Source organism: Castanea sativa, chromosome 4, assembly GCF_040712315.1.
Source record: "Castanea sativa cultivar Marrone di Chiusa Pesio chromosome 4, ASM4071231v1".
NCBI classification, from domain to species: domain Eukaryota; kingdom Viridiplantae; phylum Streptophyta; class Magnoliopsida; order Fagales; family Fagaceae; genus Castanea; species Castanea sativa.
Window position 1 is genome coordinate 37660142 of NC_134016.1, and position 142827 is coordinate 37802968.

General features: G+C 35.4%; 8 protein-coding genes across 8 annotated transcripts; 4 read left to right on the plus strand and 4 right to left on the minus strand.

The window, feature by feature from the left end:
- The first annotated feature begins 9274 nt into the window (after positions 1-9274).
- Positions 9275-11918, plus strand: LOC142631837 (HVA22-like protein a). Its single transcript, XM_075806161.1, has 5 exons — positions 9275-9574; positions 9839-9865; positions 10030-10152; positions 11218-11461; positions 11664-11918. Exons 1-5 carry the CDS (start codon positions 9513-9515, stop codon positions 11721-11723), a joined length of 516 nt encoding a protein of 171 aa, XP_075662276.1. The 5' UTR covers positions 9275-9512; the 3' UTR covers positions 11724-11918.
- A 4974-nt stretch (positions 11919-16892) lies between these two features.
- LOC142632825 (uncharacterized) lies at positions 16893-18321 on the minus strand. The gene is made up of 2 exons (XM_075807152.1): positions 17722-18321; positions 16893-17417 (listed from the first exon to the last, which is right to left on the minus strand). Exons 1-2 carry the CDS (start codon positions 18319-18321, stop codon positions 16893-16895), a joined length of 1125 nt encoding a protein of 374 aa, XP_075663267.1.
- Positions 18322-22599: 4278 nt separating this feature from the next.
- On the minus strand, positions 22600-29132 carry LOC142632450 (microtubule-associated protein RP/EB family member 1A). Its single transcript, XM_075806847.1, has 8 exons — positions 28749-29132; positions 26470-26538; positions 26275-26361; positions 25074-25180; positions 24799-24941; positions 24621-24694; positions 23982-24095; positions 22600-22968 (listed from the first exon to the last, which is right to left on the minus strand). Exons 1-8 carry the CDS (start codon positions 28854-28856, stop codon positions 22837-22839), a joined length of 834 nt encoding a protein of 277 aa, XP_075662962.1. The 5' UTR covers positions 28857-29132; the 3' UTR covers positions 22600-22836.
- A 17778-nt stretch (positions 29133-46910) lies between these two features.
- Positions 46911-47234, minus strand: LOC142632826 (uncharacterized). Its single transcript, XM_075807153.1, has one exon. It carries the CDS (start codon positions 47232-47234, stop codon positions 46911-46913), a length of 324 nt encoding a protein of 107 aa, XP_075663268.1.
- A 13193-nt stretch (positions 47235-60427) lies between these two features.
- On the minus strand, positions 60428-64495 carry LOC142632827 (uncharacterized). Its single transcript, XM_075807155.1, has 6 exons — positions 63544-64495; positions 62886-63315; positions 62604-62795; positions 62228-62381; positions 60525-60602; positions 60428-60457 (listed from the first exon to the last, which is right to left on the minus strand). Exons 1-6 carry the CDS (start codon positions 64493-64495, stop codon positions 60428-60430), a joined length of 1836 nt encoding a protein of 611 aa, XP_075663270.1.
- A 3917-nt stretch (positions 64496-68412) lies between these two features.
- Positions 68413-71500, plus strand: LOC142631037 (small ribosomal subunit protein uS4y-like). The gene is made up of 3 exons (XM_075805094.1): positions 68413-68590; positions 69358-69739; positions 71034-71500. The coding sequence occupies exons 1-3, from the start codon at positions 68563-68565 to the stop codon at positions 71215-71217; spliced, it is 594 nt and encodes a 197-aa protein (XP_075661209.1). The 5' UTR covers positions 68413-68562; the 3' UTR covers positions 71218-71500.
- Positions 71501-75340: 3840 nt separating this feature from the next.
- LOC142630584 (pectinesterase 3) lies at positions 75341-76347 on the plus strand. The gene has a single exon (XM_075804600.1). The coding sequence runs from the start codon at positions 75435-75437 to the stop codon at positions 76173-76175; it is 741 nt and encodes a 246-aa protein (XP_075660715.1). The 5' UTR covers positions 75341-75434; the 3' UTR covers positions 76176-76347.
- A 9480-nt stretch (positions 76348-85827) lies between these two features.
- Positions 85828-86774, plus strand: LOC142630309 (protein LURP-one-related 3-like). The gene is made up of 3 exons (XM_075804288.1): positions 85828-86103; positions 86184-86414; positions 86524-86774. Exons 1-3 carry the CDS (start codon positions 85843-85845, stop codon positions 86656-86658), a joined length of 627 nt encoding a protein of 208 aa, XP_075660403.1. The 5' UTR covers positions 85828-85842; the 3' UTR covers positions 86659-86774.
- Positions 86775-142827: the final 56053 nt, after the last annotated feature.

Consider the following 142827-nt stretch of genomic DNA (forward strand, 5'->3'; position numbering starts at 1 on the left):
CATTTTCTATAACTTCTTTGCCCCCACTATTTTTAGATTTAAAAGGAAATTTTTTCTCATGAAAGATAGCATCACCTAATTCAAAAATCACATTATTTTCAATATTCAAAAATCTATAGGCTGTACTGTTTACTGCATATCCAAGAAAAGCATAGGTGGTAGCTCTAACACCCAATTTAGGTATTTTAGGATCTGTTAACCTTACAAAGGCTAAGCAACCCCAAACTTTAAAATATCCCAAATTTGGCTTATGCCATTTCCACAACTCAAAAGGTGTGAGTTTAGTCTTTTTGTGTGGCACTTTATTTAAAACATGACAGGCTGTTAAAATTGCTTCCCCCCCACAGATTTAGAGGAGCGCCGAACTCAATAAGCATGGCATTTGTTAAATTAATCAAAGTTCTATTTTTTCTTTCAACCACACCATTAGATGCAGGTGAGTATGGAGGAGTAGTTTCATGGATAATTCCCAAAAACTGAACAAATGAGTTGAACTCAATAGATTCATACTCCCGACCTCTATCACCTTTTAATCTTTTTATTTTCCTACCAAATTGGTTCTCAACTTCTCTAAGAAATTCTTTAAATTTCTCAAAAGCATCACTTTTATTTTTTAATAGATAAACATATGCATATTTCGAGAAATCATCAATAAAGGTGATGAAATACCTGTTTCCTCCTCGAATTAATTTTCCTTCAAATTCACAAAGATCTATGTGAATTAGTTCTAACAATTCAGTATTTCTTTGAACATTCTTATGAGGCCGTTTTGTAATTTTAGCTCGATTGCATGCTTCACATTTTTCAAAGTCTTTTATTAGTCTTGGGATTAATCCTATGTTATTCATAATTCCCACATATCTACTGTTTATATGACATAAGCGAGCATGCCAAAAATTCACAAAAGACAGCATATAAACAGAACTAGCAGATGACATGTTATTTTCAATATTTAGTTTGAACATTCCATCACAAGCATACCCTTTGCCCACAAATAATCCTTTCTTAGAGATTACATATTGATCAGATTCTATTGTTTGTTTGAAGCCAACCTTATTTAGTAAATAGCTTGACATTAGATTTTTCCTCATGGACGAAGTGTATAGCACATCTTTCAAAGTGAGCACACGTCCAGAGGTAAATTTTAGTTTAAACTCACCACTCCCAAGTACCTTGGCTTTACTAGAGTCACCAAGCATAATTGTTTTTTCTTTTTCAAAAGGAGTGTATATTTTAAACCAATTTTTATCATAGCAGACATGTCTATTGGCACCAGAGTCTGCCCACCACCCTTCAACATATTGGATCATGTATACATCTGTAATCAAAGCCACTAAAGGCTCTTTGGTAACATTAGCCTGTGGGTCAGATCCATGTTTCCGAAATTTGCAAAATCGAGCAATATGCCCACTCTTGCCACAGACAAAACATGCATTAACTTGTTGGTTATTGGAAGGGGGTCCTTGGTTCTTATTCTTTTGACTAGGGTTGCCCCTATTGTGAGGTCTACCATAATTTTTTATATTTTTCTTTCTTGGCCTCATTGAGCATTTTTAGGAAAATGATCTTTGGGCTGGTTATTGCTTGCTGAAATTAAATTTACCTTGGTGGTAGAATGTCCATTACCCTCTTGTGTTATAAGTGCATCTTGTCATCTAGCTTCCTCCTCTATGCGGATGCGAGTGATCAAGGATTCAAGAGACGTCTCCTTTTGCTTATGACGCATTGATTTTTGGAACTCTTTCCATGATGGTGGTAGCTTGTCAATGATACCAGCCACAATTAGGTTGTCCTCAATCTTTATGCCTTCGGATCTAATTTCTGCTACGATCATTTGAAAGTCTTGAACCTGTTCCACAACAGATATGGTATCCACCATTTGATAGCGAAAGAAACGATTAGCCACATATTTCTTTGCACCAGCCTCTTCAGTGTCATATTTGCTTTGTAAAGCTTTCCAACTTTTTTATATATTTTTTCTTGATGATCATAAAGTTCGTCTTCGGTCATGTCGTCAGTAGAGACATTGTTTGGATTCTTCTCAGTGAGGACATAGGCTACCTTAAAAAGGCTTAGATAGAAAAGAACTTTGGCTTTCCATCTTTTGAAATGGGCTCCCTTAAAACGAAAGGGCTTGTTGAGATCTCCAACATTGTCATTTGGCTTCTTAGTTGTTGGCTCCATTTTGAATCTCCTTAAAATTGTTGGTACAAACACAATAATAATGGAAACGACACAAAGAGAAACTGAACAATACGCTGAATATTATTAAATTGAAGAGATGAACACAACACTATTTGGACTGAGGTGCGGCACTTGCTCTCGTTAAGGAGATTCAAGCCATTGGTTGGCTAATCTTTGTAACCGGTGTGGACCTTCTCTGACTTGTCTCCCCTAGGATACAACAGCCCAACAAATGTTGTATGGTTAGAACAGCTTCTACACAAAGTATTCAAGCCCAAAGCTCCACCAGAAGAACACCTTTCTTTAACCCAAAATCTCTCAAGTATTAAGGAATATTATTGAATTCACTCTCTCACACAATACTTTTTGCTTTTAACTTTTTCTCTTCATTCACTCTTGATATGAAATTAGTCCATAGCATAGCTATATATATAGTCTTCCAACCCTTCACATAACCTACATATTATTTATTAATTTAGAAAACTTCTTTTAATTTATTAAATTTAACTTACATACAAGTAACTCTTTCTTTAACAAATTTTATAACTCATCTCTTTATTCATCTTTAGTTATTTTGAGTTTCAACATATTTAATTTAAAATGTACTAACACAAGTTAAGTCTAGTTATGTGCTTGGTAATAAGCTTGACATGAGCTTGAAAAATAAAATCATATCTTACTAATTCTTTACTTAATTAAGAGTAGAGAGAGTTGGGACCATTTGTCCAAATCAAATAAGCTTGATAATATGCTCATATGAGCTTGATAATATATTTATATTAGATCTTGAGCTCAAAAACTTGATATATTACTTGAACTTGATTTGATTTATAAATCAAGTCAAGCTCAAATTTTTTAAGTTTTTGACAATACAAAGTTCAAACATTATTTTTATGTTTGGTTCAAGCTTGAGCTTAAGCTTAAACGTTTTTTACTTTTATTTTCAAGTCAAATTTAACACGTTCAAAAACTCAACCAAAAAAAAAAAAAAAAAAACCTTGGCTTGTTTATTTGCAGATGAGATTGCTATTAATTACAAGACGTCTAAGGCTTATCCTCTATTTGCTTTTCTTATCGCACTGAAGAGTTTAAATTAGAATAATGAGTGTTTGTGATTGATTGATTGTGATTTGACATAATTTGTTAAATTAATTTATGCAAAGCTCAAGTGGGAAATCATTGCCATTGGTTTAACTGTTAAAACTTGGAGAATGAATCACGAAAATGATTCTCTTCGGGGCTAAAGTCATTCTAAACAAATATTGCTCCTCGGATAGGAGAAAATCTAGGGATCCTGATAAACTTCCAGCTTCGCCCAATTGGAAAGTTATAAAGGTTGGCTTTCAAACCTTTGAAAAAGGTTTTGTCTGGTGTGTGGGAGATGGAAAAAAAATTAAGGTTTGGACAGATTGCTGGATTAAAGGTGCGTCGCTTCGAGAATTGATTGCTGGACCTTAACTCAGCATGAGAGTGAGTTGTTACTCTCTGATTTCCTTCTTGGACAAGGGCAGGGGTGGAGATGGGAAAGTCTATCTTTTGAGCTCCCTCAGGAAGTTCAAGATAAAATTAGAGTGATACCGCAAAGTCAGATTGGGAGAAGGGAAGATTCAATTCTATGGAAATTCTCCAAGGATGGAGATTTTTCTTTGAGATCAGCATATGATCTTACTCACACCTCTCATACCTCGGACACTACCTTTCATGGGGTGTGGATTTGGAAATTAGATATTTTGCCAAAAATCATTAATTTTCTCTGGCTGTGTATGCATAGGAGTGTTCCTATGAAAGATATTCTTTCTTCGAGGGGTATCATTGAGGAAGATACTTGCCCGTTATGCAAGAGAATGCTTGAGACAATTGGGCACCTATTAAAAGACTGCATTTATGCTCGTGATTTTTGGTATAAAGTGAATGTTACCCCTTTGGTTGTTCCTTCATTTCAAGCCTTGATAACGTTAATGATTGGCTTCGGGTCAACTGCTTGAGTAAAGCTATGCATCAATCTTCAATACCGTGGAGATATGTTTTTCCTTTTGCTATATGGGAATTGTGGAAGCATATGAATAAGGTTGCTTCTGAAAATTCTCCCCTAAATATCAAGCTGCACAGACCGTGTCTAAGTAAGGCAATGGAATTTTATTATTGTGTGGGAAAAATAAACAAACAAAGGATGATGGCTGTTATTCCGGTGCGCTGGGAAAAGCCTCCTTTTAACTGGTTCAAATTGAACACGGATGGGGCTTCATGTGGCAATCCGGGGAGGGCTGGAGGTGGTGGAGTCTTAAGGGACAGCACTGGTGAGTGGATCAGGGGGTTTGCAAGGAGTATTAGGTCCACTACAACCATTATAGCAGAATTTTGGGCACTAAGGGATGGTCCGCAACTGGACATTCAGCTTGGGATTCAATATTTGGAAGTGGAACTTGATGCTAAAATTGTTTTAGATGTAATTAAGTCTAAAAAATCCCCTACTGCTGCTTATGCTTCCTTGTTGTTTGACTGCAGATCTCTGCTGGAGAAGGTTCCCCACATCACAGTAAAGCATGTGTTTAGGGAGGCAAATAGAAGTGCTGATGCACTTGCTAGAATATGTTGTAATTTGCAAGAAGATCTTGTAATTTTTTATTCTCCCTCATCTGATGTAGTTGCTGCATTAGTAAGTGCAGACAACAATGGGGAAACATTTTGTAGGCATGTTGCCACCAACTTAGCCATTAGGGCTGCGGGCTGCTTAGTCTTTATATATATATATATTCTTTTAACCACAAAAAAAAAAAAAAAACTGTTAAAACTTTGGATTCATGTAGGAGGTGGTATTAGGTGTTTCAAATGTATGCATCCTCACACTCAAATCAATGTGAGCCTCACAAGTGTGGGACCCACCCTCATATGAGTGGAAAGATGCATGCATCCGAAATACATTGTATTTTCTCTCATTGTAGACACACAATGAGAGGAAATGCATGTGATTCAAATGGTCCAATAAAAAGTATAAAAATGACCAACGGGAACAAAGTCTCGTGGAATTGGTGCTTTAAATAGATGCTACTTACTGCATGTAGCATGTAGGTTGCCCTTGAGGACAGAAAAAAAAGAAAAGAAAAAAAAAGACGACCAATGGCTTCAATTTTTACATGACAATCATAAAACATACAAATACAATCATGACCTTACAGTAAGTAGGAAATAGGAATTGATCGTATATGGTGCAAGCCATTCTTATCATGCATGTTAATTTGCTAGGTCTCATTTAAGGTTTAATTGTACAATTGTGACATTAATCTTTCATTTACTTTCACACATTTGAGCAGTTTAGTTTGTAAGGGACATCTCTTTTTTACCCCTTGCCTTTTTCTAAAAGGTTTCTTTATTATGATTTGGCTATATTTTAAATGTCTTATGTTTTTTGAAAATTAGAGCTTCTATGGCTTTGATGACTCTTAGTGGATATGAGTGTTCTTCAGAACATGTATGCTCATACTCACATCGACAATTAAAATGTTATCCATAATGTCCACAACGATGTCTTCCATGCGTGTACTAAGCACATTCAAATTGATTGTCACTTCCTCGATCATCGTCTAGAGTAGCCTTTATTTGTACTCAGTTTACTTTCAAGACCAACTTACTAATATGTTTACCAAGTTTTATCTGTCAGGCTGTCTTTGTGATCTCCTCTTCAAACCCAAGTTGACTTCCTTCACATCACCTCAAGTTTGAGGGGAATATTAATATATTGCACATATTTAGCACATGTTGTATATCATAGTAATACCAACAGCTATGTGGTTCAATATCCTTTCCAATTATGTTTTAAATTTGTGTCATTTGCTCCTGCAAATGAACTATAGCTTCAAGTGTTTTTAAAGACATTCGTGTCTTTGTTTCTTTCGGCAACATCTCCAAGTATGCCATTTTCTACTATGGCAAGGAGATCTTTCAAACAGTAAATTCAACATTCTAGCCCAAGTTCCCCAAGCTCTTTCAAACAATTTGACTTGTAATTGTTTGGAATTTTATATGTAATGTTCATTTATGTTTTTCGAAAAAAATCAAACCCTAGCCTTTTGATTTGTGTTATGTTATGTTGGGTGGTAAAAGTTGTTTTTCAACGGAAAATCCAAAGGTGGGTAACAGAGGTCAAACGGAGCTAAACACAAGTGGGCAAAGTGTTAAGTTTTAAACCACGAATATATAAGCAAGGTGAAAGTGGACCAAACCATAGGTGAGTTTACTGTAATTTTCCCTAAAACTTTTCATATCCTTTCAATTCTTATAGTTTTGTGCATGACTAAAATTCTTTGCACTCATAATAACAGAATCTTCCATGTTAATAACTCACTAACATAATGCTTATAATTGCAATTTTACAAATTGAGAGAGAGATAGATTCTAAGAAGCACAAAAAGTATATATTTTAATATTACACACTTCAGATTCAAAGTTCACTAATGACATGGGCTTTTGGACTTTTTCTTTTACTTTAGTTTTGTTTTGTGCTAGTTCGACTTAGTGTTAGTAACTTAGTTATAGTATTTAACACTACTTAGGGTATGTTTGGTAGATTGTAATAGGTACTGTAATATAATAGTTATTTTTATGGTTTAGTTATTCAATAGTTTGATTATGTTTTTATTATAGGGAATAGCCATTCCTTATGAAGAAAAATTATTAGGTACTCATGGAGTACCATAAATGCATGCTCCCTCCTCTCACATGAATGGTAGGTCCCACCATGAATTTAATTAGTGAGACCCACCATTTATGTGAGAGGAAGGAGTACGCATTTATGGTATTCCGGGAGTACACAATAATTTCCCCCTTATGAATAGTTATTCTTTAAAATGAGGAATAACTATTAATCTCTAAAAAGGTTATAATAATTATTCCTTAGTAGGTTAATTTCTAAAATTAATACATTTTCAAATAAACAAACCTTTCATATGCACATAACAATTATGAAAATAAAAAATTATAAAAAATAACTAATCTCTCTTCCAAATTTAAAAAAAAAAACTATTTTTTAGGAAATATAATTATATGAGTAAGATATTTCCTAAAATATATCTTAAGTTTGATATAAAATGCTTTCATTCTATTGTCTTCAAGGTTATATTATTGTGTTGTCACCAAACAAATAAATAGTAATAAGTATTACATTACAACGTTTTGTGTTCTTTATTATACCTATTCCTATATAATTATCATTACAGTCTACCAAACGTTGTAATACTTATCCAGTATTCCTATGTAATTATCGTTATAGACTACCAAATGTGTCCTTAGTAGTTAACTCAGAGTTAGACGTTTAGCAGTGTAGACGTTTAGTAGACGTGTAGTTGTAAACATTGTTTTTAAACCCAAATCGAACCATCTGGTCCAACTAGGTTAATTTGGAATCGGTTCTTGGACTGGTTCTGTAAGTCATAGTTCAACCATGTCATTATCTTGGTAAAAATTGATGAATCTAATAGACATGTAGTTGTAAACATTGTTTTTAAACCTGGATCGGATCGGCCAGTCTGACTAGGTTAAATAGGAACCGGTCCTTGGATTGGTTTTGTAAGCCATGGTTTAGCCATGTCATTATCTTGGTAAAAATTGATGAAAATATGCTGCTGGCAAGACTTGAACATGCTCTCATCGAGTGAAAATAACATTTCTAGCATGCAAACCATTGGCTCTCGCAGATCTTGTTGGTTAGGAATGAAAAATTAATAAATATAAATTAATTTAAGTATCAAATATATTAAAAAATTAAATGACACATCACAATTTGGCCTCGGTTGAACTTTGATCCGATCTCAAAAATCTTGAACCTCTCCATTTCCTGGTTCATTAAACGGTTTAGGTTTTAAAACCATGGTTGTAAATGCTTTTGCCTTTTTTTTATTTTTTTCCTCTACTACTTAGTATTTAACTTAGTGATAGACGTTTAGTGGTGTAGACGTGTAATTGTAAATGTTTTTGCCTTTTGTATTTTTTTTCCTTTTAATTAACTTTTTTAATAAATGGGGGCATGGCTATTGCCACTTGTGGCTACTAAATGGTTAAATAGTGTCAGTGCAGTGCACCTAACATCTTGGCATGTAGTTTAAATATTTTTTAGAAAAAAAAAAGTTTAAAAAATGGGTCAAGTTGGCCTGCAAAAAAATGGTCCGGTTGTGAGTTGACTAGTTTTTTATTCATGCCAAAAATATTCATGTTTGGGCCTGTTAAAACAAGTGGGTTCGGGGTTGGGTCAACAAACTTTGACTTGTGTTGCCATATCTACCTCTAGTTATGCCAGTTTTGCATTGACCCTTACAATAAAATTTTTGAGTAAATTGGAAAAATTAGTGATGAAATAAAACCCCAAAATGATCACAAAAAGAAACCCTTTGGAATATGAAGAATAATTGACTAATTGTGTTATGCAAATTTCAATGTGCTTCATTGTGGTGGTTCTTTCTAGTTTCAATTTAGATTACGTTGAGTACTAATTGTTAAGAGTCTTATAACACAATTCACACTTATTATTTCCAATAGAGACATTAATAATTTAATTTTTGCACTCCGACTAAAAAAAGAAAGTTGGGAACTAATTATATACGAAGAAATTTGAGTACAAGAACTAATTGAAAGATAAATATAATGGAACTTTGATTTCCACATAAGCAGGAACACATGAAAAAGAAAAAAAGTGGGGGCTAATTCAATTCGGTACCAAGTGTGTGAAGAAAGAAAATTTTCCCAGAATTACCCCCCACCGACCTGATCGGAACTTACTAGAGAGTGGCAATGCTGGATAGTAAGGAGAGACAAGAGTACCAATCAGACAATCCACGTGACAAAGATTTGTTTGCAACTGAACTTGGGAAAACGAAAAATATTCAGTGTTAAAACGGTGCACCCTGGGTCCTCCTCACAAATCAATTCTCATTGGCTCGTATCAGAAAAACCAAACACAACTCAATGGTTCATAGTACTACTTTTATTTATTTATTACGTGACTTTACGGCTTTCCTTCGTATTCAATTGTGAGCCACAATCTTCAGGAGCACCTTAACGTAAATAAACAACACCATTCTCTCTCGCTCTCTCTCGTTCTATATTTTATTGAGTACTTGGTACTGCTTTTCAAACATTTGTCTGCTTTTATTTTCTAACACATAGACATTTAGACACACAGGCACACTCTCTCTTCTCTCTCTCTCTTCCTTTACCAACAAATCCTAACCTTTTCTAAATAAATATACTAAAATTGACAAAAACAAGCGGTGGGATTTTTCAGGGAGAGATTAACTGATTGAGATCAGAACTAAAGAAATCACATTGGGGAATCAAAGATGGGTTCTGGTGCTGGAAGCTTCCTCAAGGTTATTCTCAAAAACTTTGATGTTCTCGCTGGGTATGTCTTCCTTTAACTTCTCTACTTTTTACCAATTTGCTTCCTTAATTGAAGAAAATTGATTTTTTGATTTGGGTTTAGGACTGATATTCATATTATGTGATTATAATCTTAAAAAAAATTTTTGCCTTTTTTTTTATTATTTAATTATTGGAATAAAGGAGCAAAAATTTAATAAATTTCTCAAACCCAAGTTAATGCAGTAGACCTGGTTCTTGATTGCTTTTCTTTTGCACTAATTTGACTTATTTGTTTGGATTTCAGGCCTGTGGTTAGCCTTGTTTATCCTTTGTAAGTGAGATTCTATTTCTTTTTTTGGATTTTCTAAGACAATAATATCTCGTACCCCTTGATTTATTAAAAATTTTGCAATTATTTTGTGTTGTGATGGGTAGTTTTCAATTTTGATGATAAGATTGGATGCTTTTTTTGGTGTGGTTTGGGTTACTCAACAGATATGCCTCAGTGAGGGCAATTGAAACGAAATCACCTATAGATGATCAGCAATGGCTTACTTATTGGGTTCTGTACTCCTTGATCACGCTCTTTGAGCTCACCTTTGCCAAACTTCTTGAATGGTAAGTAGAAATATAAAAAAAGGGTAGCTTGTTTTCCTGTTGATTGGTTTCCTTTTTGGGTTGGAACTTGGGAGGGTGTGAATTGTGTTGAATATGCATTGTGCTTAATTTTGAAATTTAAGTCTTGGAATGGTTAATTTGTTGCATCGAACTTTTTTTTGGGATTTGGTTCAACTCAAGGGAACGAAAAAGTTGGAGAACATGTCAATTGAAGAGGTACCATGGTATGACTTTGGATAGAATAGAATGGTAGAAGAGAATACATGTGGTTGACCTTGATTAGTTTGTTGAGGTTTCATTATCCATAGCTGGCCTCAAAATTTTAGGAATAATGCTTTGTTTTTATTGTTTAGTATGTCTTTTCTTATGTTTAATTACTATGAGTTTGTATTACTTATCGGAGAAGATTATGATGATGATTTTGTTTTATACTCAATTGTCATTAGAATCAATGTATCTCACATTCTCACATTGCAATTTCTTTGCCATCATTTTGATATTTGAAAAGCTATTGCTATTTAGCAAATCCAACTCATGCAAAATATGGGTATTGAACTTGGTGCATCTGGTCTTTAGCTATCTCAGTGGTTATTTTCTCTAAACTGCGCTTTATAGGGTATTCTTAAACATGTATTCTCTTTCTTTGCAAAGAAAATTGGAACCATTCTGAAATTAATTAGCTTTAGGTTGTTGTGTTGTTTAAGCTGGAGATAAAGTGCTTGAATTTGCTGCTAATTTTGGTAGTTCTGTAGAACTCTCTAATAGAAGTACTACTTCAGGAAAATATAATGGTGTTAGACTTGGGCTGCCATTATATGGCAAGGATTTATGTTATGTACTGGATTGTATTAAGCATTCGAGCTGTTTTAACTCACAGATTTCACATAGTACTGTTTTTGTAGTCTTGGCTCAGGTGGTTAAGGGGAAGGGGGGTCCAATTGGAGTACGTCTTGGGTCCCAATCCTACCGATGAAGAAAACAGTACTGATGTGCATGCTTTTTATATGTAGAAATACTTTTGAGATAATTTAGCTTTTGCTTGAATATTGTATATCTGTGTGGCAGGATTCCTTTCTGGCCATATGCAAAGCTGATTTTGACGTGCTGGTTGGTCATCCCATACTTCAGTGGTGCTGCATATGTTTACGATCATTACGTGAGACCTTTCTTTGTCAACCGGCAGACTGTTAACATCTGGTATGTTCCAAAGAAGAAGGATGTCTTCAGTAAGCCAGATGACATTCTATCTGCTGCAGAGAAATATATTGCTCAAAATGGAACAGATGATTTTAAGAAGATTATTAACAAGGTATCCTCCTCATCCTTAATGTTTCGGAAAATAATTGCGGACATGCCTTTTGAGAGTAAATTGGTAAATGGTGCAAATGCTAGCTGATTCAATCAGTCAATAGTGTACTTATGTTATAAATCTCATCTGTTTCTACAATTCATGGAATTAAAAATCAATGCTTCCCCAATGCTGGCCTAATGTATTTTTTCTTGTTTTGCAGGCTGACAAATCAAGGAGTAGTGAAGGTTACTCGAACTTTCTTGAGGACGATAGGTATTGAGCCTTGTATCTCTCAGTATGTTTCTGCCACGTGCTTTGTTGTGGAGAGAAGATGTTGGCTGTTATTAGAGGTTTTTTGTGGGTAGTTAATATTCGGTTTTTCTGTCTGTTTTTTGAAACAATCTTTGGTTGTAAAAGGTACTGGATGTTCTTAGTTTACTACATGTAATTACTAATTAGAAAAGGTTGTGTTGCTTTTCTTTGTTTCCATGCATCATCATTCTGCAGTAGTGTTTCATCTTGATTCCATTGGTCTTGGCTTTTAACCAGAATATCAATTTGGTCCACCGTTTTTGGTCTTTTTTGAGAGATTTTCTATCTCATAGTAGGTTGAATTCAGTTAGTTGTATATTTGAATTGACAATACACGATGCTAATTAAAGAACTAAAGCATTAGATGAGCATTAGAATATTGACCCTCATTTTTTTTCGTTGGTATTTTACCCTAATAATTTACGCATGCAGTTTTGGCCTTCCTCTTTGGCTTGCATATTCTCATTGATAAACATGTTATTGCTCATATATCAGTTCTCACTTCCTTTAGCTTAATCGTCGTGCTTGTTCCCTTGGTGCTCCTTCAACTTGAGCCCTATGATTCTTTCCTTGGATAGTCCATGTTCATTGCCCAAATTATCTAAGCTCAAGTTTCCCTATTCTGGTCCCCCGTTAAATCCACCTTTGATCTAGTGTACCGTGTTCTAGTTTGGTGCTTTCTGTACCAAAAATATAATTGTTTGTTACTTTCTTAGTTCACACTTGCTAGTTGCAGCATTCTTAAGAGCATCTTCAGCAGTTTAGCCAAAAAGCAAACAGTTTTACTTACCAATTTGTTCAAATACATTTTTCTCCGGACTTTATATTCTTTTTTTTTTTAATTTTATTTAAATATTATTTATTCATTATTGCTCTAATCTTTCTCTATTCTTTATTCTTTATTCTTTTGTGTCTTTCTTTCTTATATCTCCCTACATAGACACGCCCGATTTCTTCCCAAACTAAACTTTACCCATAGTCCCACACAGACCCATGAGAGAGAGTGGAACTCAATCGGTGGCATGCCTCCATTGCTACTATCGTCCTTGCCTTCTGCCACTGTGCCTGTCCACCCTCCACAACTGCCACTCTACAGCTTCGCTACGCTGCTCCATTGCCTAGATCAAAATCCTCACCTCCGCCCAAACGTGGTTCCTCCCAATCGCCTAGATCAAAATCCTCCCGTCCACCCTAACGCTGTTCTTCCCATCTCCCTCTTTTTTTTCTTTTTTTTTTAAGCTGTTGATTTTACCTTTACCCCAGGTCCAAAGAAAAATGGATGGTGGTTGTTTTGTTGTGAGAAACGTTTTAGATAGGGAGGAGTTAAGGTGCGCAGAGAGAGACAGAGAGGTGCTGAATATTTTAGTCTTAAAAAATTTATTTGGAGGACAATAGTAACACTTCATGTGTGGAGAGTACCGTAGCCAATATATTTTATTTTTTGCATTTTGGAGGTTATTGGAGCTGATTTTTGTGAGTTTTTGGAGAGGGATATGGCTTTGAATAGTCTATTGGGGATGTTAAAGTGGCTACTCCAGCCCCTTTATTGTTGGCCACACGAACTAGTCATGACATCAAAATGTTGGTTCCTCTTCAAAGTTTAAAATAGAAACAAATGTGGAATTAATTGTAACTGTTCATTTGTTGTGCTATGGTATTTAATTTTGGTGATTGAATTTGTGTTTATGGGCGTGTTGACAATCAATGATTTTGGTATTCAACTTGGGTAAGTTTTGACTTGACTTTTTGAGGAACGCTTCTGTCACTCACTGCCAGAAATTTATTTGTTTAAGCATTGAAATGTTGAATATGGCTGATGGTGATGGCCTTTTTGAAACCTTTTGTTTCAAATGATGAACTTCACGATAATGATGCTTCAATTAGTTCAATATAGCCTTAACAAAGAGTCATCTATCTATATGAATTCTGAAGCTTTATGAACAATATTTTTACAAGTGGTTAAGTAAAATGTTTTGCTCATTGGAAATCATAACACCAACTCATTAATGAGAAACTAAAATTTAGCCACGAGGTTAGCAGTTGCTCCCACTACTAAACCTTAAGAACCCACAAATCGATTGCTCCAAATGATTTTGTAATCAACCTCCATGATCAGATGATCTACGATCTTATTGTTGAACCATCCCTGTGTGTAGACTATAGGCTATAGCACCTTGCAAATAGCCTTTTTCACTTTTCCTTAAAAACCAAAGTGTCAGTGACCTCTTCTCTCTCTCCTCATTTTTTTCCAATACCTCTTCCCTCTCTACTCTTTTTTTTTTTCTTCTTCCTCCTATCTTCTTTTTGGTGAAAATAAACTTTCACTTCTCGCTCTCTCCTCAATCCTCATATCAATCTGAGATAATTTTCAGAATTTGTAGACATACCTGATATGGGTCCTTTACGGTAAGGTCTGAATGTCATTTTTTTTCTTTTCTTTTCTTACCGATCTTTTAATTTTAGGAAAGAACAGTAATATTCAGTAAGGGAATTCTGAAATCTTGAAGTTACACTTTAATGCTCAACATTACTTCCAATCTGTCACGAGTCCATCATTGATATTATTTTTATTAAGCACTAATCACAACTTGACATATTAGTTTGATGTGAAATTAGGTGTGTCTATAGACTTATTGTTACAATTTTTTTTTTTTTTTGATACCAGATAAAACATTCATTAACAAAAAGAGGAGACAGTACAGTACACAGACACAATAAAGACATCAGGCTTGTACAAAATATGGATTTAGCCTGCACTTGTGAACTGGAAAACAAGTGGTGACATAAGCTAAATCTATTACATGAGCTACTACATCCTTAGGAACAAAATGGAAGTCTACGATCAATCCTTGAGCCCGAAACTGGTTTAAATCTAAAAGCAAGTTCTTTTCCATCCAATTTCGTTCTCTGGTCTGGTTGCAAACCTGTGTGAGGCCTTTGCTGCAATTCAAAAAGAGCAAACTGTGATAGCTCCAAGGCCTTGAACATTGACTCTCCCACAGCATCCTGAATTGCAAGGCAGTAGGTCTTTTTACCACGGCTAACTCCTCCTTGATGACAAGTTGCCAGTTTTGATTGGTAAATCTCCGCTGAGGTTGCTGCCTGCAATTAGGCTGTTGAACTTAGTTGTTTTTGAAAGCTTCCTGGTACTTGCACAGAAGAGATTGGGAAGTTAGAATAACCTCCATAGGATTTGACACTCTTCCTTGATGTAAAACCAAATTTCTATTGTTCCATATGGACCAGAGGGTTGTAAACAAGGATTGCAGAATTCCCATTCTGTCATGTTTTCTAGGACCATTCTGTAACACACACACTTCCACCCACTGTTTGATAGACAAATTAAAACTATCTGAAGTCCTAATCTCCAGGTTTGATCCATGCCAAACAACCCGAGAAAAATGGCATTTCAGAAACAAATGATTAAGAGATTCCTCCTCATCATTGCACATAAGACGCTTGATACTGTGATGCCCCTGTTAACCAAAAACTCAGACAGGCAGACTGTCGTGTAATAACTTCCAGATGAAAGTTAGGATTTTGAGGGGAAGTTTGACTCTCCAAATTTTCTCCCAAACATCATTAGAAATGCCAAAGGATCTTTGATCTTGTGTAGGAGCAGGGAAATGGTTCTGGAAGAGCATTTGATAAGCTTTCTTTACCTTATAGTCCCCTGAAGATGAGTATTTCCAGAGGAGTTCATCATCCATATTTGAGAGTCTAGACAGAGGTAGAAGACATATTTCCTTAGCAACATAGGGATGATAAAGCCTCCTAATTAAGTTCACCTTCCATGTTTTTGTGTCTTGATCAATAAGATCAGCAATAGTACCATTGAGTAAATTGTTTTCCATTAGAACAGAATTTGAGGCTTGATACCAATCTGGATGGGTGAGAGGAATTTGATGCCCACTTCCAACCAACCATCTGCCTTGGTGTAGGGATGGTGAATGTGGAACAGCAATGTTTTTCCAAGTCTAGGAGTGGTTAGGTTTAGGCTTATACTCTCTTGAGGAGGTAATTGGAAAGAATTTCTTTTGGTAGGTTCTAGCAAGTAAGGAATTGGGATTTTGCTGAATCCTCCAAAATTGTTTAGCAATCATGGCTTGGTTAAGAAGACTGAATTTTTTCAAACCAAGCCCCCCCTCCCCCCTGCATTTAGGTTGACAGATTTTATCCCAATTAACTAGATGAAGTTTCCTATCTCCTAGTGCATGTCCCCACGAAAAGGCTCTAGTTATAGGATCTAATTTATTGCAGATAGTCTTAGGTATTCTAAGGCAAGAAAAAGTATACAAAGGCATGGCTTGAAGGACTGAAGAAATCAAAGTAGTTCTACCAGCTTGAGTGAGGAGTTTGGCTTTCCACCCCTGGAGTTTACTTTATATCCTATCAATGATATCTTGGAAATCATTTACTCTTCTTCCTCTAAGTTTAAAGTTGATGCCTAAATATTTACTTGGCTATTGGACTAAGTTCACTTGGAGTGAAGAAGCAATAGAATCCTGAACCTCTTGAGGTGTATTGGGAGAGCAATAAAGGTCAGATTTGTTAAAGTTAATGGCCTGTCCTGAAATTGAGCAGTACCACAAGATATTCCTCCTAAGATTGTTGAGAGAGGCTTTATCAATTTGAAAGAAGAACAAGGAATCATCAGCAAACAAAATATGTGTGAAGGATATACCACTCCTACCCATACGGATTCCTTTAATATTCCTAAGGTTTTTTTCCTTTGAAAGAGCAAGGGAGAGAATATTTGCACAAAAAAGGAAGAGATAAGGTGATAGTGGGTCACCTTATCTAAGACCTCTAGAACGATTAAAGGACTGAGAAGGGCTGCATTGATCAACAAGGAATACTGAATAGTGGTAACACACTCCATTATCCACTTTATCCAACAACTGCTAAAATTCATGGAGATAAGCACAGCCTCAAGGAATTTCCAATTAACTCTGTCATAGGCCTTGCACATATCAATTTTCAAAGCTCCAAATCCTTTTTTAACTACCTTTCTTCTTTTTCAGAGTATCACAAATTTCATGAGCAAGTAGGATATTATCAGTAATGTTCCTACCCTTGATGAATGCATTTTGGTATGGAGTTATGCGCTTGTCCATAAGAGGTTTTAGTCTAGAAATTAGGATTTAGAGATGATTTTGTAGGTAACATTGTAGAGGCTAATAGGTCTGAACTGATTAACCTCCTCAATGGGAAGGGTTTTAGGAATGAGGGTGATGTATGTATGATTAAGCGACCTAAGCATAGAGCCAGAGTGAAAGAAGGCATGAACATAGTTGAAGATGTCTTGTTTAACAAAACTCCAAAACTCTTGATAGAAGAAGGCTGGAATTCCATCAAGGCCAGGAGCCTTGTGAGGTCCAAGTTGGAAAACTGCCTCTTCTATTTCAACATTTGTCACTTGCCTATCAAGATGATATCTTTGGTGGTGATCTAGTTTTGGGATGGGAAGGCCTCTTAATTCCCCTAATAAGGTATGGACCTCCTTAGAACCTGTATCGCTGTATTGATTCTTGAAGTGATCAACCAAATATGCTTCAATTTCATTCAAATCCTCTATTTGGTTCCCATTAACCTTTTCCAGCATTGTCAATCTATTTTTGGCTCTGCTTTGTCTTACTATGTCTGGAAGTACTTGGTATTCCTATCCATTTTAATAATCCAATCACTACGTGCCTTTTGTGCCCACATGATCTCCTCCTTAGTCATGAGGTTCTCAATCTCCTCCCTTAAACTTTTTTACACTCTGACATCCTCAATAGAAGAGATTGCATTCTGTATTCCTTGTAGTTTCCTTTGTTTTTCCTTTAATTCTCTATCCACTCTTCCAAAGATATTCCTATTCCATTCAGTGAACTTCCCCCTTACATTCTTGATTTTTTGTTGCAGAGTGTAAGCCCTCGAGCCTTGTGATTGAATATACCATGCCCGCTGTGCCAAGTTCTTACATTCAGCGTGAGTGAGCCACATCCTCTCAAACCTAAGGGTCTCTTCCTAAAAGTCTGCCTTAGGTCAAAATCTAGTAGAATGGACCTATGATCAGATCTTATTATAGCCGGGTTTAGAAGAACATAGTGTGGATAAGCATTAAACCAATCCATAGTAGCATATGCTCTATCCAACCTTTCCATAACAAAAGTGTCATCCTCATGTCCATTCATCCAAGTAAATTTTTGCCCTTTGGCCTCTAATTCACAAAGCTCCAAATCAAATAAGGTTTGTTTGAGCAACTCAGTACCTTCAATCTTCCTAGTCTTAAATCCAAACTTATCATTTTGAGTAAGGATTTGGTTAAAGTCACCTATGCACAGCCAATTCCTATAAGCAATATTCCTAATGTTTTTTAAATCTGACCAAACTCGCTCCCTTTTTGATAGAATTGGATGTCCATACATAAAGGAAATGGATAGTGGGTTACCTCTGTTGTCAATAAGATCTGCATGAATCAAATGTTTGGAGTTGTACTGAATGTGTAGCTTGTGAGTTGACATCCAACCTAGCAACAGTCCACCACTGAGGCCTTCTCTAGGAACCTCCCAACCTTCCATTATGCCACATTTTTCCAAAATTTTTTGGCCCTTGTCTTTATTAAGCCAAGTCTCCATCAAGAACATGATATCTAGTCTGCATTCCTAGGCCTTTTTTTGGCATTGCAGAACTGCAGAGGGGTTGCCCATCCCTCTACAATTCCAGCTTAATACCTTCATGGTTGCTAGGGAAGCTGTTAGAGGCCAGCTTCTCAAAGCCTTGAACTCGTGCTATACTTTGCTTCAAGAGATACCATCTGATCAGAACCATCTCCATCTTGTACAATCTCCTTATCAAACACAGCACACAAAATCCTCTGTTTAATGTTCCTTCTAATTTTACCAATTTCCTTTCAGATTCTCTTCCTTGAACAAGTTTTTGGATTCTCCATTCTTGCAATTGTAGTTATAGATTCATTACACCAGAGGCTGGGTGTTGGAATTATGGGAATAAGGGGTATATGTGGTGAAGGGGGTCCTGGACCACGGGTTAGTTGTTCAAATGGGCCCAAATCCTTTACATTGGGCCCTTCTTCAGTGGGTAGATCATTACCCAAGGTGCCTTCCTGATGACCTGTCTACATTGCTCCACTATTAGAATCCCCAATATGTGAGTCCAGCAGTCTACGCCCATTACTTGAATCTCCCAATTCAAATCTAAATCTCCTTCTATCAACTCGTTGAACTAGGGTCTCTATAAAGGAGTCAGGGGATTCAAGAATACAACCTTTTGCCCATCCTTGGTCTTGCATGGCTTCAGGACGACTCTCATTCAAGCTATCCAAGTGAAACATGATTGCTGCAGTATCACTCTCCAATTCTGAATCCACAAAATGGGGGTTTGTGCTCTACCCATTAGTGATGAAAGGACCACTCCCCTCTATCCAAGCCCATTGTAGGTTAGATTTTGGTGGAGGTTGCCATGATGGTCTAGTTGAGAAGGAGGGAATGTTGGTGTTCAAAGAAGGAAGTTGTGTATCCATCAACTCATCTAAGGGGTCTCTTATTCTGTCATTTCCATGGTTAGACTCTATTGTAGCTAGGGAGTTAACAGGGGTTTGGGGCACAGTTTGTGGTTCCAAGGGTACTTACAATAATGATTGCACACCTAGTTGGAATACTTGTCTGTTACGTTGGAGCCACAGGCTCATTGGATTGGACACACCATTTTGCCATGGAAGATTCAACATGTGGATAGGGATCATTGATGTGTGGTTCTATTTGATTCATTCGAGAATAAGGCAACCTCATCCTGAACAACACAAGGAAGCGAGTATGGCGTTAAATGAGTTGCAACACGGTTGTAGGATTGGTTCATAGTGAGGTAGTGAAAATGCTTGATCTAGAGGAACACCCCATTGTGTATCTATAGTGGATCTATTATCTATGTACTAATGTACATAATAGTATAAATTTTATACTGGCTTTTAACCTATCATAGATTTATAGGCCTCATCTTCTTTCTGGAGTTTGAGAACGATTGTAAAACCTTGTTGATGGCATTGCGACACTCGATCTGGCAGCCGGAGCAATAGAGGATGGTAATGTAAAAATAAATGTGAGAAAGGATGGTCCAATTCGTGAAGTTCTAACAGAAACTCACCCACCCAACTAACATCATTCATAATTTACAACCCCAAAGTTCCACATACAGCACAAATAGATAAGGCAATTATAGATCACCCTGTCTAGTGCTTGAATATGATAAAAAATGTTAGCCTGACACCATTGAAGAGCACAGAGGTGGTAGTTGAGGATATAAAATCCATTATATTAATGGTGGGCACAAGACATTTAAAAATAATATTCAAGTTTGTTTTAGGCTTCTTTCCAAATTTATTATCTTGACATTATTGCACAAGGAGAGGGAGTTAGATGGGGCTGTTTACTGGTTTTAGAGGAAGAGATTGAGATACTGAAACAAAAAACCATTATTAGGATTCCATGTCACTATCTGGAGAAGACTTTCACTGCTCTTGCTTGATGTCTCTAAATGGATAAGATTAGATTTGCTTTTGTTCCCCATTAGAATTGTTGCCATTTCGTTATTAATTGTCAATTTGTATCTTTGTTGTTCCGCACCTTTTTGGGTACTCATTGTGAATTGTAACTTCACTGTGTTGGAGATTATTACACGTATTATTAGATGATCATAAAGTAGTATTCCTCACTCCATCAAAGAAAAAAGTAGTGTTCCTTACTTTAATAATGCGCACAATCACATCACAAACACAAAGCTTTGGAGTACCGACTAGCTAGCTGGCAATTTCAGTACCTTCAACCTTGGAACATATGAGAAACTCTACTACCACAATTTATCTCATGACTTCTTTGCTATATATGTGACAAAATCTGAGTGGGAAAAAAAATTGTGGATCCATATATAAGTGATAGATAACTACTCATAATCTATCACATTATAGTTATAGTAAAAAATTGTAAAATTGTGTGTGGTCTTAGAATTGCTCAAAATATGTCACACTGGTGGATATATAATTTTTTTTTTTAATTGGGGAATATGGTAACATTACTTGTGTTGAAATCAAATTTAATTTACAGAGTCATCCTCCAAGTATCATTAAAAAAAAAAAAAAAACCCCACCTCTTATTTCTGTCATTTTGATCTCAACTTCCTCTCAAATAAACTTGAGAAGAAAATTTTGAAATAACTGAACCAGTTAGATGAAATTGCCACGTTGATGGCACATGGGAAGGGAAAATTCCATTGTCATTACTTTATGACTAGGACCCCACAATAATATTATAGCCTCAATAATTTAGATGGAAAATGATACGGTCTAAAAAAAGGTGTATGCTTTTGTGTGCAATAAAAGCAGTGTGAAACAAACACCACCTTATGCTTTATCTCTAAGATGTGTTAATGTAGTCTACGATTGCGAATAGTTCAACATTCTTGTTCTCATTTTCCTATTAAAAATTGAGTGATTTCAATCAAAATCGTTGAGTGATTCAACTTATAATTAATTTTAATCCGTTCTTATACAAAACATATGAGTTTGAAGGAAGTATGATTCGAACATTGACGGCAAGCAAGATTTTAGAATTTTAAAGACAAAACTGACACAAGGAATATTTTGTAACAAAACTGAACTTTAATAAATAATTCGGGGACCAAAATGTTAATTAGTCATAATTAAAACAATAACTTGCAATGCTATCCCCCAAAAAACAAAAACAAACAAACAAACAAAGTTGCAATGCTATCCTTTAATCGATTCAAGATTTTGTTGCATCTTTTCCAATCTTTTCCTTATAATTAAGTATAGAAAAGCACATATAAAAGCAAAGAATTTCCCTCCAGCTCCAAACCAAGTTATCTGGGTTAAAAAAGAAGAAAAGATCTTATATTTCTTAGCATTGGCAAAATGAAGAGTGATAACTTGGAACATGCATTGAGACCCAAGTTAACAATTTCGGCCAGAAATATTTTAAAAAAAAAAACCGTATAGCTAGAATTTTTTTATTATGTCCAGTCATACCTTGTAATGAAATTAAGTAACAAAATAATGCTCTCAGATAAACAAGGCCACATTAATTCTGTACCAAATAATACTTAATAGATAAAGACCAGGGTGGTCGATACCGTACCGGTACCGGCCGTACCGGCCGGTACGTACCGTACCGGTCAGTGCACCGGTACTGGTACACTTCTATTTTGTACCGGAAAAAATACCGGCCGTACCGGTCGCGTACCGGCCATACCGGCCAATTTCGGGCAATACCGGCCAATACCGGGCGTACCGGCCGGTACAGAAAAAAACTTTTTTTTTTTTTTTTAGTTTTGTAATTTTTGAATTTTTGTAAGGACATAATAATAACTTATTTACACTAACTTATTAGTATTATTTGTTTTTTTAGTATGCAATGAACAACTAAGCTTTCTATTTTTTATATTGTGTTTTTTTTTTCCTTTTAATTAATACTAAAGTTTAAAACTATGAATAATTTGTTCTGAATTGAGGTAATATTTTATGATAAACTTTTATATTTACTATAATATAAGTGAAATATTATATGCTTATAACCATGGTTCTAGAGATTTTAGTGTGTATAATATATATATATATATATATATATATATATATATATATATATATAAAATAGCGGTAAACCCGAAACGGTACACCGGTATTGACCGGTATCCGAAATATATCGTACCGGTGGCCAAACCGGTACAGCCTCCGGTACGGTAATGACTTCCTTGATAAAGACTTGCCTTAACGGAGCAAGTTGTGGGTGACCAACCAATCCCCGAAAATGAGGTTCCGGGCAAGAAAAAAGGAAGAAGAAATTCAATCCATTATTTTTAGGTTAGTTACTTTTCCTATCCAGCAGATACAAGTAGACATAAATAAAACTACAAGTCTTTCATAAATAGTAACTAGTTGCAGAAGAAGCTAAGTGAAAGATCACTAGTATCACATGATCGAGTAAAGGCATGAGCTTGTCTAGCCAGAAGGCCCTGCAAGTGTCTTACGATTTACAGGCAAGAACCTCATCTGTCAATTGTAACACTCAGGCGTCGGCTTCAATTTCAGCTTCAGCTTCAGTAGAAGTTGTAAATTGGGACAGATACTCCTGAGCATCAGCAAGTGCAGATTCCTTTGCGTCCGCAGCATATAATATCTTCTTAACTGCAACTGACATCTGCATAGGATTTAAATAAACACATAAATTACATAAAACGCTTAGACCCAGGACACATCAGAGACATTCCTGTGGTTATGCAAAGGTTAGAAAATAACCTATCTGGGAAGAAAATGATGTATTCAAGGATTATCCTCATCATAAAAGTTAACTCAAAATATAATAGGTTATATAGAAGAAAACTCCTAGTCTCCTAGCAGATGATTCAAATCTCTGTGCCAGAAATGGACCTACATCAGGATAACATCTTTGGAATCTTTTAGTAGTGTACCTAGATTCCTTCATCACCCTCAATATATTGGGAGAATCAAATGAGTAAGACAACAGTTTGGCTAAATAATGACAATAAAACAAGAGAAACACTAGCAAAAGAAATATGCAGCATGGAAGACTTGAATATGAATAACATTTACTAGAAGAGGGCACACGCAATGTGTATGACTTTGTTTTAAAAACTACTTAAAAATAGTTGAGAATGTAGTACTGTAGCAGGCCAAAAAAACAAAAAAGAGTAAATAGATATGGGAAGTTATATTTAGTTACAAAATATAGAGAGAGATTGAAAATGAAGAATGGAGGAAAGAGAAACTGAAGGAGAAAGTGGTGGGTAACATAGGCTAGAAGTTGGGTGACGGTAGATAACTAAAATGGTATTCTTGAATTTTTTTTTCTGACCATTTTAGCTTATTTATACACCTATAATCTTCTATTAAGTAAGTTTTCCTAAGATTCTTTTGGGAATGTAAGTTTTTTTTTTGGGGGGGTAAGTTACACACAAAACCCATTAGATCTTGAACTCACGACCTCATCCTCCAACCAATTATTTTAGGAAGTGCTGCTACTGAGCTATAACTAATTGGCATTTGGGTATTTAAAAGATGACACTAGAGGAGAACTGGGGAATCCCCTTTCTATTAGTATAGATGAGAATGCAATCTTGACATTATACATGAACATAATTAAAGCCATAAACAAGCAGTCAAGCATAATGAAAGATCTCTAGAAACTCTTACCGGGAGATTCTCCAGATCAGGAGTCTGGCAGAGAATTTCTATATCCCTTAATTTTGCAAAGTAAAAGTCTCTTTCTTTTTCCAAAAGATCCACAGAAAACTTGAGGTCAGTAATCTGTAAGACAAAAGCGTATAACAACAGAACTTTCCAGACTCAGTATTGCTATTAGAAACTCTGCCAACCAGACCACAATATCTTCTTGATTCATAGACAGTCATAACAGAAGGCAATGAGAGGAACAGTAAAGTTATCAATTCTATTGAACTTCAGGCAATAAAATGTTTCAGCCGCAGGATTATTATATCAATGGAGAGAGAGAGAATGTCTAGGACAAGCATGGTTGTTGATCAAAAGAAATTTCAAAGTGAAATCAATACACCAGAGGGTCACAGAGTACCCCAATTGTCCCTTAATGTATCTTCTGTGAGTTTTTTCTTTAATACAATTGCTCTTACTTTTTAAAAAAATACACTAGCGGGGTCATCCCTCTGCTACCTTTGTGCTGTCTGCACTAAGTATCCTCCAATTAATGATAAGGAAGGATGATCTCCTCAGGCAGCCATCATAAACAACTAATATAAAGCTCACATTTTGGATTTAAATAGGAAAAAAGCTTCCAGGTGAAGTTAATGCCAATACCTCCTGGGACAGAGCCTGAACCTCCCCTGAAGAATTAGCAACTGGTGCTGCATATGTCTTCCCCTGCCTGAACCCTATAGCAACAAGCAGCAAACAAAAATGGGAAGGATGAAAAGTTATAAATGGAAAAAATAAAAGGTGTAGACACAGCAAAAAAATAAAGGTGAAACAAGCTGACCAGAGGCTTTATTAAGACCAACTGTGTCACCAGAACCATGATTGTGCATATTATTTGTTTGCAGTGATCTGGGGTTCTTCTGAGACCCCTTAGGATTCCGATCCTTCACACCCTTACACCTTCGCTCAACAGGATTATAATTCCTATAAGACATTAAAAAATATTAAAATTTTGGGAAATTTCACAAAGGGTATATGGTAATATTGATGCAACAATACTCAAAAGTATTAAAAAAGGGGAAAGGGGATTAGGAAAATTAAGAGAAACTAGCATACTCATTCATAATGCCACCATTTACAGAATCACAGTAGCGTTTCAGCCATTGTAAGAACTCCAAATTGTCCAAAGGTCGTCCCTTGACTAGCCTGTTGACTTCAATATGCTGCCATAAAACCAAAAACTTAGCAGTCAATACAAATGTAATTTTCTAGCTTGAACAAAAAAACTCCCTAATCCAGCTCCCCAACTAATCTAGGATATAATTAAGATCCAATAATTAAGGCTTGCACTACATCCTTTTTGTTGGTTATCTAAATGCACCTAAAAGTTAATGGAGTAATTTCCTTTATAGTGAAAACTTATAAATGCATGATAAGAAGATTTATTTTTTCCTTCTTCTTTTTTCCCATAAAGTAGATCAACCTACAATCTTTCGAAGTTTCTATTCACTGAAAGTTTTGACGTTTTGAAGGGACCTTGATACCAAGAGATTTATAATAAATAAAATAAAAACCCTACTTTACACTCTTTAGAGTTTAGAAATTGAAAGGTCATCACTCCTATTCAACTATATTTGTAGACCAATTGACAGGAGTCATTACTCTAAAATTCAGTATTTGCACATTTTGCTTGAACTTTAAGACAGGAAAATCCTAGAACCAAACTCAGGTGGTTGGGGAAGGAAATTCTGCACAAAAGTTTCCCACTAGTAAGAGCTGCAATCCAAGACATTCACACCATATATGCAAAATGACTTTATAGATATAGTTTCTAAAGTGGTTGGATCATTCCACTGGTCCTCCAATTGGAAGAATGATAAGTCCCATACCAAGACATTACCACCACTGTGAAAGATTGTATTGTGAAATTCCATTTATACTAGTTTTCAGTTTTGCTTACCAAAATTTATCTTAAGTTCCTTTCTTATGTATCCAGTACAACTAAGATCTCCCCCAAGAATATTTATTTTTTTCCCTAGTATCCCTTGACTGGCCTAGATTTAGTTAAGCCTGAATAAAACTGATCAAGAAATTCAGACAGTAATTCAATTCCAACTTTCTCACAGTCAGAAAGGTCTGGCAGAAATGGGCAAACCCTAATAGTTCATTCCACCCCGGAGACAACAGCTCAAAGGAACATGATAATACAAAACTGAACACTTAACAAAAAAGAGATTGGTAAAAGAGAAAATGGAAACACAAGAAATTCATGCCCAAAGCTCTACACACAAAACTTTGACCAGTGAGACGAAATTACCTTATCAATTTTCAACTTGTTAAATACTTCCTGCAGAACCTTGTAATTTTGGATCATGTCATATTCTGATTTTGCATCAAAATTCACCTGAAATATCAAATGACAACAAGTGAAGCTCATTTTATGGATAAAATTATTAATTGAACTAGGAGGTGCAAAAAATAAAAAGAGCAAACAGGAGAGGCAGTTTGTCACCTTGTGCATTGGAACAACACCTGGATAGGTCATGTCCATCATCTGACATTGCACAGCACCAGATGCAGCCTAGCCACAAGCATTTACATTTAAAATAAATTGGAAGTAGTTAACCATTTCATCATGGTAAAAATTTAAGACAATAAAAGCATGATGTGGACTTGCAACAGTTTGACAAGTATCCAATGAGAATCACCATCAAAGTTACTAAACTAGCTTTCTTGTCCCCCCCAGGAGAGAAAAAAAATAAAAAAGCATATGAAGAATATTATGAGACTACTAACAAGAACCAAGTGTCATAATAAGGCTTATCACATCCCAACTCAATCAATGGTCTTAAATTTGGTTCCACGAAAATCAGCACTTCAATCAACATGACCATCAATCCTTATCTCCAACTACAAAGCAAGATTTATCCAGTAACATTAAACTTGAACACCTTGCAGGCCTTTATACTTTATCTAGAAATGAAGCTCCTAAAGTGTAATTTACTGAGATTTCCATTTTTATTATTTTTTTTTATCAAGCAACCAATTAGTTTCCATCAATACATTTAATGAATGAAATTGTCCTTGCTAACGGGGCATGCACACTTGATACTTCTTTTTTTCTTTCTTTTTTTTTTTGGTAGAAAACGGAAATTACACTTGATACTTCAAACTATGCATTTTAGCATGTCCATAACATGCAGATTACGCTTTGGATTAAGGTTGCGTTGTTGCACCCACAAGCACACATCACCATCCATTGAATCTGAACTCTTTCAAGGACAATGCTATCAAGAATAAACTGTCCCTTATGCACATGGTGTCATAGAACAAGTTGCACAGAAATAAGGTTTTCATGCATACTAAATAGTCCATAAACATAAAATGACTACTTGTACTAAGTGGATTAATGTATTGCACCCAAGATCACACTATAAAGGTCGATAAACAAGAAAAAAAATTTAAACCCTCTTAAACATTCATTAGGATGATAAGACAGCTTAATGTTTTAAGGGGTGTTAGGGGCAGCACATTTCATTTACAATTAAAGCACTTTGTGTGTGATCCCCATGGCCCCCTAGAGCAGATTTTGTGAAGCTGACACATAGAAAGGTCTACATCAATACAACATCTGAACAGTCAGATTATACAAGAAGTGCATATCATAGACAACCACTCACAGCCATAATCAGCATTTTACCCATAAATCTAATAACAAAACATTCAGAATGGTCATTTCTTTGCAAAGTTATAATGGTAATATATGCAAAATTTGAGAGTCATCAATCTTTACCCAATGCTTAGTGCTGTCAACAAACCTAGCCAACTTAATTTCTCCCCTCGTAAACTAAAGTGAACATACATAAACATTATGCTCAAACTAATTAACCTCACAAATGATTTGAGCCAAAGAAGATAATTGTTTAGGTATCTTTATTATTGAAGCCTCTCAACTAAACTTGTTAGATCAGACTTGGTTTATACCTTACACATCTTTGATTCAGTTTATACCAGAAAGAAACAATTAACTTCCACATACAAATAATATAACTTACAACTTAACATAGATTAGGCCAGATAATAATATGTCACTCACTGCATACCAAATTTTTGCATCTCTTTACCCCCACTTTAAACCCAAACACGCCACACACGTAGCTTTCATTTTACATCTTATTACAACTACATATAACATTAGTAAAACACAATTGTGCAATGGCAAAACTGTAAAACAAATTTCCAATATTGAAAAGGGATAGACAAATTCACTGTAAATTGTATGGCATCCCAATCAGCATCATATCAATCAACATACATATAAGAGCATAAAAGTAACATATTGGTGCACTTTCCATTTCCACGTCATTTGTAAAGGAAAAGAAAGCCCCCCAACATGAAAAAAACCAAAATTCAGGATGATTTTCAGTATGTAAGAACAAAAATCCATAATTGGGACACATATCTCAGAAAAACTCCATCTGGGTCATCAAAATAAAGCCAAACAACATCTTTGTCAACTTAAATAGTACCCCCTGAAACTCTAAATCCACCCCAATAATACCCCAAATGCTAAAAGGCAAAAAATTTCACAACATTAATAACATAAAATGATCATCTTTTTTAAAAAAGCAAATCCAATACAGAATAGAAATCAAAATTCAAGAATGTGAAAGATGTTGAAAATGCAAATCCAAAGAAACCCATGTGGAAGAAAGTAAGAAACTTCGATTCCATAACTGCCAAGAACCCAACAAAGCCTCAAGAAATGAGAAAAAGAATAGGAACAAGTACCTCTTCAACCCGAGAGAGATTAAGCTGAAGTCTGTTATTAATCCAAGTCAATATCTCATTCCTTCCTACAAAGTACGCGCTGTCCATCATTCCTATATTGGTCGCCATTGAAACTCCTTGAAGCAATTCTCTCTCACACAGACACAGACACAGAGAGAGAGAGAGAGAGAGAGGGAGAGAGAATATGAAAGATAAGAAGAGGGAGGATTAGTGTGTATTAATGTAATGCGTAATCTTTGGAGGGGTTTTAAAATTTTTTAGTTATATTTCAAAAAAAAAAACAAAACAAAACTGAAAGAATTGAACGGTGAGGGATTAAGATTATAACCCACAAAGAAACCGAAAGCCAAAGTGAAGGCCACAAAAGGACTGGTTCTCTGGCTCCCACTATAACTAGTCACCACGATTCTTATAGAACAATTTTTTTAGTACATTAGTTTTCTTTGTTTCTCAAACCAAAAAAAAGTAAAAATTCTTTTTCTATTTTTTATTATTTTTTATTTTAAGTAACAATTTGTGGTGTGAGAAGAGTGTTTAATATATTCTTTTTGGCTGTTTCTTAAATTGGTATTCTCTTAATAAAAAAATCTAGTACCATAAAAAAAAATAATTGCTCAAATTTTTGTCGCAACTATCTACGTGGCAAATTATAAGGGTAGTTTATATAAAAATGATAAATAGCTAATAACAATATACCGTGTAGGATAATTATAACAAAAACTGCAACTTTTTTTATGGTACAAGAGTTACTATTTGCTTAATTACATCTTTCAAGTTTTGATGCCAAGTAGGACTGCAACTTCTTAAGTTGGTAGTGTGTCCAATTTCTAATGTCAAATGTCAATTGTGTGGATATCATTTTCTTTTTCTTTTTTTTTGTATGTTCCATTCAAGAAAAAGAAACCAAAGTTTATGTTTATCCCTAAATGAAGGTTGTAACCCCATTTCCCACTAGAAGGTTGAGCTTTTAGACAGTGACTAACATGACATATAATCTGTGTAAATGTGTAATGATAATTTAGATTTATTAGGTGGGGATTTTGCCTGTCACATCCTATAAGGAACACAATTTTTTTTTTTTTTTCATAAAAAAGAGACAAGGACAAGTTTTGGTTCTTGAAGTGGAGATGGGGATAGAGACATGAGGCGTATCTGAAACTCTTATGTTATGTGTTAACAAAACCATGGGAGATTCTGTTTTAGTTATGTACTTAGGTTTTATTCTAAAAGAAAAAGTTATATATTTAGGTTGATGTGATGAAATTTAAATTATGTTCGGTAACAGATTTTGTTTTCTATTTTCAAAAACTTATTTTTGGGAATATAAAGAAAAAATAATTTTTTGTATTTTTTAAATAAAAAACATGTTTGATTAGTTAAAATTAAAAAAAAAAAAAAGAATATACTGAAATATGTTATTACTAGGATTTGAACTCTAACGCTAACTCATTAAATGAGATGAATTTATTAAATCAGAAGTGTGTTTCATTGGCTTTTAAAAACTAAAAATTGAAAACAACCTTTTACATGTTTTTAATTTCCTTGACAAATTGAGTTTTGAAAACAGTTTTTGTTTTTTTGGCATTTTTTGATTGTCAAACAAAATTTTAAGTCTCAAAAATAAAAATTTATTTTTGAAAATAGAAAATAAGGAAAAAAAAAACAGTTAGCAAACATATCATATCCTAAGATTCAACCTTTTTTTTTTCTCTTCTAAAAAAAATTCTTTTATTTATATATTTGTTCAGCACCAAACGACGGTGATAGGGAATTGGAGTGTTCTTATGTTTTTGTTTCTTAAAAAAAGAAAATAATAAAATAAGGTTTTACTTTTCTTTTTTCTTTCTTTGCTTCTCTTTCTTTCTTTCTTTTCCTTGGGGGGGCTTGTGTGGTGTTGCGTGAGTTTTGTTTATCAAAATTTGAGTCTCTTGTGGTAATTACCAATTGGAGATCTTTTTTTATTTTTTTATTTTGAAGGATACTAATTGGAGATCTATTAAATTATTTTATTTTTAATTGTGCAGAAATCAAGGTCGTCCAGCAAATGATTTTTATAAGGTATTTTTTATATTAAAAAAAATGATTTCATAGAAGGCATATTATACAATATGGTGTGCATCAAAGACATTTTCCGTGGTTGAATACATATTTATATGTTTTAGAGGAAAAGTTTTCTGACAATGTTTACAATTGTTTCATTCAAGTATTCAACGTCAAAATGCTTGAGGACAAACAAGGAGAAGCCATCAATTCTAGAGAGATTTTTTTTTACTAAATGAATTCTCTAAAGAATAATAGGGATTTGGTGGGAATCCAAATAAGGAGAAGCCATAAGTTCTGTTCAAAACACTTCTTTTATATATATATAATTGAATTTTTTTTTAGAGAGTTTTAATTTATGGCATCTGCTCATAATGATAGTTTTTTTTTATCATGGAGAAATTGTATACTTTGTCCACTTGTGATTTGCCCAAAAATTACTTTACCTACCCACCTGAAATTAGTTTCATTTGTCTCCCGTTACTCACCTTTGTTAAAAATAAAGATAAATTTGTATTTTTATTACTCTTTTATATCTTTCCTTCCAAAATTTAAAAAAAATAAATAAATAAATAAAACATCAAGAGAAAAGTAAGTTTTATAAAAATTAAAACCTAATTTATCAAATTTTAGATGTTCTATTTTAAAAACCTTCTCCTCTTTTTTATAGAAGTAGAACTACACATTAGTGGATGTATGATGTATGACAGTGAAGGGAAAGCACATCATCCACCTCAACCGCCTCACTACACTCAAGGTGGATATCCTCCGACAAGTGTTGCTCTCAAGAATCCACAACCAACAATAGGCCCCATTCTTATGGTCCGGAATCCAAGCCATTCACAATTCTTTCGCAACCATCTCTATAGTGAACTGATTGAGAAATTGGTGAGCATGGTTTTCAGGGGTGACCGTGTTGCAAGCGTGATTCAGAGGATGGAGGAAAGTGGGCAGCCTGTCGATTTTAATGACGTGCTTGACAGGTCGAATGTGCATTCTTCTGGGGGTTCTCAGAGAGGATGGTTAGGCTAAAGAATTTATTCAGTAATTTGAGTTCCATATCAGCGAAAATCATTCGTGTTTTATTATGCATTTATGAATATAAGGGTTGATGTAATGTGCACGGTGTATTGTATATGTGGTTTGAGAGATAGATGGTGTATATCTGCGACCTCATTCCAATACTTTTGTCTTTTGTTATTTGATGACACCTCTAGCAGTAGGATTCTAGCATTTTACCTCTATTTTTAAAAATATTTGGCAATATGCCACTATTTCCGAACTATTTAGGTTCGTGCACTTGTTTTGAAACTCGATTGGTTTAAAATCTATGAAGCATGGGTGCGGCGTTTGGGCCGCCGCACCCGCGTCGGACGCGGCCGGACGCGGCGACGCGCAGGCTACGCCGCTGCCTGCGCGTCCGTGCCGCGTCCGGCAATAAAAAATCATTTTTTTGGCGCGATTCGGCGCGATTCGCGCCAATACGGCTCCGATTCGGGCCGACGCGCGCGAAATCGGGCCGATTCGCGCCGATTCGGCCCGAATCGGTACGTATCGGGTGAAATCGGTCCGGCCGATACCGGAGAAATCGGCCGATATCGGCCGAAATATGCCGATATCGGCCGAAATCGGCCGAAATTCAAAAAAAAAAAAAAAAAAAAAAAACAACAACAACAGGTGCATATGGCTGGAAAAAAAAAAGAAAAAAAAAAGTGCAAACACACCGTTTGGAAAAAAACCAAGACCCAACCCTCTCACTCTTCATTTTTCTTGAGCCTCTCTCCCACTCTCTACCTTCACTCTTCAGCTAGGCTCTCTCCTATTCTCTGTATTCTAGTTATTATTTACCATTGCTCTTAAATTTGGTATATATTTATATAATGTGAAAAAAGTATGTTTAGCAATATATTAAAAATATAAATAAAAATATTTTTAATAATTTTTTAATCGCCGCACCCCGCCACACCCGCACCCTACTTTTTCAAAAATTGCTGAGTCCCGCACCCGCTCCCGCACCCGCACCCGAATCCCGAAACGCACCCGTGCTTCATAGTTTAAAATCGAGTTATGCACGATCAAACTTTTTTTTAAAAAAAAATGTATAGAACTCGAGTTTCATATAAAACGCCGCTATAAGTCTTATAAAATGCAACTATAGGTTATAAAACACAGCTATAGGTTATGTACAATCAAACTAAAAAAAAAATTGCATGGAACTCGAGAGCATGGAGCTCGAGTTCTATATAAAATGCCGCTCTAGGTCTTATAAAATGCCGCTATAGGTCTTATAAAACGCAGCTATAGGTTATGCACAAACAAACTTTAAAAAAAATTTGCATAGAACTCAAGTTCAGGGAGCTCGAGTTCTATATAAAACGCCGCTATAAATCTTATAAAACGCAGCTATAGGTTTGGGGTGATCAAACTAAAAAAAAAAAATTACATGGAACTCGAGCTCCACAAACGCCACTATAGGTCTTATAAAATGCAACTATAGGTATGAAACTCGAGTTCTATGCAAATCTTTTTTTTATTTTTTAAGTTTGATCACCCCATACTCGAATTTCTACCAATCAAGTTTCGAAACAGTGGCACAAACTTATATGGTTTCAAAATAGGGACATATTGCCAAATATTTTTTAAAATAAGGGTAAAAAGCTAGAATCCCCTACACACACACACACACACACACACATATATATATATATATATATATATATATATATATATATATTTCCCTTCTTCAATTAGTAGAAGTCCCAGAATCCATTGCACACATAAACAATGCTGATGGCTTTGTTTATGTGTGTGTTTTGTATAAAGAGAGGAAGGTTTTAAAATAGATAATCTAAAAGAGAAGATGTAAAAGTTAGATTTTAATTTTTATAAAATCTAGCTTTTAGATTTTCTTTTCCCTTGATTTTTTAGTTTTTAGTTTTATTTTTTATTTTTTATGTTTTGAGAGAAAAGAGACATAAAAGAGTAAAAAAAATACAAATTTACTCATATTTTTAACAGAGGTGGGTATCGGGAGATAAACAAAGCTAACCTTAAGTGGATAAAGTGTCAATTTTTAAACTACAGGTAGGCAAAATGTTTTTCAGACAAACTACAGGTGGGCAAAGTATAATTTCGCATTTTATCATCAAACCAAGATACCAATCAGTTTTTAGTGTAGGCAGGGATTAAACTTCAAATCTCTTATTCAATCATCAGAGACTTGTTAGATTGTATTTTCTTATTATATTTTCCATGCTTAAAATTTTTCAAGACAATTAAAGATCAATAACTATATCATCAACCAAATATTTAAATTTCAAATTTTTGTAATTTTAAATTATGCGTAAAAAATACTTTTATCCACAATAGTAATTGACATCCAATTTGACATGAATGTTAAAAATATAAATAACATGCAATTCAACATTTGGATTTTCAAAATATATAACCATATTAATTTTTTAGTGAGAAACTATGTCCCAACTTGAAACTCTTTGCCTTGGTGAAGGTGTTTTTGGCCTTTTTTTGTTTTTATTTTCTAAAAATGGACCATATTAAGAGATATATTGTTCGACAAGTATCTTTAGTGTTTTGTTTTCAAAATTTCACTATTCCAAATTGAAAACATGAAACAATTTCTTGGTGTTTTCTAAGGACATAACTATATTTAGTGATAATCTGAATGGAATCACAGTGACTTGTTGAGTTTTGAGAGGGTGCTTCGCGGCTATGTGATTTTTGTGATTTTAGGCTATCGATCTAGAGATTCTAGGTTTGTTTTAGTGTGGTGGGACACAGTCATGGTGGTGGATTTATGGGTTTGTTTCGGTGGGTTTCTATTCCTAATAATTTTATGGACAAAGTTTAGTTACAAAATTGGTTGTAGTCTTAGACTACAACCTTACTCAATATCTTTTTTATTGAAGGTAAATTTTGATAAATCCACCATTAGATTGCATCTTCTTCTTACATCTTTCATGCATGCAAAATTTCTTTAAAATTAAAGACCAATAACTATGTTATCAATAAATTTTTTTAAATTTTAAAATTTTAAAATTATGCATAAAATATAAGATTATAGATTATATAGTAAATAATATCCAATTTACACAAAATTTGACTTGTGTATTAAGAGTATAAAGAACATGTAATTGAATGGTAGATTTTCAAAATATGTAGTAATATTTATTTTATTGAGTAAAGTTGTAGCTTTAGGTTACAACTAGTTTTATAACTAAATTTTTTCCTAATTTTATATTGTTGCCTTTGTCAAAATAACATGTAATTTTGGGGAACTAAAACTTGGTCTAAAACATCATTTTCTCTCTTTTTAGTTTTGAGAACTTGTTTTCTAAAATAGGTACCAGACAAATATGAGGTAAAATTGTGTTTTGAAAAATTATTCCTTATAATTTTGAGAACTATTTTTTAGATTTGAAAAAATATAACACAAAATTTTGACTAAATAGGCTCTAAATTATTTTCTAAAGAATTAATAGGGATTACTCGAAACTCTTTGCCTTGGTGAAGGTGTTTTCAACTTGTTTGTTTCCATTTTCAAAAAATTGTGAGCCCCACTAAGAGAAATGTTTTTAGGCAAGTGTTTTTTTGTTTTTAAAAAATTGAGGGTTTGTTTGGGATCCACTTATTTTGTTGAAACTAAAATTTTTTTGCTGAAAGTATTATAGATAAAGGTAAAAGTTAGTTAAAATAGTATAGTGGGACCCATGAATAGTACCAAAAAGTGCAGTAGGGCCCATAAATAGTAGCAAAAATAAGCTAAATAGTAAAATAAGTTGACAAAATTAAACATGCCAAACGGACACTGAATCCAATTTTTACCGTACAAAATTGAAAATAGGAAATAAGTTTTTAGTGTTTTCTAAGAACTGAGAACTAAATTATGTGGCAATCCTGTAAATAGATCAAAAATTATGGGGCTCACACATTGGTCTTATTTCTATCAAAGTTAGTTTGGCTCTCTCTCACTTCTCACTCTCCCAATCGAGACAAAATGGAACCGCCACGACATGCAGGGTTTTGAATGGAGTGCTTTGTGGTAATGTGATTTTGTGATTTTGGGTCGTTGATATAGGAATTTATGGGTTTGTAGTGGTGTGTTATAGGTCTTTTAGAAGGGTGAATGAAGGATTTATGGGTTTGTTGTGTGTAGATTTATGGGTTTGTTTCAACGTGTTTTTGTAGTCCCAACAATTTTGTATTGTTGCGTTTGTCAAAGAATAATTACGCTTTGTTTGTTTTGACATTAATGTTTTTTAAAAAATGAGTCATTTTTCAAAAAATGTATTTTTTAAAAAGAGAAATGCTACGTCCACAACATTTTCACAATACTTTAAACAACAAATCATATATGGTAAGTTGATATTGGTTCTAATTTTAATCTATAACTCAAATTACTTTTTTGCTTACCCATAACAACCAATAATAACCTATCATTTACCACCGCATACCCTTGGTGCGATTGTCACTCCACAAGTATAAGTGTGTTTGTGGGGTGTGGGGGGCAAGAACCAAGGTTCAAGTCTTTAGAAGGGAGCTTCACACACATATACACTTAGATTAGGCTAGAGTAGAATTCTATCTTGTATCAAAATAATAATAATAATAATAATAATAATAATAATAATAATAATAATAATAATAATTGTAAGGACACAATTCAAATTCCCAAACCACGACTAGGAGGAAAATGGGCTTGAAAGGCCTTTCTTCACAATGAATTTGTAGAGGATGGGTTTATAATTTAGATTTTAAGGATGGATTTAGACAATCACAAAAAGAACGGGCTTTGGGCCCAATGGAACAAAACAAAGAATCGTTTGCAAAGAGTAATATTGAGAATTCCTCCTCGGACTGTTTCCGAGGACAGTTTCTAATAGTATTTCTCAAGTGTGGATACAAATAATGTTTATCATACACTTTTTCTTTCTCAAAAGGCCTCCCCTTTCTTCGTATGCCTTCCCTCCTATTTATACTCCTCCTCTTCTCTTCATCATCTTCCACTTTATGGCCGCGACCCTTATTTTTTGGATACTTGTCCCATCCATTCTTCCCTAAAGCCCGCTGGGACTTGGGACCAAGTTCCAAGCTCTATGCTCAGGTCCCATCCTTCCATCTCTATTGTCAGCGTATCAATTACAGGGTCTTTAATATATGGGCGGTGGTAGCAGCTTTACTTTAGACATTCCACCGCTCTTTATGCTGTCCTCCACGTATACTGTGTATCCTCGGCTTAACATTCCGAGGACAAATCTACTCCTCGGACGGTATGGGACATTTAAACACTCCACGATCATTTTGATGTTTTCGGATTTGGGTTTCTAGCCCAAAAGACCTTGTTGGGCCGTCTATTATAAATTACTGGGCCCAATACCCCTACAATAATAATAATAATAACCTACTATTTACGAAAGTGTTGAGAAAATATTGTGGATATAGTATTTCTCTTTTGAAAAACTATTTTTTTATTATTATTTGGTAGTGACCTTAAAATGAGATAAAGTTGTTTCCAATAATTTCCATATTTGCCTTTAAAATTTCTTATTTAGCTTAATGTGAGATAAGTTTTTTCTTTTTTTGAAAAATTTTAAATTTTGGCGGGAAAAAATTTCTAAAAAATAAGTCATATTTTTAATAGGGTTTTCTGTTGACTAAATATAGTTTTCATTTTACTTATTTTTTCTGATAGTATCAAATACTAAAAAACACGAAAAACTAACTTCCCAATAAGTTTTTCATCGAAATAAATGGGGAGGTAATTTTGGAGAACAAAAAATTGGTCCCAAACACCATTTTCTTTGTTTTTAGTTTTGAGAACTTATTTTCTAAAATAGGCGTTAAAAAAAGTGGTAAAATTGTGTTTTGACAACTTATTTCAAATATTATTTTAGGAAAACTGTTTTCTAGATTTGAAAATATAAAACCAAAAAATTGGTGAACTAGCAGCCTCTTGTTTTTTTGAATTTTAAAAAGGAAAAACTGAGACAAAAGGAAAAAGAAAAAAAAAAAAAAAAAACAAACAAACACTGTCTGATTTGTTTAAACTTCCAATATAATAATAAATAAATAAAATAAAATATATTTTTTTTCAAAGAGTTTCAACCTATGGCATTGCTTCTGATAATTACTCTTTATTATCAGATTAAGACACCCATCAGTTTTTTGTATAAGCGGGGATTGAACTTCAGATCTCTTATACAACCATCAGAGACTTTACCATTTGAGCTGACTGGAACCCACAAAATAAAATAAAAATTAATTGTACAATTTCTTGAAGGTTTGAGTACATGTCTTGTTTAATCACAAGTGTACACTGAGAGCATCCGCAACGAAGAGGGCATATGGCAAATGCAAGGATATTATACCATTTAGGCTCAAAACATCAGCTCCATTGAAAAGTGTAAAATACAACTATTGTAAAAAAAAAATACAATTGAGCTACAGTGTGATTCTAAATGTAGAATCACACTGTAGCTCAATTGTAAAACCAAATATTATTATTTTATTAGTTTTACTGTTGCTTTATCTTCTCACCCTCTCACCGGTACTCTCATCTCTTCTCTCTTTTTTTCTTTCTTCTTTTTTCAGTTCTTTGATTCTCTCCTTCAATCCTTCTCCCTCTCTCGTCCCTGTCTTCCCTTTCTTTTTTCCTTTTTTTCTCTATTTTCCCTTGAATCAAGCCTCCGTGGGTCTCATATTGGGTGGAGCATGGTTCGATGTGGCAGATCGGGGTGGTGCCGTGGCCGTGGATCGGGGTGGTGTCGTGCTCGCCGTGACTAAGCCGCCGTGGTGGTGGATCGGGGTGGAGCCGAGATCGCCGTGGATCGTGGGTCTCATGGGTTGGTGGCGCTCAGGTTTGATGTGGAGGTAGATGTGGCAGGTCGGGGTGGTGCCGTGCTTGCCGTGACTAAGCCGCCGTGGGTCTCGAGGTGGTGGATCGGGGTGGAGCTGAGATCGCCGTGGATCGTGGGTCTCATGGGTTGGTGGCGCTCGGGTTTGATGTGGAGGCAGATGTGGCAGGTCGGGGTGGTGCCATGCTCGCTGTGACTAAGCCGCCGTGGGTCTCGGGGTGGTGCCGAGGTGGTGTATCGGTGGGTGGTGGATTGATTTGGGTTTGCTGAGTTTGTTGTGTGGATTGATTTGGGTTTTTCTGATAGTGTTAAGATTTTTTGTGTGGTGGAAATTTTTGTGTTTCTTTCCCTCTTGGTAGTTGTTTTTTGTGGTTGTTGTTGGTGGTGAGTTTGGTTGTGGTGGTGGTTGTTGGCCGGTGGCGTGGTGGTGGTTGTTGGCCGGTGGCATGGTTGTTTCTTGGGTTTTTCTTTTTTGGAACACGGTATCTCTGAGAGACATTTTGTATATTTTAATGTGAAAATATATTATTTTAATGAGTAGAATAGGAAAATAGAAGTTTTGATGCTGGGTGTAGTGAAAAATGGTATTGTATAATTGATAAAGTGGCTTTTTGGATGGTAAAATAGGATAGAATTGAAAAAAATGAATGTGGATGCTCTGACTGATAGATCTTAAAAAAGTTAATTGTTGAATTTTTATATTGTATGAATCAAGGTTTCAGTAGTATAATTACTCATTAAAAAATAAAAGTAGAGAACAACCAGCTTCACAAACCGTCCAACATATTTGACTTTGTTCCTCTTAGCATGACTGCCTCAACAATGTGACGAGGATCTAAAAAGAAATCACGATTTCAATATACAATTACACACCATGTTTAAGGGGAAACTGTTGTCCAACCATCTTTAATCTTCATTTATTTACTTATGGGAATCTTTAATCCTTTTTAGTTGTTTGTAACTTTGTATGTTTTGTTATTCAGCAAAAAAAAAAAAAAAATTGTATATTTTGTTTTTGTTTTTTGCGAAGAAAGTATCCTTAATCCTCGAAGATTGATGCATCAAAGGAATGAGTTCACAGGAATGAGTTCACGTTCAGATCGGGAAGAGTGGACCGCTCGAGTTACAGAAGGTGCATCAAAGATAGTGCTGGGTTCTACTCTTTTGGCATCAATTCTAAGGTGCAAAAGCCAAAATTTGTCATACCCGTTGGCTGGATCAAACCACCTGAGGGGTGGGCAAAACTGAACTGTGATGGATCTGTGATGGGAAGTACGGGTAAGGCAGGGGGAGGAGGTGTGATTAGAAATCATGAGGGGGTTTGGCTGAAGGGATATGCCAGACCACTCGGACACACCAACAGTTGCAGGGCAGAACTTTGGTGGGCTTTAAGAGATGGCTTGGTGCTGGCGAAGGAAATGGGGCTAAACAGCCTTATCGTTGAGCTTGATGCACTGAGTGTAGTGCTACTCATGACTAACAACAATGTCAATTTGCTAATGGAACCTTTATTCATTGATTGCAAGAACCTGTTGAGGAAAATCCCCAATAAACAGATTGTTCATGCCTACCGAGAAGCAAACCAATGCGTTGATGCATTGGCGAAATTGGGAGCTACTTCTCTGTCTTCCTTTACTGTATTTTTGAGCCCACCGCCAGTGGTGGGGAGTATTTTAGTCTATGATAAAGCGAATATGTATTGTAACAGACTTGTTAATTCTTAAGTTTAATGCATTTTCATGGTTTACCAAAGAAAAGAAGATTGATGCAACTTGCAAGTCCCTTTCCAAATGAACTCCTCTAGCTCCGGCAGTCTAATTGCTAGTGGGAGTAGACTTTGCTATTTTGCATTGAAAAAAAAAAAAGCTTTTCACTTTTTTCTACTTAGGTTAGAATCCTAAGAGCAACCGCATCAGTTCGACCAAATTTTTTTGTTTATTTTACACTAACAACCTACTTTTTCTATTTTATAAGACCACTTGTACAAAACACCCACATCAGAATATCTATTATATATTTCAACTTATTTAAATAATATTTTTTATTATTATTTTATTAATAGATATCTCTTCATTAATATTTTTTTTCCACCCCACTAGTCCCAACCGTGGCTCTCTCTCCCAATTGTCCTCTACCTCTACTTCTCTTGTTCTCCCTAAACTCGCTTCCTCACTCAAATCTCAAACCCAGATCAGCGGTAGTCGGCAGCAACCTTGCGGTGGTAGATCGGCAGCAACTTGGCAGCAGTAGATTGATAGCAACCTGGAGGAGCAAATTGGCGGCAGATCCAACGGGTTTTCCAATGGGTTTTTCATGTGGGTTTCTGTTGGATTTTTCATATAGGTTTTTCGTTGGGTTGGATTTAGTTTTAATTGATTTTGGTTTGGGTTTAGGTTTGGGATGAGTTTTTCTTCGGGTTTGGGTTGATTATGGTTGGCGGTGCAGGGTTGCGGTGGTGGTGTTTGGCGATGTTGAGTTGTGGTGATGTGGATGTTGGGTCTGTGTGGTTGGCGCTATGTGGTTCTCGCTGTATGGTTGGAGCTGGTGTTAAGTTGTGGTGATTGTTGAAGAGAGAGAGAGTCAAGGGAAGAGAGAAATAGTATTAAAATAATATATAGGAGATATGCACGGTTACTGTAGCTCTTGTGCATATATGCACAATTTTACACCCACTGATGTGGGCATTTTTTTTATCAAAATGTGTAAAATCACCTACTTTTTGTATTTTACAAGATTATACAACCACTGACGTGGTTGCTCTAATTCTCCTACTTGTTTGGCGTAGACTTCAAAAAAGAGAAAGGGATTTGCTAGCATAGAAAAGCCCATCGAGTGGCTCTTTTCTAGCCATGCCGTGAAGTGAAATTGTATGATAATGTTATTATATATTTGTTATTGCACACTTTGTACACGCTCCTTTGAAATTTTGTTTTAATTAAAAACACGATTTCAATCTATATGGCAGTGTAGGTATGATGAGTATATAATAAAGAGTGTGTGACTATCGTTACTGATGATGAAGAAAAATCCACCAATTGTCACGTGGTCCTCACTTTACTCGAAACAACACCTGCACAACAACAGACAAGACCAACAAAGGGCACCGGTGTGGTGCCGGCCAAAAACCCTCTGAAGGTCAAAGTTAGAACTTCTTTTCTTCTTCACGACCCTAAAGTGCTAAAGCTAAAGTGAAATATGCGTACCGTGGCTTATGAGGATTTTGGGGTATATATAGTAGTGTGGATCCAAAATAAGCGCCTTGGTGAGGAAGTACTTTCCTTCTAGGAGAGTAATTTGTGGATTTTACGTATCACCTAGAGCCCTTTTCCTTATAGGAATCTTCTTGACTAAGGTCAAACGTGTAGTGCAAGAACTTTCCTTATATGCGCGTACGTGGAGGATAAGATAGGTTATGGATGAAGGTTGGCTTATCCCCTTCAGCTTTTACTTCCTAAGGTCGTCAGTCTAGGACCTTCAGCTTTGACTCCGTTAGCTTTCTTCCTTCAGCCCAACACCGTTAGACATGAGGCTGAGCCGCAAATGTCGAAAGGAGATGGTTTAGTGATCAGAGCTAACGGCCTTGCTACTCCCGTCAGCCTTCTTGAGGTATTAGTAACTTGTAAAATCACCCTCATCAGCTGCCCCCTACTCCATGACCCCGTTAGCTGTAGCTAACGGGTTATAGAGTTGACGTTATTAGGAAACCACTCATGCGTGGTAATTCGTGCCATCTTCATTAAATGGTGGGACACATGGCTTGGACTGATTGGCTCCATGCCTGGACAAGCGTGTTGCTTCGTCTTCCGTGCCCCCTTTCACCTATATATATATATATATATATATATATATATATATATATATATATATATTTCATTTTCCCTCTTATTTCCAACATTTCACACCTTGCTGATTTCGAGAGAAAGAGAACGTCACCGCTGATCTTTTTACTCCGTCAACCAGATTGTCGTCAACTTCTTGAGACCGTTCTTTTACCCGTAAGTTCCCTTTACTTTACCTTTTTATTTTTCTAGTAATGCCCTTTAGTGAAGTCGTCTGCCTAGGCTCTTAGAATAAAACCCGTCGTTTGTAGGTAGTCGGATGTCTAGGGAGACTACGAGTGATCAATCGTCGATCTGCGATGGGGCGGGTTACGACGAGGTCTTCCAATCAGGCCGTGAGCCCGAGGAGGGCCTATCCTGGTCGTTAGAAAGGGAAACGTCAACTCCTTCTTCTGACGAGGAAGTAGGGAGTTCTAGAGAAAGTGAGGTGAGCGAGGACGCCGGAGATGAGAGGGTAAGTGATGGGGACCAGAGGATCAATGAAGAAAAAGGAAGTACCAGTGATGGGGGTGGGAGTGACGGTGACGAGGAAACCTTAGAGAGTACCTCGGGAGTTTCTGGTGATGATCGTCCTTTCATCCTACCCCCAGAATGGTCCGTCAATAAATTCCTTCCGACGATGTCGGAAAATATTTTCAAAAGTTTGCGGTCCCATTACCAAATACCAGACGATATCCCAATTCGCCTCCCCGAGGAAGGTGAGAGATGTTATTCGGGACGAACCGCGGATGTCGACATGTATGATGCGATGTTCGCTGCCGGATTAAGGCTACCACTGACGGCATTACATCGTCAGCTGGCTAATTTTCTGGGGATATTCGTCAACCAGATTGCCCCTAACACCTGGCGAACCTTCATTGGTGCCGAGATCCTGTGGGGTCGTCTGAGTGGTGGGAACCGTCAGTTAACCCTGGACGAGTTCTTTTGGTGCTACCGTCCTCAGCATATCTCCTCGTCAAAGGGGGTGTATCATTTTGTAGTGAGGGAAAAAGAGTTAAAGTTGGTATTGGACATGCCCGATTCCAATAGGAAGTGGACGGGCAGATATTACTTTGTAGAAGGGACGAATTGGGTATGCCGTCAGGAGGAGTGGGAGTCAATGCCTCATGGCTTTTTTGACAACACCTGGGCATATGTTAGGAATTCAGGTTAGTCCCGTCGGCTTTTTTACTTCTTCTACCTGTTCGGTCCTTTAACCCGTCTCCTTTTTGTTTCAGCTAACAACTGTCCACGCATTACCGCGAAACAAAAGGATTTCATCCATCGGGTGACGGCTATCCCTTTGGACGAGCGGAAGTGTCGGGACCTAATCACGCTAGATACTTTACATTTGTATTGTGGCGGTCCTGAGCCGACGGAGGAGGCTTGCAAACTAAACGCTTATTCTCCCCGGCGTGAGTATCTCCCAATTTCTTTCATCTGCATCCTGACGTTGTCTCTTTTCTAACCTTCTCTATCTTTTGCAGAAATGGAGTCAGCTAGGCAAATAGTACGGGCTACCGCTGCTGCCAAGAAGAAGGAACAGGAGAAGGCTAGGGGTGAGTTGACACCACCGTCTGCCTCGAAGCCCGTCGGGAGGACAGGAGCCAAGAGGAAACTTGACGGCAAGGATGACCGTCCCGGGAAGAAGGTTACCATGACTCCTGGGGATAAATCTTCAAAGAGGCCGTCACCTCCGAGGTCCGTCCATGGGGCAAGTAAAGGGTCGATGACTTCGTTAGGCCCCATCGCCCAGGGATCCGTACGCCGCCTTTTAACCCACAAAGACTATGCTGTGGAGATGACGGAGTCTATTTTAAAGGATGAAGAGATGGACCCTTGTGCTGAGCAGGCCACTGACAAGATAGGGACGTCAGGCCTGTTTGATCTTACTAGGGTATGCCTCTCTCTTTACTTTGGTGCCCGACCAGTTTTAATATTCTGACGTTGTTGTTTTTTTTTTTGCCATGCAGGCTATGGTTCGCATGAAGGCTTTGTCAGAGAGGTGCTCTACCAAGGAGGGGGTGATTGCCCATCTGCATGAGCGTATCAAGTACTTGGCTGACGGCCAAGCACAATACAAGGATACGAACCGTGTCCTGGGTACGGAGCTGAAAGATGTAAAGGAGAAGCTGGCGGAGGAAAGTTATCGACGGAAGCTGGAAGAAGAAGCCAAGCTGATGGCGGAAAAGGAGCTGAAGTCCATCCTAGTCCAGGTGGAAACAGATAGGAGCGACGCTGTGACGGAGTTTAAGGACTCGTCATCCTTCATAGACGCTTGTGCCGCCTACTATGGTGACGGGTTTAAGGACTGCTTGAAACAAGTAAAATCCGTTCATCCTGACTTGGATTAATACAAGATTTCCATGGATGAGTCTATCCTGTCAACCCCTGCAGGCGACACTGTCAATGAGGAAGGTGACGATGCTAACCAGGGGAATGACAGCGTCGTCACTTTGACTCCAACAAATCCTCATGGCGATGATCTAAATGCCGTCAGCCCTTCTATTCCTTGCGCCCAGCCCTTTATTGCCGAAGATGACGGAAGGTTTTAAGATCCCCCCACTTCATGAACCTCAGCACTTCTCTCTCTTTTTTTTATATATTTTTTTTAAAGGTGTAGACGAATTTTAATGCTTGACGCCCGTTTCTCTGGGCTTTTGTAAAGACATTGTTTATGTTAATCTTAATATGTTGTTTTATATTCGAAGCATGTTTCTCTCTTTTTATATTCTAAGTTAAAACTATTTGCTCGTGATAAGCCCGTCAACCTATGGGTGACGGTGTTGTTTCTCTATTGTTTATTAAAGTAATAATGGCGTCAGCCTCCTTCTAGCTGAGACCTCGCGCTGCTTTTATCAATCCGTCAGCCTTATGGGCGACGGCGTCTGATCAAAACTTAGCTGTATGCCTGTCAGCTTTTAACGGCATCAGCTTTCTTAGCTGATTCAATACGACTTATTTGTTTGCCATATATCCGTCACTTTTATAAGCAACGTCGTCAGCTTTCTTTTAGCCGATTAATAACTTATTTTAAGATGTTTGCCATATATCCGTCACTTTATATATGACGGCGTCAGCTTCTTCTGCTGACACTGGTAGGTGACGGGTTCAACTTTTTCTCTTTGCTGATTATTCATCAACTTCATGGATTCTAGTTTAGAGTTTATTTATTTTGTAGGTTTTATAACGGATTTGTCCTCTTTTTGGACGTTATACTGAACCCGTCACTTTGTTGCCCCTGTCCATTTTGTGTACTTAGTGATAAGGTCGTCCACTTTGTGGACTTAGCAATAAGGTCGTCCACTTTGTAGACTTCATGGTAGATTCGTCCATTTTGTGGACTCAAAAGATAGGGTCATCTACTTTGTAGACTTTAATGATAAGATCGTCCACTTTGTGGACTTAGCAATAAGGTCGTCCACTTTGTGGACTTCGTGGTAGATTCGTCCATTTTATGGACTCGAAAGATAGGGTCGTCCACTTTGTGGACTTTAGTGATAAGGTCGTCCACTTTGTGGACTTAGTAATAAGGTCGTCCACTTTGTGGACTTTAGTGGTAAGGTCGTCCACTTTGTGGACTTGCTGTCTCCTTGAAGACATAGCAAGTTTACTAGTCGTTTTTGAATAAAACTCCTCTTATTATGATGAATGCATAAGTAGAACTTTGTTCCAAAAAAATAAACTTTCAGCCCTTTGGGCTTAAAATATATTATAGACAAGAATAAACTAGGACAAATAATTAAAAGACATAAACTGGTAATGAGGAGTAGTGTTCTGCATGCTATCTTTTCCTGGTAGTACTTCCTGAGATGCTCGGCGTTCCATGGGTGGCATAGCCTCTGCCCGTCAAGTGTTTCTAAGTGATAGGTGCCCTTTCTTAGCCATGATGTAATCTTGTAGGGTCCTTCCCAGTTTGGGCCAAGCTTTCCTTGTGCGGGATCTCTGGCGATGCCCATCACTTTCCTTAAAACGAGGTCTTCGACTTTGAAGTCTCGGTGCTTGACTCGGGAGTTGTAGTGCTTGGCCATGAGGTCCTGGTATCGTGCGAGTCTCTACTCAGCCATCGCCCTTACCTTGTCAACTAGATCCAGCTGTAGACGTAGCTCTTGGTCATTTCTTCCCTCGTCGTGATTGTCCACCTTGTAACTCGTGAGTCCTATCTCGACTAGGATGACCGCTTCACTCCCGTATGTTAGCTGGAACAGAGTTTCTCCCATGGGAGTCCTTACTGTCGTTCTGTATGCCCATAGTACGCTGGGCAGCTCCTCAGGCCATATGCCATTTGCCCCCTTGAGCCGAGTCTTGATGATTCGAAGCAAGGATCGGTTCGTGACTTCAACTTGTCCGTTTTCTTGAGGATGGGCTGGGGAGGAATAGTGGTTCTTAATTCCTAGCTCTGAGCAGAAGGCTCGGAAGGAGTTGTTGTCAAATTATTTACCGTTGTCCAAGATCAAGACTCTTGGAATTTCGTACCTGCAAACAATGTTTTTCCATATGAAATTCCATACATTCTTTTCAGTGATCATGGCTAAGGCTTCAGCTTTGACCCATTTGGTGAAGTAATCGATGCCGACAATGAGAAACTTCAACTGCCTTGCTGCTATTGGGAATGGTCCCATGATATCCAACTCCCACTGGGCGAATGGCCATGGGGCGGTTATGGGGGTCAATTCTTCCACCAGCTGTCTAATGATATTGCTGAACCTTTGACATTTGTTGCAAGCTTTTACATAAACCTGGGCGTCATTTTGCATTGTCGGCTAGTAGTATCCGGCCCGAATCAACTTATGTACCAATGACCGTGACCCTGAGTGGTTGCCGCATATCCCCTCGTGTACTTCTCTCATAACGTAGTCTACTTCTTCGGGGCCTAAACATCTTAAGTACGGTTGAGAGAAATCTCTCTTATACAGGACGTCCTTTATCAAGACAAACTGTGCTGACTGGACCTTCAGCTTCCTTGCGGCCTCCTTCCCGTCAGGCAGCGTACTATCTTTTAAGTAGGAGACCAGGGGGGTAGGCCAATTGTTTTCGGAACCAATCTCCTGTATATTGACAACGTCTATTAGTGGTGAAGGCTGAATAAAAGAGAGTACCTTGTCGATGGTGATCATAGACTCTGCAGACGCGGTTTTGGCAAGATGGTCGGCCTATTCGTTTTCTCCTCTTGGGATTTGGACTATCTTGGCCTGCAGCCCATCTATCCTCCTCTTCACTTGCTCTTAGTACTTCTTCATCTTTTCTCCCTTGCACTCGTACTTGCCGTTCACTTGGCTTGTAACGACCTGGGAGTCGTAGTGAATAACTACGTTCGCGGCCTCTATAGCTTTGGCAAGGTCTAAACTTACTATCAGGGCTTCGTACTCAGCTTCATTATTAGTTGTAGGGAAATCGAGATGAATCATACATTCGATCTTGTCGCCTTCTGGAGATTTAAGTACGATCCCTGCTCCACCAGCCTTCTTGTTGGACCATCCATCTATAAAAACGCTCCATTGGGGATTTTCTGCCTCCTCGCCTTTCGCTCTGGTGAGCTCCGCAACGAAGTTGGCGACCGCTTGTCCCTTGATGGCGGTGCGGGGGCGATATTGTATGTCAAATTCATTCAACTCTATTGACCACAATGACATTCATCCGGCGGATCTAGGGCTGCCCATTGCTCACCATAAAGGTTTGTCAGTTAGGACGACTATTGTATGGGCTTGGAAGTATGGCTTGAGTTTACGGGCTGCCTTGACTAGAGCGAAGGCAAGTTTTTCCATGGGGGGATATCTTTCTTCTGCACCATGCAGCGCCTTGCTGGCATAGTACACGGGCCTTTGGACCCTGTCGTCTTCTCTAACTAAGGCCGCACTGACGGCAGCCAGGGAGACGGCCAGATAGAGGAATAGTTCTTCTCCTGGTTGTAAAGGACTTAGCAATGGCGGCGAAAAGAGGTAGACCTTCAAGTATTCGAACGCTTGTTGACATTCGGCCGTCCATTCAAAGGATTTTTTCAATGTGCGGAAGAATGGTAGACACCTATCCGTTGCCCTCGACACGAATCTATTAAGCGTGGCGGCCCTGCCATTAAGGCTTTGTACTTCCTTTATATTTTTAGGAGGCGCCATCCCCATTATGGCCCGAATCTTGTCCGGGTTAGCCTCGATGCCTCTTTGGGATACTATGTACCCTAAGAACTTTCCCGTCGTCACTCCGAAGGAACACTTGTCTGGGTTGAGCTTCATATTGTAGGAGCGAAGAGTATCAAAGGTTTCTTTGAGATCCTCTAAATGATCTTCTTCCTTCGACTTTTAACTAGCATGTCGTCGACATATACTTAGACGTTTCATCCAATCTGTAGTGTGAACATCTTGGTCATGAGCCTCTGATAGGTTGCGCCAGTGTTTTTCAAGCCAAAAGGCATGACTTTGTAATAAAAAAGGCCTTGGCTTGTTACAAACGAAGTCTTCTCCTGATCAGCTTCGTCCATTCGGATTTGGTTATATCCGGAAAATGCATCCATGAAGCTTAGCAGCTGATGTTGGGCAGTAGAGTCCACTAGGATGTCGACCCGCTGGAGGGGGTAGCTATCCTTGGGGCATGCTTTGTTTAGGTCTGTGAAGTCGACACACATCCTCCATTTTTTGTTGTTCTTTTTGACCATTACGACGTTTGCCAACCAATCAGGGTAGTAAACTTCCCTGGTAAATCCCGCCTTTTATAGTTTGCGGACTTCTTTTGCTACTGCTTGATCTCTCTCTTGGGCGAAGATTCTTTTCTTTTGTCGGAAAGGCGGGAAAGATGGCGACACGTTCAACCTGTGTACCATGACTGACAGGTCAATTCCTGGCATGTCTTCGTGGCTTCATGCGAACACGTCCCGATTTTCTTTTAAGAAGGTTGCAAGTTCTTGACGCACCGTCGGGTCTGCCAGGGTGCCGATTTTGGTCATCCGCTTCGGGTGGGATTCTTCAAGAAGTACGTCTTTGAGCCTCTCGACGGGCTCTGTCGCCACCCGACATTCCTCTATGTTCATGGCTTGAATGTGGTCGTCCATCTCCATCATGGCTACATAACATTCACGTGCAGCTACTTGATCTCCTCTCAATTCTCCTACTCCATAATCAGTAGAGAATTTTATCATCAAATGGTATGTTGAGGTTACAGCTTTCCACGAGTTGAGGGTTGGACGTCCTATGATGGCATTGTAGGCTGACGAGCAATCAACTACAAGGAATGCTACATTCCTGGTGATCTACTGTGGGTAGTCTCCAATGGTTATTGCCAAAGTGACGATGCCAAGTGAAAATACCCTCGCTCCTCCAAAGCCGACGAGCGCGGCGTTAGTCGGAACTAGTCGTTCCCTTTCAATCCCCTTCAGTTGGCGCCGTCTGTAGGGAACTCAACATCAACACTCAAGAGTAATCAGCCTTTGCTCTACCCTTAAGACAAAAGTTGCATGGTACTCACTCGATCGATGGCAACAACTAACAATCAAGGCGACGAACCGCATAACACCGCTTTGGAAAAGCAAGTCCAAATGCTTGCGGCGGCGGTTGAGCGCTTGACCAAACAAAATCATGTTCTGGAGGAGCAACTACGACAAAGGAATACGCACCCTAGCGCACCGGAGAAAGACCAGGAAGGTGCAAGCGTGGATAGGAGAAGTCCGGAAGGGCCAGAGGGTAGCAACGCTCCGAGTAGACCAGAGCGGCAAGACACTAATCGGCCATCCATCTCGGACACCCTACCACCTCATGTAGCAGCTGAGATGCAGGAGATGAGCAAACTGATGGATGTGATGATGAACGCCTTCAGAGGTCGAATCTCCAGGGACTTGGATGACCTAGTCCAGAGAACTGATTCACCTTTCACAGCACTCGTAAGTTCATGTCCCCTTCCCCCAAAATTTCGCATGCCTTAGGTGAAGAATTACGACGGATCCAAGGACCTATTGGATCACTTAGAATCCTTCAAGACCTTAATGCATCTTCAGGGTGTATCGGATGAGATCATGTGTAGGGCTTTTCCTACCACGTTGAAAGGTCCCGCGAGGGACTGGTACAGTAGACTGACGCCTAATTCCATCGATACCTTCAAGGAATTAGGTGCGCAATTCGTATCACACTTTATCGGGAGTCACCGGCATAAGAAGTCTACCGCATGTCTGATGAACATTAGACAAAGAGAAGACGAGACTCTAAGATCATACATAGCTCGCTTTAACAAGGAGGCCCTCTCAATAGACGAGGCGGATGACAAGATACTTGTAGCCGCATTCATAAACGGGCTGCGGAAGGGTAAGTTCCTATTTTCTCCGTATAAGAACGACCCAAAGACTATGTCCGAAGTATTTTACAGGGCAACCAAGTACATGAACGCGGAAGATGCGTTACTAGCCAGAGAAGAAAAGCCTAGAAAAAGGGAAAACAGGAAGACGCACGCTCGGATAAGGGGCAAAAGAAGGCTAAAACTGAAGAATGACGGGATGATCAATGCCATAGACCACCCACAGGGAGATTCACAAGCTTTACTCCCCTAAACACTCCTATTGACCAGGTACTAATGCAGATTAAAGATGAAGGAGCTTTGACTTTTCCTGGCAAGCTAAAGGGAGATCCCAACAGGAGGCTAAGGGACAAATACTGCCATTTTCATCAAGATTATGGCCATGACACCGCCGATTACTATGACTTGAAGCAGCAAATAGAAGCTCTTATTAGACGAGGAAGGCTGCAGAGGTTCGTCAGCAAGGAGATGGTAGACCCGCCACAAAATCAAGCTCCTCGACGAGACAACGATCGCCCCAGGCAACCCATAGGAGATATAAGGATGATTGTAGGGGGCACCATGACCGCCGGGTCATCAAAGAAAGCCCGAAAGACATACCTCAGAACGGTTCAAAACATCCAGATGACAAGTTCCGCGCCCAAAATGTCGCGGATTGACAATCCCCCCATTGGATTCTCAGAAGAAGACGCACGGCGTCTTCACCATCCCTATGATGACGTGCTGGTCGTCACCATACAGGCGGGAGACTATAACATACACCGAGTCCTCGTCGACAATGGTATTCTACAGACATCACAAGTTACTAATACCTTAAGAAGGCTGACGGGAGTAGCAAGCCCGTTAGCTCTGATCACTAAACCATCTCCTTTCGACATCCGCGACTCCGCCTCATGTCTGACGGCGTTGGGCTGAAGGAAGAAAGCTGACGGAGTCAAAGCTGAAGGTCCTAAGCTGACGACCTTTCCGGAGACATACGTAGGCTGACGACCTTAGGAAGTAAAAGCTGAAGGGGATAAGCCAACCTTCATCCATAACCTATCTTGTCCTCCACGTACGCGCATATAAGGAAAGTTCTTGCGCTACACGTTTGACCTTAGTCAAGAAGATTCCTATAAGGAAAAGGGCTCTAGGTGATACGTAAAATCCACAAATTACTCTCTTAGAAGGAAAGTACTTCCTCACCAAGGCGCTTATTTCGGATCCACACTACCATATATACCCCAAAACCTTCATAAGCCACGGTACGCATAATTCACTTTAGCTCTAGCACTTTAGGGTTGTGAAGAAGAAAAGAAGTTCTAACTTGACCTTCGGAGGGTTTTTGGCCGGCACCACACCGGTGTCTTTTGTTGGTCTTGTCTGTTGTTGTGCAGGTGTTGTTTCGAGTAAAGTAAGGATCACGTGGCAACTGGTGGATTTTTCTTCATCATCAGTTACTTATAATGCAATTAAAGAGTTTGGCAAATTACCATATCCAATTCCAAAGAGAACACCACTAGCTCCCATGAAGATCTCATTCTTTCATTTTTTATCACTATGTGAGTGGAATGTTAACCGAATTTCAAAAGCTTCAAAAATGGAACTTGGAGCTAAATTAGATGACAGATTAAAGTTTACATCCAACACTTATTTCGCCAGTTCCTTAATCTTTAGTAGTAGCATACAGTGAATAGAACTTCTAGTATCTTTTATTTTCTTTTTGCTTAATAAAACCTCGAATCACTTCTTTGAGTAATTAAAATCACCCAATTTCTAAAATGATACTATTCTAGAACTATGCAACTCTAACTGTTCTAGAACTAGACAGTCAGAATTGTTATTAAAATGAAAAATATCCTGAAGTCATATTCTATATGTTATTTCAAGAATTGATTCACACCCAATTTACATAATTAGGCCTCTCAGCCTTCACTAGTGATTTATGAAGTGCTGGTGTTGAAATGCCGTAATAGGATTTCCTATACCAGCAGTTTCAAAAGTGCTGCTACAAGCTCCTCTATTATGGCGGTTTTTAAAAGCGTCGGGAAAAAAATGCTGCAATAGGATGATTTTTTTGTAGTACCACTATAATATCCTTATTGTATGACACTTGTTCTAGCACTTTGAGGAGTAAAAAGGGAGTTTCATAGACTTGAGAGATCACAGGTTACTACTGCGGCCTTAACCATCCAAGAAGACATTATATTAAACAACAATTTCATACAACCCACTGCTCCACATATTGATATTAGTCTCCCTTAACATACAATAATTATAAGCCCAAAATGCAAAAAGACTTCATGCTATCACTTTTTTATTATTATTTAACCTGGGGTTTAAGATTCGTATAAATTGACCTCTTCATCTTACTTCTGTTAAATGACCACGTGATGTGCATGGACCACTTTATTATGAAAGAATATCTTTTTAAAATAATAGGTGTATAACATGTGGGGAGTAAAAGGACCCAAGCAGGCATTTGGGCCTTTGGGCTCTAGCAAGGAGGTCCGACCTGTCTTCAAATTAAGAACTTGTCAGTACTGCCAATTGGCTCATACGCCGAGGGTCCGAGCACACGTCCGAGGGTGAATTCCTCCTCGAATAGACCCAAGAGAATTCGGAGATTCACTATGAAGGTCAAGGCAGAAAGCCGGAAAGACTGTTGGTTAAGAGGGGGAACCCCTGAACCTTTTAGATACACCAGTGTTAGAAAAATATCATAAGCAAAGGCTGCCACCTCCACATTAAAGACTCTGCACCTACCTCCCTGGCCGCATTAATGGGGAAGTGACCCCTGAACAGTAGGACCGAAACTTCTGGTTACTATTCAAAGTACTAAGAGAAGAAATATCTATGGGGGAGGAGATGGGAGCAACACGTGGATAAAGCACTAAGGCAAGGAGTATTTAAAGGGGGTAAAGGCCAAAGAATGGGGGAAACCAGGCAGTAACTAAGAAAGAAATTAAGAATTGTAAACCTTTAAGAAAGAAAGAGAAATAATACAGAAGTGGTCCTCGGCTTACGTCCGAGGAGGCCAATTTGCCATTATCATCTTCTATTTACAAGTATCTTTACACTGTAGCCTGTTATCAAGTTCTCAGTACCTCTAACTTAGATTTCAAACCCACGCTCTACAAATTTCATTGTTTAAGGCTCGTTGGGCCTGAGCCCATAATTGTCTTTGGGTCCAGGTGCAATTGTGCACTTATATAACACATGACTATTTCTATCCATTATAGTTAAAAGAATTAAGTTGCAGCGTTCAATTTGAACAAATTCTTAAACCCTAAGGGTCAATAATACAAAATTAATGGTACAGGGGTCTGTTTGCAATTGATCCAAACTTGAGGGGATCTTTTTGCATTTTGCCAAAAAAAAAGGCGTAAATGCACTTTTAGTCCCCATGTTTTGATTTTTTTTTTTCCATTTTGGTCCCTACATTTTAATTTTCCACTTTTAGTCCCTAAACCAATTATGCGTGTTATTTTCGTCCTTTCTGTTGGTCAACCGACGGAAATAGCTGAGGTGACAGTCGGAGGAATTACTAAAATATTATAAAAAATGCCACATCACCCATGACACATCAGCATCTATTTATTTTATAAATAATTTGTCAATTTTAACTAAATAAAAAAAAATTTAAAAACACAAACTCAAAATTTAAAAACACAAAAACACAGGAACACAAACCCAGTATATCAGACCCAAGAACATGAATTCAAAATTAAACCCATTGAATCAACTTCCTTTCCCACTTAAAATCAAATCAATAGTGCAATAAAATTTGAGAAGAGAACAAAGACCAATGTTGAAAGACCCATGCTGAAAACCCATCAATTTTTCTCGTTCTTCCCCAATGGTTCATAGCCAAAATCATAAAATCAAAGAAAACCCAGAAATCCCAAACACTCAAAAACCTAGAAACCCAAAAACTCAAGGGATTAAGTGCGTGAAAATAAACTAGGTTTTGTTTGAGTTTTTAATAAAATAATACAAAGTTGAACCTGCACAGCAACCCTCCACTGACACCACCACGAACTTGCAGATGCACTGATACCCACAACAAAAATTCAAAGCAGAACCAAAACTTACACCCAATTTGAGAGAGAGAATCACAACACCCACAGACCCATTGCCACCAAATCGCCACCCACATCAATAGCAACCACCCTAAACCCACAGTGAACCCATCCCCACCAACAACACAACAATCCCCCATCGCCACTACCATGAATCTTGCATCAATACCCACAACAAAAATTCAAAGCAAAACCAAAACCCACATCCAATATGAGAGAGAGAATCAGAGTGAGAGAAAGAGAGGATCGAAATGAGAGAAAGAGAGAGAATCCACCATCGCCGCCTCTCCAAACCACCATGCCATTGCCGCCGATCTCCAAACCACCACGCTGTTGCCGTCGATCTTCAGTCCATGCTGTCGATTTAGATCTCCAGTCCACGCCGATCTGAGAGAGACACCGAATCAGAGAAAGGAAGATGAGAAATGAGAGAGTGGAGTGACCGTGTGATTGAAAGAAGAGAGAGAAAGAAGTGATATTTTAATTGAATTCGTGTTCTTGGGTCTGATTTTCTGGGTTTTTGTTCTTGTGTTTTTGTGTTTTTAAATTTGAGTTTGTGTTTTTAAATTTTCTTTTTTTATTTAGTTAAAATTGAAAAATTATTTAAAAAAAAAGTGGATGCTGATGTGTCATGGGTGATGTGGCATTTTTTATAATATTTTAATTCCTCCGATTGCCACCTCAGCTATTTTCGTCGGTTAACTGACAGAAAAGACGAAAATAACATGTGTTAATTGGTTCAGGGACTAAAAGTGGTAAAATTAAAATGTAGGGACCAAAATGGAAAAAAGTCAAAACATAGGGACTAAAAGTACATTTACGCCCAAAAAAAAATTCATAAATGATATATATAGAGTTAGGATAAAGTTACATCTTATGTAACTCTAAGTAATGTTACATCACCTAATAATTTGTTATTGAATTACGATTTAGAAAATCACCATTGGAATACATGTTCTATATATATTATTAGCAAGAATGGAGAATTTCTTGTCAATTAAATGCTATTTACTACTTGATCTTGAAATCCATCTTTTATGCATAATTTTACAATTCAAAAACTATAGATTGAAATTTTTGATAAATGACACGGTTATTAATCTTTGATCATTTTGTTGCAAGTATGTAGATTATATACTAAAAATATAATCTAACGGTAGATTTATTAAAATCCACATCCAATAAAAAATATTGAATGATGTAACATTGTTGACTCAACTTTAATCCAATAGTGGATCTAATGTAATTTTAACCCGACTTTTATATATATATAGTCAACAAAAGAGTAATAATAAGATCCCACTCAATAGTCAATATTCCATGGCTAGGGCGTTAGGGCTATAAATGGAACAAGTTTTGTTGAGTATTATAGAAAACTAGTATGTAACTCGTGCTTATGCACGAGAATGATTAATTGTAGTAGTGTTATTGATGTTAGTTTGGGTTATAAAACATATAGAATATTAGTTCGACCAGGACATTTGGAGGTATTAATATATATATATATGTATGTATATATATATATATATATATATATATATATATATATATATATTTTGCAATTTTCATGATATTGGCTATGCCAAGTTTTTCATTACATTGCTATTGTGTATATAATTTTGAAAATCACTATTGGATACTACATATACAATGTCAATTCACAATCATTGTTCGTACAATTCTACTAAACACAACACAAAAATAAAAGAATAAATTGATCCAATAGTATCTCCTAAATTGAATAGGAATAGGTGCATAAGATCGTTTAGCTCAATTACAATTTGTTATGTTCAAGATCCTGACATATAAAATATCTAAATAGAAATAGCATAAAAAATATGCTCGTTAGTTTAGAGAAAAAAAAATAATCTAAATTATTTAATTTGTATGAAAAGCTAATAAAAGCAAAATTTAATTTAGAATCTAATCAAATTTTCTCTAAATATTGGTTATATTGAACTTCTTATTTTCTACATTGAATTAATTCACTTGGAACAAAAATGAAAAAACTTACATTAAACGAGACACGTGGCGTAAAATTAAAATCTAATTGAATTTCAATTTTTAGATTGAATTAATTAACTTGGTAAAAAAATTAAAAAACTTAGATTAGATAGGATACATGGCACAACTTAATCATTCATGCTTTCCCAAACAGCCAAACTTAATCAAACCAACTAAATCATTCATGCTTTCCCAAACAAATGAAAAGGAAAAAACACGAAGATAAACAAAACTGAAAACACGAAGACAAATCAGTGAAATCACGAAGAGAGCTCTGGCTTACCGTTGTTTTGCCATGACTAGTGAGCGGCGGTGAGAGCTCAGGTGATGGCGAGAGCTGCGTCAGGCAAGAGGCAAGAGAGAGAGAGAGAGAGAGAGAGTTAAACGATTTTGAGAGAAAAGAATGAATTTATACCCCTGAGAATCTGAAAGTGAAATTCTGGAGTGGTTTAGCCATCAAATTGCAGGGGCTGAAATTAGCATAAAAGAACCTTCTTCTCATTTGTGTAATGAGTGGATGGGATTTGCTACTTGTGTTGTGATTTGTCCGCATCACCAAGTCGTTGATTATTTTGATCTTGACTGTAGTTTGATATTTAATGGAAAAGATACAGGTATTCAATATTGACTCACGTTGCTAAGGTTTCATCAGATCACCTCTTGTTGCTCTATTTTCCTCCACAAATATTAAACATATATTTGGGAAAATTATTGTGGGAATGTGATGTGAATGGAATCATTCAGTTTGGTGTTAGAATTGGAACCGATCTAGGTGTGGAGGTGAAGAAATGTGGGTTACGTATGGTATACAAGAAAGACACAGAGGATCTCAATCGAACCATGGCTCAATGCAGCAGCAACAACAACAACATCACTCTCTATCATAATTTTGACAATTTGGCAATTGTAGCGGAAGGAAACAACGTCAACCAAAGCCATGATGATTATGATCAAGCTAGACCTAGTGGAGAAGGAAGCTCTAATGACCTATCCGACACAAAAAGGATTGAAATGCTCACAGAATTTATTGCCCATGGTAACTCTGATTGTGAGGAGTCAAGCCAATATGAGGAATGTGGTGAGGAGCTAAGTGATCGGGAGGAATCTAGTGAAGGTGACCAGCAAGGTTAATCAACTCTTTTCTCTTAATTATCTGTAAGTCACTGTCTTTCTTCTTAATTTAAGTTTCGTTGGTTGCTGTATTTTCTTTTCCTTTTTTCTTTAGTGTACGTTTATTAATGGATTGCCCACCATATTTTGAATAGAGTTGTCAATGAGACTCCTAGCAATTTGACTGGAATGAATAAAGAATGGCAAGAAAAAGATTTTTTTGGAATTTTAAAAGCAGAAGAAATTATCTGCTTAACAACAAGTAAACATAAAACTATAAAGTTTTTGCTGCCAAACGTGCTAGTTTATTGTTCTATCTAATGTTGTTTTCTTCCATTTAAATTATGGTTCCAGGTTGTCCTCCTTTTAGAATTCCATAAGCACAAGCTCATTTTGTTTGCATGGTAGGTTGTTCAAAATGAATAAACCAGAATTCGATGAATTTATGATTGTGATTAAGTCAAAGTTTGGAGAGTTAATAATGTTACTAATGGTAATCAACAAATTAGGTGAAGATGCAAGGCTAGTAATGTGAATTTATGATTGCAATTAAAGACAAAGTTTAAAAAGTTAATAATGTCACTAATGGAAATGAACAAATACTATGAATAATAGATAGTATTGGATTGTATAAGTATTAGTGTATTACTAAATGGCATCAGCCGTGTGCTGCTATTATTTTTCAATGTTATGAAAACCTCTTAAACCTCGTCATCCCATGCAATGCTTGTGTAGAGGCATGTGTGAGAGACCTTAATAATATTTGAATCTCATTTAAAAGCGACGTCTTTTTCCTCTGCATTTTTTTAGTTAAATTTTTTGTTCTTTCTCCCTCCCCTCCCTCTTAATGCAAGACAACCAAACACAAGAAAATAAAGGGATATGACCTAGGAGTTAGCATCTAGATTTGACTTGAAGTCAGCACCAAGAGAGAAAATCACTAGGAGTCAACACCTAGGGTGGAATTGGAGATAGCAACAAACCAAAAAAACTAGAAGGCCATTTTTTTTTCATTCATCAAATAATCAACTATCTCCAAAAGGAGTATTTGATTATATAGGCAAAATTAAAACCTAGTTCTAATTGGTATAAGAAACCCTAATTGTCTTATTACAAAAATAACATTTCTTCCAAATATTAAAATACTAATAACCAAATAAACTACTAGTACCTAAAACATAAAAATACAATTTACTTACAAACATAAATGGTACTAAATAAACTTCTACTTGTGTTTCCCACATCATTCTCCTCTGATTGGAGAAAACTTGACCTCGAGTTTTAAAGTGTTGAAGGATTAGGATGTTGACCAGTAACACTTGCTTCAAGTCTAGAATCACCATATGGAAGGAAGGTTATTTTTGTAATAAGGTAATTAGGGTTTCCTATGTAATTAGAACTAAGGTTTAGTTTTACCTATACAAGCAACCTATTGTACTTCTTTTGGAGATAGTTGATGATTTGATGAATGAAAAAAAATGGTATTTTGGTTTATTTGGTCTGATCCTAACTCCAGTTCCATCCCAGGTACTGAGCCCAAGTGAGCCTAACTTAAGTGTTGACTCCTAGGTCATATCCCTTTATTTTCTTGTGTTTCAATTTTGCTGTTCAATTATTTTGGTTGTCCTGTGTCATTTTTGGTATTAGAGTAAATATCGATCTGTTTCCACTTCACCGCAATCAATCAAAACAAGAGAAGAAGTTTTGCCCATTGCATTTTCCACCCACCAGTAGGAATATATCTTTTTTGTACCACTACAGCGAGCCCCACAGAAATAAGCTTGCTTCCAAATATTAAAACATTAATAGCCTAACAAGCTACTAGGACCTAAAACATAAAAATAAAATTGATTTGAAAACATAAATAATACAAAATAAAAAATCTTCTTGCGTCTATTGCATCATCCCCTGGTCTTCTTCTTTTTAGACATTTTGGAGTTTGATAGAATATATATAATGTCAAGTTTGAATGGAAATGGTGTTATGATGTCACAGAAGCCTAAAGAAAGCACACACATTGCTCTCTTGATGGAACAAAAACTAAATTGTTAGTTCTTTGTAGTAAACCTTGAATCCATGAGGGGTTCTTTGAATTCACAAGGTGATAATTTTCTGGAATCAACCAAAGAAAGAAACAGACAAAGTATGATTTTTTTTTATAATAATCTAAATTGCATTTGGAGGCTACAATGCATTTAAATAGTAAAAGGAAAACCTAGGGTGGCTAGAAAAACTAAGGTGGCTAGGAAAACCTAGGGCAATTAGGAAAACCTAGTGTGACTAGGAAGGCCCCCCTAGAAAACCCTAATTCGTGCTAATCACGAGATTAGGTGGCAAAATTGAATTAAATGAAAACTCATAAACTACGTACCTTAAGGATCGTCCCAAAACAATCAGGACCTTATTCGCAAAAGTTATTAAAGAAATAAATATTACTAAAAACAACAAAATCACTTGCACCCTTCCAAGAAGGCGATTGCTATCCGTTCTACATTATGTTATCATCCTATCACAAGCATTTCCCCATTGATCTGTTATATTAATAGTTTAAAACTCATTTCAAAGATAGCATTGCTCTTTAATTATGGAAATTTTTACCATATGATTTTGTGCTTTAAGCTCTTGATGCGAATCATGACCAAGACATGTAGGGAAATTAACACGAAATTCCCAAACCTGTGAGAAACAAAAATAGAGAAAAACACACGCTAAAGAAAAATAATCATACGCACAAGATAATATTTATGTGGTTCGGTAATTTGCCTACATTTACGGAGTTGCAGGAATTTTACTATTATCAGGGAAAAATACAAAATGTGGCCATACAGTTTTTCACTCTCTCAAAACAACGACAAGAAACCCTAATCACCAAAACATCGGTTTCTATATCTTGCGTACATGATTCACAATGGGTTACAAAATGGGCCAAAACTTGTCCATGAGCGCTACGGCTTGGGCCTATCGGTTCCAGCCTCCACTCCATGGATTAAGTCTCAGAAAATCTCCCATTAAAAAACCATGCAGCATTATTTCGGGTCGAGTTGGTCGTCAACCAGATCAAACATAATTAGGTTCCATAAAGCCCAACAAGGCAAACTATCCATGCCCATCTGACATGTTTGTCTTTATGGTAATTAGACTCGTGTAGGCAAATAACTGTGTAAATAAGGTTGAAAAATGAAGAAGGTAGTCTGCTTACATTTGTAAGCCTTGCTCTACTTATTATCATTGTTTTAATGTGCTAGGTCTAGAATTTAAGTTTTGTCACATTTTCCTTCTTGTTGTCATTTTAGCCTGATGTATTACATTTCATTGTGAATTGAATCAATTGATAACACACCTTTATAAGCAACCAAGTAGTGGCAGATGTGCCCAAAGGAATTCTGAATTGCTTAGATTCTTTGAAAATAGTGGTAGATGTGCTGGTCAAAGATACTTTAGGGTGGAATTATGAATTAGTTTGACAATTAAAGCCAAAATGATGCTGAGAGAAATTTACAAATTCCTGTGTCTGTTGCTCACAAGCTCATAAGGCCTGATTCCAAATCTGGGTCTTATTTGGTTGAAAAAGTATAATTGCTATCGCAGACCAGGAATTGCAGAAACAAAGTTGGCAGGTCTTTTATTGATCTTACTGGCAAAACCTTTTAAGTGAAGACTTTGGGCATTGGAACCAGTTATGTGGGTTATAATTACCTTTTAAAATGATTTGTTATTCTTCGGAGGATTTGAATGTCCATTGTGTCAAAGATATTGAAACCTTAGACCATATTTTTTTCCCCTTGTCATCTTGAGAAATCTGGTTTGGTTTGATCTGTCCATTGGAACTGATAAGTGCATGTCCACGGCTGGTTGTTTCGAGTCTTTCGACTGGGTTGTTAAAGATTCTATGATAGTAGCATTTTTGGCTTTCTGAGCACGGGTGCGTTTCGGGATTCGGGTGCGGGTGCGGGACTCGGCAATTTCTGAAAAAGTAGGGTGCGGGTGCGGCGATTAAAAAATTATTAAAAATATTTTTATTTATATTTTTAATATATTGCTAAACATACTTTTTTCACATTATATAAACATATACCAAATTTAAGAACAATAGTAAATAATAACTAGAATACAACTCCACTATATAAACATTCCATGATATTCGAAAATTAAAATACAACTCACAAGTTTGAAACTAAAACAAAATAAAAGATACATCAATAAGACAATCAACAAGACAATCAAACACCAACTTCATCATCATCAAGATCAATAGCTTCACTTTGAACTTCACTTTCACTAGTAGTAACACTAGTGCTAACATTCCCAATAACCATGGCCTCCAACTCTGGCTCATCAAGTGTAAGAGCTGCATTCTCTAGAATTCCAGCTCCTCCATGTATATCGCTCTCATTCCAAGAGTCTCCTGCAATATCCCACATCTTTGTATCTCTATTTATGTACTCCGCATTGCGCCTTGACAAGAGTCAAAGATTAGAATGCACATATACCAAATCCTCAGCACGTGCAGGAGTCATTTTGTTTCTTTTTAAGGAATGAATAAATTTGTATGTGCTCCAATTCCTCTCAGCACATGAGGATGAACAAGGTTGTCCAAGAAGTTTAAGGGCAAGGGTTTGAAGAGTTGGAAATGCAGAGCCATGGTATTGGCACCAAATCAAAGGTTGTAAGACCCACCTATTTGTCAAGACAGCTGGTGAAGGAAACCTCCCTCCTGAAAATGCAGCAAACTCAGACGTCACCACATTTAATTCATTCACATCTTCAAAGAATCGATCCAAACACTTGCTCATTTCCATAGAAATTTCATGATCTCGATGTGGATGGATGCATTTTGAATTCTCCAAAAGCCATTCAGTGGAGTAATACCTAGAGTTAAAGATTAAAAAACAAATATAAATGAAACGTGTGTTTTACTAGAAGGAGGAACTAAAGAAAATAGAAAATAAATGTACTTACCTAGGATTTAAGGAATGAGCCAAGCAGTGTAGTGGAGTACAATTTTTAGTCCAACGATCAATAAGTATATCATACACCACACTCCAAAATGAGCTATACTCATCATCTTCCAAGCCTTCATGCCGATATATTGCTACCTTTACCTTCTCTATTATTGAATCCCACATCTCATACACAAGATGAAGACAAGGCTTATCTGTGTCAGTTACTCGTATCATATCATAAATAGGTGCTGTGAATTCAAGGATATAATCAACCTTATCCCACCAAAGATCACTTAGAATCATCTCTTTCACCTTTTGAGCTTTTCCAACATCATCTTCCCTATAAGAAGCCCATTGCTCACTAATAGCCATGGCTTGAAGGCATCTTTTTATCAACTTCAACCTTTTTAGCATTATAACAACTGAAGCAAATCTAGTATCAGCAACTTGGAGCAATTTTAATGGAAAAAATTCATTAAACATTGCCAACCTCATTGAATGGTTTATGATAAAAACACGTATGAAGGATGCATCATTAGCAATACATGTAATCCAACTACATTCCTTATATGTAACTTCATTCTTTTCAGTGTTTTTTGCTGCACAAATATTCTTCAAAGCTAGATTAAGAGTGTGGACAACACAGGGTGTCCAAAATATTTTAGGATACTCACCCTCAATAAGAGCTCCAGTAGATTTCATCACATTAGCATTATCAGTGATGACATGGACAACTTTCTCATGTCCAATCTCTTTTATAGCATCCCTCAACACCCCAGCAATATAATGTTTATCTTTGAACTCACTTAACCCATCAATTGCCTTAATAAACACTGGACCCCCATCTGATACAGCCATAATATTAATAAGAGGCCACCTTTGTGGATCTGACCATCCATCAGAAACTATACTTACACCATTTTCAACCCAAAAGTCCTTAATTGGTTTCAAAAGTCTATAAATATGAGCTTTTTCTCTTTGCAAAAGTGTTGTTCTCAAGGCATTGTATCCAGGAGGAACATAACCTGGAATGCTATGAGTAGCGGCATATGAATAGGAACTACGATAATATGGGTTCCTTGCAAAGTTAAATGAAATTCCACCGGTGTAAAACATCCTAGCAATTTGACTATCCAATTCATGTCTAGCATTATTCTTGAATAATTTCTCCACCGTAGGATTCACAACCTTCCTCCTCTTATTACCATCAAAGGGATTTGTATTATCACTATCTTCTTGTGTTCGAAGTGGGGGAATACTCCCAATAGGCCCACGGCTTAGGGGAGGTGGGGGTAAGGGAATTTGTTTTCTCCGTTCTCTTTCTAACTTATCATTCTCAACCTGATCATGCATTCGCTGCATTTCCAACCTATGGCTCGGTGTCACACTAGGGCATACTTTAATACCTTTATTAACAATTCTTAATAAATGAGCCTTAACCCTAGAATAGGATCCCAAATAAATATTACTACAATAGTTGCACTTAAAGTGTGTATTTCCACCTGATTTAACAGTAGAACCAGATGGTTTTTCTATTTTAGTCACATACTGCCAAAGAGGAGCTTCATCATTTGGCACTCCTTCATTAGATGAAGGTGAACTTTTTATGCTAGTAGCTTCATCCATTACAAATTCAACAAATTCAATTTAACCTACAAATAATTTCCAAATATATAATAACTATTAATTAAATAAAAAATCAAACCCCAATGTCACAAGACTCACAAAAAAAAAAAAAAAAAAAAATCAGATCATCACAGATTCACAACACAATCACAAATCTGAGTAATAATAACTATTAAATATTAACTAAATAAAAAATCAAACATCACAAGACTCACAAAAAATAAAATAAAAAATAGAAAAAAATCAGCTCATCACAGTCCACAACACAATCACAAATCATAATAACTAATAGTTGCAAATTTAGCTATTAACTAACTAAAAAATCATCTATTAACAATAAACTAAGAGTGTGAGTGTGAGAGCTATCAGCTACGATACTTGACAATGAGGGGAGACGGAGAGCAAGGGAGACGAAGTGGAGCGCTGAAAAATGAGATGTGCTGACGAGTGAAGTTAGAGAATGGGAGAGAGCTAGCTGAAGAGTGAAGGCAAAGAGTGGGAGAGACTTGAGAGCACTAGCTTGAAGAGGCAGGGGCTGGGGCGGCTGAGACAGAACCGGACTTGAAAAAAAATGAAGAGAGTTTTTTGGCTGGGACGAGTGATCTATGAGGGCTAAGCATATAAGGGTTTCAGAGTGTTTTTTCCAAAACGCAACGTTTGGCATTTTTTTTTTTTTTTGAATTTCGGCCGGTTTCGGTGTTGCGCCCGATACGGACCAATTCAGGCTGAATCGGCGCGCGTTGGCCCGAATCGGCGTTGTATCGGTGCGAATCGCGCCGAAAAAATTAATTTTTTATTGCCTGACGCGGCACGGACACGCAGGCAGCGGCGTCGCCTGCGCGTCGGTCCGACGCGGGTGCGGCGGCCCAAACGCCGCACCTGTGCTTCAGAGCTTTCTGTGAAGGATTTTGGAAGCTTCAAGCTCTGGAATTTCTCTCTATTAGTATTCTTAGAAGTAACAAAAAGGTGGCAGAGTTAGCTAATGACTGGGGAGTCTCGGCCTGGGCTAGAGAGGTTGTGGTCATGATGGACATTCGGCAGTTTACAAATGTTTGGGTTTGACAGGTGGACGGACTTCCTGGCAATGCCTTGATCTCTAGCAACCATTGCCCCCTTAAGTTCTTTATGAACATTGGCTTGGATAGCAGATAGCGAACTTCAAATCTTGTACTCTTTCTTCTTGTGCTAATTTGTTCCTTTGTTTCAATGTACCAAAAAAGAGTTTATACATCTGAATCATTATTGTCCTTTCTCTAACATTTGTATTTTTTTAATATTACAAGAAGTATATTTTAGGGATTGAGTGCATTTGATACTGCAGAAATACCATAATTATGTGAAATAAACAAGTTGTTAGAAAAAGAAGGGGTGGGGGGTGGGGGGGGGGGGGGGGGTGAGAGGGGAGGGGGAGGAGAACCAGAATTTGAAAGAAAGACTAAGAAAAGGAATCCTCAGAACTAATTAAAAGTGAAAAAAAAAAATCTTGTTCTCTATAATTGTACTATTTTCCATCTTCTACGCTACCAAAAAAAGCAGGAGGAAATCAAAACTTACCAAAGAATTATGTGAAGAAATTCATGTTGTGGGAAACATGGGAGAACAGGGGTGGTGGAAGAGGTTTCACAATTGTGTTAGTGACAGATACTCATTGAAGAAACTGCAGACACAAAAGAAGTATTACATCTCAAACTCATTAAGAACGGGTTCAGATGCAAAATTTGCACAAGGAAGTAGTTGGAGAAGATAAAGAGGAAAGATATTTTTGAGAAGCAAGTACACAAAGATATAAATTTCTATTCAGTAAACAACTTTTATCTATCTATTATTATTATTATGTATATAATAATGGAAGCATTGCATTTAATTTTGCTTCCTACATAATTTGCTACATCATCACCAGCATCATTGGCGATTTTTTTATATTTTATTTTATAGATACAATAGAATTACAATTAATATCATGCACTCTATGATAATTACCTTTTATCATTAGGTCAAGACACCAATTACTTTTGTGTAGATGAGATTTAAACCTAAATCACTTATTTAACGACAAAAAACTTTACTAGTTGAACTAATTTGAACCCATATCATCTATGAAGTTTTCTGTGTTTTTTATTTTATTTTTATTTTTCTTTCAACAAGTCTTTAATGCTTCCACATTGTTCAGCTTCTTTAACCCCTCTGAGTCTCTGTCTCTCCCCTCCTTTCACAGCTCTTCTTCTCCTCATTAAACCCAACCAGCTCTTCATATCCGTTCAATTAGGACTGCCCCTAAAAACCAATCCTCTCTCTCTCAGGGTACTGCCAAGTGAATCCGTACAATATAGACATCCTTCTTAGCCTTTATCAGTTTAAAAAAAAAAAAAATTGTTTTGTTCTGTGTGTAACTGTGTTTGAAATGGACATATATACATAACATTGGTACAAAGAATAGGCGAGTTTTGAGTTGTTTTGTTTGTGTTTGTAATTGTTACGCATATTAGTACTAAAAGTTATTAGTCGAACTTGTGGGTGTGTATCATGTATGTGATTGTTTGTAAGTCGCTTGTAATTTTTTCTGGTGGGAAAAATAAGTTGCTTGCAGTTTGAACTAGAGCGATTGAGAACCCAAATAGTTAAGGTCGGCCTAATTAATTCTACCTTAAAATTTTTCTTTTACATTTAAATATTTATTTCCCAATGCCCCAATCTCCCTTAAAAGTTACTGTAACTTTGAATGGAATTTGTGGTGTATCTTTGCATTAAAACTTCATTCCCTCTCCTTTGTATGTGTTTCTTTCTTCGGAAAAAAAAAAAAAAAATCCCAACACAAACATATTGACAGTTATTTTGTAAAAATGAAAGGAACAAGGGTATTTTGTAAAAAGAAACTAAGAAGCTAGCCAATCACCTGGATCGAGAGAACTTTTATTTTTGCCAAATAGAGAGGCTCATCAATTCCTCCCAAGTATTGTTGGTCGAACGAGTTTTATGGAAAGCCACTGACCTAGCTTTTCTATGAGATTTTTGTAGGCACTTAAAACCTAAACCCTACACATATAAACGTGGCCTTGTAACCCAAATTTAGAGAAGAAGATGACGACTAGAAAGTAAAGAAAAACTAGATATGAGAATTCTGAAGCTCTTTTTAACTTCTCCCATTGAATATCTTTGAGAGGCGATTATTCCAAAAATCGTTTTTGAAAACAAAAACTCATTTTTCTTAAAGATCATTTGCCAAAATATACTTTTCAAAAATAACAAGAAAGCCAAATAAAATATTTTTCAAGAGATATTTTCCAAAAATCTCATAATCTAAACAAAACATGCCCCCCCCCCCCCCCCCCCCCCACAAAAAAAAACCTCAAAAATATGCTTTCCAAAAAATTCAAATAAAATGTCTTCCCAATAACTCTCCCCACCCAAAAAAATGATTTATTTTAAAAGAAGAATCACAAAAATCACATTTTCTAAAGTTTTTTTTCCTTTCTAATATGATGCTTGACCCCCTTAAACTGGTTAAGCAAATGGAACTCAATATCAAGCCAACAAAGTTCCCAACCTTTGCTTTTGTTGTCTTTGTCCCCCTCCTCCCAATACATAAATTAAAATTTTATTAAAAGGGACAAAGAATTTAATGAAAGGATAAAGAGTAATTAGTAATACAAAAAATGATTTAAACCTACGTCTCCATTGTAAACACCATGAGTTGTCTCTCTCTCTCTTAAAAAAAAAAAAAAAAAGCTACAAAACTTTTGGTAAATAAATGACACTTATTAAAGAAAAGTAATAATAAGATTAAGATTCCTACCCTACTCAATACTCTATGGGTTGTGTGCTTCTCTCCTTTATATATCTGAAATTGGGCCTAGATAAATTGTGGGCCGCTCAAAACAAGGTCAGGCGAGGCCTTAAAAAGTGAAAAAAAAAAACCCAAGAAGTACGTTTGGCAACACGTAGTTTGTAAATCCAATTCCAAGATTAGGGTTTTAGGGTTCCATTATAAAGCACAAAGTCGCTCACACTTTCACTTTCCTCCTAGCTAGCTCATCCGAGAGAGAGAGAGAGAGAGCGAGAGAGCAGCCATGGTTCACGTTGTTTTCTATCGCAACTGTAAGCCCCTATCTGCCTTTTGATTTTGAAGTACCTTTTGTTTTGTTTTGTTTTGTTTTTGTTTTTGGGTTTTTACTGTTAATACTTGTTTGGGTGCTGAGAAAATTGAGGAAAGGAATTGCAGTTGGAGCCTTAGATCTTATGCTTAACTTTCGCTAATAATTAGTTTGTTGTGTTTTTGAGTTTTGAGGGTTTTTGTGTTATGTGGTTTCAAATATCAAATGATGGATGGGAATTTTAGATTCAGAATAAATAAAAAAGAAAGGGGTCTTTTTGGTTGAAAAGGAAGCTTGAGGTCTAATTGGTGATATTCAATATGATTGTCTTGCATTTTCTGTTGTTTGGTTTGAGTTGTGCCAAAATATGTGCAAAGATTAGTGAGTTGAGCTAGAAATTATAACATGGGTAGATGTTGGAATCCATACATGTTCTTTTATCTCCTCCATAGGTATCATTCAGCTAAATTGAGTGTTAATTTATTCTTTTGTTTCATTTTCTTAGAAACCAAACAAATTGTAAATACCAAACTGAGTTTAGTTAGTATATTTATCATAGAAGATGTTGGGATTTAGTTGCAGTCTATTTTTCCCCCTCATTTTGGGTTCCTTGGCAGCCAAACCGAGAGCTATTTTTAAAGTCGTTCTTTATTTATCTCATAAACCCAGCATGGCATAAGTTAATAGATCATTTTGAGGTGTTTATTAAAAATTGCAGATAAATTTTGTTTCTTTGTTTCTTTGTATTAATATAAACTGAGTTATACGTAGATGGGAAGACCTTTAAGAAACCTCGCCGCCCATATGAGAAGGAGCGGTTGGATGCTGAGTTGAGGCTTGTGGGAGAGTATGGGCTGCGATGCAAGAGAGAGTTGTGGAGGGTTCAGTATGCTCTTAGCCGTATTCGTAACAATGCAAGGATGCTTCTGACCCTCGATGAGAAGAACTCTCGTCGAATCTTTGAGGGTGAGGCTCTTCTCCGAAGGATGAATCGGTATGGGCTTTTGGATGAGAGTCAGAACAAGCTCGATTATGTGTTGGCCTTGACTGTGGAGAACTTCCTTGAGCGCCGTCTTCAGACACTTGTCTTCAAGTCAGGAATGGCCAAGTCCATCCACCATGCTCGAGTGCTCATTAGGCAGAAGCATATCAGGTAAAATTATCTTTTTGACTAGTAAATATAGAATACCTGCTTCATTGCTATGTTAATTACAAATGATTAGTCCTGTAAGTTGGTTGTAAGTTGTAACTAGATCTTGAGAAAGCTTTGTTTCCCTTGTAAGGTAGAAATACGAGGCGTGGTCAGTACAGGTGTGTTCATAAAAGAAATACCTTGAAAGATGCAAACTGACCTTGAAAGATGTAAACTGACCTGTTTAAATAGCATTTTGGTGCTCAATATAATCCTGGTGTTTCTTTTTGTAACTGTGAGCAATTGTTAGAGTTGTGCTAGGACCACACAAATGGCCACAAGGCCCACAACATTGGCCACAACTCACCACATGGGCGAGTTGTGGCCAATGTTGTGGCCATTTGTGTGGTCCTAGCATAATTCCAATTGTTATGGTGGTGGTGGTGGTAGTGTTAACAGCTGATGCATTTGATGGTGATGGCACTGTAGTGCAAGTGGAACAATTGGATGTGATGGTTTTCTTGGTAATTGTGTCATGGTAGTAATGGTGTGTTGATGAATTTATACGAAATTTACATGTTTGGCACACTGCTAATATGTATGTGCATGTTTGTGTGTGGTTAATGGACTCCAATTGAGACCCTTGAATTTATTCTTGTGGCTTGTATATGTATTTATTTGCTATTTCAGTTTGTATGCACTTCTTGTTGATGTAATATATTCTCATGAAATCATACCCTCTCAAATGGGCTTTTTAGAATTTTTTAGTACTGTCTTGGTGATACCATTGTTGTGTCAAATAAAGATTGTATATATTTCCCAGAACTGCTCTGAATCAAAATTCAAAAGATATTCAGAAAGTATGGGTGAATGATTTGAGGCAATACTTTGTATTCTTCTTCTTTCATCTTTTATTTCCTTTCTCTTATATATGAATTAGCTGCCTGGACATTGATTGCTTAATCCTATGTACTGCAGGGTCTGTAAAAATACCATTTTAATTCTTCTTTAGCTTAGGTGAGTTGGGAAAATATATCAAAGGTTGATGCCTCTGTAGGATAGTAGCCCTGATAAAAACTCAAAGTTGCTGAGTGCAACTCATTACTACAGTTACTGACATTTCCAAAGTGCCTGATGTTTTTCCCTCTCTTCTAAAGAATAATTTCTGCATTTGTAAGAAAATTTTCAGTGTTAAAATGGATAATCATTTTGTACTGTTGACTTGAATGCCTACGATTAGTGATTATGGCTGCACGTATGAGGGTTAAGGATCATTTACTCTTACAATGCTAATGACTGTTTTTTGGCTGGCCAGGGTTGGGAGGCAGGTTGTGAATATTCCATCTTTCATGGTGAGGGTTGATTCACAGAAGCACATTGATTTCTCACTTACCAGTCCATTTGGTGGTGGACGACCTGGAAGAGTGAAGAGAAGGAATCAGAAGGCAGCTGCTAAGAAGGCTGCTGGTGGAGATGCAGATGAAGAGGATGAAGAATGAGTGATGGGTTAGGACCTTTACTAGTAATACTACCAGTAGGACTGAGGTCTCAACTTTTTTGAACTTTCAATGTTTTGCTTGCAATGTTTAGTATCACTTTAAGTGAGAATAGAAATAGCTTGTTGTTATTATATGTACAATGTGTGTTTTCTTGGCTTAAAAATGTGTGTCGAACCCAATGGCAGAGGAAATTCATTATGGAGGATTGCTAGCTAGAGTTTCAGCTGTCATTTATGAGCCTTCTAGGCCTGTTAAATTATACATGGGATGTGCTTATTGGATATGTTAGTGTGTGATAAATCAGTTGCCTGTGTTCACAGCCTTTGGGTCAAGGGTAAAACTTAGGTGCAGGTCCTTAGGCACAGTTCCTTAATTAAATTCAAATGCAAAATTGTAATAAATTTAATTGTGTTTTGGAAAGATAAAATTGTGTGTTTCATTAGTTAATGAAACCATGTGCTTGAATATAGTTAGAGAACTGAACCTAAGTTTTGCTCATGGGTCAATTGTTAGTTTGTTACAATGTTATACTGGTAAAGTTTTCTAGTGTATTTTGTTGATTCTTTTTTCGGGTATGGAAATGGGTGGTGTAGGCGCACTTAGAATCAAGGGTAAATTAAGATTTACCCTTTTCTAGTTGGGTCATTTAACAATTTAGTTCACAAAGTTTCAAATTTTACATTTAAATCCAAAAGTTGGGATTAAAATGAAACTGTTAAGTTCTGTCCAGAATTAAAAATTAGAGATATAAACAAGGTGAAACTACACCATTGGTTTCTAAAGTTTGATTATTAAGTGGTTTTAGTCTCTCAAGTTTCAAGCTAGTGTTATTGCACTTAGAATCAAGAGTAAATTAAGATTTACCCTTTTCTAGTTGGGTCATTTAACAATTTTGGTTCTCAAGTTTCAATTTTTACATTTAAATCCAAAAGTTGGGATTAAATGAAACTGTTAAGTTCCATCCAGAATTAAAAATTAGAGATACAAACAAGGCGAAACTACACCGATAGTTCCTAAAGTTTGCCTATTAAGCGGTCTTAGTTCCTTAAGTTTCAAGTGGGTGTTATTAGTTTCTAAAGTTTAAAACGTAAACACAGGTTATGTTTGGTAATAGTTTTTGTTTTTTATTTTCAAAACTTGTTTTTGGAATATAAATAAAATACTTTTTTTTGGGTATTTTTGAAATAAAAAAGTGTGGTTAATTGAAATTAAAATAATAAAAGTTTTTTGAAGAAAAAAAAATAGAAAATACTAAAATAGCCTTTTGCATGTTTTCAGTTTCCTTCACAAATTGAGTTTTGAAAATAAGTTTTATTTTCTGTCTATTTTGAGTTGCCAAACAAGTTTTTTAGTCTCAAAAATAGAAAATTGTATTTGAAAACAGAAAATAAGGGAAAAAAGCAATTACCTAACATACCCTTAGTCCTTTTGTTAACGGTCTTGGTCTTAGTGCCTATGTGGCAAATAGGGCAATGATATGATAAATTTTTAAGTGAAATGACATCACTTTTTATTATTAAAAATTTAAAACCCATGACCGGTTAGAAACAACGAACCTATTTTGTGACCCATTTTCCAATCAAATGTAAAATTGTTAGCTTTGATCTGGATTAATTTATGTATAAAATAATTTGCGAAAAAGAAAAACGAAAAAGAGAGAATCATAGTTGATATTTTTGTTTCCTATAATCTCAAAACAAATACTATATAATATCTTAACATTTTGTAGATTACTTGTTAGGAAACATGTCACATAATATTGTGAATTATATTAAGGAAATTGAATATGAAAAAGTTAGCCACGTTTTTGCAATCATAATGGCTTTAGAAGAGCCCTATATCACTATCACCCTATGTGATGCTGGGCGATCATAGAGAGTAAGATTGTGTATATGGATTTGTTGTCATAGAAGAGGGGACTGCTTTGTTGTTATTTTGGAATGATGACATTTAGGGATGGGGAAGAGTTCTGTGTTAATGTGTGTTGAGACCTAAGCGATGTTTTTTTTATTTATCCAAGTGCAACAATGAATTTTGTGTATGAGAATACTTTTTCGAGCTCTAGAGATGATGCAAACGGCTACTAGTGATGCTACTGTTTAGGGATTTCTCTCCCTTCTGATTAGAGCTAGCAATTTCATATTTGATTTGGGAATACCTTCTTCTTAACGGGTCACAAAATGACTTGGTTGTTTCTAATGGGTCATGGGTTTTCAATAAGTAGCAATTTTTTATTTTTAACTTTTTTTAGAAGATTTAACTGGAAAAAATTGATGCCATGTCACTCAAAATTTACCATATTATTGCTTTGTTAGCCACATAGAACTGAAACTAATGGTAGTTAAAAAAAGACAAATTGTGCTCATTTTTTAAACTTTAGGGACCAATAGCGTTTACTTGAAACTTGAGGAACTAATAGTGTTTGACAGACAAACTTTAGGGACTAATAATGTAGTTTCACCTATAAACAAATTCTGTTGATGATTAACTTATTGTAGATTAATCTTTAGCAGTTAGTTTTGTAAATAGACCAAGGTATTTATGCATAGTTTGGACTCAATTCGAGACCAACAGTTAAGTTTCGTCCAATATTAACATTGAGAGATATAATTTATCGATATGAATTATAAACCATTTCAAAGTAAAAACTACATATATTATTATAGGCAAAAATATCTTTTTGGTCTCTATATTTTGACCATGTTTTCAATTTGGTTTTCAAGGTTTTATAACTTTATTTTAGTCCTCATATTTTAAACTTCTTGTCATTTTAATTCCTCCCGTTATCTCATTTACAAAGAACCTCATTTACAAAGAACGCAATCTTAAGCTAAGAGCATTCACATTGATAATGGTATATGCCATATGTTGGTTTAATTTAGCATAAACGCCCAAAAAACCTCTACATTTGGACTTATAAAAAGTTAATATTGCAAAAAAATTTGCAAGTTCGCTAAAGTGTGATTCTAAATGCAGAATCGCATTGTAGCGGAATTGTAAAACAAAATATAATACTTTATTCTAAATATCAGATTTCTCTCTCATTCTATTTCTCATCCCTCTCTCTCCATCACTGAAGCTTCAAGCCTCTCTCTTCTCTCTCATTCACACGGGCTCATCTCTCTCTCTCTCCATCGCTGAAGCCTCTCACCAAGCATCAATTGTGTTTCTTTTCTCTCTCTGGGTTTTTTTCTCTCTCTCACGGTGTGGTTGGTTGAGATCAGCGTGGGTGTGCTTAGTTCGATCTTCACCGATCTGTTGTATTTTGGTGGTGGATGGATGTGTGGCGGTAGGTTTGATGAGTGTGAGTGTGTGTGTGTGGGGTTGAGTTTGTGATTGATGTGGTGGTAGTGGTGGGGGGTTGAGGTGGTGGTGGGTGTTGATGATGGTGGAGGTGGGGGTTGCCGTGGTGGTGGTGAAGGGGTGGGTAGTGGGTGATTGATGATGGTGGAGTTAGGGGTTGCCATGGCAGTGGTTTGCTGATGTGGGCGTGGGTCAGGTGGTGCAGCGGCGGCAAGGGCCTAGTTTTGATTTTGGATTTTGGATTTGGATTTTGATTTTGCTATTTATTTTGGCTGGATTTTGATTTTGATTTTGATTTTGACTGGATTTTGCTATGAATTTTGCTCAGCGGAGGTGGGTGGTGTGACTGAGATCAGAGGGAAATAGAGAGAGTAAGAGAAACGGAGATGAGAGAGAGAGAAGTGAGAAATATTTTTATATTTATTTTATATTATTTTAATGTGTAGAATGATAAAATAAAAGTTGAGATACTAGGTGTATAGTAAAATAGTATTGTATAATTGATAAAATAACTTTTTGAGATAGTAAAATAAGATAGGATGAAATTTCCAATTAGGGTTGCTCTAATAGTGAAATAACTAGATACCCTTCTTCCTTTCTGTTGGCCCGGAATAAATCTGTGACCACTGTAAACTGTTTTTTTGAAGTACTGGTAAACCAAAAAATTGGTCATGTACACAATAATTGATATATTATTTTCTAGTCAAAAGTCTAAACATTTTTTTTCTCCTCTTTAATAAAAATTTTCTGTTCATAAAAAAAAAACATTTTTTTATTATTTAATTTAAGTCTAAACAATAATATATCAATATATGTCATGTGTGTCGGTATCAAAGTCGTTTACCTTCGAGCACCACGAACAAGTTAACGTTGTTCAAAATCCCCAAACCAAAACTAAAAAAAGAAAAGCAAACATGGATTCAATTAACTTCATCAAAGGCTATGGCAAAGTACAAGACCTGGAATTCCAACATCAATCTCCAAATCCAAACACAAACACACAGAAGAAGCCCCCTGTCACTGCAGCTTCAATCTTAGCCATTCTCTTCTTGTCTCTAACCCTCGGTGCCATGTTCGGAGTGCTTGTCCACAAGTCCGTATCTGACCCACCTGATTTACCATCATCATCATCATCCAACTCGGCCGAGCATGACACTGACTCAGTCATCAAAGCCGTCTGCAACGTGACTCGCTACCCCGATTCGTGCTTCTCCAGCATAACTTCATTATCATCCCAAAATCTCACTGACCCAGAAGCCATTTTCAAGCTCTCTCTCCGAGTCTCCATCGCCGAGCTCTCTAACTTCAAGAACACCATGATTTCGAATTCAAACCAAGGGGCTGCTTTCTCTGACTGTCAGAGCCAGATAGAGGACGCAGTGAGTCGACTCAATGACTCGGTGGTGGCGATGGAGGTGGGCCCAGGAGGAGGGAAGGTGTTGACGGAGACCAAGATCGGCGATTTACAGACGTGGATCAGTGCTGCCATGACGGACCAAGGGACGTGCTTGGATGGTTTGGAAGAGACTGGGTCAACGGCTCTTGATGAAGTCAAGACCAAGATGAAGAAGTCACAGGAGTACACAAGTAATTGCTTAGCAATTTTGGCTAATATCCACACCCTTCTTCGCAGTTTCAATATGCCCCTTCATTGAAATTTTGGTCCTTTTTAAACTATGTTTAATGAACAATTTGTGATCTTACTTTGTATGTGTGTGGATGTTTCTGATGTTAATTTGTTATCTTATTTGGGCTTATAAATTGGTAATGCATGTACAAAATGTATAAGGATTCCATATATTGTAGTAATGATTTTTTGGATTGCAATCTCTGCTTTTAGTCAAAATTGATTGATTCTTGTTTTATGGGATTGAGAACTTTGATACAATTAGAAATTCTACAATGCTTAACTGAGTTTGAGGTTGAGAAAACACAATGATCTCCCTCAAGCCAAGTTCCATTGCAAATTCCATGCCCTTCTGAGCTACCCCTTTCATGCCTCTCATTCTGTAATCTCCAAATTAACAAAAACATGGTACATCAAACCGCAAATTCTTGAGGCGAAGATTGTTATTACAGGCATTTTACCAGAGCTCTTATTCCCCCTTTGGCACCTCATAAAAACACGGTTTACTTTGCTGCCACATTGCCTGAACTGATGGGCAGAGCCACATTGAATGGATGGTTGTCTCAGGCTCTCAGCCTCCTCATGGCACAATTCACATGTATAAGTCAAAAATTATCCCTTTGCAAACCATATTTACTTTGGGGAGAGAAGACTTCACCCAATAAAGCTGTGTTTCATGAGTTTCTGTGACTGTCTATCAATTCATTAACAGAAGCATTTGCATCCAGAAATTAACCGTTGTTGTCCAAACTTTAATGTGATGACCCATTCCAACCCGCCACATGGACCCTCTCTCTATCACCTTCCTTGCTTCCATAATTATACACCAAGCATACGATGAATCACCACCAAATTTAGCTTTGCATAAAGTGACTAGGAAAATATTTGACCTTGAGCACCCGAAACAATAAGGATTGAGGGTGATGAAAGGTTGCTAACTTGCTTGGCAAGCAAAGCCAAATTGAAGGTTTTCATATATCCGAACTCCCGCCACCTATTCTCTTGGAACGACACATTTTTTGTCAACTCCTCCAATTAATTTTGCATTCACTTCATTGTTGATCCCACCAGAATCTGCTTGCCATGGAGTTGATCTCAGTGCACTTATCAGGTAGTATAAATACAGTCATGGTGTAGGTAGAAATTGCCTAGGCTACCGCCTTGATAAGAGCTTTCCTCCTTGCTTGAGACTAATGAGGCTTTTATTTCCAATCTCGTAATTTCTTCTCTACCCAATCTCGCACATTAGAAAAAACTTGTATTTTCTTCTCTCTACCAATGAAGGATCAATGATGGCAGCCCCAAATAATGACCATATTGTTAAATACTAGGTACACCCAGCATGGATTTAATTCTATTTTTTATACTGGAATGGGCATACAGCTAAACAAGAAAGTTGTCTTCTCAGAGTTGATGCTCTGTTGTTTGTAGATTTTTTCTTTGAGAGTTTTGATCTCTCCTAGCATATACTGCTCTTGTAATTTTCTATTTACATTAACAATAAATTTCTGCAGCTTTCTCTCAAACAAACGGAGTTTTTAAACAAGGGTGTGTTGGAAATATAGCTAAGAATAAACTAGTTTTGATCAAACTAAAATAAAGCCAAATAGTTAGCAAGAACAAAAAAATAAAGAGAGGTTTAGAATGATTTTACCATCCCTAAGAGTTGACTCATGTCAACTAGAGTATAATTTAGTGTGAATGACTCTCTTGGCTGAACAATCATCCAAGATCAGACTATAGCATCGACTTTTGTGATAGATGCACTTCCACTCACGAAGGTTTAAGAACAACCTTCTAATATACCTTTCCTTAGTTGTGATTAAGTAGAGAATTTCAATTGCCAAAAAAAAAAAAAAAATTGTTGGAGAGAAAAGGAGAGATCAATTGTTTCTATTTGTAATAAATCTAGTAGTTGAATGGGTTTTGATAGAGTATTAAATAAGCCACTGATAACAATAAAATAATGAGTTAGCTTGATAAGTAAGCTAATCTTCAAGGGTCACTAAGAATTAAAAGTCGGGAAAAAAAGAGAGTGAAAATAATTACTTGAAATAAATTGACCCGAATCTCACATGTCGCATCTCTCAAAGAGAAGGGCGTGCGATATTAATAAAGCTCAAGTTTACACTAGGCCCACTATCTTAAAATATTAATAGAGGTGAACAATGGATTATAAACACATGAATGTACTCACTTCAAGCTAGGGATTCGCAATGAATGATAAATTGTTTGGAATATGCACCCACAGGGGAATATATTATGCTTCTCTCTCACAACTCAACTTGTTCCATCTCATTATTAAAAAAAAAAAAAAAACCCAGATATAAGAGATCAATTTACCAACATGTCAAGTTGATAAAATCATTTTGTAATAACCTATGTATGTAATGAGACAAGTAACGAATAATTTGCAAATTTCTTACAGTTAATACAAAATCAAAGCTTCAGTAATAAAAATCTATTCAACAGAGTTAGATAAGACTCAAAAGTAACGCAAACAAATATAAGATTTATTGAAATATTTATTGCAAATCTTACTTCATACCTACAGATAGTGTAATATAGACCAAAAAATCTAAAATGAAAATAAAATAAAACAAATATATGTTTAAGTTTAGATTTCTAAATCTAAACTAATTATATGTCCAAATATATTCCCCCATCTAACAGTAAGCAGTTTCTCAAAAAAAAAAAGAAAAAAAAAAGGGTGCTGTTGTTGGAGTCATGGGAAAACGACGAATTTTTTCTGGAAAGTTAATTTCTTTAATAACCAAAATTCAAAATAACTGTAATACTTTACAAGGAGTGGTTGCTCTCCCTTTCCTTAAACTTAACCTTCCTCCGCCCTCCCTTGTGTTGCCATTGTCATCCGAAAAACCCATTTTTGATCCCTTGCATATCAATTAATCAATATATATATATATATATATATATATATATATATATATATATATAAATAAATAAAAGCAGAGACTTTATGTGGGAGAGTATGAGATCTTACTATGTGGCACTCTAATAGGGCTATATTAGACTAATTATTGCATTCGGCCTTCCACCTTACATCCTCTTGAAAAATGAATTCCAACGTCCATTTAGAAATTGAAAAGATTTCACTCAAAAGAAAAAAATTGAAAAGATGCAGGTCAAAAACCAATCCACCTCTTTCTCTCTCTTAACTCTTTAATTCCCTTTATATCTAATGCACACTAACATGTTTCTATTAATCATCAATATATATATAAGCAGAGACTTCATGCTTGAGTGCATGAGGTCCTATCAAGTGACACTCTAATTTTGCATTTAGCCTCTTATTTACCTCTTTCATTAAGGTTGGTTTTTTTATTTATTTTTTTAAATTATATTTTTTTAAACTGTTACCCAAAAGTTCACATTAACTTATTTTTATTGTTATCTCATTAATGTCTCATTAATTGACTAAGCTGTGTGGGGCCTGAGGACCGAAGAGTCTAGACCGAGGAACGGTCTTTGTAATCCAGGGTTAGGAGGGTAAGTAAGTCCCGAGAACCCCATCTACCCGAGGAGAAAGAAGCAATCAGGATAACAAATATCTCTAAAAAGCTCGAGGAAAGGAAGGGGTGTGGAAACCTGAACAAGGATAGTGTGAGAAAGCATCTTGAAGGATATCCCTTCCACCTCTATATTTAATGCCCTCTACCAACCTTATTAGCTGCATTAATGTGGAAATGATCCATAAACAGTAACTTCACATCTAGCATCTCCTTCTACCATCTTCATTAGAGCTTTGATGGGACAAGTATCCTAGGAGAATGCTTGGAAACGTATAGGTGGAGGGTTAAGATGCGTAGGAAATGACTATAAAATGAAGGGAACCCACCTGAAAAGGGGAAGAACATTTTCCAATACTACTAGAATAGGAGAGAGAAAAGTATAGCACACTGAGTGTAAAATTGAACTACAATTACATAAAGAAAACTATTCCTTAGATCTTCCTGAGGAGGATATTACTTCCAATTGTTATCTTAATTACGAACTTGGACATAGCATAGAATTGCACTTGGTTAAATTTCTCACTTTCTATAAAAATTTTGTTGTTTGGGCCTAAGTAGAGGGCTAGGTACCACTAATCTAAGTGGGCTTGGACCGTTATTTTTTGAGCACTAACATAAGCTTACATTACATCTTTATGTATTCTTCATGTCTTTTAGCATACCCACCGATTTAATATTTAAAAAAAATATTAATTAAGGACTAATAGTAATAACTAACCAGATATGGTCCTGAAAAGAGATAGAGAGACACAAAAATATTTTGGATTTTAAAATAAAAATGCATTGTTTCATTATATATTACCAAAATAAAAGACCAGAAACTGACAAAATATTTGAAAGAGAGAGAAAGAGGAATCTAAGGAGTCACCACCTCTATTATATAGGCCTCCCACTACCATCAAGACGCCGAAACCCCTACGGGTAATGTTATTTTCTTTTTAAAATTAAGGGCTTAAATATGATTTAAGTTTGGGTAATTTGGTTGGATAGATTTTGTTTTGAGTATATAAGTAGAGAGAATATTTGGTGCGCAATGTAAAGTCATATTCTACCATGATTTAATTTTAAATCATCTATAAGATACATGCATTTGCATTTGCCCACATCATGTCTTAATGTCACACTATTGGTGAGCAGAAGACGTTGAGAGAGTTGGACATACTTTCATTTCATGGTATGAAATATGCAAATTCAATACAAATTAGTTGATTTTCATTGTCACCTTACTCTTTTGCATTTATCTTTGGTTTCATGATTTTTTCAAAAATTAATCTTACTTTGAGATGGCTACAAATATATAGTGAAAAATATTAAACTAATTTTAATATCTCAAAATGTATATGTTTCTTTACTCTAATTTAACTTACTTTTGCTTATAATATTTGTACAACATTATTCAAAACCGTCTTATATAAAATATCAAATAATTATCCGTGTATCACACGGTCAACTTACTAGTTATAGTAAATCAAAGTTTAAATCTTTTTAGAAGTGAAAAAAAATTTGAGGTCATTTAAAAAAAAAAAAAAAAAAATCCTATTACCTTGGATGGAATTAGAAAAATACTAAAGTAAGGGTCAAGTTTGGGGCATGATTCAGGGATTTCTATGTTCTATTTATAATTTCTTTCTTTCAATCAACCAATAAATCATGAGATTGATTGAGGATCTAAATTGAATATTTAAACTCACCTATTGATAAAAGATAAGAAGCTGTTTTACATATTATTAGAGATCATGCACTATGAGATTAGGGTTTTATTATTAAATTGGGAGGAGAGGGGGGGGGGGGTTGCGTTCTAAAGAACAGTCTATCACATTGATGGCTCAAGAATGTAATTAGAGGTACCAATTAATGATTTAGGGCTTGTTTGGTTTAGAGGTGTTTTGAGTGATATGATCCAAAACTCATAATTGAGTTATCAAAACACATGGGACCCACACCAATTTTTTTGTTTGGCATGATTTTCACATTGTGTTTCCATCACTCAAAACTTACAAATTTTGAGTTAGAGTAATGGAAACACAAAACAAAAATATGGTGTTTTCAAAAACTGAGAACTAATTCTCAGTGGCACGCTGGCAAATATAAGGACTTTGTGGGGCTATGACTTGTGTGTTGTCAAGTCAAACCCCCTCATCACCAACGACATTTTTTTTTTTCAGACCCACTCCAACGTTTTTTTTTTGTTCTTCTTTCTTTTTCTTTCTTTCTTTCTTCTTCAGACCCACTTCACCATTTCATACATGCATAAATTTATACCTAGAAACAAAAACCCACACCTCATTTTCGTGATTTTGGTTTTTGATCTAAGGATTCTTGGGTTTGGGTTTTTTGTGTTTGTGGGTTTTTTGGTGGAGGTTGTGGTTGTGTTGAGGGCTGTTGAAGAATAGAAGTTTTGAACTTTGCTGAAGAAGGGTCTGCGATCGAGATGAGAAGATGGGTCTCTCTGTATTTTGTAGATAGGTATTGTGAAATTGAAAAAAGGAAAGTGAAATTGAAAGAGGTGCCTTAAATGGGTATTGTGAAATTGAAAAAGGAAAGTGAAATTGAAAAAGGAAAGAAGATTAAAATGAAGAAGAGAGAACCTTAGATGATCTGCGCGTGCAATGATGTGGGAGGTGAGGGAAGAACCTTGGATGAATGGGTATTGTGAGATGCCTTAAGTGGGTTTTTTGATGGGATAAAATGAACCATTGTGTAGTATAGAAGAAGGGGACGCGGGTAGCTGTTAGTGAACCACTGTGTAGTGTCAGTAGGTGGGGTCCACAGTTTTGGCAAAAAGTTAGGTTAAAAATGTGAGATATGTGATTGAGTTTTTAAACCAAACAGATGTTTTTGAGTTTTTGAGAAAGAGTGAGGTTTGAGTTTCGAGTTTGAGTGATAAGTTTTGAGTATTGAGTTTTAAGTATTGAGTGATGACCAATCCAAACGGGCCCTCAAACTCCCAATTTGGTTAGAGTTTGGACTTCGGCCTAAGTGAAGAGATTTAACAAAAGAGGGGGTTTAAGGTGTTAGGTTTATAATGAAAATTAGGATTTTTTTTTTTTTCAATCCGGCAATGATTTAAGCAAATTGGATGAAATAACATGTGATTTTGACATCTACTAGTGTTTGATCACAAATTGAGTGAAAAAATTATAGATTTGGGATTAATCAAAGAATTAAGATTGTTAAGGTTAGAACTTACTCTCTATTTTCTTTTACTCTATGAGTCTATTCTATCATAGAGCAAGTTTTCCCAATGATGTACCCATGATAGAGCTAGGTGTGTTGGATTGACCCCCTAAAATTTGGAGACAAATATTAATATATTTATAAATGTAAACAAAACTTTAATTTTTATACTTGTGGCCCAAAAAAATTATGAGCGTCCTCCTCTCAAAAAAATAAAAAAATAAAGAAAGAAGGTGGGTCTTTTAATTAATATATTCAAGAGGTTTTAAAATTTTTCTCATAAACAAAGGAATAAGAATATTACAAAGGCAACACAATGTCGAACTCACCTAATTATTTTAGTATAAAAATTAAGTATTTAAAGAACTATAAACTAACACCACATGTATACTGTTTTTTTTTATACTAAATATACTAAATTTCATCTTTTGACTTTCTAGCATTAAAAGTTCTAATTGAATACCATCCTTTCATCTAAGATAGTATAAAGCTCAATAATGAAAAATTGTAATTAATTAATTTTTTTTTTTTGGTCTTTTCGTAAGCTTCGAAGAGTGGGACAATGTACGTAGAAAATTTAAATGTTTTTTTTTTTTTTTTTTAAGACAAAAGTCACAAAAACAAAAGAGGGATAAAACATATTTTTGTCCCGGCCGTAATGATTTTTTAAAATTCAAGACACTCCGATTTTCTTTTTGTAAATCTCATGACTGTGGACCTGTGGTGTTAGTTGGAACTATTTAATACAGCTTTAAAGAAGTTAACAAAAGCATTTATATTTTATCAAATTGTAAGTTCCTCTTGGATGAACTGCCATGAATATAGAATGATTGATGTATACTTAGCATTTTGGATGGTTCCAAAATCTAACAAGCATGTCAAGCATATTTTTCTATGGTCAATCACGGAAAATAATTCATCTGAAAAAAAAAAAATCACTTGCTTGAAACGAAAAAAAAAAAGAAAAAAGAAAAAAGAGCAGAGCAGTATGATATATATGATTGAACTTGAAGGATTAAAGAAAGGGAGAAGTGCTTTATATTGTTTGGATAGAGGCATGGCACTTGCCATTACACTAAGTCCTAATTTTTCACAAAACGATTTAATTATCAATATACCAACCAAAGTTTGATATACCAACCAAAGTTTATAAGCATGGACACCAACCAATAGGATATGGATTAACTAGTATATCTAGATTTTTCACATTAGCAGTTAAATATAAGTGTGACATGCATATGGAAAAAAAATGAATGGACCTTGTCATATCCTAGACTCTTGCAACTTTTCATATACAGGCCTTAGAATGGAAGTTGAAATCGTTTTATTCTAGTGCATGAGTTGGTTTTGAATAAGACATGAGAGATGAGAATAAACAAAATACTATAATTCAGATAAGCCCGCCGACCCCATCTTAATTATAAATGATAGTTATCCAAACCCCCTGAAATGGGCCAAGGTGACGATCAATAAGAAAAACGACATTCCTTACTCTCCAGTGGTACTAAGAGATAATATATCAAAACATTCAGCTCTGAGAATCCCTATCAACGTACAATTGTCAAAGTGAAATAAAACTTAAAACTATATAAAAGGAAAAACTAGGGGTCTAGGATTGGTGTTAGATTCAACCTTAATCGACCACCACAGAACTGGTCTATAATATTATTCCTTACTAAAATGCCGCCAGCACTCCAGAGAGAAAGTGAGAGATAGAAAGCACATTGTTTTTAAAAAACAAAACCACAACACTTGTTAATGTCTTTACCATTAGGATAGTTCTATATCATTTCGTGTCACTGCTTATTCATATCTTAACCATTTGTTAATAAATTCTAGCCACTTGGTTTCTCCAAATCTGACCTTCGTCTACTGTCCACTAGGCTGTTAGTTAAGTACGCTAATAAAGTCATTAATGTGCAATATTGTTATGGACCTTTTGGTGGAGGAATCCACGTAAGATTTAGGTTTTACAACCACAAAGGTCAAAGTTTTGTGTGAAATTTTAATTTAAAATAATTTTTTTGAGAGATAGTTTCAACCTATGACACCTGTCTTGATAATTGTTCTTTATCATCAAACTAAGATACTAAATGATTTTTTTTTTTTGGTGTAGATAGAAGTCGAATCCCAAAACTTTTATTCGACGATAAGAGAGTAAAAGACTTTATCAGTTGAACTTATTGGAATTACAAGTTATAATAACTTAGATGGTAATTGATATGACAATCTCATCTAGCCAGGCAATTGGCAGAAAGCCATGATCCATTCTAGTATGCATCGGGGAGTGTAGTTCATATTGGCCAATGATACAAGGCAATTCTTATTAAGGATTCTACAGTTTTTAAGTATCTGATCATACAGCACATAACAAAAATAATGTTCATCAATCAAAATACATAGGAAGTGAATTTATCTCTAACTATCTATATTGCATCAAGAATATGTGGAACTAAATGTGATGCATGTGCGCCTAAGTGAACTCCATAATAGGGCCACCAAGTAGGAGACCCGACTAAAACTCCAGAATGTAACTGTGAAAGTGCCATATGACATGGGGCATGGTCACTAAAGTGATAAGATTGTTTAAACACATTATTTTAGTTCGTGACAGTATGCACTTTTTTTAATATTGTCCTTTTGGGTGTGTTTGTTTAATGCTAGGAACAAGTCATGAACTTACAATGAATGACCAAGGAATACACTAGCTCTCCCATATCAATGTTTTAAATACAATTCAACCAAAAAATGAAAAGGACTAGTGCCCCAGGGCCATATTAAACAAAGTATAAAAGTATGACTATTGGATTTCTAAGTTCTCTTCTATATGTTGTAATTTTCTTTTTAAAAAATTACATATTTAATTAGCATTAGCTCAACAAACTATAAAAAAATAAATTCCATTTCTTTAAAATATGCTCTATATATGGGACAACACAATTCCTAGCTAGGTAGCTCAGCCTTTGACATCTAGTTTTGTAGTCCATGAAAAGTAAAACCAACTTACTTATCATGGCAAAGGTTCATCCCCAAGCAATAATTCCCTCTACCTCCTGCTACCTCACTTCCAATCAAGAAACTTTTACAATATGGATGAAATCTCTAGTATTCAGTGGCAAAGGTTGCACTGTCTTTGATGCTAATGGTCAAATCGTGTATCGTGTTGATAACTACAACTGCAAGTGTAGTAATGAAGTTTATCTTATGGATATCAAGGGCAAAGTCCTCTTCACCATACTGAGAAAGGTACAAGTTTATTAAATAGCATCATTTTGTAAAGTTGGCCTATAAATTTATCATGCTCACAATTTGTGCTCTTTGTGTAGAGATTCAAGCTGTTCAGGTTTTGGGAGGGCTATAGATCCAGTGACACAGAGACTGTTATGAAAAAGCCTTGTTTTCAAGTCAGAAAAAGCTTGAGGATTTCAAGAGGGGACTCACCATGTGAGGTTATTGTGGGGTTGGATGAGAATCAATCACATCATTATAAGATTCAAACCTGGAATAGCAAGTCAGTTTGCAAAATAGTAGACCAATCCGGTGGGCTTGTTGCAGAGGTGATTTTAGTCTTATACCTTTTCTCATTCATTCATTCATTTAGAACTTTGAGTTGAATATTGCTTAAGTTTTATGCTAACTTTGTCATGTTTTAATTTTCATGGACAGTTAAAGAGAAAGAAATCAACATATGGGGTGGATTTAGGCAGCGATGTTTTGACAATGGTAGTGGAGCCTAATATTGATCACTCTCTCATAATGGGTCTTTTTGTTGTGTATTGTCTTATTAAATGTAGAATGTGAAACTGTGGAAGCAACAGAACGATCATTTTGAATGTAAATATATATATAGCTATACTACATGAGAATGATTGTTCTTGTTTCACAACCATGTGAAAAATATCAATGAACTGCTTTTTTGACTGATCAATTGATTCTAAAGTTAAGATCATATATGATATACAAGTTCTCTATAATTAGGACTTGAGATCCAGAATGTTGGAATAATTAAATGCTTAAAAAACAAGCCAACAGCTAAAAAAAAAAAAAAACTACTACTCACCAAGCAATATTGGGATGAGATATGCAAGATGATTAATCTATAGGCTATAATCATAGCACTAATTAGATGAAGAGTTCTAAATAGTCAAGTTTGGATGTTGAAGTTTGGAGAGATGCTGAAATGTGACCACAGACGTTTTAGCCTCTTGTACGGTGAATTATTTGCAAGTTTTAGTTCGATTGCACAAGATCTTGGTCCCAATTATCAATCTCCTCCAAGTGTCAATCACTTTTATTAGCTCAACTGCTTTGGATATTGCAGTTTAATTAGAATTAGATGATTGTTATGCGTTGAGTCGATCAACTGATTGATCATCCTCATCACCTGCCATATGTATGTCTATAAGGTACAGACCAACTCAATTGGCTAAACTTGGGACTAGAAATGGAAAATGAAAGGGAATTTCAAGGTGAACTGGTGAATGGTGATGAAGTGAATTTAGGGTAGGAATAATTGCAAAGCAGTAAAACCATATAGCATGCATCCTTATATTATAGGACTCCATGCAAATATTACGTTACATTTCTGCTAGATACCAACCTCCATTTATCTTCCTCACGTAGCAGTTAAACTTATGACAAACAGAACAAAGCTGTTCGGAAAAAAAAAAAAAAAATGATGTTAGTGTTGGTGTTGGGCTCCATTTTGTGGGCAGCTATGTGTAATTGGCAGAAGATGGCCTTGTAGGACTCGGATCATTTGGATATCAAGCCCAGATCTCACATTGACCCGTGGACAATTATCGGCTATCGTTCCACTTTGAGCCCGCAAAACAAAGCCCAAAACCCAAAAGAGAGCATCAACAGTAATGGGAATACTGGCTTATATTTAGCAATAAAATAAGGAAAATTCTAGATACAGTGGTACCCACCTCTATTTTTTTTTTTTTTTGAGAAGATGGTACACACCTAATTTCACAATATGCCAACATGTGATTGGTGTATAGTAAGTTCACTTTTGACCAAGCACCCATGACGGTCCCATTTGTAGGTAATATTGTAATCCAAGCATAAGTTACCATACAAGCATATTGTTATGAAATTGAATGTGAATTTGAGTATGTCTGTACGTAATAATACCAATTTAGCAATAAAGTAACAAAAAATATAACATTTTTAGTTAAATGAGAATAAGCGTGAGTGAGGAAGACAGAGAATGAAAATTAGTCTGAGAATCACAATCCAAGCATACTAGGTTAATGTGTCTCAATGTAGATACTCAGCTGATAATATTTTATGTCGTAAATATAGAGGGTTTTTGGTGCGGACACAAGATACAGGCCTCCAATTATACACACGTATGGGAGGAAGAGCAAAAAGAAGATGGCCCAACCTGTGGCCTTATGGATGGAGCCTATTAGTTATTGGGCTTGAGATTATGCAAGCCCGAACATTTAATAATTAGGGTTTCTTTATGCATTGTGTTGTTAGCTATTTAAACATTTTTTCTGATTATTGTAAGACTGCTTTTGAGAATTATAAAAAAAACGTTTGTTTTCTTTTTACATTGGTGCCGACTCCAGTTTGCTTGGTGCCGGCTCCAAGCAGCCCTTAGGTGCTGACTCCAAGGGTTTATCCTATTATTTTTCTATTCTATTATAATATTGTGGTTGTCCTACGTTAGTTTTGGTATCAGAGCCAGACTTCCGGTCCATTCAACACTACCGTAGACAACCACGTCAAAGCAAAGCCAACCATGATAGTACCTTTCAAGTTTTTGCCCCATGAGATCTTGAACAAGCCTAAGCCAGCCCCTGCAATCCGTGTATTCCCCCAAGCCCCACATGAGTTTCTCACCCCCAAATCAACAGAGAAGCCAACGGCGCCTCCTAAGCCGGTGACCACCATCCGTGCCCGCCTCTGATCACAGAACCCATAGCCCAAAAAAAAAAGAAAAAAAGAAGAAGAAGAAGAAGAAGCAGAGACCCACGAAAGACCCAGTCGCCAACACCCACAAACTCAATACCCACTGCCGCGAAGCCCAACAGCCACCAGCCGCCGCGAGACCTAACACTTCACCCTCGACCACCGCTGCTGAGGGCGTCGACCACCGCCGATGCCAAGATCCAAGATAGCCGCCACCACTCCTCCACGATTTGAGCTGCCATTGTCTTCCCCACCTTCGCGCTGCCATCGTCGTTGATCGCTAGCACCGCATGTCCATCGCCGAACCATTTTTTTTTTTCACCTTTGAGATTTTGTTCTCTTTTAGTTTCTTGGCTTTCTTTAGTCTGTAGTTTAATTTTTTTTTTTAAAGGCCTGTCGTTGCACTTTTTTTCTCTTTTGTTTGTAGTTTCTTTTGTCAAACAGTGTATTTTATTATTTTGCACCAAAAAAAAAGAAAAAAGAGAAGCATTGTTGCTGTGACAGCCCATTGCTTGTATTGGGCTTAAATTGTTTTCACAGGTCCACTCAGCCCAAGTCAATTCACTACTTGAGGAGCAGACCGTGGCTACCTAGTGCAATACATGGAGCCACTGACTAGGATACAATTCTGACTCTATTTTTTTGGTGGATTCAATTTTATCTCATTAAAAAAAAATTATCTTTATATTTTTTTATGTACATATCCGACCATACTCCATTATCCTATACATTATGTGCTCAAATTAGCTGTTTTACTGTTTGTGTCCCCTTTCAGTACCCACTCTAAAATTCCAAAAAAAAAAAAAAACTAATTTCTTTGAAATATTTGATTCTTATTATTAATTGTGGAGCTTATTGGAATTTGACTTTTATTTGGGCTATCTCTTAATATTGTGAACACTGTCACTATTTGTCTGCAATTCCTTCCTTTGATTCATCGATCTAATCTCTACGTGCACTCTTGCTTGACCTTTAATTTTACATTGAGAATTGATTACTTGAATTTTTGGGAATCTCAACTGCATTCATAAATATTGTGTTGCATGCATCTACGTAGTGGTCGCGTCATGTCAAACCCTGAATATCAATCCACTTCCGAATCTAGGCCCTCTTTAGAGCAAACCATAGGAGACCTAGCAAAGAGTGTCCGTGATTTGCTGGATAGGGTAAAGAGAATTGAAACATCTCAAAGAGAGACCATTAACCATGAAGGAGATAACATGCTTGGGCAAAATAACAATGGTCACTTTAATAGGGCTCCACACTTTGAACATGATCACTATAATCACTATGGTCCTAGGGATTATGATGATAGGATGTCTAAGGAAAGGATAGAAGCACCCACCTTTGATGGCTGCCTAGACCCATGGGTTTTCACTGATTGGTTACATCAAATGGAGAAATTCTTTGACTATTACCATTGGGTTGAGAATAGGAAAGTGAGGTATGCTAGGATGAAGTTAATTGGGAGAGTTGATCTTTTCTGGGAGGACCTTGAGGAAACCCTTAGGCGACGACGTGAGCCCCCCATTATTGATTGGATTGAGATGAAGGACGCCCTCTCGAGGAATTATCTTCCTTTAACTTATAGGAGCTCCTTCCTTGAGGAATGGGATCGCCTAAAATAAGGCACTGCTCCTGTGACCGAATACATAGAGAAATTCAAGGAATTCCAGAGGCGAATTCGAATAGTTGAGGAAGAGGTTGTCACACTCAATAGGTTCAAGAAAGGTTTAAATGCTAACCTACTAGGCAAGATTATCACCCGAGGAGTCACCATCTTAAGAGAAGCCTATGACCTTGCTAGGAATTGTGAGTTAGCATCTAAATCTATCTTTTGGCGACGTTCTGAGCTTCGAAGCGTTCCTCCCAACCCTCAACCTTTTGGCAGTAAACCTAAACTTGCCTTACCCCCTAAGGTTAACCCCAATAGCATCCCGATAGAAAAAGAGGACAAGGGAAAATGTGTGATCAATGAGCCCTCAAGATTAGGCTCTCGCCTCTAATGCTTCAAATGCAATGGGACTGGACATGTCGCAGCTAAATGTCCCTCTAGGACCCTTGTCATTCAAGAGGATGATGAAAAGGTAGAAAATGTTGAAGAGCTAGTGTATGATCCAAATGCTGAAGAAGTCCAAGATGTTGAGGTCGGATGGGAAGATGATCCCAGCTACCTCACGTGCATTAAAGCCATCTCTCCCCAGGTTGATGACTCCAAGGTTGTTTTTGGTATCCCTAGAGTGAATGTGGTAAGGTGTGCTTTGACAGAACAAAGGGAAACTGATGATTGGCGAAGAAGTGCCATCTTCCAGACTTACACTAAGTGTGGAGACAAAACTTGCAAGGTTATTATAGATAGTGGGAGTTGCATTAATGTGGTGTCTGCTAACGTTGTCTCCCTCCTAGGCTTGAAATTGATCCCACACCCTAACCCATATAAAGTTTCTTGGGTGGATACTTCCTCTATAGCCATAAAAGAAAGATGTGTTGTCCCACTTCAATTCCTCACCTACAAGGCAGAAGTATGGTGTGACGTAATTCCCATGGATGTAGGGCATATTATCTTAGGTAGACCTTGGCTTTATGATTTGGATGTCACCCTTCATGGAAAATCCAATTCTTGCTCATTTATGTTTGGAGGCAAGAAGATTGTGCTTAATCCTTTGAAACCTAAGCCAATCGACATGAGCAAGAAGCCAGAAGTACCGAAGGCGAAAGGTCTGAACATCGTAAGCCCAAAGGCATTTGAAAGGGTAGCAGTTCAGGAATCCATTGTGTTTGTCTTAGTTGCTAGGGAACTTCATGGAGAAACCTGTGAGGAGAAACCTGAACAAGTGAGGTCCGTGCTCTAGGAATTTAAGGATGTTTTCCCTGAGGAACTCATCGATCATTTACCGCCCATGCGTGATATCCAACACGCCATATATTTTGTGCCCGGAGCGACCCTACCTAACTTGCCTCATTATAGGATGAGCCCTGCAGAACATGCCGAGTTGCAAAGGCAAGTAGAAGAACTACTTAGGAAGGGTTTTGTTCGTGAGAGCATGAGCCCTTGTGCAGTCCCTGCACTCTTAACTCCAAAGAAAGATGGGACTTGGAGGTTGTGTGTTGATAGTCGTGCCATCAACAAGATCACTGTGAAGTATCGTTTTCCTATCCCTTGGTTGGATGACATGTTGGATATAATGGCTGGAGCAACGATCTTCTCCAAGATAGACTTGAAAAGTGGCTATCATCAAATTAGGGTTCGTCCTGGTGATGAGTGGAAAACTGTCTTCAAGACGAAAGATGGTTTATATGAGTGGATGGTTATGCCTTTTGGATTGTCCAATGCTCCTAGTACCTTTATGAGAGTGATGACTCAAGTGCTCAAGCCTTTTATGGGAAAATTTCTAGTTGTGTACTTTGATGATATCCTCATTTATAGTAAGTCTAGGGGGCAACACTTAGACCACCTAACTCAAGTTTGTACAACCCTTAGGAATGAGAGTTTATATGGTAACCTCAAGAAGTGCTATTTCTTTACCGATAAAGTTGTCTTCCTAGGTTTCATAGTGTCATCTGAAGGAGTTTCTACCGACCCTCAGAAGGTTCAAGCAATTATGGATTGACCCGAGCCCAAAAATATACATGAGATTCGAAACTTTCATGGGCTCGCTTCCTTTTATCATCGATTCATCAAAGGGTTTAGTACCATTATGTCCCCTATCACTGACTGCTTGAAACATGGGGAGTTTATTTGGACAAAAGCTGCTACTAAGGCCTTGAAGGAGGTGAAACAAAAGATGACTGAGGCACCTGTCATGCGTCTCCCTGATTTCACCAAGTCTTTTGAAGTGGAATGTGATGCCTCAGGTATTGGCATAGGGGGAGTACTTAGTCAAGTGCGCCACCCAATTGCCTATTTTAGTGAGAAGTTGAATGATGCTAAGCAAAAGTACTCCACATATGACAAAGAATTTTAAGCCATTGTACGAGCTCTTTGGCATTGGTGCCATTACTTGTTGTCTCGAGAGTTTATTATCTACTCTGATCATGAAGCTTTGCGCTATCTCAATTCCCAAAAGAAGCTAAATTTTAGGCACGGTAGTTGGGTTGAATTTCTGCAACGCTACTACTTTGTGGTGAAACATAGGGTGGGAGTTGAGAATAAGGTTGCTGATGCACTGAGTCGAAGAGTGTCTTTGCTATTAGTAATGAGTGTTAAGGTCACTGGGTTTGAACGACATAAGGATGATTATCAGTCATGCCTAGATTTTGGGGAGCTCTACACTAGCCTAAGTAATGCCTCACGTCCCGTCTTGGATGATTATACCTTTCAAGATGGTTACTTATTCAAAGCCAACAAGTTGTGTATCCCTCGGTCCTCAGTGAGAGATTTCCTAGTTTGGGAGATACATGCAGGAGGCCTTGCAGGTCATTTTGGCCGAGATAAGACAATTGAGGAAGTGGAACATCAATTCTATTGGCCTGGTCTTAAGATGGGCGTTGCCAAGATAGTTGGTTAGTGTCGTACATGTCAACTAGCCAAACATCACAAGCAAAACACTGGTCTGTACACGCCTTTACCTGTGCCAGATCGCCCGTGGCAGGACGTGAGTATGGACTTTGTGCTAGGTTTGCCCCGCACCTTTAGGAAGCATGATTCTATCCTAGTAGTTGTTGATCGCTTCTCTAAGATGGCTCATTTCCTACCATGTTCTAAGACTTCTGATGCTTCTAAAATTGCAAAACTTTGCTTTGATGAGATTGTCAAGCTTTATGGTCTCTCCAAAACCATAGTGTCTGATAGGGATGTTTGCTTTATGAGTTATTTTTGGAAGACCTTGTGACATTTAGTAGGCACCAAATTGAAATTTTCCATGGCATTTCATCCTCAAACTGATGGTCAAACTGAGGTGGTTAATCGTAGTCTAGGGAACCTCCTTCGGTGTCTAGTGGGTGAAGCCAATCGGAATTGGGATTCAATTCTTCCTATAGCCCAACTTGCATATAATAGCTCTGTCAATAGGTCTATAGGCGTTAGTCCTTTTGAGGTTGTGCATGGATATACACCTAGGAAGCCCTTAGATCTTTTGCCCATGTCCCCATATGTTAGGATTTCTGAATCTGCTGAGGCATTTGCACAACATGTTCATGATTTGCATACTGAGATTCACAAAAAAATTCAGGTAAGTAATTCTCAATATAAAATTCATGCTGATACTCATCGGCGTCATGCAGAGTTTCAGGTAGGAGATTATGTCATGATTCGGATCCGACCTGAACGGTTTCCCTCTGGGACCGTTAAGAAATTGCAGGCTCGTAGTGCCAGTCCGTTCAAGGTATTGAAACGAATGGGCCCAAATGCATATGTCATTGAACTTCCTCATGATTATGGTATTAGCTCCTCCTTTAATATTGAGGATCTAGTTGATTATAAAAGCCCTACAGCTATTCTTGATACTCCTTTTGATGAGCCTTTGCTTGATCCTATTGATGCCCCTATGCCTACCCCTTTACCCTTACATTTGCCCTATGCACATAAAGAATCTATTGATGCTATTTTAGATGAGCAAATTGTTTCTACTAGGGATGGAGGAGTTCATCGTTTCCTAGTTCGGTGGCGCGGGCGACTCGATTCTGATTGCACATGGATTACTAAAGATGAGCTACAGCGACTGGATCTTGACTTACTGGAGTACTATCAGAGCTCTTCAGCTTTCCACTCGACGGGGTTGAGTTTCTCTCACCCGGGGGGAGTTGGTGCGGACACAAGATACAAGCCCCCAATTATACACACGTATGGGAGGAAGAACAAAAAGAAGACGGCCCAACCTGTGGCCTTATGGATGGAGCCTATTAGTTATTGGGCTTGAGATTAAGCAAGCCCGAACATTTAATGATTAGGGTTTCTTTATGCATTGTGATGTTAGCTATTTAAACACTTTTTCTGATTATTGTAAGACTGCTTTTGAGAATTATAAAAAAAAAACATTTGTTTTCTTTTTACACTGGTGCCGACTCCAATTTGCTTGGTGCTGACTCCAAGCAGCCCTTAAGTGCTGACTCCTAGGGTTTATCCTATTATTTTTCTGTTCTATTATAATATTGTGGTTGTCCTACGTCAGTTTTATAACCTGAAGTTGCCACTTGATTATTTAAGATAAAATCAAGGAAACCAAAAATTGACAAAAATAAATTGTTATTCTAATGAATTTAAAATACATTGTCTTTGAAAATAAAAATCAGACTCAAGTACAACATTGGCACAAAAGTTTGGAGTTGTTTTTTATTTTGGCCCTATAAACTTTAAATTTTTCATTTTTATGAAGGGATAAAATGAATGGTCAAATGAAATTTTGAAATGTAAAGGGCAAACAGAAAATTGAATCAAATATGAAAGAGAAAATGAAAAATTTGAAACGAAAATGGTGAATATAAAAATAAAATCAAACATGAAGGCCTAAAATAAAGGTGGTTTTCAATTAAGTAAAAGATTTACTTTGAGCGAGAATATTGTACAAAATATGGAGAGATCTACATGTTAGGCTTTTAGATAGGAAAATTCCATGAATTTGTAATATTTTATCAAATCTATAATGTGTGTCAAAGTCCAACTTAAAAAGGCCTAAACCTAAAAGAAGATAGTTGTTCAAGATTTTGATATCCATTCAATTAATCGATGCTTGATTGATTGAACAAGTAATTTTCAATGGCTACTTGATCGTTGATTGATCGATCAAAAGAAGAACTTTGACTGACCTTTGATTGAAGCTCGATCAATCGAAAATTTTGAAAAGTGAATTGACGTGTTTTTATCAAAGTAGCTAGCTAGGTTGGGGCCTACGTTTCTATGTCACGCATGCAAACATATAAAGGACCATTATAAACACGGCTACTTAGAGATTTTTGTAAATTTCTGCCATGCACTACACAGAGAGAAAATAGAATTTTTTCAACTTGTGGATTTAGAAATCCATATACACAATAGAGTTGTTGTGCTGGTGATTAATAGCTAAAACCACAGAGTTTATAATTCCAGTAAATGTTGATGCAAAGATTAAACCTTCAAGGAGAGTCATTGGAGTTGATTAGAGGGTCTGATCGTGATTATAAACGAGGTTGATGAGAAGTGATTCATATGCAAAGAGTTTAGATAGTCTAGAGCTGGTGTAGAGTAGTCACATTAAGAAGTTTATCTACCGAATAGATATGATCTAAGGTCATGGGTATGCACTAGAATTTTATATAGTAGATTTTCTTATTGGGGTAGAGGTATCTTCATAGTGTAGTTTATTTTGGAGTCAGTTTCCATTGGTTTTCATTTTGTCTGCAAATTACGTGTTCTTCTGTTTTTTGCTTATTTTTTAAATTTGGTTTTTCATTGTGACTGTGGTTGTTTAATCCAAATTTTTTTCACCATATATTTCTTAATTAATCTGCATAATTAACGAATGGTATAAATTAGAACTTTCAATACATACATATGTAAATGAATTTGCATGAAAGAACGTTAACAAACAGCTCATAACTTTTGTGCAATTTATATGGTCAACTATCACAAAGGAAAATACCTAGTCACCATTATCTTCTATTTTATATAGTGCCGAACTTTCTCCAACCAAACATAATACTCTCTCTTTTTCATAATTTTGTTAATAACTTTCATAATTTATCCTTTCCTTAAAAATTCAAAAACCCGATTTTCATTAAACTTCATATTATTAAGGCTAGTTTTAAAAAGGCGTATCATTTTAAAAAATTTTACTTTCAAACTAGCTTAGAGGAAATTTCTTTTAATTTGACGGTTAAAAAAATTACACATGTATATTTTTAGTTGCATAACATTTTTAATGAGTCATATGACTTGTTTAATTTAAATAATACACATAAATAGTCTTATATATTAACACATAGTGGATTAGAGGACGTTCCTTCGAAAACCTTGTCATCTTTTTTAGAAACATGATCAATTAATGTGCAGTATGGGACCGGTGGTGACTTTAGGAATTTTGTGCAAGGGGTTATTAAGAAACTTAAACCAAACAAAATTTAATAAAAAAAGAATTTGAATATATTGAGTTATAAAAAAAAAAAAAGGAAGCAAACGTGCGAAGTTTTACAATTTTATTTATTTTAAAATCATTACAAGATAATTTATTATCAATTGTCATTATTTATTGTCAATGTTGGTAAGTTTGACCATTTTATTTTATTAAGTTTGTATAACATTTTTAATTTTTATGAAGTTGTCGTTATCTATTTGTCATTGTTTTTATATATATATAAAATTATTTTAAATTAAATGACAAAACTCAACTTATTGTCACTATATTAAATTGGCTCACACAGCCACACTCATTCATACATAAATAATACACTAAGTATCTACATAACTAATAAAATGGTTAAACAATTACTAATTTTACTATTTTTGGTTCTTGAATCACTAACCTTATAATAAAAAGTTATTGTAACATGATAATAATATACACACATGTAACAAAGCCTCCTCCTTCTCAAAAAAAAAAAAAAAAAAGTAAATTGTAGTACACAACACACATTCACATACATCATAATTCACACAAATAACATAATAAAAAATAAAAAATAACACACACAATCAATATTAGACACACACATAATATAAATTTATAATAAAGAGAGACACCTATGACTTACAAACATTCTCTTTTTACTCTTAGAGAGACATGTGATCTATGTCATTTGATTTTGGGCTGGGCTGATAGAAGGAGAGTACAACAAGACTTAGAAAAGTAACAACACATGACCTCATGTCAAATATTATACAACACATACTACCAAAGACATACATACACCACAACACTAACTCCAACACACAACAACCTAAGACAAACTTCAAACCAACGGCTAATAAACGAAAAAACAAAATAGCAAATATATATTATGTTATAAAATAAATAAAATTCAGATCAAAGAAAATTGAACCCAAACCCACTACAAATAGCAGTAATCAAGAACAACAGAAACATGAATTATTTTTTTTTTATTATTTAATTTGGAGCAATGCCCTAATAATAATAGATCAATACCCCCAAATATATATTATATTATATCCCTTCACATTACACCAGAATCTAAACAAAAACGTAAGAAAAAGTATCTGAACATTATTGTATTTGTATTATGTTCACGGCAAGAAAATAATAATAACACACACACACACACACACACACAATACATGGTAGGAGAATCAGAAGCAACAGCTGCAAGAGCAACTTCTTTCGCTGCAACAGCTATTGCAGTTGTTACTTCTTTCTTAGAAGCAACTTCTTTCTTAGAAGCAACAGCTGCAAGAGCGGCTTCTTCACAGAAAAACATAGAAAAAGAGAAGGAAAAAAGAACAACACTGAAAAAGAGAGAGAAAAAAGAACAAAGACATTACAAAAAAATCGTCCTATTGTAATGTTTTTTTACCGATGCTTTTAAAAACTGTTGTAAAAGAGGAGCCTGTAGCAGCACCTTTTGAAACTGCTGGTATAGGAAATCCAATTACGGCATTTCAACACTGGTGCTTCATAAATCGCTATAATAGGAGACTTATAGCAGCAATTTCCAAAACCCCTGGTATAGGAAGCCCTATTACAGTGTTTTCAAACCACCGTTATAGGTCAGATTTACCTTTCTTTTTTTATTTTATTTTATATATATATATATATAAAATTATTTTCTTATTTGAAAAGATCCTATCCATGTGCTTTAAAAACGCTGTAATAGGTTAACTCTATCCCAGTGCTATCAAATGCGCTAGGATAGGATTACTTTATTCCCTTATTGACGGTCTGCCTCCTATTTTTGCTCATAAGGTAAAAAATGAATGAATTGGTAAAAATGATTCTATTGACTTTGATAATTTAACCTATGGTGATATTTTCAGCACTATTAAGAAAATTGGAATTAATATGTGCAATGATGAAAAATGGTTAAAACAATAGTTAAAAGATAAAAAGAAAGCTAAATATGAAATGGGTAATTTCTGTGAACAATATGGTTTACCTCCTATTGCCCATTCCAGGCAAAAAGGAAAAAGTAAACATGATAAGGTTTACAAAAGTTATTCCCATAAAAAGTATAAAAGACACAGAACCCACTTTGTTAAACCCAATGATTTTTATGCTAAAAAACATGATAAACAAAGATCAGGTAAAGGTAAGTGCTTTAACTGTGGCAAATTTGGCCATTTCAGTAAAGACTGTACCCAAAAGCCTGGTAAGTTGAAAAATAAGCTGAACCTGTTGAACATTAATACTAGTGATCAAAATGAATTATTTCAGATTCTTGAATCTGCTGCTTCAACTGATTCCTTTGAAGAAGATTTTTCCTCCTCATCTGATTCTGATTATCACTCCCGTAGTGATGTTTCTAAATCTCCTAATATTAAACTTGGCTGTAGAGATTCTTGTTGTAATGTGATTAAATCTGTTAAAATGTTAACCAAAAGTAAAGAGAATGATGATTTACTATTGACAATGATAAGTAAGATTGAAGATCCTAATTTGCAGAAAGATTATCTTGATAAGTTTTTGAAAAACTTAACAAAAGAAGATAAGGTTAAAAGACCTAATTCTACGATAAGTTTTGAAGAAACTCTGAAAAGATTTAATAAAAATAAATCAAATGAGATAACTGTTAATGATCTTCAACATGAGATAAAAACTGTTAAACAAGAAATAATCCAATTACAAAATGATGTTAAAACTATTAAACATGATAATGATCATCTTAAAAAAGAATTGTTAATTCTAAAAATTGATAAAACTATGGATAAGCACCAATCTGATGATGATGAGCAAAAAGACGGAGATGAATCCGATCAACAAGTTTCTCCTTCTGGTGATGTTTCTAATCGTACTTTAATTAATTTGATTGATAATCAATTGTCTCTTGTTAAACATATGCTGCCCAAATGGTACACTAAAGTCAAAATTGTTGTTGCTCATGATTATGCTTTTGATGTTGTTGCTATGATTGATTCTGGTGCTGATGTTAATTGTATTCAAGAAGAACTGATTCCTACTAAATATTTTGAAAAATCTACTGAAAGATTAGTTTATGCTAATGGAACTAAAATGAAAATCAAATATGAATTAAATGATGCTCATGTTTGCCATGATAATGTTTGCTTTAAGATCCCCTCTGTACTTGTTAAGAACATGACTGATAAAGTAATTCTTGGTTTACCTTTTATTAACTCTTTGTATCCTTTCCTTACTGAGGATGATGGAATTACTACTGATCCTTTTGGACAAAAAGTAAAATTCAAATTTTGTGGAAAGTGTGAAACTCATAATATTAATAAACATCTTAACTTTATTAAACAAAAGAATAGCTCTACTCATTTGTTGCCAACAATTATTGCCAATTGTCACAGTGTCCTGATGAATGATAGATACTATGATAATATAGATATCTCTCTTGTTGACTACTTGCATGATGACAAAATCCCTAGTGAAAGGTATATATTCACCAAAGGACTTCCTATAATTCCTACGGATGCTAAAACTCATGAAAGTCTTCTTTGCATTAGACTTTTGACCAAGTCTTTGCTTTGGTCCAAAATCCTCCGTAGCATGATATCCTCCTACAATAATGTTCTCCAACACTCTTTCCACAATATTCCCAAACACAATCATGGTCATCCTAATATTTATTGTCCGGCACAACTATTACATATTGAACTTTGGTTTTTAAAACATACTTTTCAAAAGAATTTTATTGATACTATTGACTCACACTTTTCAAAAAAATATTCTATTATACTATTAACTATGGCCAACTGGCTTAACATCCTCTCCCTTACTTGGCAGGACAAAATAAGATTTAATACTACCACTACTAAGTGGAATATTATGACTTCTTCGGCAGAGAAGAGGGACAAGGGGAAAACACCTGCACAAGACTTTCCTCAAGACGAAAGGTTCCCAGCGGGATACCCTTTTGTAATGCATGAAGGCGCATCTTCTGGAGTGAAATCCAGTAATGCAACATCCCTTCAGGAATTTGTCCCGGCAGAGGTGACATATTCCAGTGGTGATATCATATTAACTTTACAGGAAGTATTGAACACAGAATTGCAATTCCATAATGGAATCTATAGTGAATTACCAGATTCCATTAAATTCATTCTAGACAATCTTCAAGCTGCCTATTCTTCAGACCACCACAAACTATTCAACAAAACCATGAGAGCACTTGAAATTCATCTTGTTAACCTTGCTACCCAAATTATTGACCCTAATACTGAAAATGCAGCCTTTGCCGACCAATTTTTTAATTGCCTTGTTTACGCTCAAAACCATCATGATGAATCACACATGATTAGTCAACTCTTTGGCAAAGAGGAAATCCATTCAATGGATAGAAAGACTATAATGGGTACTGATTTTGCTAGATTGAGTTTAAAAAATCAATCTTTGCTTAAAAGTGCTGTTGCCAACTTGCCTCAAGAAGTACAAGCTTGTATTTTTGAAAGCAAGGCTATGACTAAAGATCTTGATCTTTGGTTAAAACATTTCAAAACTCTTGTTTCAATTGCTCCTACCATTGTTGAACTTTGATGGCTGACAGAGGCTACCTGAAAAAGAAATGGGGAAAATACTTTGGGAGCAGTCTCAGAGTACATGAAAAAACCCATCCTTTCCCCGGCCTTTTGATTAATTATGAAGATGGTTCTGATGATGATCCTTTTTGGCTTTCTCAAATGTTTGAATTTGGTTTTGTCAGACTCATCAAATTAACGAGTCATAATTAAATTAACCAGTTCCCTAATATTATCCAAAAGGCTGTTGCAGATGTTGCAGCAACCCCTTATGTTTCAATCCGATGTTGGAGTACTTTACCCAAATGGGAAAAGAATAATTGGATGAATGATCAACCTTCCAAGCATCTTGTTCTTATTAATGGATATACTCACCAAGGCCAATGGTATGAAGGCAATGCTTATGTTTCCCATAAACATCCTTATGCTCTTGCTGAATGTTGGAGAAGTTACTTTAATAATCAAATTCTTGATGTCTCTGAAGAATTATGGAAAGACTACCATTTCTTTGGCTGTACAGATAGAATTTCTGTTTTTGTTAACAAACCATATACTGCTGCGGTCCGACACTTACAATGGGTAGAACATGATGACCCAAGAATATTCCTCACAAGAGATCCTATTCACGAGCCATTAATGTATTGTGGTTTCTGTAACCAATATTCAACCTATCATGATCATGAATGCAATGATGACCCCCCATGGGATCCCTTTCCAGGAGACCCTTATGCTGGTTACCCGTCTGATGCAGCTTCTACTTAGACGCATACTGGTCCAACTAGATGATGCTACAATTTGCAAACGATACTTTCCTGACAATAATAATCCATTGTTGACTACTCCAAGAATCAAACTTTTTGAAAAGACAAAATTATTTTGCTGATACTTTTGGCACTACCAGCCAACCTACTTTCGGTCTCAAAAGCCGATTTGATTCCTTCCGGATATTGCGCTCCTATTGCCCCTCACGGGTCCTGATGTGAATAGTAAAATGTCATTATTTACTTTGTACTGTTTACTACTTTATTCACTTATATAAGGGGGGTTGTCCCTTATTGTAAAACTCATAATCTTTTTCTAGGATTTCCCTTAGAACTCTCTCTAGGACCTCCTTAGATTAAGATATCTCACTACAAAGCTTGTAACTAGGAACCAGGACTAGCTTTCAAGCCTTGTACTATTTACCCAACCTGTTGATTATCCAACTTTGTTGATCACGTTTGTAATCTTGTTGCTACTACTACTTGTAAGTACTTTGATGTATATTCAATAAACAAGCTGCTTTGTTTTCAATACTTTGAATTATTTTGATATACAATGCTTGGCAGTTCTACCGCCTTACTTTCAATTATTATTTACTTTGAATTAAATATAAATATATCATATATCATATATATATATATATATGTGTGTGTGTGTGTGTGTGTGTGTGTGTGTGTGTTGCATAAAAGGAGAGATTTTGTTAGATAGAACAAGCAGAGAGTACAATAAGACTTAAAAAAGTAACAACACACGACCTCATGACAAATATTATACAACACATACTACCGGAGACATACATACACCACAACACTACCTCCAACACACAACCTAAGACAAACTTCAAACCAATAGCTGATAAACAAAAAAACAAAATAGCAAATATATATTATGTTATAAAATAAATAAAATTCAAATCAAAGAAAATTGAAACCCAAACCCATTACAAATAGCAATAATCAAGAACAATAGAAATATGAATTATTCTTTTTTATTTAATTTGGAGCAATGCCCTAATAATAATAGATTAATACCCCCAAATATATATTATATTATAACCCTTCACATTACACCAGAATCTAAACAAAAACATAAGAAAAAATATCTGAATATTACTGTATTTGTATTATGTTCACGGCAGGAAAATAATAATAAAATATATATACACACACACACACACAAAATACATGGTAGGAGAATCAGAAGCAACAACTGCAAGAGCGACTTCTTTTGCTGCAACAGCTGTTGCTTCTTTCTCAGAAGCAACAGCTACAAGAGAGGCTTCTTCACAGAAAAACACAGAAAAAGAGAGAGAAAAAAGAACAACACTGAAAAAGAGAGAAAAAAGAACAAAGACACTACAAAAAATAGTCCTATTGCAGCATTTTTTTCCCCGCACTTTTAAAAACCGCCATAATAGAGGAGCCTATAGCAGCGCCTTTTGAAACCACTGGTATAGGAAATCCTATTATGGCATTTCAACACTGGCGCTTTATAAGTCGCTGCAATAGGAGACCTATAGCGGCGGTTTCCAAAATCGCTGGTATAGGAAGCCCTATTGCAATGTTTTCAAACCGCCACTATAGGTTAGAATTATCAATTTAAAAAAAATAATTATTTTCTTATTTAAAAAAAATCCTATCCTGGCGCTTTAAAAGCACTGTAATAGGTTAACCCTATCTCAACGCTCTCGAAAGTGTTGGGATAGAATTACTCTATTCCCTTATGGAGGAGACCTATCCCAGTGCTTTTAAAAGCGTTGGAATAGAGTTAACCTATCCCAGCACTGTTAAAAGTGCTGGAATAGGGTTACTCCATTCCATTATGGGGTATACTTATCCCAGCGCTTTAAAAAGCGCTTGTAAAGGTTGTATTCATATTTTCGTAAATACCCTATAGGGGTGGTTATAAAATCGTTGGTATAGATAGACCCATACCGGCGCTTTTTAAAAAAAAAAAAAATTAAAAAGCGTCGGTATAGGCCCTAAAATCAGTCGGTATAGGTCTTCAAAACTGTTGGTCAGGACTATCTCGACACAAGTAAAAGCACTGGAAGAGGGTCTTAAAAGCGCTAGTACAAGTCCGGTGACCCTATACCAACTGTCACTGCACGACAGTTTAAAGTATCGGGATAGACATTTTGGGCCTATTTTGACGCTTTTGGGGCTATCCCAGCACTTTTACAAACATTGAGATAACCCTTTTTTCTTTTTCTTTTTCTTTTTTTGTAGTGAGAGAGAAAAAGAGAGAGGATACCCAGTGCTCGTACGATCCAACTTTGCAATAACATTTCTTAGTTAAACTCAGAGAGCATGATTTGTAATTATTTGGAAAGCTTAGCAAGGAAGAAGGAAAGTTGCTATGAGATGCAGATCTAGAGAAATAGAGAAACAAATGGCATTTTTGGAGGAGGAAGAGCTTAAAGTGGAGAAGAAGCAACTCTGAGAAGAAGGAGAAGCTCAAAGTGGAGAAGAAGCAGCTCTAAGAAAAGGTGGGGCAGAAGATGCTTTAAAGGGATTTGGATCCCCAAGTAATAATAATAATAATAATAATAATAATAAGGTGACAAACCTGTTACAAACTTGTCGGGGTGAGACAGATGGCATGTACCAAATCTATCCATACAGCGCTGGGATGAGATTACTATATTCCCTTATGGGAGACCTATCCCGGTGCTTTTAAAAGCACTGGAATAGGGTTACTCCATTCTATTATGGGGTATACCTATCCTGGCGCTTTGAAAAGCCCTGGACTAGGGGTTTCTCATAATAAATGACCAATACCCTCCTAAAACTTGAGCAATGACCAAAGTACCCATAAAACATTGAAAAAGACCAAAATACCCTCAATTACTTGAATAAGACCGAATTGCCCCCATAAATAAAAAAGTGACCAAAATGCCCCTGTAAATGCAAAAAATGTCCAAAACTATTCATTAGTATAAAACCATCTCATTAGTAAACTATTCAAAACTATAGTTTTTTTTCCCCCTTTTAATGTTGTTTTGAATTTATTAATGCATGGATTCATGAGTTTTATATTAGAAATTGATACAAAATTTGACATTCACAATAATTATAAATAGATGTGATTTAATGGTGGTACTGACAAAATACTAACACATTGATGTAAACTAATCCATTGTGCTTTTATTATATTGTAGGATGGGGATGATGATTTGGCAGCGGATGTCCATTCTCTTAGTGATAACCGCGAATCATCCGATGACAGACATTAGGTGATGATGAAGTAGACGGTGGGCCTTATTTTGGAGTAACTACCTGGACATTTTGATATTTATAATAAATTTTCAAACTTTCATCTATATATCTTATAGTTGGAAACTTTATTATAAAATTCTAGACACTTGGGATATATTATTTTGTGTATAATAATCTAGATATTTGGGATATAATTATTGATATGGTGTAATTAAATATATTTGGTTTGTTAGTTTAAATTGGTATTGTATTTGCTATTGGAAAATATGAATTGTAGGTTCTATAAAGTATAGATTACAGGTGCTGTGAATTGTAGGTTCATTACAGGTGCTATAATTTTTTTTTAAAAAAAAACCTTATTGTAGCACTTTACAAACTGCTGGAATAGGGGATGACATAAGCAGGCCTATTACGACGTTTTAAAAGCGCTAGTATAAGCCTTTTTTTTATCCATTGAAGACTTATACCAGCACTTTCAAAAACGCTGGAATAGGTACTGCCTATACTAGTGCTTTTAAAAGCACTAGTATAGGTTGTATTCATATTTTCATTGATATCCTATAGGGGCGGTTATAAAATTGCTGATATAGATAGACCTATACCGATGTGTGTGTATATATATATATATATATATATATATATTAAAAAGCGTCAGTATAGGCTCTGAAATCTGCCGGTACAGGTCTTCAAAACTGTTGGTTAGGACTATCCTGACACAAGTAAAAGTGCCGGAACAGGGTGAAAAGCGCCGAGACCTATCTCGGCACTTTTGAAAAGTGCTAGTACAGGTCTGGCGACCTATACCGACTGTCACTGCGCAGTAGTTTAAAGCGCTGGGAAAAAAAAACGATGGGAAAAAAAGCGCCAAGATAGGCATTTTTGGCCTATTCCGTTGCTTTTTGGGGCTATCCCAGCGCTTTTGCAAACATTGGGATAGACCCTTTTTTTGTAGTGAAAGAGAAAAAGAGAGAGGATACCTAGTGTTCGTATGATCCAACTTTGCAATAACATTTCTTAGTTAAACTTAGAGAGCATGAGTTGTAATTATTTGGAAAGCTTAGTAGGGAAGAAGGAAAGTTGCTATGAGATGCAAATATGGAGAAATAGAGTTAGGTGATGAAGAGCTTTGGAGAAATGGAATTTGTGGGGGTTGAGGGTGGGTTTGAGAGAAACAAATGACATTTTTGGATGAGGAAGAGCTCAAAGTGGAGAAGAAGCAGCTCTGAGAAAGGGGGGGGGGGGCAGAAGATGCTTTAAAGGGATTTGGATCTCCAGGGATTTGGTACGTGCCACCTGTCGGGGTGAGATAGGTGGCACGTACCAAATCTGTCCATACAACACTGTGATAGCCTATTCCAGAGCTTTTAAAAGCGCTGGAATAGGGTTACTCCATTCCTTTATGGGGTATACCTATTCTAGTGCTTTTAAAAGTGCTGGAATAGAGTTAACCTATACAAACGTTATAAAAGCGCTGGGATAGGATTACTCTATTCTCTTATGGGGGAGACCTATCTCAGCACTTTTCAAAGCACTGGATTAGGATTACTCCATTCCATTATGGGGTATACCTATCTCAGTGCTTTTCAAAATGCTGGATTAAGGATTTCTCATAATAAATGACCAATACCCTCCTAAAACTTGAGCAATGACCAAAGTACCCCCCCAAAATATCGAAAAATACTGAAATACCCTTGATTACTTGAATAAGACTAAATTACCCCCATAAATTGAAAAAGTGACCAATATGCCCCTATAAACGTGAAAAAAGTCCAAAACTATTAAATTTGATAGGAGATAAAACCATCTCATTAGTAAACTATTCAAAACTATTGTTTTTTTCTTTTAATGTTGTTTTGAATTTATCAAATGCATGGAATCACGAGTTTTATATTAGAAATTGATACAAAATTTGACATTCACAATAATTATAAATAGATGTGATTTAATGGTGGTACTGACAAAATACTAATACATTGATGTAAACTAATCCATTGTGCGTTTATTATATTGTAGGATGGTGATGATGATTTGGCAGTTGATGTCCATTCTCCTAGTGATAACTACGTATCATCTGATGACAGACATTAGACGATGATGACATAGACGGTGGGCCTTATTTTGGAGTAACTACCTGGACATTTTGATATTTATAATAAAGTTTCAAACTTTGATCTATATATGTTATAGTTGGAAACTTTATTATAACATTCTAGACACTTGGGATGTATTATATTGTGTATAATAATCTAGATATTTGGGATGTAGTTATTGATATGGTGTAAATAAATATATTTGGTTTGTTGGTTTAAAGTGGTATTGTATTTGCTATTGGAAAATATGAATTGTAGGTTCTATAATGTATAGATTACAGGTACTATGAATTGTAGGTTCATTACAGGTGCTATAATTTAAAAAATAATAAAAAAAACCCTATTACAGTGCTTTACAAACCGCTGGAATAGGGTATGACATAAGCAGGGCCTATTACGACATTTTAAAAGCGTTGATATAGGCCTTGTTATTTTATCCATTGAAGACCTATACTAGTGCTTTCGAAAACGTTGGAATAGGTACTGCCTATGCCAGCATTTTTAAAAGCGCTAGTATAGGTTGTATTCATATTTTCATAAATACCCTATAGGGTGGTTATAAAACCACTGGTATAAATAAACCTATACCAGCGTTTTTTTAAAAAAAATTAAAAAGCGTCGGTATAGGCCATGAAATCTACCGGTATAGGTCTTTAAAGCTGTTGGTCAGGATTATCCCGACACAAGTAAAAGCACCGAAACAGGGTCTAAAAAGCGTCGGGACTTATCCCAGCGCTTTTAAAAGTGCTAGTATCGCGACCCTATACCGACTGTTATTATGCGGTGGTTTAAAGCGCTGGGGAAAAAAGCGCCGAGATAGGCATTTTTGGCCTATTTCAGCGCTTTTTGGGGGCTATCCAACGCTTTTGAAAATGCTAGGATAGCATTTTTTTGTAGTGAGAGAGAGAAAGAGAGAGGATACCCAGTGCTCGTACAATCCAACTTTGCAATAATATTTCTTGGTTAAACTCAAAGAGCATGAGTTGTAACTATTTGGAAAGCTTAGCAGGGAAGAAGGAAAGTTGCTATGAGATGCAGATTTGGAGAAATAGAGGTGGCAAGAAGGAAAGTTGTGATGAGGTGCTTTGGAGAAATGGAATTTGTGGGGGTTGAGGGAGGGTTTAAGAGAAACAGATAGCATTTTTGGAGAAGGAGGAGCTCAAAGTGGAGAAGAAGCAGCTCTGAGAAAAGGTAAGGCAAAAGATGCTTTAAAGGGATTTGGATCCCCAGGTTATAATAATAATAATAATAATAATAATAATAATAATAATAATAATAATAAGGTTATAAACCTGTCAGGGTGAGACAGGTGGCACGTACCAAATTTGTCCATGCAGTACGGAAATTAAATTTGTTGGTCCAAGAATGTTTTGCTTGGAAGGGAGATAAAGTAAAAATTATATTAAGGGAGAGAGGTACTACGTTCACAATATTTTTATAATATTTTCACAACAAATCATAGGTGGTTAGTTGTTATTGGTTCAAATTTAAACCTACACTAAGATTACTTTTTTGCCCTAATAATAATAACAGTAACAACTTGCCATATTGTGAAAATGATGTGAATATATTATACATTTGTTTGAAAAAAAAAAAAAAGGTGAAGATCACTGCACTGAAAGGTGAAGAACAAAATTCCATAATTGGTACACATACCTCTAAAATCTCCACCTGGGTCATCAAATAAACCCAAACAGCATCTCTGTCAATAGTACCTTCGGAAACTGTTCACCACAAGAATACCACAAATAAAAGAGAAATATTGCGGACCGCATCAGGGAGACTTGGACGAGGGGGCAGTGGCCCCCCTATTTTTTTTGAATTAATATATATATATATATATATATATATATATATATATATATATATATATGCACTCATTTTAGCAATTTTGTTATATAAAATCACACTTTACCCCACTTAACATTATCATTGACTCTTTTAGGAATACTACTCTAGCTACAAACTTTTCTATAACATTTTTACAAGCTGTTGCGGTAGTAAAATTTTATTAGTTTGCACCTGAGTTCATCACTTACATCGCATTTTTACTTACTAATAACCACTCACCACATTAATAATTTGTAAAAAAAGTTTGTAATTCTAGCATTTTTCTCTTTTTAAAGGCCAGATCTAAAATCTAAAGTAAAATAAATAAGCCCAACAAAATTATTCAACAACAAAAATTACCGATAGAGTTAAAAACAATTAAACTCAATCAACCAATTTTACCAAAAACAAACAACCTGACCCGTTAAAAAATTTTAAACAAAATAATTTTGTCCATACTTGGACGCATACAAAAAAAAAAACCATTAGTTGTTAAGCAACCAAGTCGGATGCTAGAGTCACCACACGCAACTAACAGCAAAGCTGCCCCTTCCAACTTCAAGTCATGGCTCCGTCCCTGGATCACATAAAGAGAAATATTGTTTGACTAGTATTTTCAGTTTTTGGTTTTCAAAATTCCAAATTCAAAACATGAAACAATTTTTTGGTGTTTCTAAGGACCTAACTATATTTAATGATATGATTTTTGCAATTTTAGGTTGTCAATATAGAGATTTCTAGGTTTGTTTTGGTGTGGTAGGACATAGTCACGGTGGTGGATTTATGGGGTTTGTTTAAGTGGCTTTTTGTAGTCCTAACAATTTTGTATTGTTACTTTTGTCAAAATAACATGTAATTTTGAGAACTTAAAATTTATATAAAACATCATTTTTTCTGTTTTTAGTTTTGAGAACTTGTTTTCTAAAATAGGTACCAAACAAAAAATGCAGTAAAATTGTGTGTTTGAAAACTTATTCCTTAAAATTTTTGAGAACTATTTTTTAGATTTGAAAACATAAAACAAAATTTTTTGACCAAATAGGCTCTAAATTATTTTCTAAAGAATAATAGGGATTTGGTGGGGAATTCCAACTTGATACTCTTTGCCTTGGTGAAGGTGTTTTCAACTTGTTTGTTTTCATTTTCTAAAAATCGTGGGCCCCACTAAGAGAAATGTTGTTTGGCAAATGTTTTTCTGTTTTTAAAAATCTAAATCCAACTTTTACCGTACAAGACTGAAAACAGGAAATAAGGGGCTGTTTGGCTTAAAAAAAACTATCACTCATCACTCCTCACTCAATTTTCGTCACTCGTCACTCGTCACTCATCACTTAAAATACCACAATTTCCTAAACCCTGCACATTTGGCACACTGTTTTCAACTTCTCATTACTCAAATATTTGTACTTTTTGTGGGACCCATACCTGAGCAATTGGTCAAATATTTCCTAATGTTCATGTTATTAACAATAAAAAAAAAGCTTATCATTTTCCTAGTATCCTTCTCCAAGGACCTCTCTCTCTCTACATTTCTGTTACCCGTTGTTCTTGTTTTCATCTCTGCTCTTTGGACTGATTTTGTGATTACCCCAATTTGGGTTCCAAAGTTTGTCGATTTTGGGTTTGGGGTTCGTAAAATGAAAGGTATTTTGGGTATGATTCTTTGGCCTTGGGTTTGGGTTTGGGGGTGCTAGTGGTCTGGTGGTGTAGCTTCTCTCCCTGTTTGACTCTGTCTCTCTTTCTTCTCTTTCGTGCTTCCGGTGTTGATGGTGGTGCACAGTGGATTAACATGGTTCGATGTGCTCGTAGATCGGAATTTATGGGTTAATTCTAGGTTGATTTGTTTCATTCGAATTGATTTTTGTGCAGTTGGGGTTGTGTTTGTTTTGGGCTGAGGATTGTTTATGGGAATTTTAATTATGGATCATCAACCTCTAAACTATAGTATTCTCATCAACGGACCTTCGATTCAAGGATATCGCTGTATGGTGAGAAAGCACGCTCCAAGGCTTGGTCATCGGTGGCCCAGGCAAGCGCTCTGACGAAGCATCGAAATTCGACATCTGCAGACGCCATTGATGAAAAATCTGAAACTGAAAGAGAGAAAAACAGAGTGGTGGGTCAAAGATTTTGGAGATTGTTTGAATTGAAAAGTTTGTGGGTATTGTTTGAATTGAAAAGTTTGTTTCACTAGAGTCGGAAAAAATGAAAGAAAGAATGAAGAAATGGAGGCTCTATGTTGAAGGAAAAAACAAAGAATGAAGAGATAAGGAGAATAGAAAAAAAGAAAACTAAAAAGAGAGAAAAGAGAGTCTGAGAAAGAGAGAGCCATTGGGTGCAAGCTGGCATGACATGACAAGAAAAATCTGTGGGTCCCATAAGTGGAATGAAATTACCATATTGTTATTATAACTCTATTTCCATAACTTGAAAACACCTAAAATGTGTTTCAATTTCCATAACTCATCACTCAAAAATTAGAGAATTGAGTGATGGAAACAAAAATTGAAAACAAATCCAAACAAACTCTTCTGCCATGGGACCCACCAGTTTTGAGTTATGGGTGATGAAAACAAAGTGATGGGTGATGAAAAACAACAAATCCAAACAGCCCCTAAGTTTTTAGGGTCTTATAAGAACTGAGAATTAAATTAAGTCAGTTCTCAATTCTTATAAAACACAAAATTGCTCCCAAACACCATTTTCTTCGTGACAAATAGCAACCACCATCTCCGTGCTTCTTCGTGACAAACATTAACCACCATGTGATGAAAGTGAGGGTGAGGGTGGGTCGATGAGTGAATGAGAGTGAGGTTGAGGGTGACTAGTAAGGGGCGGCTGAGAGAAAAGAATTAAGAGAAAATGAGAGAGTTAGGGTTAGAGTTTTGTTCTAAGTGATATATAGAAATATATATATATATATATATATATATATATATATATATATAGTTAGGTTTTCTTTGTAATTTTACTTTTAATTTACATGGATCGGGTTCGGGTTCGGGTTCGAGGCGGGTATTACTAATATCTGCACCTGACCTGAACCTGCTTCAGGTTGAATAATTAAAACCCAAACCCGACCCTAATGTTTCGCGGGTCGGGTAAAACCTAACCCATTAGGGTTGGGTCAGGTCTAGTTAATTTTGCCATCCCTAATACTAGCCTTGTTGCCATTCCTAGGTTCAATACAAGCCATCAAGGATGTCATTGCAGCTCTTAATCAAGAAGTCATGCAACTAGGTCAATCCCTTTACAACCAACTAGGTTCTCCTAGTGTTGGGCCTAAACTTGCACCTGGCAGTGAATCTGGGCCTTGAGAATCATCAGGCAAGGGACCTGAAGGAGATGTTATAGATGCAGATTTCATCAATAGCAATTGAGTTTGCAAAATTTTGATATGTTTTGACATCATTTTCTTCCTTTCTAATGTGTATAAGAATTGATTTTGCAGGATTAGACGTGGTTGTTGTTCGGTTACCAGCCATTTTTAGTTGCGGAAAAGAATGCTTTTAGAAATAGAGTTGAAAATCACTACATGGTTTCCATTGATATCAAAATCTCTAGGTGACTAAAGTCTCACGTACTTTGTAACTACTATAAAATGCAATATGATGGATTTGAGTGTATATATATATATATATGTGTGTGTGTGTGTATGTATGTATGTATACACACACAAACACTAGGATTTGATTACTATTATTACTATAATTTTTGAGAGGATCACAAAGTTCATCTTCTTTACTCTTTTTTGTCGCTATTGTAGATATAGCTAGATATGTGATTGTAGTTGGTTTATTCTAGAGACACTCATGTAATTTTTTTTTTACCTTGCAACAACACTTATTTTTTTCTTGAGCACCTCTAGAATATCTTATTGTTAATTATGATTATCCTTCTGATAGTGAGTAAAGACTGAATAAGAAATGTTTAATTGGGGAGGGTTGAATTATGTGGCAGCATAAATTGTGAAATTTGTTTAATTTATTTTCTCACGTGAAACACTGATATTAGACTTTGTTACACTGATATTAGACTTTGCTTATATCATTCTTTATCACCGATATTTTATTCTATTGCATCTATGTTTAAACCTTGGTGGAAATAGGAGGAACATCACAGAGGAAGCTCATGCAACAACAAAAAGACCATCTTGTCAACTTTGTGGTGGGGGGAGGGGGGTGTTATGGTCATAATCGTCTTACTTGTAAACAATATAATGGCGAAGGAAGTGATTACCAAGATGAAGAAAACATGACAGCGTTTGATGACAATAACATTGATGATTTAGCATAAACTGAGTTTTTTCATTACATTTTTTTAGTCCTTAAAAAAAAAAAACTTTGATTGTAATAATATATATCTCATGTTTCAAATTTACTTATACCTTCTTCTTTTTTCTACTTTAGGTACGTGGCTGAAGAGAATCATAAAATGAGCTTCGCTTGGTGGAATTGAGATACATATTCAGTCCAAGTAGCTTAGAATATAAATGTTTAAGGACCTATGTTGTTAATCATAATGAAACAATACATTTTTGGTTTTTTGATTTGTTTTTCTACTAAGAACCTTAGCTATTAGCAGCAGTGCAGCCATAGTTTTGGTTACAACTACTCATTTGCTTTTGCTTTAATTTAATGTCGTTAACGGTATGTTTATGACACATTTTTTTTTCTTCAGATTTTCCAAAATTTCTATACTCTTTGTTTTATCCTATATTCATTTTGTAATGTAAACATAAGTTTTTGGCATGGTCATGGAAGGAAATAGGAGCAACATCACAGAGGAAGCTTGATGTGTTCTTCCCTGTGTTTACCGTTTTACCATTTCTGAACATGTTTTTTGGGAAGAAGATGGTTATGATTTAAAATGCTACCATTGAAAGACAGCCATTAGAAGGCAAGTAGTACACCTGAATTGGTTCAGAGTTCACATTTTTTCCCCTTATAAACTACTATTTAGAGTTGTTATAAAATAAGGTTGAAAGATAAATGTAAGTCAATATGTTTTTACAAGTTAAAGGATAAAAATCAAGTTCAATTGAGTAATTTGTTGGTGGAATTAATTTTCCTAAGGTATCAAGAACTCTTTGAGTCTAACTAAAACTCTTGAAAGTAACCACGTAAAGTAGTAGATAAAAATATAAACTGTGATGTATCGCTTTGTCACAGCATGCTCTTTGAGCTTGTAACAGAAACCAAGCCATTGCTATCAAAATTAATTTTGCTTGTAACATTTGAATTCTTTGTGGGAACTAAATAATAAGAAAATTTTCCACCGACAGACTTGTTTGGTTGAGAGACTAGAGAAAGAGGGCCACCTCCTAGGCCAATTATGCCTGGTCCTGCCTCACCAAATGTACCATCATTATTGTGCCCACACCTAAACACTGAAACACAATGGTTAAGGTTTCAGCACCAAGATCACCATTAGTGAATGATTGGTCTCCATATGAATAACGATACTAGCAGGTGTTTTTATCAGTGTCACAAGAGGCCATGTTTAATGCCTTGCAAGGACTTGAATTTGTTAGAATATAATATGTGTTAGAAAATTTAGCGTCAAAGTCTATTTGTGTTTGGACCCATTACGTATATATTTGTTAGAACATAATATGTGTTAGAATATTTTATGTCAAAGTCCATTTATTAGACCCATTGCACGGTACCGTCTATTTGTATTTTTTAAGGTAAAACGATAGACTAATTTTACTCTCATTAGTAAAATATTATAGTAAGTTCACCGTCTTTTCACATGCAATACATTAAACATACTTGGCTACATGTGTTCCATTTTTTTAGTCAGCCATTTAAAGAGATTTAGACACCCACCCACAGGGAAGAAAAAAAAAGACCTTATAATTTATCAATACCGAATATTAACCTATGTTCAGTCATTTGTGTTCTTTAATAAATCTAATAAGATTTGAACATATGACATCCATTCTACTTCTATAATGATTGTTTGTTCTTATCAATTCAAGACATTAATGGTCTATTTAGATTAAAGGGGAGAGAAGAGAAATATGGTAGAGTTGGTCGAAAATTACTTTAATATTTAACAAATTAAACTTGATTCTAGTACTCGTCTTTACTCCCCCTTCCTCTCTCTCAATCCGAACAAATCATAATTGATCTTTATTTTTTTTATACATCTAATTTTATAAGAATATTGTCAACATGATTTTTGGATGGCTTGTTTTCATCTATGAGTGTACGTTCGGGTAGAAATTATTTCTACCCACGTCTGCGTTTTGAGTATTTTGTGGTTTCAGCTTTTTCTTTTTTTGGGACGTGCACTGTTCACGGTTCATTGGCCATGAACAATGATTTTAGGCCAATGAATAGTGATTTTAGGTGTGAACAGTGTTTTTTACATATTAAAAAATTATTTTGTTATAGTGTTTTTCAGTTTTCAGTTTTCAGCTGTATCCAAACGGACCCTAAATATCTTTATCCTCAAATCGTATAATTTTTTGTCAACTCTACCTTACTACCTTCCACTCTTCTTTCCTGTCAATCCAAAATGGGCCATAATTGATCTTTATTTTTTATGCATCTGATTTTACAGGAATATTTCAACAAGATTATTGGATGGCTGTACGTGTTTTCATCTATCAATATCTTCCTCTTTGAATCGTATTACAAGGTGGATAAAGATTAAAGACCTTGTTCACTACACAAAAATATGCAAAAAGTCTGGCTTGAACATGTTCCCCAAGGCCTTGACATATACAAGTCAAGAAGAACGTGTTGATCAAACAAAAAAGAAAGGGAACGCTTCAATGTGTATTTGATATGCATGTTTTGTAAAATGATTTGACCTGTCGGTTTTCCTATACTTTGTCAAAAGGAACACAAATATAAATATTTGACTCCTTCTTTTCAACTTTTTCTAAGCTCTTGCACTATTATATTACTTGCCAAACAAGGAAAAGTAAACGTGTTTATCAATAAAACAAAGGAAAAAGTAAACGTTGGTGCTTAATTTATATAATTTGGGGGGGGCTTGGTCTGAATATTCAACCAAGCATACTCTGCTGTCATTCACATACTAATTTTCTCTAACAGTTTTCTTTGTTTTTGACTAACTAAATGCACTAATATAAACATAACTCTTCCACGTTCCGCCACATTTTTATGAATATTAGGCGATCAAGCTACAGCGTTTGATCCATTCCAGCTCAGTTCAACCTTTCAAACCGCGTCGCAGTCAAACAAGGAAACCATGGTAAACCGTTGTTAACATTGTAGGAACTAGTCAACGTTTAACATAGAGAAACAAGAGCTATATAAACTAGCTCTCTTCCACCTTTCTAAAGCCATCTTTATAAACTGATTTCCTTTCAAACTTCAAAGTAACTCAGCTCAAAACTCACAAATCAAAACACAGAATACAAAGAAACATTTCCTTCATTTTTTTTGTTTTATTTATACAAAGATGGGTTTCTCTCACATCTGCAAAAAAGTTTTGACAGTGCTGCTTTTTGTTACCATGTTACTTGCTTCTTCACAAGTTGGTGCAATGAGGCCATTAGAAGGAGAACAATGGCTGAAGAAAGAAAGCCTTTTGCTTCAGTCTGTTCAAAGGGGTCCAGTCACTGGCTCTGGTACCAATCCATGCACTTACATCCCTGGTCGGAGCAAGGGCATTTGCCACTAGCGGCTCTCTCTGCCATCAAAACTTTTGACCAAGATTAGAGTTCATGAAAAAATATATTCATATAGGAAACCATAGTGAACTTAAAGTTCTTGTGGCTTTTTGCTTTTTTTTTTTTATAACTTTTTTTTTCTTGCTTGGGAACAACCATATCAAGGAAGTTTGGTTGTGAAGCTATGTAAATGATGTAAACTTCATAATATTTTGAAATATATTGATTCATTTATTTTATACTTGACTATTACTTTGCAGAGAGAGAGATTTTATTTTATGTAAATAATTTCCAAGTACAATAATTTTCGTTAATTACAGAAGAATACATACTTTTACGCTAAAAAGATAGCTTGTATTGTCCTATATTATTGTCAAACTTTTGACCCACAGCAAAGTTTTATCCGTTGATTTGCTTTTCTTTCAAATCACAAATTTCAAAGCTTCACAAAAATGTTTGTCTCATTTTAAATTGTGTAACAACATAAAATCTTGATAAAGCCAAAAATATTTTTGGTTAACTGGGAAAATCCACTTCTTACAAGTGGAAAATGTTTTACGCTCAAGGTTGGACGTAAAACATTTTCCAAAACAGGCTCGGACCTCTCTCCCTTCGCTAACCCACCCACCTCAGTGTTGTGGTCGAGCCACCCACACTACGTTGTGGTCGAGCGTCTCACACCATTCTTGCCCACCAACCCATTAGCCGATCTCTACTTTTTCGGTGAGGCATATTTGATTTTCTTTTGAAATATTTGGTAAAATTTTATTTCAAATAGGCAAGAAATGAGAGGATAATGTGTATGAATGTGAAATACTTGAAATATTGGTTGGATTTTATATGAAATAAGTGATATGTATGTTTGATTTTTTGTTAAAGGTAATTTGGGATTTGAATAATGCTAGAGATACGAACTATTTTACAAATTGCTGATATAATGAGTGATTATTAGTAAATAAAAAAGTGACATTAATGGTGGGTCTAGATGAAAACCAATAAAATGTTAACCATATCAATAATTTGTAAAAATATTATAAAATAGTTTGTGACTGTAGCATTACTTTTTGGGGTTTTATTTTGGTTTGTTGTGGTATTTGACCTTTTTGTTGTAGTACGATTGGTATGAAAATCAGTTGTATACCTTTTTGTTGTAGTATGATTGGTAAGTAAAAGAACAAAGATAATTTATGAGGTAAATCTTATGCTCCCACACTCAACGTTGGGAGTAGCTTTCATATATATAATCAGATTAGTTACATAGGATAAGAATACATTTGAAATACAAATTGCAGATGAGATAGACATTTAGATGAGATATGAAACTGTGCTGGCTTATCTTGAACTGTTCTTATCTCTTGCAGTATTTGAATTAATCTAATTTGCTGTAGTGTTTGAATCCTTATCAGATTGTTGTGCTTCAATATCCCCCCGCAAGCTCAATGGGGAAGGACACACGTGGAGCTTGGAAACAAGCCAGTGGAAACGGGACGAAACAAGCGGTTTGGTGAAAACATCTGCTAATTGATCATTGCCAGAAATGAACCGGACATCCAAGGCCTTAGTAGCAACCTTATCTCGAACAAAATGGAAATCAATTTCCACATGCTTGGTTCTTGCATGAAAGATTGGATTAGCAGCGAGATACGTTGCACCAATATTGTCACACCAAAGCCGAGGAGGATGGGATTGATGGAGACCAGGATCACGCAACAGAAACTACAGCCAGAGCAATTCAGCAGTAGTATTAGCAATAGCCTTGTATTCAGCCTCTGTGCTCGAGCGAGCCATAGTAGGCTGCTTCTTAGAGCTCCAAGAAATCAAGTTGTCACCAAGATAAACACAAAAGCCACTAGTGGACCGCCTATCATCTGGACATCCAGCCCAATTGGCATCAGAAAAGGCACCAAGGCGAGTGGATGAAGAGCGTTTTAGTAAGAGACCATGAGAGATAGTATGCTTAAGATATCTCAAAATTCTCTTTACTGCTTGCCAGTGAGTGGTAGTCGGTCTGTGCATAAATTGACATACACGATTAACTGCAAATGACAAATCGGGTCGAGTGATTGAAAGATATTGTAGAGAGCCAATAGTGCTGCGAAATAGAGTAAGATCAAGAAAGATAGCACCATCAAACGCAGAAAGTGGCTTAGCATTTGACATCAGAGAGGAAGTTGGCTTGGCATGCAACATATTTGTGCGGTTAAGAAGATCAATGATATAACGACGTTGAGATAACAAAACACCATCGGGATGCTTAAGAACTTCAATGCCGAGAAAAAAATTTAACTCACCAAGATCTTTAACAGCAAAATCTCGCCGAAGTAGATTGAGAAGATCATCAACTGCCAAAGGATTTGAGCTGGTGATAATGATATCATCCACGTATATGAGCACGTACATAGTGAGGGTATTGGAGAGGAAAGTGAAGAGAAACGAGTCAGCTCTAGAGGCAGTAAAGCCAAGCTCCAACAATTTGCCACTCAAGCGCGAAAACCATGCACGAGGCGCTTGTTTGAGACTGTAGATGGCCTTGTTCAATTTGCATATGTGGTTAGGCAGGGATGGATGATGAAAACCCGGAGGTTGGAGCATGTATACATCTTCAGATAAGTTGCCATGAAGAACGGCATTTTGTATGTCAATTTGGCGCATAGACCAACCAGCTGAGATAGCAAGTGAGAGAACAACCCAAATAGTTGTGGGTTTGACAACGGGACTAAAAGTTTCAATAAAATCAATTTCGGCTTGTTGGTGAAATCCTTTGGCTACAAGGCGAGCTTTATAATGCTTAATTGTGCCATCAACTTTCCTTTTGATTCGGAAAACCCATTTACAACCCACTATATTACGAGCTCTTGAAGGAGGAACAAGACGCCAAGTGTTATTTTTTAACAAGGCATTAAACTCAGCTTCCATAGCAGTGCGCCACTCAGGAAATTTTGCTGCTGTAGAGTAACAGGTGGGCTCAGATGGAGACATCAAAGACATCAGAGCTCGAGGAACCGGGTACTGGATACTCCCATCATGAAATTGTTTCAGTTTGGTGATCAAATTCTGTGACCGAGTTACCATTGGATGAGTATGAAGTGGAGCTGAAACTGAGGACTGAACTGATGGAGGTGCAGTGTGATTTGAGGAGCTGTTGGTTGGAGAAGCATCACTGATTCGGGCACGATCAGAACATGACGGACTGGTATTGTTGGTTTGAGAGTTGAGATGTGAAGTAGAAGATATAGTAGTAACCTGCAAAGATGTTAGTGGGACAATAATAGAAAGTGGAACAATATTAGAAGTGTTGGTTTGTAAAGAAGTAGGTGAAAGTGTTTTATAGGCAAAGGGAAAAGTAAATTCATCAAAGAGCATATCATGTGATATATAAATGCGACTAGTGGGTATATGTAGACATTTATAACCTTTATGATGTGAACTATAGCCAAGAAAAATGCATTGAAGAGAGCGAAATTGAAGCTTGTTATTGTTGTAGGGACGAAGATGAGGGTAACATGCACACCCAAAAACCTTTAAAAATTTGTAGTCAGGTTCTTAATAAAACAATTTGTGAAAAGGTGATTGATGGTTCAGATTAGGAGTGGGCATGCGATTAATGAGATAACAGGCTGTAAGACAAGCATCATCCCAAAAGGAGGTAGGAAGAGAACTATGTGCAAGTAAAGCAAGGGCAGTTTCAATAATATGACGATATTTTCTTTTAACACAACCATTTTGTTGATGAGTATGTGGGCATGAAACACGGTGAGTGATGCCAATTTGTTTAAACAAAGTGTTTAAAGATCTAAATTCACCTCCCCAATCAGTTTGAACACTAAGAATTTTAGCATTAAAGAGACGTTCAACTTGACTTTGAAGTTGCTTAAAAACAAGAAAGACATCAGATTTTGCTTGAATGGGATACAACCAAGTGAATCGACTATAGGCATCAACAAAAGAGACATAATATTTATTGCCTGAAAAGGAAACAGTTGGGGATGGACCCCATACATCTGAAAATAGCAATTCTAAAGGCCTAGATGCAACAAAGGTAGAAGAATTAAAAGGTAACTGATGACTTTTGGCTTGAGAGTAGCTTTCACACTCAACGTTGGGAGTAGCTTTCATATATATAATCAAATTAGTTACATAGGATAAGAATACATTTGAAATACAAATTGCAGATGAGATAGACATTTAGATGAGATATGAAACTGTGCTGGCTTATCTTGAACTGTTCTCATCTCTTGCAGTATTTGAATTTGAATTAATCTGATCTGCTGTAGTGTTTGAATCCTTATCAGATTGTTGTGCTTCAATAGTAAGAAAATCAGTTGTTTTTCATAAAAGTCAAAGGTAATGAATTTTTTAAAAAAAAAGAGAATTTCCAAGAATGTAACTAAATAGACCAAAATATAAGTAGTTAGTTAACTTACCTTTTCCAGAAAAGTTATATATAAAAAATTACGCTGAAACAAATAAAGTTTTAATAGGTAAATCATTCATTATTAAGAGAACAACAAACCTCAAATTTATTGCACATACTTTTTTTTTCTTTTTATGATGACAAGAAGTCATTTTTCTTTTCTTGTTTCTTGCACATCTCAATTTAATGCATTGTTCCATCACAGCAAATTTTTATCCTTATGTAATACTATCTTTATTTCTTTAGCACTGATTATTTATGAATAATGAGTTGAAACACAAATTTTTTCACAAATTTTTTGATAACTTAAATTTTGATTGAAGTGGACCTCTCATAAGTTTGTGGATCCCACAAGCATGGGACCTTAATTCTGTGGAGTGGGTTTAGAAGATGCTTATATCTCATTTCTTCAGTTGTTGGATGCAAGAAGTGATATTATCTATGATTTTTGCCTAGTTGGAATCAGGATTTCATCTTGGAGGGGTCAAAGTAAAAAAAAAAAAAAAATCACCATCTAAAAGTAAGACATATACTAAGATCCAAAATAAAATTAACATGAAAATCCAAAATTGCATATATTTAGTATTACCAATATATATATATATATATATATATATATATATAGGGCATACAAATAAAACGTTTCTTAATTAATACATTTTTACTCAACCTATATCCAAAAATTCATTTAGGATTAATCAAAGCTTAATCCTAATCAAAACCAAAGTTTGTAATATAACTCTAGTTCAGGGTGTCATTGTATCTAATCCTATTTGTGGTTAAAAGTATTGCAACATTGGCCGTAAATACCATTTAATGAGTTTATTCTTATTTTATTTTATTTTTTTTAAATGCTTGATAGTGAAACTGTTGCCTTCAAAATTAAGATTCCCATGGTGGATATAGGCCTAATTTCTTGTGTTTTAACTCATTCTCCTTTTCTCCCTTTGCCTTCTTGATATTTTCTCATTCATATTATCATAAAGTCTGTTATATAACTCTAGTCTATAGGTCATTAATTGTATCAAATCATACTTAAAGTGCAAGCTAAGTTATTAGTTCTAGTTCTACTTTTTTTTTTTTTGAGGAAGTAGTTCTACTTGTATTTCAAGTATTGTAATATTTGTTTATTTATTGTTAGTCAATAATCAATGGGTTCATTCTAATATATATATATATATATATATATATATATATATATATATATATTAATTTAATGTTCATCAAAAGATTTCTATTATGGACATAGGCTCCTAAGGCAGTCAAACCACGTTAATTTATTGTGTTTTGTCTCATTTTCTTTTTCTCTATTCATCTTCTTTATATCTTCCATATTTATTATCATAATATTATAGCAATGTCTCGCATTTTATATATGTTAATTAGAATTATGTTTTATATAAACAATGGCTAAATTTCTACATGTTTGGATTTCCTGTATGTTGAATTGTTGATCGTTTAACTGCAAAGTTGCGGCCAAAATGACTACGGATGGCTAGTCATTTTCATTTTCATTCTTTCTTCTTTGGCTAATCGAATGCCAGGGAATTCCACCCTTAGAAATTTAGAAGTAAACCTACAAAATGAGAAGTTTAACTAAATTTGATCTTTCCAACTTAGTTCAACCTTCAAACCATAGCTCAGTCAAGCAAGGGAATCGTAGTAAACCGTTGTTGGCACCAGTCAAAACGTTTATCCAAAGAAACAGCATTGAGAATCGAACTATATAAGTAGCTCTCTTCCACCTTTCTGAAGCCATCTTTATAAACTGATTTCCTTTCAAAGTTACTTAGCTCAAAACTCACAAATCAAAACACAGAATATAAACACCATTTCCTTCATTTTTTTTTTTTTTTTTTTTTTTGTTTGTATAAAGATGGGTTTCTCTCACATCTGGAAAAATGTTTTGACAGTGCTGCTTTTTGTTACCATTATAATTGCTTCTTCACAAGTTGGTGCAATGAGGCCATTAGAAGGAGCACAATGGTTGAAGACAGAAAGTCTTTTGCTTCAGTCTGTTCAACGGGGTCCTGTCACTGGCTCAGGTCCCAATCCATGCACTAACATCCCTGGTCGGAACAAGGGCAATTGCCCCTAGCGGCTTTCTCTGCCATCCAAAATCTTGAACAAGATTAGAGTTCATGACTATATTCACATTTAATATTCAGCAAAACATATAGGAGATAACCATGGTGAACTTAAAGTTCTTGTTGCCTTTCGCTTTATTTATGTAATTTTTTTTTTCTTGCTTTGGAACAATTATATCAAGTAAGTTTGGTTGTGAAGCCACGGAAATAATGTAAACCTCATAGTAATTTGAAATCTATTGATATATTTATTTTTATGTATAATGAAGTTTTTGTTTACCTTCTTTTTCTGACAAAAATGAGAAATGGGGATTTGCCTACTTTTTCCCATATGAAAAATCCAGGTTCATATATAATTAAGCTGTTTCCAATATTTTATGCACCTATTACTTGAGAGAGAGAGAGAGAGAGAGAGAGAGAGAGATTTTATTTATGTAAACGACTTCCAAGTTTGACAATTTTTGCTACAGCACATTGAAAAGATGGCTTGTATTGTCTTCTCTGTTATTGTCAAACTTATGACCCACAACAAAATTTTATTAGTTGATTTGCTTTCTTTCATTTCACAAATTTTAAGGTCCACATTTGGCACGACTCATAACATCTTCATGAAGATTTTTTCCTCGTTTTTGAGTGTGCAACAACGTAATATATTAGTAAAACTAGAAAATAATTTTGGTTGATCGGGAAAATCCCCTTGTGAAAAGCGTAAAATGTTTTACCCTTAAGGTTGGACGTAAACCATTTTCCACCTCGCGTTGTGGTCGAGCCACCCACACTATGTGGTCGAGTGTCTCCAACCATCTGCCTTTCTCTACTTTTATAGTTCTTTGAAATATTTGGTAGAATTTTATTTCAAATAGGCTAGAAATGCGTGGACAATGTGTATGAATGTGAAATATTTTTTGGATTTTATTATTTTATATGAAATAGATGATATTTGTTTGATTTTTTAAAGGTTATTTGGAATTTGATTTTGGTTTGTTGTATTATTGACAACTTATTAGATGTAGTATGATTGATAAGAAAATTAGTACTTAATTTTTTTATTAACTCAAAAGCTAGAAAATATTTTTAAAAGCATTTTCAAGAATGTAATTAAATACTAAAAGATATTTTCTAAAAATGTTCAAACGAAATATTTTACGCTAAAACAAATGAAGTCATACTATAGGTTACTCATTCATAATTAAGAGATTAACATATGTTAAATTTCTTGGACATTTTACTTTTTTTATTATAACAAGAATTTACTTTCTGTTCTTGATTCTTTTAACTTTTGTAGAGCTTTGATGCTTCATATCAATTTGAAGCATCATTCCTTCCAAGCAGATTCTTGTCTTTATGTAATCCTATTTCTATTTTTTTTTTTTCCAGCAAAATGACGATATATGAATAACGTTGAAACACAGCTTTTGTTCATAACTTTTTTAATTACTTAAGTTGTGATTGAAGTGGACATCTCACAAGTTTATGGACCCCATAGGAATGAGACCTTCATTTTGTGGAGTGGGTTTAGGAGATACTATCTATAATTTTTGCAAGGTTGGAATTAGGATTTCATCTTTCTGGGCTCAGAGAATGAAAAACAAATTTCACCATTAAAAAAAAAAAAAAGATGCTAGTATTAAAAACTAAATAAATAGTGAAAATTCAAACTAGTATATATTTAATATTAACAAAATGCATATAAAAGATAGGACATAAAAATAAATGCTAATACATTTCTACTCAACCTAAATTCCAAAATACATTTATGAATCATGATTGTATATATCAAGGCTCAATCCCAATCAAGACCAAAGTTTGTTATATAACTCTAGTCCAGGTCATTGAATCTAATTCTACTTGAAGTACAAGCAAAGTAATTCTAGTTCTATACGTAGTTCAAGTATATTGTAACATTGGTTTATTTATTGTTAGTCAATGATTCCATGGGTTCGTTCTAATTAAAAAACCAAAAAATAAAAAGTTTAAGCCGTACGTACCACATTAATTTATTGTGTTTTGACTCATTCTTTTTTTTTTTTTTTGGTTAAATGTTTTGACTCATTCTCTTTTTCTCTTTTTGCCTTCTTTATATTTTCCATATATATTATTATAATATCATAGCTATGTGTCGCATTTTATATATGTTACTTAGAATTATGTTTTATATAAACAATAGCTAAATTTCTACATGTTTGGATTTCTTGTATATTCATCATTTAGTTATAAAATTGGCCTCAAAACTACCGATGGCTAGCTAGTCATTTTCATTTTTTCTTTGTTGGCTAATCGTATGCCAAGGGATTCCACCATTTGAAATTTTGAAGTAAACCTACAAAAGGAGACGTTTAACTGATTTTGATCCTTTCCAATTCAGTTCAACCTTCAAACCATGGCTCAGTCAAGCAAGAGAATTGTAGTACCATTTTATTTGCTTCTTCAGAAGTTGGTGCAAGGAGACCATTGGAAGGAGAGCAGTGGTTGAAGAAAGAAAGTCTTTTGCGTCAGTCTGTTCAACGGGGTTGGTCCAAATCCATGCACTTACATCCCAGGTCGCAGCAAGGGCACGTGCGACTAGTGTGCCATGTAGCCGTGCACAACCTACTTAATATCGTAACTCTGTTGCTGTGGCTTTCTCTGCCATTAAAAAGCTCTTGACCAAGATCAGAGCTCATGACTGTATTCACATTTAATGTTCAGCAAAATATGTAGGAGACCATGTTGAACTTAAAGTTCATGTGGCCTTTACTTTATGTAAATTAAAATTTCTTTTTCTTGGTTGGGGAACAACCGTATCAAGTAAGTTTGGTTGTGAACCAATGTAGCTGATATAAGCTTCAAAAAACTTTAAAATATATTAATTCATTATTATTATATATATATATATATATATATTTATACCATTAAGATTATTTTTTATTTTTATCTTTTTTGAACAAGTGGGGGATGGAGATTGACTAGCTCTTCCCGTATGAAGAATCTGGGTTCATTTATATATAAAATTAATTTTTTCAATTAATATTTTATGCATTGCATATATTCAAGGACGGAACCGTGTACAAGTTGAGGGGTTGTGGCCCTCCCAAATTTTTTCAAAATATCAAATAGTAGTATATATTTAAGATTTTAGAAAATAAGTCCAAGAAAATTTATAGTTGCCCCCTTCAAGAAAATTATATTTGCCACCCTCAAATTTAAATTCTAGTTTCATCTCTGCGTACATTATTACTTTTGTGTGAGAGAGAGAGAGTACATAATTAAGTATTATTTTTTCTTTTGTTGACTCTTTTAATTTTTGTAGAGCTTTAACGCTTGATGTCGTATCAATTTGAAGCATCGTTCCATCTAAAGTAGATTTTTCACTTATGTAATCCTATCACAAATTTTTCAATTTGAGTAATGTTGAAACGTAATTTTTTTTTCACAACCTTTTCAATACCTTAAGTTGTGAATCTTGTGATTAAAGCAGAACTCTCATAAATTTATGGGCCCTACAAGCATCAGATCTTCATTCCTTAGAGTATCTTCATCAAAGATTTCAAAAAATTTAACATTTACCAATGGTTTAACTCATTGAAATGGCTTCACAACCAAACTTACTTGATATAGTTGTTCCCAAGCAAGAAAAAAAAAATTACATAAATAAAGCAAAAGGCCACAAGAACTTTAAGTTCACCATTATTATCTCCTATATATTTTGCTGAATGTTAAATGTGAATATATAGTCATGAACTCTAATCTTGTTCAAGAGTTTTGATGGCAGAGAAAGCCGCTAGTGGCAATTGCCCTTGTTCCGACCAGGGATGTAAGTGCATGGATTGGGACCTGAGCCAGTGACAGGACCCCGTTGAACAGACTGAAGCAAAAGGCTTTCTTTCTTCAACCGTTGTTCTCCTTCCAATGGTCTCATTGCACCAACTTGTGAAGAAGCAAATAAAACGGTAACAAAAAGCAGCACTGTCAAAACACTTTTCCAGATGTGAGAGAACCCCATCTTTATACAAACAAATAAAAAATGAAGGAGATGGTGTTTATATTCTGTGTTTTGATTTGTGAGTTTTGAGCTAAGTAACTTTGAAAGGAAATCAGTTTATCAAGATGGCTTCAGAAAGGTGAAAGAGAGCTAGTTATATAGTTCGATTCTCAATGCTGTTTCTTTGGATAAACGTATTGACTGGTGCCAACAACGGTTTACTACGATTCCCTTGCTTGACTGAACCATGGTTTGAAGGCTGAACTGAGTTGGAAAAGCTCAAATTTAGTTAAACTTCTCATTTTGTAGGTTTAATTACTTCTAAATTACTAAGGGTAGAATTCCCTGGCATTCGATTAGAAGAAAAAATGAAAATGAAAATGACTAGCCATCCGGAGTCATTTTGGCTGCAACTTTGCAGTTAAACCATCAACAATTCATCATACAGGAAATCAGTGGTGGCTCAAGAATATATTTTTAGGGGTCTAAAAAAATGCATTTTGGGTAAAAAAAATTAATCTTGCGGTCTACATAATTTCTTTATTACAAATTTGCTCATATTATGTGCTAGCATGAGAATAAAAGATGAAAAGTGTTATGTCTACAATATTTTCACAACACTTTCTCAACAAATTTTTGGTGATAATATTGTTATTAGTTCTAATTTAAACTCACTATTGAAATTACTATTTTGCCAACATATAACACCCAGTAACAATTTGTCATTTGAGATTTGTTATGAAACTACTGTGAACATATTGTTTCTCATATAAAATAAAATGAGTTCATTGCATATTGTTTATTAATACAATGAAGATACTAATTATTGTTATTAAGATTAAATCTTGAAAATCATCTATTGTTTTTAAATACAATAAACATATTGATTATTGTTATAAAGTGAACTTCAAGCGAGATCCAAATACGATAAAATTTTATGTATTAGTTTATTTCAAATTTGTTAAGATCTAAATTGGTTCTTTTTAATATATAAGATGAAAAAATTTAAAATTTTGTTGTTAGGCTTACTATTTCCCCCCCCTCCCCCCCCCCCCCCCAATTTTAGATCAAATTGATTTGTTATGAGTTTTTTTTTAAAGACCAAAATATTGTCAAGATGATCATATTCAAGTTTATTTCAACTCGGTTTAAAAAAAATTAAATCCAAGGTGTTCAAAGTTTTATTTTAGGAGGGTTCAAATTAAAAAAAATAGAAATTTATATATAAAATTATTTTTTGGCCCAGCTCAGGGGGTTCATTTGAACCCCCAGTGCTATACCTAGAGCCACTCATGTTTACCATCTCAAAAATCTACTTTATTAATTTTAACACCTCACTTTATAATACACCCAACATTAAAGATTTTATATTTTTTACCATTTCATTAAGATATTTATTTTTTATTCTCATTAACATCTCTTTCACTACCAACAAACCCACTGCCACTGCCAACACTCACTGCCACCACCGCCCACAGCCACAGCCACCACCACCAATCATAACCTCAACCCCCAACCACCAAAATAAATAAAGAAAACCCATAGCACAAACCGCAGCCAAAATCCACCACAAAACTACCACAAAACCCACCACCCCAACAACCCTGATTTGAACCTCAACCCCAATCTGAACCCACCACAAAACCACAGCCAAAACCCACCACAAAACCATAGCCAAAACTAAGGTTGTCAAAATCGGGATCCTACGTAGGATCGTGGGAGGTAGGTAGGATCGGAGATCGTAGGATCGGGTCGTAAATCGTAAGATCCTACCTATTTTCAGATTTTAAGCAAAAAACCTATTGATAGTGACTTTATATGTTATATAATTACTTAAAATATAAATCCATCCATTAAAAAAAAATTTGCATCATAAAATGTAATTTGCACGCACTACATCGTTCTTATGTCATTCTAATGAAGCAAAATATATTTAACTTTTGACATAATGTATTTAAAAAGTTCAGTACATGTTTAATTAGCAACTAAGTACCAAAATATTATCTACACATATGAAAAATGTTTTCCAAATTCTAAGTTCCAAATCCAAAATAAGTTAGGCTAGTTAGCATATAAAAACTAGCTAACTACAATTTTACAATATGTAATCTAAAAGAAAATTCTCAATCTAAGGTAAACTAGCTAATTAAATAATGAAGATCCTGTGTCATAATTTTTCAAATTTTACTTAATTTAGTTAACAAAATAGAAAAATAAAAATCTTAAAAGCTTTGTCAAAATCATATACGCAACACAACAATATGGAATTAAGCTAACAAAGTACAAATAAATAATAAACTACTAAGTACTAACTACCAAAACAAATTACCGGAAACCTTAAAGGCAGCAATGGCTCATGGCAACATTATTGAGAGGGTTGAGAGGTGCTAGGTTCTTGACTGAGTTTTTTTTTTATATTTAAAGCGTTAAACTTAAGTTAAGAAAGCTTAAAGGTAGTGATGGCTCACCATTAACAGGGCTGAAAGATGCTGTGTTTTTGACAAAGGGCTAGTTATGGCATTTTTCATGTTTTATATTTTTGATAATATCGCAATCTCGATTGATCGAACTAGATGTCAAGCTTGAAATCGAAAATCTTATATGGTCTAGCCAAGAATCAAGCTAGCAATCAAACTGATAGAAACTTTAGTTTTCTTGCTCTAAACTTGATTCTTTCTTGATCTGAACTTGGGTCTTTGTCTTGGACTATAAAATACATCTTTAACCCACTTAAGACACACCAAAAACACTATGAATTGATTACATTTATCGTATTTGCCAACTAAAAAAATATGGACTCTACAAAATGCATTTTCTTTTCTATTAAGTTAGAAACACCACTGTTGTGAGTACTAAAACTGTTATTTCTAAGGTAAAGTTCCTAAATCTAATGCTTTAATGACATTGGTTTCAATTGTGTGGTTTTATTTTTTATTTTTTATTTTTGGTTCTAAAATTGATATTTACTTTTTTAGGTCTTATTATTCTATGAAAAAAAAATAGTTCTTCTTAACTCAATAAAAATAATCACTTCAAAATTATATAAAACGTGGTTGCCTACAAATAGTGAAACACAAGTACATCATTAGATTTTATGTAACAACATTTGTGAAGGCGATACAAATAGATGATTAATTTAGCATAAGTATGTTAATATTAAAAGTGAATTGGCTTCTACAACAGTTTAAAAAAACAGGAACGGTTAAAGAAAGAAAAGGTTTTGTTTTTGAAAACATTAAACTTATACCATAGGTTTTTTTGAGATTTTATGTTGACATAGGGGTAAATTTGGGACTTCAATTCATTATTGGGCTTCTAAAACCTGTTGGGCTTATGGGTTTAGGTTTACCCAAATGAATCCCACTTACAAAAAAAAAAAAAAAAAATTCAAGCCAAATGGTAGGATCGGTAGGATCGGTAGAATCCCATACGATCCTACGATCCTATACGATTCTACATGATCCTACCTACGATCCTAACATTTTTGCGATCCTGCTACGATTTAAAACTTTTTGGTGAGGTGGGATCGTAAAATCGTGCGATTCTACGATCTGGATCGCGATTTTGACAACCATAGCCAAAACCCACCCCAACCTCTCCGATGACCACCACCCCAGCAACCCAACTACCACAAACCCATAACCAATGGCCTCAACCCACCGGCACAATCAACCTCAACCCACGGCACAAACCCACGGCTTCAACCAACTTCAACCCATGGCACAAACCCACAGCCTCAACCCATCAGACCCACGACACAACTGAGACCCATCAGACCTACGACACCACCAAGACCCATCAAACCCACCGGACCATCAAACCCACTTGCAGTCATCGAGACCCATTAGACCCACGAGAGGGAGAATGTGAGAAAGAGAGATGAGAGAGAACGAGAATGAGAGAGTGAGAGTGAGAGTGAGAGTAATAGTCTGAAGAGAGAGAAAGAAAAATATTAAAAAATAATAACACCTTGTTACAGTGTGCTCTAAAAAATGAGAGCGTACTATGCAAGATGGCAAACTTTTTAGGATATAGCATTTTTGATGGAGCAGCATTTGTGGTTTCAAATGCTAAACTCGGCCTTTTTTGTATCAAGCCCTATATATTATTCATGAGCTTATTCACGAACAATTTTTTTTTCTTGGGCTTGGCTTGTTTATCAAACAAGCTTAAAACTAAAGTTCAAACTTAACTATTTATAAACAAATGAACATGAATAAACTTTTTATCAAGCCAAATTTGGGTTGTTCATGAACTGCTTAGTTTGTTTACCACCCTAATCGTTATCAAAAGATTTCCATTGTGATTTCCATTGTAGGTCTAATTCCTTATGTTTTGACTCATTCTCTTTTCCTATAGTTGTCTTTCTTTATTTTCTTCCTTATATTTTTCCATATATATTATCATAATATCATAGCTATGTCTCACATTTTTTTCTTATTATTAGAGTTGTGTTGTATATTTTCTAATAGTTGAATTGCTGTAAATGTAGGATATTATTTAAGGTTACAACTACTTTAGCCGAACTAAGTTATCAGTCAATTTCAAAGGCCTATTAAAGTTCTGATTATGATGTTAGATTTCCTGTATAATGATTGTTTAGCCACAAAGTTTCAAAACTACAAATAGTTTTTTTTTTTTTCCTTTCTGGCTAAACGTATGCCAGGGGATTCCACCCTCAGAAATTTAGAAGTAAACCTACAAGAGGAGACGTTTGTCTCACTTTTTTTTTATTATTATTAGAGTTACGTTGTATATATTTTAATAGCTGAATTGCTGTAAATGTAGGATATTATTTAGCGTTACAACTACTTTAGCCGAACTAAGTTATCAGTCAAATTCCAAGGCCTATTGAAGTTCTGATTATTATGTTAGATTTCTTGTATACTGATTGTTTAGCCCCAAAGTTTCAAAACTACAAATAGTCATTTTCATTTTTTTCCTTTTCTTGCTAATCGTATGCCAGGGGATTGCACCCTCAGAAATTTAGAAGTAAACCCACGAAAGGAGACGTTTAACTGAATTTAATCCTTTCCAACTCAGTTCAACCTTCAAACCATGGCTCAGTCAAGCAAGGAAATCGTAGTAAACCGCTGTAGGCGACAATCAAAACGTTTACACAAAGAAAAAACATTGAGACTCAAAACTATATAACTAGCTCTCTTCCACTCTTTGAAACCATCTTAAAGAACTGATTTCTCTCCAAAGTAACTTAGCTCAAAACTCACAAAACAAAACACAGAATATAAGCACAATTTCCTTCATTTTTTTTGTTTGTTTGTACAATTAAAGATGGATTTCTCTCACATCTGGAAAAATGTTTTGATAGTGCTGCTTTTTGTTACCATTCTATTTGCTTCTTCACAAGTTGGTGCAATGAGGCCATTGGAAGGAGAACAATGGGTGAAGAAAGAAAGCCTTTTGCTTCAGTCTGTTCAACGGGGTCCTGTCACTACTCCCTCAGGCCCCAATCCATGCACTTACATCCCTAGTCGCAAGGGCATTTGCCACTAGCAACTAGCAAGCCATGTTTCCATGCACACTCTAACTCTGTTGTGGGTGTTGCTGTGGCTTTCTCTGCTATTAAAGCACTTGACCAAGATTAGAGCTCATGACTGTATTCAAATTTAATCTTTAGCAAAATAAATAGGAGACCATGATGAACTTAAAGACTAAAGATCTTGTGGCCTATGCGTTATTTATGTAAATTTTTCTTTTTATTGCTTGGGGAACAACCATATCAAGTAAGTTTGGTTGTCAACCAATGTAACTAATGTAAACTTCTAAATAATTTGAAATATATTGATTCATGAATTTATATATAATTAATGTTTATTTACTTATTATTATTATTATTTAAAATTTTGAACATACAAGTGGGGGGTGGAGATTGCCAAGTTCTTCTCACGTGAAGTATCTGGGTTCATTTATAAAATTAATGTTTTCAATATTTTATTGGAGAGAGAGAGAGAGAGAGAGAGAGAGAGAGAGAGAGAGAGAGAGAAATTTTGTGTACATGGTTATTTTTCTTTTATTGATTCTTTTAACTTTTGTAGAGAAGTATCATTCCATCCAAGTAGATTTTTCCCTTATGTAATCCTATCGCAATTTCTTTAAACTGATTATTTTGAGTAATGTTGAAACAAAACTTTTTTCACAATATTTTCAATAACTTAAGTTGTGATTGAAGTGGACCTCTCACAAGTTTGAGAACACCACAAGCATAGGACCTTCATTTCTTGGAGCAAATTTCGAAGGTACTTTAACATTTCATTTGTTGGTGGATGCATGATGTGATTTTATCTTTGATTCTTGTAGGGTTGGAATCCGGATTTTATCTTGGGGGTGTCAAAGTATGATAACCAATTTCACTATTTAAAAATAAGACATATACCAAGATTAAAAATTAAGTTAATACATGTAAATTCGAACTAGCATATATTTAGTATTAACAATATTATATATAAAAGATAGGACAAAAAATAAATATTTCTTAATTAATATATTTCTACTCAGCTTAAATCCCAAAATACATTTATGATTGTATCAAGGCTCAAATACTAGCTAGTCAAGAATCAAGATCAAAGTCTGTAACATAACTCTAGTCAAGAGTCTTTGTATCTAATATTACTTAGAGTACAAGCAAAGAAATTGTAATCCTACTTGTAGTTCAAATATTGGAATACAAAATAAATATATGATATATTGTAATTAGTAGAGTATAAAGTGATACCTATAAAATAGAACAAATAATTCGTATTAAAAGTGAAACACAAAAGGTGAGATAAAAAATTTCCATTCCAAATATAGAAACATTGATATATTTATTGATGGTCAATGATTTAGCTAATTATTTATATACCATTTAAAGGATTTATTGTAATTTTTTAAAAAATGCTAATAATTAATGAAGTTGTAGCCATCAAAAGATTTTCATTAGATATAAGTCTAATTTCTTGTGTTTTGACTCATTCTCTTTTTCTCTGCTCCTTTATTTTTTTTCTTTATATTTTTCCATATATATTATCATAATATCATAGCTATGTCTCACATTTTCTATTTCTTATTAGAGTTATGTTTTATCTTTTCTAATAGCTAAATTGCTGTAAATGTAGGATATTATTTGGCTTTACAAATACTTTAGCCGAACTCAATTATCAGTCAATTCCCAGGGCCTATTGATGTTCTGATTATGTTGGATTTCCTGTGTACTAATCGTTTAGCCACAAAATGGGTTTCAAAAGTACCGACTGTCAATTTCTTTTTCTTATATTTGCTAATCGTATGCGAGGGGTTTAATTTCAACACGTAGAAATACGAAAGTAAACCTACGAAAGAGGGCATTTACTGAACTGACCCATTCCAACTCAGTTCAACCTTCAAACCATGGCTCAGTCAAACAAAGGAAACCATAGTAAACCGTTGTGGCCATTATGGTCAATGTTTACCCAAAGCAAAAACATAAAGAGACAAACTATATATATAAGTAGCTCTTCTCCACCTTTCTGAAGCCATCTTAAAAAACTTATTTCTTTCCAAAGTACCTTAATTAGCTCAAAACAAAGAATACAGACACACTTTCCTTAGAAATATTTTGTTATTGTTGTTGTTTTTACAAAGATGGGATTCTCTCACATCTGGAAAAATGTTTTGACAGTGTTGCTTATTGTTACAATTTTATTTGCTTCTCCACAAGTTGGTGCAACGAGGCCATTGGAAGGAGAACAATGGTTGAAGAAAGAAAGGCTTTTGCTTCAGTCTTTTCAACGGGGTCCTGTCACTGGCTCAGGTACCAATCCATGCACTAACATCCCTGGTCGGAACCAGGGCATTTGCCACTAGCGGCTTTCTCTGCCATCAAAACTCTTGACCAAGATTAGAGTTCATGACTATATTCACATTTGATGTTCAGCAAAATATATAGGAGATAACCATGGTGAACTTAAAGTTCATGTGGCCTTTGCTTAATTTATTTATGTAAAATTTCCTTTTTATTGCTTGGGGAACAACCATATCAAGTAAGTTTAATTGGTTGTGAACCCCCATGTAACTAATGCAAACTTCACAATACTTTGATTTGAATAATATTGATTCATTATTTTATTTTGAACAAGTGGGGGATGGGGATTGCCTACTTCTTCAAATATGAAGAATCCGTGGTTCATATTTATAAAATTATTCTGTTTCCAATATTTTATGCATCAGTTGAATACATAACTATTACTTTGGAGAGAGAGAGAGAGAGAGAGAGAGAGATTTTATGTAAACAACTTGCAACTTAAATAATTTTCGTTAGAAAAGAATACATACTTTACGTTGAAAAGAATTAATTAATAATAACGAAGTAAAGAAAAGGTGGCTTGTATTTTCCCATGTTATTGTCAAACTTTTGAACCACAACAAAATTTATCAGATGAAATGCTTTCTTTAAAATCACAAATTTCAAGGCTGTTTGGCATGACGTAAAACATCCTTAAGACAAATATTTTCCTTGTTTTTGAGCGGGAAACAATATTGTAAAATCCAGGACAAACCAAAAAATTATCAAGCAATATATTTTATAATTAAACAAATGGAACCTTAATTGGCTTAATAGGCTTTGCGGTAACTCGTTCATAATTAGGAGAGAATGACAAACTACATATTTCTTGCACATACTTTTTTTATTATGATAATAATTATTTAGTTTTTTTTTCTTAATTCTTGTAATTTGGTAGAGCTTTGAAGATTGATGTCATATCAATTTGATGCATTGATCCATCTAATTAGAGCTTATAAGCGGATTTTTGGTAGAGCTTCTATAGCGGATTTTTGTCATTTCTTAATCTTATCTCTACTTCTTCAATGAGATTTTAAATTGTGATTGAAGCAGATGGTCCTCCTATAAGTTTGTGGATTCCATAAGCATGAGAACTTCATTTTGGGGAACAAGTGTAGAAGATACTTTCTCATATCTTCAATTTTTTGATGCATAAAGTGATTTCATCTACGATTCTTGTAGTGATGGAATCATAATTTCATTTTTGGGGGGTTAAAGAAGGGAAAACAAATTTTACCATTTAACAATAAGACATATACTAAGATCCAAAACTAATTTAGTACATGAATTAATCCAAACTAGAAGAGAAATTGTGTGTGTGTAAAGATAAGAAACAAAAATAAATGTTTCTTAATAAATTTCTACTCATCTTAAATCCCAAAATACATTTACGATTGATTTTATATGTTCGGCTTAATAGATTGAATGTTTGCAAACCGTGAACAAAATTTGAGTCTTCTTGAGTCTATGATGTTGATCCTTATATGTGTTTTCATAGGCTTTTTGATAGGTCCATCATCTACTCGCTATATATGTTGGTGAAATGTTAGTTACATGTAAAAAAAAAAAATGAAGAAGCTAGGTTGAAGAAAGAAAGCCTTTTGATTCCGTCTATTCAACGGGGTCCTGTCACTCCCACTGGTCTCAATCCCTAGTCACAGCAAGGGCACATGCAACTAGCATGCCTTGTTGCCGTACACACCCTGCCTTGATTTTCTAACTCTGTCATGGGTGTTTCTGTCAAGGAAGTTAGTTTCGTACCGTACCGGTCAGTATGGTCGAAATTTTCCGTTTCGGCACCTTCACCGGTACATGTACACTTTCATTTCGTACCGGATTTAATACCAGCCATACTAGAGCTGTTTCGGCCGTACCGGGATAAATACCGGATTCCAGCCGGCAAGTGCATTTCGGACCAAAGCAAAAATCTTTGATTTATTGGTAAACTTTTAGGAAAAGAGAGAGTTGCTTTGTAAATTTTGAGAGAGAAGAACGCTGACAAGAAGAAGTAGAAGAGGAAGAAGAAGTAATTAAAGTAAGAAGCAGCACCGAATTTGTCGCCGTTGTTGATCACCCAAGTAGCACCGGATCAGTTCACGTGTGATCTCTTCTCTCTTTTATTATTCTTCTCTCTTTTAGTAATGTTTATATAGTATATAACGCTCTTGAAAGAGTATTGAATATTTTTAGTGATTGAAGTTTCATGATAGGTGGATACAACAAGACGCTTCCATCTTATGCCATATCTGATTTAAAATTTGACCATTGGATTGAAAGAGGGTGATAAAATATTTGTTTTGATGAACTTTGAGCTCAATCATACGGTTGGATTGTAAGAACATGGTAAATCAAAATTTCTTGATGTGTTGGTACAAAGACACATGTCCATAATGTTCTATACTTAAATCCAAAATCTAACCGTTGGATTGGAAGAATGTGGTGATATATTGGTGTCTGTAAAGTATGACAAAAATCAGACAGTCGGATTGTGAAAAATGAGAAGTCAAAGTTTACAAAACTTGGTCAAAATTTGTCAATATTTGGTTAAATATGGTCAACATTGAAGTTGGGTCTATGACCCATTGGAAAACTGAAAAATTGTGGGTACATAGTAAGTAATCCCTTCACTACATCCACACCTTCATTTCTTAAATCATTCACAAGTCACATTCACCTTCAAGCTTTGGCCGATGTGAAGAATGTCTCCCATCTCTCTTTTCTATTTTAAATTGAGATATTGAATAACTAAACAATCTATCTTTTTTTATCAAAAAAGAAAACTTGATGTAAAAAAAAAAAAAATTGCAAGAAGTGAGATTTCATAGTGTTTCTATCTTTTATTAATAATAATAATTAATAAAAAGTGATATTTAAAAGTGACAAAAAAAAAGTGGCGTAGTTGTCATAAATGAAATACATAGTTTTGTTATAAAAATAAATAAATAAATAAAGTTACATTGATTTAAAACAAACCCAGCCATGCCTTATTATTATTATTATTTTTATAAAAAAGAAAACCCCACAATATCATTTTTATCTTCTAGTAAAAAAAAAGAAAAAGAAAAGGAAAAGACAAAACCCTAGCTCCCTAGCACTCTCCCTCTCCCTTTCACTAAAAACAAGCGCCCCCACCTATTTTTTTTTCAATCTCCCGCCCTCCCTTGCCCCTCACTAAATTAACACTCCTATTTCTCAACAAAAAAGAAAAAAGAAAAAAGGCCCTTATCTCCAGCCATTGTTCATTCTTTCTCTTTCTCCCAATCATAATCAAACCCAAAAGGTTGGTCTTCTTTGATCCTTATCTTTTGATTTTTTTTTTTGTTAATGTATTGTGGTTTAGTAAATGTATTTGCTTGTTTATTTCATTTATCTAAATTTAGGGTTTGGTTTAGATATACCTCTTTCATAATATATCATCTAGTATTGTAGGCAAAGTTCTTGATAGTTTGGTACTAGCCCATAGTGTAATGTTTGTGTGTATGGGTGGCCTTAACCAATCTGTTGATTCAGGGAAAGCGTTTTTTCCTTGATAATAGTGCTTTGTTCAATTTGTGTTTTAGCCTTTTAGAGTTTGTCCTGTTTGAGTTTGCCTCTTCTTTGTTAGTAAAGTTCCAAGTAAAGACAAAAGTAGCTTATAGTTATATAATAGGATTGGTGATTATATTATTCTCTTATTATTTATATGCAATATATATTGATGGGACTTGCCACTCTAGCACTCACCCACCCATAGTCACGTTGAAGAATATATATATATATATATATATATATATATATATATATATATATATATATTAAATAAAAACAATGATACACACTAAAGTTCTAAACATTTTTTTCCAATATTTTCGATAAACTTATGATATGATAACTAGTTATTGGAGGGAACAATCAGTCAATTGAAAGAGGTGATAACTTTTATTATAAAAAATGTTTTGAAATCGATGGGCTTTAATTATATGCAAGCAACTACTACACATATATATTTTCTCTATATAATCAACATTAAAATTTTTTTGCTATTTTATTTAGGTTGTTGAAATAAGTGATAAATTTGCTCATTATAATTTTCAATTAATTGCTATTGTTGGTACATATGTGATTTTGTGTGACTTGTTGTGGTGATGGATATATTGTTAAGGGTGATGGAGATGTACTATTAATATGGTTATTGGAGGCAGATGTATTCTTTTAAGTTCTCATTAACTGGAGCACTACAATGATCTTATATATTTATTCAATTTCATTTAAATTATTGCAGACCAATGCTAGAGGAGGAGATCACAATGTAAATAATGACACAAGATGACTATGAGGGCGTTTGGATAGCAAAACGTGCGTCCACGTTCAACTTTTTTTTTTTTTTTTTTTTTCCACGCGCATCTGCCACTGTTCATTGGCCATGAACAGTGATTTTAGGCCAATGAACAGTACTTTTTGGAATGAACAGTAATTTTTACACATTAAAAAATTATTTTTGTACAGTATTTTCAGTTTTCAGTTTTCAGCAATAAGTTCTATCCAAACAGACCCTATGAGGAGGAAGATGACTCTTAGATGGAGGACGACACTGACTCAAATGATAATTGATCTTCCAATTTTTATGCTTTCAAGTTTTGTACAGGATATATATATATATATATGAACTTGTTGGTTTCTCTAAAATATATATTTTTATTATTGTTGTTATTGATTAGATGAGTGACATAAATTTATCATTTTAAAATTATATATATATATATATATATATATATTAATTATTCCATATACAAAAATATTTGATATTATCAAATAAAATAAAAATATCATAATTTTTTTTTCGACGAAGCTATTTTTTTTGCAAATAATGTATGAGTGACGAGAAAAATGGGTTTAATAACGGCTAAAGTTTGTCAAAAAAAAGTAATTGGTTGCATTGATGTTATATTTTCGATAAAAATTAGGTATTTACAATGGTTTTTAGTCGTTGAAAAAATACATTAACGATGGTCATTGTTCATCGCAAAAGGTCTTTGGTCGACCAACTTCCTCGTTTGAAGTTCTATTTTAGATGACAAGGCAAGTATTTATGATAATTTTTAATTGTCGAAAAAAATACATTAACGACAGCCTTAGTTCGTCGCAAACTCTATTTGGTTGTCCAACTTCCTCGTATGAAGTTGAATTTGCGACGGCAATTATTAAGTACTTACGACGGAGTTTTGCTGTCGAAAATAAGTGTTAGCGATGGCCTTGTCGGCAATATAGTATTACCGACGAGGCTTTTGCCGACGGACGTCGACGGCTTTTTGCCGTCGGTAATACGAATTTGTGATAGCTTTTTGTGTTTTTGCGACAAACTTTGACCATCGCAAATAAGCTTATTTTTTGTAGTGTTGCTTGGTAACAACCATATCATGTAAGTTTTGGTTGTGAGCCAATGTAACTTAAACTTCAAAATACTTTGATATATATATAATTACTAACTTTTTTTCATTTTTCCATAAAAATATTCCCGTTACTAATATACATTAAGATTTTTTTTTTATAAAAAACAAGTGGGGGATGGGGATTGCCTGGTTCTTTCAATATGAAGAATCCAGGGTTCATATGTAAAATTAATCTATTTCCTATATTTAATGCATCAGTTGAGTACATAGCTATTACTTTAGAGAGAGAGAGAGATTTCATATAAACAACGTTAGAAAAGAATACATACTTTACGTTGAAAAGAATTAATAACAAAGTAAAGAAAAGGTGGCTCTTGTATTGTCCCATTCTATTGTCAAACTTTTGACCCATAACAAAATTTATTAGTTGAAATCATCTTTCTTTAAAATTACAAATTTCAAAGCTATGTTTAGCACGACTCAAACATCCTCAAGAAAAATATTTTCCTCATATTCAAGTGGGCACTGACGTAAAATCTTGGTCAAACTAAAATATTTTTGGTTGAACAGAAAAATCCCTTTGTGGTTGAGTTTTATTGGTTCTTAAGGAGTGCTAGAGTTACCTAATAAAATTTCTCTACTCTTTATTATTTGTGAGAGACGGTGCTTTTGGTCTCTATTTGAGTTTATATGCTTGTGAAAGTGTTTTTTTGCCATTATTATAATCTGTCTAATGTGATTTTTTTTTTTTGGGGGGTGGGGGGTCATTGTTTAAAGAGAGAGGCCTAAGATCAAATCGCATAACTCCTTTGTGTGGTTCTGTCTCTTTGTTTATTAGTGTTTTTTTTTTTCTTTTGTTTGTTTGTGAGATCTTTCACAAGCACATTATAGTATTCACTATTCACAATTAATTTTATGTGTGACAGTGTGAGTACTATCCGGAAGCAAGTATGTTTTTGTTTTTTTTTTTTTTTTTTGAATGAAGAACAATTTAAAATCCAACTTATCAAGTAGAAACTAGTCAAAAGAAGTTAGTTTTATAAGTGGAAGGATGCCAAAAACATACGGCCTAAACAGTATGTACACATCGGATCCCAAGGTTTGGTGGAGAAGGAGAACAGTCACTTAATGCCTAATGGTAGCTATAGGTACTTAAGAGAAAAACAAGAAGTTGAGTACAGATGAATAAAACCTATAATATTGGATCCTTTCATTAATTGAAGGCGATAGCAGCTTTTCAAAATGAAGAAGTTGTACAGATCAAAGGGGTACAGTGGTTGTGTATGACTCATAATTTCACAATGAATGAAGGAGAAGAGATATACGTGTAACTCATTTATATGCAAACAGTACAATCGTTACGTGTATACTGTGCAGACTTATTTACTTTTTTTTTTTTTTTTTAAAGAACTTATTACAGCTTTTTGATAACTAAATAAAAAATATTAAAAAAAAAAAAAGGTAAGGAACTATCAAAGTTGGCATCTTCTATTTGAGTGTGACTATAATAACACCCTATTTTTTGGACTTGTAGAAACAATAGATCTAGATAACCTATAGTTGTGAACCCCATAAAAAATTCTAATAAACATGAGTTGAAAACATGAACCTATTACAGCTTTGCTAAACATTTATGGTTAGGTAATTGAGGAACAACCAACCTTTTTTTTCCTTTGAGTTTGTTTAAAACTTTGGATATGTTGATGCTGACTAAAAAAAGTTATGGCTTAATCATCATTGAATCATAAATTAGATTTGGTTATTTTAAATGAAAAGTTAGAACAGTTTACTTTATAAGCCTATTCCTTGAATTTGCAAAAACAGAATATCTGGATAACCTATAGTTGTGAATCCCATAAAAGATGCTAAGAAGCATAAGTCGAGAATATGAACTTATTGCAACTTTGCTAAACATTTATGGCTAGGTAATTGAGGAACAGTTTACTTTATAAGCCTATTTGGGTTTCACTTTTCAAACCGTTATCTTATACCTTTTTAACTGTAACAAGTACCCCTTCCATGAATTCAATTATTACGTTTAGTAGCTTACTAGCCTTCTTTCTCGCTTGTCTTGGTTTCTGTCCTAATCATTGAATGATCAAAAAATTGGTTAATCTAGATATATAATATGCTTTTTTTTAATGGCTACTATATATTCACCATTGATCAATAATGTAGGACAAAAATATACATATTTTGTCGGAGGATGACTAGCATATTGACAAGATCAGTAAGCAAAAACATCGAACATACATATTCATTTATTCAAATTACATGTGAGA

Bases quoted from the DNA above. Each gene is read 5' to 3' on its own strand.
- LOC142631837 (XM_075806161.1), top strand. From the start codon at position 9,513: ATGGGTTCTGGTGCTGGAAGCTTCCTCAAGGTTATTCTCAAAAACTTT. The intron at 9,575-9,838 runs GTATGTCTTCCT...TTTGGATTTCAG, and splicing joins AACTTTGATGTTCTCGCTGG to GCCTGTGGTTAGCCTTGTTT. The intron at 11,462-11,663 runs GTATCCTCCTCA...CTTGTTTTGCAG, and splicing joins TTAAGAAGATTATTAACAAG to GCTGACAAATCAAGGAGTAG.
- LOC142632825 (XM_075807152.1), bottom strand. From the start codon at position 18,321: ATGGAAGGTTGGGAGGTTCCTAGAGAAGGCCTCAGTGGTGGACTGTTG. The intron at 17,418-17,721 runs GTAAGAACTTGG...TAAAATGGATAG, and splicing joins GTGGCTCACTCACGCTGAAT to GAATACCAAGTACTTCCAGA.
- LOC142632450 (XM_075806847.1), bottom strand. From the start codon at position 28,856: ATGGCGACCAATATAGGAATGATGGACAGCGCGTACTTTGTAGGAAGG. The intron at 24,695-24,798 runs GTCAGCTTGTTT...TTGTTGCTATAG, and splicing joins TGGTCTTAATAAAGCCTCTG to GGTTCAGGCAGGGGAAGACA. The intron at 24,096-24,620 runs GTATTGGCATTA...TTTGTCTTACAG, and splicing joins TTCAGGCTCTGTCCCAGGAG to ATTACTGACCTCAAGTTTTC.
- LOC142632826 (XM_075807153.1), bottom strand. From the start codon at position 47,234: ATGCAAAATGACGCCCAGGTTTATGTAAAAGCTTGCAACAAATGTCAA.
- LOC142632827 (XM_075807155.1), bottom strand. From the start codon at position 64,495: ATGGATGAAGCTACTAGCATAAAAAGTTCACCTTCATCTAATGAAGGA. The intron at 63,316-63,543 runs GTGAGTATCCTA...AATTGCTCCAAG, and splicing joins TACTGGAGCTCTTATTGAGG to TTGCTGATACTAGATTTGCT. The intron at 60,603-62,227 runs GTTAGCACTAGT...TGTTTCTCACAG, and splicing joins AGGCCATGGTTATTGGGAAT to GTTTGGGAATTTCGTGTTAA.
- LOC142631037 (XM_075805094.1), top strand. From the start codon at position 68,563: ATGGTTCACGTTGTTTTCTATCGCAACT. The intron at 68,591-69,357 runs GTAAGCCCCTAT...AGTTATACGTAG, and splicing joins CGTTGTTTTCTATCGCAACT to ATGGGAAGACCTTTAAGAAA. The intron at 69,740-71,033 runs GTAAAATTATCT...TTGGCTGGCCAG, and splicing joins ATTAGGCAGAAGCATATCAG to GGTTGGGAGGCAGGTTGTGA.
- LOC142630584 (XM_075804600.1), top strand. From the start codon at position 75,435: ATGGATTCAATTAACTTCATCAAAGGCTATGGCAAAGTACAAGACCTG.
- LOC142630309 (XM_075804288.1), top strand. From the start codon at position 85,843: ATGAAAAGTAAAACCAACTTACTTATCATGGCAAAGGTTCATCCCCAA. The intron at 86,104-86,183 runs GTACAAGTTTAT...CTCTTTGTGTAG, and splicing joins TCTTCACCATACTGAGAAAG to AGATTCAAGCTGTTCAGGTT. The intron at 86,415-86,523 runs GTGATTTTAGTC...TTTCATGGACAG, and splicing joins CCGGTGGGCTTGTTGCAGAG to TTAAAGAGAAAGAAATCAAC.